The sequence below is a fragment of the Gorilla gorilla genome, chromosome X (assembly GCF_029281585.2).
Source record: "Gorilla gorilla gorilla isolate KB3781 chromosome X, NHGRI_mGorGor1-v2.1_pri, whole genome shotgun sequence".
NCBI lineage: Eukaryota > Metazoa > Chordata > Mammalia > Primates > Hominidae > Gorilla > Gorilla gorilla.
In genome coordinates this window covers 62,822,676-62,966,476 of record NC_073247.2, presented here as the reverse complement: position 1 = coordinate 62,966,476, position 143,801 = coordinate 62,822,676, and the positions used below count along the sequence as shown (strand labels likewise).

Sequence of the window (143,801 nt, the reverse complement as noted above, 5' to 3'; positions counted from 1 at the left end):
GTTGCTCTATGGATATCAATTAGGCCAAGTTGTTTAATAGTGTTGTTTAAGCCTTCTGCATGTATATATCCTGGTGTTTTTGTACACTCTTTCTACCAATTGCTGGCGGGAGTGTTGAAGGGTTCTACTATAACTGCGTGTGTGTCTATTTCTTCTTTCTGATGTATCGATTTTGCCTCATGTATTTTGAAGGTGCATACATACTCATGGTGTTTCTGTCTCCTGAATCAATGCACCTCTGTATGATTATTATGTAATGTCCCACTTTGTCCCTTGTAATAATCTCCACTATAAAGTGTGCTTTGTGAGGTATTAATCCCTCCAGTTTTTATTTGATTCGTATTTGTGGGGTTATATCTTCTTCTATCCTTTGCTTGTAACTTATTTATTTTTAACGTGGGTTTTTTCAAGATACGGATTACTGATAAATGTACTGTGAAAATCAAGATCTTCTTGCAGCTGCACCACAATAAAAATACCAAAAAATTAGATGCAGAAGTTAATATAAAACTGAAGTGTTATGAAGAAATCCACAGAATAATTTGTAAGGTTCTTCAAAAGAACCTAAATCAAACTATTTTACAGCCTTTATAGAAAGATAACTTGAAACTAAAGTGATATATTTGTCTAAAAATATTATTTTATCCCACCATTTTCTGCAGTAGGGTTTTGGATAAAATTTCATTTTACAGAAGTGTTATGGTGCTAAAAGTTCTTTGAAAAATGCCTATATCAGATGATCTCTCAGAGCTCTCTTAGCTTTGACATTTTGGGGTTCAAATATCCTTCTGTAGATTGAGTGGGAAACGTAAAAAGGAGAACAATATCATGGGGGAGGAAATGTTGGTCTTTTATATTTTTCTTTTCCTTTTTTCCCTAAACTAACCAGTCTCTTTTGGTCCTCAGCTGGGCTGTTAATCCACGGAAGAGGTGCCCTTCAGGAGAATACACTGCATTCAGTGGAGCCCAAGGCAGGATTGAATCGCTCAGAAAAACTGGGGAGGTGGGATGGATAGCATTAGGAGATATGCCTAATGTTAAATGACGAGTTAATGGGTGCAGCACACCAACATGGCACATGTATACATATGTAACAAACTTGCACGTTGTGCACATGTACCCTAAAACTTAAAGTATAATAAAAAAAACTAGCCAGAATAACTTTTGAAAGGCTGTAAATGGAGATGATTATGACCCTCTGATTTATGTTACTTGACACTCAACTTGCTCAAAGTGCCTTCTCATCAAGAGCTGTTTGGGTAGAGATAGATACATTTGTTCAGCCCTGTTTTTCTTTTCTGTTTTCTTCTCCTTCTCTCCTTATCCCCTCCCTCCCTCCCTCCCTCCCTCTCTCCCTTCCTTCCTTCCTCCCTTCCTCCCTTCCTCCATTCCTCCCTTCCCTTTTTAATAAAAAGAAATGAACTGATTTTTTTTCTCAGTAGAAAGATCAGAATATTTCACAATTTTTGTGCGTTTTTATGAAACTTTTATTTTGGGTTGAGGGGTACATGTGCAGGTTTGTTACCTAGGTAAACTTGTGTCGTAGGGGTTTGTTGTACAGATTAGTTCATCACCCAGGTATTAAACCCAGTACCCATTAGATATTTTTCTGACCTTCTCCCTCCTCCCGCCCTCCACCCTCCAACAGGCTCCAGTGGGTGTTGTTCCCCTCTATGTGTCCGTGTGTTCTCATCATTTAGTTCCCACTTATAAGTGAGATCTTGTGGTATTTAGTTTTCATTTCTTGCATTAGTTTGCTAAGGATAATGGCCTCCAGCTCTATTCATGTTCCTGCAAATGATATGATCTCGCTTTTTAAAATGGGCACATAGTAGTCAATGGTGTATATGTACCACATTTTCTTTATCCAGTCTACTATTGATGGGCATTTAGGTTAATTCCATGTGTTTCTTATTGTGAATAGTGCTGCAATGACCATACATGTGCATGTCTTTATAATAGAAAGATTTGTATTCCTTTGGGTATATTCCCAGCAATGGGATTGCTGTGTCAAAATGGTATTTCTATTTTTAAGTCTTTGAGGAATCTCCACGCTCCTTTCCACAATGGTTGAACTAATTTTTATACGCCAACCAACAGGGTGCAAGTGTTGCTTTTTCTGCACAAACTCACCAGCATCTGTTATTTTCGTTCTTACCTTTTTATCCAGTATTATAAACTCAGACAATTTTTTTTTGAGACAGGATCTCACTCTGTCTGTGGATGTGAATTCCACTTGTCTCTGAGACTTCCAGGGATTCCAGCTCTCTCAATTGCGTATGTTTGGCCTTTACGAATTTGTTACATTTTTAGTTGTTTCCTTCTTACTCACTTTTATGACTGTCACTTCCTCCACATGTGCTCTGCCAGAAGTGACGCAGTTTGTGTGTCTCATCTCTCCTTAGAGGGACTAGTCGCCCTTTTGTATCAGTTCCCATGGCTGCCTTGTTACCTTGATGATCTTTTTTAGATCATGATCTAATAAATCCCCTATAAATTTTTTATTATTATTATACTTTAAGTTCTAGGGTACATGTGCACAACCTGCAGGTTTGTTACATAGGTATACATGTGCCATGTTGGTGTGCTGCACCCATTAACTCGTCATTTACATTAGGTATTTCTCCTAATGCTATCCCTCCCCCGTTCACCACCCCACCAAGCTGTGATGTTCCCCGCCCTGTGTCCAAGTGTTCTCATTGTTCACTTCCCACCTATGAGTGAGAACATGTGGTGTTTGGTTTTCTGTCCTTGTGATAGTTTGCTCAGAATGATGGTTTCCAGCTTCATCCATGTCCCTGCAAAGGACATGAACTCGTCCTTCTTTATGGCTGCACAGTATTCCATGGTGTATATGTGCCACATTTTCTTAATCCAGTCTATCATTGATGGGCATTTGGGTTGGTTCCAAGTCTTTGCTATTGTGAATAGTGCCGCAATAAGCATACGTGTGCATGTGTCTTTATAGTAGCATGTAAATCCCCTATAATTTTATAGATTATTAGGATATTGCTCATTTTCAGGGCTAGAGTGACTTTCTCTTGAGGCTTTCAAAATCTTATCTGAAGTTAGAACTCTCATTTGTTAATATTTTGACTACTGGTACAAAAATACAGTATTCAAATATTTGAATTAAAAGATAATCCAGGGGCTAGCTGTCTATGGCTTGAAAGCTAAATCCAGTCTATGGCTTATTTTTGCACATCTTTTGAGATAAGTATTTTTTTTTTTACATTTTAAAGTATTATTTCTAAAACACAACAATATGACACAGAAACTACATGGCTTACCAAGACTGAAATACTTATTGTAGGGCCTGTTAAAGAAAAATTTGCTGACCTCACATTAATTTAATACATATTATTCTGCTTTGCATTATTGTATACATTTTTTCACCCATTGTTTAATTTATTTACCTACAGATTGAAAATTATGGATTGCTTTCTGATCTTACTGTATCCCTTCCATAAATCATCCAGCTTTATGATACCATGGTTTCAGTCGGGGGAACTTGGCCCAAGGCTCATGTGAATACACAAACATGTATGTGAGGTAGGAGACCAGCAGGACTTGTTTTCTGGTCATAACCCTAATGACTAAAACAGGATCTGATCCAAACAGGATCAGATAGTGAAACTGGCAGAAACCAGCAGGTGGCCGTGAGGGTGATTTCTGGCTGCCCTCATTGCTTATTAGCATGGGACATTCCCACCAGCATCATGACAGTTTATAAATGCCATGGCAATGAACCAGAAGTTTACCATAATAAAGTAAATAGCATATTGCTATTTATTTGATCAAGGATTTGTGGTTGCATATTCTCTCTAAAGGAATTTAATATTAATTTTCTTGATGTAAGATATTATTTCTTTTCTGATTAAAAAGTAGTAGATGATTTTTACAGAAAATTGTAAAATATGGAATAGCAGAATAAAAACAGCCACAATTTCACAGTGTGAGGTAAACATTTGTTGCACTTCTATCCAATCCCTTTTATAACTCACTCATATCTTAAATTGTATACATATATCAAATCATCAAATTGTACCCCATAAATATATATAATTATTAGTTGTTAAGTAAACATTTTTAAAGAAGAAAAAATAATAAAAGTCATCAACAATTTTGAAACAATATATCAACAGAAAAGTTATTCTTTGTATAACGTGACAGAGTTAATACTCTTTGTACACACAAACAAAAACCCTTGAGATGAAAAAAATTAAAACAGTATGGATATAACATGATAAATAAAAATAAGAATAAAATGGAAAATTAGCACCAAATCAGTTCAAATTATAAAGATATAGAAACACTTATGCACCTTCTAGTAATTTTGGAATGAAAAATAAAGCAAAATTTAAATGGAAGCTTTCTCCATCAAATTAGAAAACACTTATTTTTGAATAAACAACGAATACCCATGGATATTCTTCATAATGCTGCAGTTAAATGGGCACTATTATAAATCTCCCATTGCTGAGATTTTTGTTTATGATTTTCTGTGTTTTGTAATTTTTCTTTTTTTAATTTTTTTTATTATACTTTAAGTTTTAGGGTACATGTGCACAACGTGCAGGTTTGTTACATACGTATACATGTGCCATGTTGGTGTGCTGCACCCATTAACTCATCATTTAACATTAGGTATATCTCCTAATGCTATCCCTCTCCCCTCCCTCCACCCCACAACAGGCCCTGGTGTGTGATGTTCCCCTTCCTGTGTCCATGTGTTCTCATTGTTCAATTCCCACTTATGAGTGAGAACATGTGGTGTTTGGTTTTTTGTCCTTGCGATAGTTTGCTGAGAATGATGGTTTCCAGCTTCATCCATGTCCCTAAAAAGGACATGAACTCATCATTTTTTATGGCTGCATAGTATTCCATGGTGTATATGTGCCACATTTTCTTAATCCAGTCTATCATTTTTGGACATTTGGGTTGGTTCCAAGTCTTCGCTATTGTGAATAGTGTTGCAATAAACAAACATGTGCATGTGTCTTTATAACAGCATGTTTTGTAATCCTTTGGGTATATACCCAGGAATGGGATGCGTTTCCTGACTTTTTAATGATCGCCATCCTAACTGGTGTGAGATGGTATCTCATTGTGGTTTTGATTTGCATTTCTCTGATGGCCAGCGATGATCAGCATTTTTTCATGTGTCTTTTGGCTGCATAAATGTCTTCTTTTGAGAAGTGTCTGTTCATATCCTTTGACCACTTGTTGATGGGGTTGTTTGTTTTTTTCTTCTAAATTTGTTTGAGTTCATTGTAGATTCTGGATATTAGCCCTTTGTCAGATGAGTAGATTGCAAAAATTTTCTCCCATTCTGTAGGTTTGCCTGTTCACTCTGATGGTAGTTTCTTTTGCTGTGCAGAAGCTCTTGAGTTTAATTAGATCCCATTTGTCAATTTTGGCTTTTGTTGCCATTGCTTTTGGTGTTTTAGATATGAAGTCCTTGCCCATGCCAATGTTCTGAATGGTATTGCCTAGGTTTTCTTGTAGGGTTTTTATGGTTTTAGATCTAACATGTAAGTCTTTAATCCATCTTGAATTAATTTTTGTATAAGGTGTAAGGAAGGGATCCAGTTTCAGCTTTCTGCATATGGCTAGCCAGTTTTCCCAGCACCATTTATTAAATAGAGAATCCTTTCCCCATTTCTTGTTTTTGTCAGGTTTGTCAAAGATCAGATAGCTGTAGATGTGCGGCATTATTTCTGAGGGCTCTGTTCTGTTCTGTTCCATTGGTCTATATCTCTGTTTTGGTACCAGTACCATGCTGTTTTGGTTACTGTAGCTTTGTAGTATAGTTTGAAGTCAGGTAGCGTGATGCCTCCAGCTTTGTTCTTTTGGCTTAGGATTGACTTGGCGGTGCGGGCTCTTTTTTGGTTCCATATGAACTTTAAAGTAGTTTTTTCCAATTCTGTGAAGAAAGTCATTGGTAACCAAATCCAGCAGCACATCAAAAAGCTTATCCACCATGATCAAGTGGGCTTCATCCCTGGGATGCAAGGCTGGTTCAACATATGCAAATCAATAAACGTAATCCAGCATATAAACAGAACCAACGACAAAAATCACATGATTATCTCAATAGATGTAGAAAAGGCCTTTGACAAAATTCAGCAACCCTTCATGCTAAAAACTCTCAATAAATTAGGTATTGATGGGACGTATCTCAAAATAATAAGAGCTATTTATGACAAACCCACAGCCAATATCATACTGAATGGGCAAAAGCTGGAAGCATTCCCTTTGAAAATTGGCACAAGAGAGGGATGCCCTCTCTCACCACTCCTATTCAACATAGTGTTGGAAGTTCTGGCCAGGGCAATTAGGCAGGAGAAAAAAATAAGGGGTATTCAATTACGAAAAGAGGAAGTCAAATTGTCCCTGTTTCCAGATGACATGATTGTATATCTGGAAAACCCCATCGTCTCAGCCCAAAATCTCCTTAATCTGATAGGCAACTTCAGCAAAGTCTCAGGATACAAAATCAATGTGCAAAAATCACAAGCATTCTTATACACCAATAACAGACAAACAGAGAGCCAAATCATGAGTGAAATCCCATTCACAATAGCTTCAAAGAGAAATATCTAGGAATCCAACTTACAAGGGACATGAAGAACCTCTTCAAGGAGAACTACAAACCACTGCTCAATGAAATAAAAGAGGATACAAACAAATGGAAGAACATTCCATGCTCATGGGTAGGAAGAATCAATATCGTGAAAATGGCCATACTGCCCAAGGTAATTTATAGATTCCATGCCATCCCCATCAAGTTACCAATGTGTTTTGTGATTTTTCAACAAGCAAAATTAAAAACATGATACAAATGAATGTTTTTCACTATGTTTACCAAGAATTTGTATCAATATAAGGACATATTTATGTTATAATGTATACATTTATATAAACATGGGTCTAATCAGGAAGAATATAACATTCTTTTGGATATTTTCTAACTTATGTATGCTCTTTTTTTATTGAACTCTCAATCTATTTCCCAATTACTCATCTGAAAGACTATTCTTTGTTTCTATACATAATATTAGGAGTTTTTACAATCATCATTAAATATGGCAGATTATTACTCTACCTATGATTAATATACATTTGTACCTTCACTGACTGGCAGTATATCAATATATTAAGCACATAAATAGATTTTTATTCAAAGTTACGTCTAAAAATATTACCTATTATTGAAGGAGAATGTTCACATGATAACCATAACTCCAAATGTTATGGTTTGTTTATAGTACTGATGATGTATTATTGGTTAGATATGATGGTCACATAAGAATTATCAGGATCACAAAGTAGTATAGGGATGCCAGAAATCTTGTTGGTGTAGAATTTGGCTGCTTTGTCTTCCTAAATATCCTAAGCTGAAACTGAAGCTGAATAGAAAATTTAGGCCAAATATTTGTGAAAAAGCAAACTTTGAATGGCTGCATGCAATAAAAAATATGCTTGGAATGATTAAAGGGACACCTGATTTTAATAAGAAAGAAAACCCTGCGTTCTCTTGTAGTTTTGAAGTAGAAGACACACAGCACTTAATTCCGGGTCCTGACAGGACTTAATTCACGGTCCTCACAGGATAGGGTGAAGAAACCCTCATGAACCCGCAGACAGAGATGACCGTGGATGATTGAGGAATCTCTAGCTGCCTTCATTGTTCACTAGCACATGACACTGTCACCAGCACCATGACAGTTTACAACCGCCATGGCAATGAACCAGAAGTTCACCCTCTCCTGCCCCCCTGCATTACTAGACAGTTCTAAATAACTCGCCCTTCAATTTGCATTAACCTACCCCTTCATTTACATGGAACTGAAAGTGGGTATAAATGAGTATAAATACAGTTGTCAAAGAGCCCATAGGTTGCTGCCTCCTGGCGCACTGCCTGTAGGTTAGCCCTGTTCAGAAAGGAGCCGTACTGTTCTATAAAAGTATTGCTGTCTAACACCACCAGCTCATGCTTAAATTCTCTCCGAGGCAAAGCCAAGAACCCCCCCTGGAATAAGCTCCAACTTTGGGGCTTGCCTATCCTACATGAGTTTCAAGGCAATAATTTTCCTGATAGTCCACAATTGTGTATTTCTCAAGTTGATTTGTTAATAATGTCAAAATCTCAGAATCTTTCATTCTATGTCTTGGTCAATATGTCATTTAAGCATAATGGTGACGTAAAAGCTGAAGTGTAATAATTGTCTAGTCTGACTAGAAATGCAGTAGGATTATTGCCCTCTAAGATCTTTTATTGTTACATTCACTGGAAGCATGGCATAAAACCCAGAATCACAGAAAAAAGTGATTAATCAAAGCATGTATAAAAATTGGCCAAGGTGGGAAGATCACTTGAGCCCAAGAATTTGAGACCAGCATGAACAACATAGTGAGACCACTCTCTAAAAAATAAATGAATCAATTGCTCAGGTGTTGTGTCCACACCTGTAATACCAACCACTTGGGAGGCTGCAGCATGAGGATTGTTTGAGCCCAGGAGTTGTGCCACTGCCCTCCAGCCTTGGCAACAGAGCAACATCCTTAGGAAAAAGCACGTGTAAATACAGACATAAAATTCCTTATTTCTGTCACAAAAGAAATACATCCTCCACTAAGGGTGACATGGGACTGTGTGTTTCCAGTGTTTCTTGATGCAGGAGATTGTTTGGGCAAAGAAACAAAAGCTCTCTTAAGTCCCTTTCTTTTTACTAAAAAATGCCCTGTGGATGCGGATACAGGTTTTATGGGATCTTTGGGGTGTCGATTTTCTGGCTGGAAACCTCTGTGGCTGGTGGCGCCTTTGTTCAAGTTCTTGTCCTGCATCCAGGAAGTATAAGGTACACAGACAAGTGGAGGGTAAACAAGACAAAGAGGACTTTTCAGTCGGGCACTGAGTGGTTTTTTGGATCATGTCTGGTGGCTCCATGGATTATAACAGAGAACGTGGCAGCCCAGAGGGAATGGACCCTGATGGTGCCATTGAGAGCAACTGTAATGAGATCGTTGATAACTTCGATGATATGAATTTAAAGGAGTCTCTTCTTTGGGGCATCTATGCTTACGATCTTGAGAAGTCTTCTGCTATTCAGCAGAGAGCTATTATTACCTGTATGAAAGGGTATGATGTGATTGCTCAAGCTCAGTCAGGTACTGGCAAGACAGCCACATTTGCTATTTCCATCCTGCAACAGTTGGAGACCCAAGCACTAATGCTGGCCCCCACCAGAGAACTGGCTCCACAGATCCAAAAGGTAATTCTGGCACTTGGGGACTATATGGGAGCAACTTGTCATGTCTGCATTGGTGGAACAAATGTTCGAATTGAAATGCAAAAACTGCAGGCTGAAGCACCACATATTGTTGTTGGTACACCTGGGAGAGTGTTTGATATGTTAAACAGAAGATATCTTTTTCCAAAATGGATAAAAATGCTTGTTTTGGATGAAGCAGATGAAATGTTGAGCCATGGGTTTAAGGATGAAATCTATGAGATTTTCCAAAAACTAAATACAAGTATTCAGGTTGTGTTGCTTTCTGCCACAATGCCAACTGATGTGTTGGAAGTGACCAAAAAATTCATGAGAGATCCAATTCGAATTCTGGTGAAAAAGGAATAATTGACCCTTGAAGGAATCAAACAGTTTTATATTAATGTTGAGAGAGAGGAATGGAAGTTGGATACACTTTGTGACTTGTACGAGACACTGACCATTACGCAGGCTGTTATTTTTCTCAAGGCCCAAAGTGGACTGGCTGACTGAGAAAATGCATGCCAGAGACTTCAGTTTCTGCTCTGCATGGTGACATGGACCAGAAGGAGAGAGATGTTATCATGAGGGAATTCTGATCAGGGTCAAGCCGTGTTCTGATCACTAGTGACTTGTTAGCTTGTGGGATTGATGTGCAACAACTGTCTTTGGTTATAAATTATGATCTACCTACCAATCGTGAAAACTATATTCACAGAATTGGCAGAGGGGGTCTATTTGGGAGGAAAGGTGTGGCTATAAACTTTGTTACTGAAGAAGACAAGAGGATTCTTCATGATATTGAGACTTTCTACAATACTACAGTAAAGGAGATGCCCATGAATGTGGCTGACCTTATTTAATTCCTGGGATGAGAGTTTTGGATGCAGTGTTCGCTGTTGCTGAATAGGCAATGACAACATGCATTGTGGTTCTTTCTTTGGGACTATTTGGATCTTGTCTCAATGCTCATAATGGATCAGAAATATAGATTTTGATAGCAAAGCTACATTAGTCATGAGCTCTTGTGAGGAAAGTCATTGGCTTCATCCTCTTTAGAGTTAGACTGTTGGGGTGGGTATAAAAGATGGGGTCTGTAAAATCTTTCTTTCTTAGAAATTTATTTCCTAGTTCTGTAGAAATGGTTGTATTAGATGTTCTCTATGATTTAATAATATACTTGTGGACTAAAAGATGTAAGTGCTGTATAAAATCAGCCAATTATGTTAAACTAGCATATCTGCCTTTATTGTGTTTGTCATTAGCCTGAGTAGAAAGGACTTTAAATTTTTTTTTTAGAAAGCATTTGAATGCATTTTGTTTGGTATTATATTTATTCAGTAAAATATTTAATTAGTGCTAAGTGTGAACTGGACCCTGTTGCTAAGCTCCGGCAAGCAATCATCCTAGGTAGGGTTTAATCCCCAGTAAAATTGCCATATTGCACATGTCTTAATGAAGTTTGAATGTTAAGTAAATTGTATATTCACTTTTTAAAAAAACAAGACAAAGAGGAACTTTATTGAGTGTTAGAACAGCTCAGAGGAGATCCGCAGTGGGTAGTTCCTCTGTAGGCAGGTTGTTCGCTCAAGTGTTCAGCTCTCAGCAGAGAGGAGGCCCTGAAGAGTGTGGCTTCTCTTTGCAGGCAGGTCTTTCCAATGTCTGCAGCTCTCAGCAGAGAGGAGGCACTGGAGAGGGTAGCTCCTCTCTGCAGCTGGTCGTCCCATTGTCTCTCCATCCTTTGCCCTGCTCTGGCTGAGTCCCAGGCATTTATGGACCTCAGAGGGGAGAAAGTGCATGTACGTTGGTCCATGGGTGGCCATGGATCGGCCCAGAAAAGGCACCACAAGTCCACACTCTGGTCTCTGGGATTGGCTGCCTGGCCAGTCCCTGGTCTGAAGGTGGGTCCTTACCAGGGACCGCCCCCTTCTGCTCTGGAGCCTGTCTGCCTCCCACTGCAGTCTATGGTGCCCAGGCTGCTCACACCAAGAGGCACCTGCAGGCCTCTGCCCAGCTGCCCTCAGCACCCCCTTGGCTTCCCCTCTCATGTTCCTCAAAAATCAAATTCTGGAGGTGTCTGAGGTGGCAGGGGGCTGGCATGCCAGTGCTGGCCTGGCCATGTGCACACTTGGCTGAGCTGTGACAGTGCAGGGGCTCAGCTCCCAACCTGCTCTGAAATCAGAGTGGGTGCTGGGAGCAGGGAGAGATCAGGCAGTGGGAGCTGACACTTCCAAGCCTGCAGGGACAGTGGGGGCCTTCCTGGGCTTCAGAGAGTGCAGGCTGCAGACACGCCTGGGTCTTGCACCTGGGAGGGCAGTTGCAGCTGCTCCTGGGGAGCTCCCAACCCACCAACTCTGAAGGGGTGGGGCTCCCACCTGTCCCCAGCTCCTGGGTCTGCAGCCATATATCGTTTGGCTGCAGCTGCACCCGGGAGGGCAGGGTTCCTGCTTGCTCACAGTCCCCCCAAGAGGACAGGGAGGCTTGGATCTGTAGCCACAATATGCCTGCTCCATGGAGCTAGAGGTCTGGGTCTACAGCTGCCGTTTGGGCAGCTGCAGGTGCACCCAGGAGCTCCCTCCCCACCTCGTAAAAGGTGGGGATCCCACTTGTCCCTGGCTCCTGCTGCCTCCACAGAGTGTGCAGCCCTGGCTGGGCCTCCCTGCTGCAGCCAGTGTGATGGCAGCAGCTGCTGTTATCACGGTGACAGTGAGGAAACTCTGGCTGTCCCTGAAAGTCCCTGGCTCAATGTGCATGTTCCTTCCTACGCAAGTTCCTGCTGCCCATGGGTCTTGCTGTCTGCCTTCTGTCCCTGCAGAGCTGTGGGAGGAAATGTCCTGACTTCTTTCTTGCTGACTATGACACATCAGGTGGGTCCACAGATCAGTCCTCCCAGAAGTTGAAGTGTGAGTGAGTGTGAGGGAAAGTGGGCAGACTTCCCATGGGTTGGGCCACTTGGTCCGTGGCCTGACAGAGAGCCTCATCCTCCTACTAGAAGTCAGCAACACCACCATGCACTTGCTCCCTTGAGGGGCCTGGAAAAGGGAGGAACAAGGGCCGTAGAGGGGAGGAGGGTCAGGTGAACACGGAGTGAGTTTTGAACGGTGATATTGGGGTATTTGAGTCTCAGAGGCATAAAAAAAACACACAGGGAGGATGGATTCCAAAGTCCTTAGTGGGGTCCTAGGAAGGGATGGAGGAAAGAGCAGGGGGAGGGGGGACGAGGAGGGACACCACAGCCCTTAAGGCAAGCGCACATCTCACTGCGCATGCTATTTGGGCGCCCACCTCAGTGCACATGTTCACTGGGCGTCTTCTACTCTACCCCTTCGCCCTGGTGGTGAATGCCTTGGAGCTGTGAAGCCAAGTTCCTAAGGTCTAGATTCTTTCTCTCCTACTGAGATGCAGCAGGTAGGTCCACAGGCCAATCCAACTGGGAGTTGAAGTGTGAGTGAGGGTGAGGAGGAGCCAGCAGGCTTCCAGAGGGTCATCGGTGGGAGGGAGACTCAGAGGGAGAAGGGCCTCGAGGACTTCATCCTTTATATGTGGCACTGCAGCCATGGGCCTTCTTTTTTGTCGGGGCCACAGCTAGGGAGGAAGGAGGGCCTCGGCATGGGGGGGACTGGGTTATGATGGGGTGCATACTGGGGGAGATGTTGGAGGTATCTGAGTCCCAGAAATGCCTCAAGCCCCCGACAGAGGACAGATTGTAGATTCCCCAGGGGGGACCCAGGCAGGGACGGCGTGGGTGGCAAGGAAGGGGCCTGGGAACTGGGAAGGCTGCGGGTTGGTGACCTCGGCCCCGAGGTCTGTAGAATGCCAGGCACAGGTGTCCAGTGAGGAGTGCCCAGTGCTGTGTTGCAACTTCTCAACTCCAGGAGGTTTGAATGGACGGGGCTTTGTGGTCGAGCAAAACTTGATTTTAGGGAGGAACTGGGACCAGGAAATGGGTATGTGACAAACACTGTGGTCACTCCCAGTTTAATTCTCTAGTTCTATTTTCCTACATGTCTCCATGATGGAAATTCCAGCTGTGAAACCAAACCACATCAGAGATATCCAGTATCTCTTGCCAGGAGCCTTAAGACATTGATAGCTTGACCACCTTAAGTGATTGTGCAAGCATTCTATTCAGAAGACACACAAACTTATACTTGCCCTGGGACTTACCTTCAAAGTATTTCCAAACTTTAAAAAAGTGACAAGTTAACATTTGGCCATGGAAGTGCTCAAATATAGCTATCCTCTCAAGTGCCATTTCCCAATCACAGTGTTCTGTATTCTCTTTGCAGAGTGAAATATAATTTGGCGAGGAAGATCAACATGTAGGCCTAGACCAAGACGAAGTTTACAACCTCCTGAGCTGATTGGGAGTATGCGTGAGTGCTTTAACATTCGTTGTTTTCTATTAGCAGAAATTATTTTTTTCTGTGATAGTGTCATTGAACTAGTATACATACACTGTTAAAGGTCTTCCGAGCTGATAAAAAATGATCATGGCATCTCATGAAGGAAAGACTGGTCCAAGAGGATTACGTTGTGTGTGTTTTTTTTGGAGAGGGAGTCTTGCTCTGTCACCCAGGCTCGGCTCACTGCAACCTCCGTCTCCTGGGCTCAAGCAATTCTGCTGCCTCAGCCTCCCGAGTAGCTGGGACTACAGGAGCACGCCGCCTCGCCCAGCTAATTTCTTTTTGTATTTTAATAGAGACGGGGTTTCATCATGTTGCCCAGGCTGGTCTTGAACCCCTGAGCTCAGGCAATCCGCCTGCCTCAGCCTCCCAAAGTGCTGGGATTACAGGCCTGAGCCACTGTGCCCAGCCTACATTCTGGTTTTGCCTGGATGGATTCCCCAGATTTTGCCCATGACTTCCTCCGTATGCTTATTCATAACAGATTGCACACATCCATCCCAACATAGATTAAACTGCCTTCCAAAGCCCTTGAGGGTAACTCTGTCTTAGAGTAACCTCTCTGTGGGAAGAATAACTTTATGAATAATAAGTATATGGAATAGTGTTGGAGAAATGTCTTTAGACTTATGATCAGAAATATCTATGTATTCTGTATATTTGCATTATTGACATGTATTTATAACAAAACTTTTTTTTTTCTCGAGATAGAGTCTTGCTCTGTCACCCAGGCTGGAGTGCAGTGGTGTGATCTTGGCTCACTGCAACCTCCGCTTCCCGTGTTCAAGCGATTCTCCTGCCTCAGCCTCCCAAGTAGCTGGGATTACAGGCATGTGCCACCACGCCCGGGTAATTTTTGTATTCTTAGTAGAGACAAGGTTTCACTGTGTTTGCTAGGCTGGTCTCGAACTCTTGACCTCGTGATCTGCTTGCCTTGGCTTCCCAAAGTGCTGGGCGTGAGCCACTGTGCCCGGCCAAAACTTTTTATTTGTACACACACAACCACGGTCCCAGGAGCCCAGTGATGAGGAGCCTCGAGAGGAACCACCAACTGAAAGTCGGGATCCTACACCTGGTCAGAAGAGGGAAGATCACGGTGCAGCTGATACTCAAGGTGCTGGGACGGGAAAGAAAGAACGTCTATGGGGGGAGGAGGCCTATGTGTGCATCATGCATTATGCCATGACCGGTAACAGGAGGAAAGAAAACATTAGGAAAGGATCGCAAACATTTGCTGAAAGTTGGCTGGAAAAGTGAAGAGTACAGTTTACAGCTTCATGTAGTCCCTGGATATAACGAGTCTTCTCCTAACTTTGAAATATATTTTGTGTACTTGAAAATACAGTCCTTGCTAAATCAGATGAAGCAGTTTAATTTTATGCATAAATATGCAGTGTGCCATTAGTTTAATTTGTTCTTCTTAGAATGTTGTTGTATGATCTTCTAAGCCATTGTGTCAACAGTGCTGTAAGCACCCTTTAACAGCATGTGGAGTGCCAAGTCATCCTACCTTATAACACCCTAAATAAAGCCCATTTGCATAAGGATGGTAGCCCCATTTTATAAATAAGCAAACTGAGGCTCTGAAATGGAGGTTTACCAAGAACCTTCGTACTCATGGAGACGGAATTCATATTTTGTCCCAAGGTTTGTGTTATCCATGTTGTAATAAGAAAAGGTCAGTGGTTTTGCTTAAGATACTTACTATTCGAATGTGTGTGTACTGTAAAGTACTTCAGTATTGGCTCAGGACGAAACACAGTTCAATGAAGCAGAATAGCAACTCCAGAAAAGAGCTCAATAAATGACAGCCACTCTTTGATTGGTATCCTTCTGTATTTTTTCAGGATGTTTGGCAAAAGATGGGTAATTCAGGACACTGGCATACAGGTAGCTATATTAGTATGATTTCGAAGGGGCTTTTAAAAGTTGTAGAAGCACTTTCATAATTAGAAAACTCAAAGTACCATAAGTTTATCCTGAATCAGAAGTTGTTTACTCAGTAGATAGCATTTTTGCGTTAAACACTGGCAGAATTTGGGCCATGGATTATTTTAGCAATTCACTGTCAAGAGGTTTCCAGAATATGACTGTCAACAATGACCACTAATTTATTTGCACTCAACCTCCTGTACCCTTACTGGAAGATAGTGATTTTCCTGTTATTTTTGGTACATTATTCTAAATGTGATTCATTTATGTAAAGTTACATATCGGGCCCTTAGACCTAAGCATAATGTTAATTTATCTAAATAATTTTCAAGTTTCCTCAACAAGGGATGGGTGTCACAATTGTAAGAATTCTCATAGGCAGGCCAATACATTGATCTAATCCTTCAGAAAACTGCATTTCATTTAGGATTAAAATTCTATCCATGTGGCAGACTTCAGATTTCTTAGATAGTCGATATTCACTGTTCATAATTCACAATGGTAAAGTATGGGAAATGTAGGTGTGGTGTGATTTATCCTCAGATTATCATTTAAGATAAGATTCCATAATATAGGAAAACAAAAATGTGACATCTTTACATCACATTTATTACCACAGTAGTCTACAGGCTTTTATTTCATAACACTGAGGAAAATAATATTATCATTTCCTTATTTGTCTTTCTTGTTTGCCTGATTCAATCAAGAACCTCTGTATTTTTCAGTGCCTGACCTGGAAGCTGATCTCCAGAGCTGTCTCAGTCAAAGACTGGGGATGAATGTGGAGATGGTCCTGATGTTCAGGGGACAATTCTGCCAAAATCAGAGCAATTTAAAATGCCAGAAGGAGGTATGCTACCCATTAAGATGCAAAATTATGTGCTTTCTGTTTTTCACAATATTATACTTTTGATAATAAAAAGAGAGAACATTACTGCCCCTTTAAAAACACAATTCAAATGCAGGCTTTCTTTGAAAAGTTGTTCAGACCCCAAATGCCTGACTGGAAGACTTAAACACTATCAGATACAGAAACAAATTGAGTCAAAGCCATACTGAATCATCAAATATGAAAGCATTTTCTTATTTGTCACTATAGCCAATAGCCAACAATTTTCAGATTTTCTAATTTCTGCTTTAAACAAATACATAATGCATTTGTAATACCACTTTGTGTGAAATATGCTGAGTACTGAAGGAGGTTCTAGTACCAGATCTAACATAATTTGTGAGATTTTGGATGAATTCCAAAAATTCTACATCCATCTTTTTCTATTGAAAATAGTAAATGCAAATCAGATATATTAAAATCTGTTTCAAGATTGATTTCTGTATTTTCATGTTCTGTTGGATAGAATACAAAGATATTATTTGTTTTTCATAACAGTTTCACTCCAGTTATAATATCTGATTTGAGATTTCATGGTTCCTAAGAAAAAGAGTGGGCACCCTGCTTGATGTTTGTTTTCCTGTATGGAGACCTAAATGACTGTTCTTGGATTTTGTTAAATTTTGAATTCTCTGGTTCTTAAGGAATAATTGTATTTTAAATCCTTCCCGCAGTGAACCCTTGAATGACTGAATAATAAAATGGCAAGAGACAGTCAGGTTTCTGTGGCCAATGTAGTAGGGAGAATGCATGTAGGTCAGTGACGCTCAAAGTGGTTGTAAGATGCCTGTGCTAAGCATGCTCCCTGCCCTTCTGTCAGTCTTCATGAGCTACTGTGTGTGATTAGATTGAAGACACATATTATAGAATCACCTCTAACCATATCAGAGGTTACATATTACAGGTTTCTGCCTTGAGACATCGGATGATACGACTTACAGTTCAAAGACTATAACGTCCTAATTCGTGAGTAGTCGACATAAGTATCTTTTACACATATTTTCCAAATTGCTGACTGTTAATAGAAGAGCTTCTGAATTTCAAGGGAGCACTCCATATTTAGGGAAGAAATTACCTAAACGTTTGGACTCTACACTGCTGAACCATTCCATTAGACCATTTACATACAAAGACAGTTTTCTTTGGGAGGCCGAGGCGGGCAGATCACGAGGTCAGGAGATTGAGACCATCCTGGCTAACACGGTGAAACCCCGTCTCTACTAAACAAAACACAAAAAATTAGCAAGGTGTGGTGGCGGGCGCCTGTAGTCCCAGCTACTCGGGAGGCTGAGGCAGGAGAATGGCGTGAACCCGGGAGGCGGAGCTTGCAGTGAGCCGAGATCGCGCCACTGCACTCCAGCCTGGGCGACAGAGCGAGACTCCGTCTCAAAAAAAAAAAAAAAAAAAAAAAAAAGAGAGAGAGAGAAAGACAGTTTTCAGTCTATTTCCAGGAGCCTATTGAAGAAGCCTCAACTGTATGCTTAGGAAGATTATAGTCCTAAATACACATCTTATTAAAATAGATAACACATTACATGATAAAGGAGAATAATAAAAAATAAAAAAAAGAGCAATAGAATAAACCTAAGGGGAAAGGAAAGAGGAAATGAATAAAAGACAGATACGAATCACTAGTAAAAGGAAAACGAATCCAAAAGTAACAAATTCAAAAGATTTTTTTGGGGGAAATAGTTATGAATAGAGTATCCAGTAGTTTACACACTCGGAGAAAATGGAAAAAGGTCAACACGGAACATGAACAAGACACAGATATTGAATTTAGGTTATAACTGAAAGTGAATACGTTCTTGAACTCTAATATTTTCAGTGTATGGATGAAATGGTTGATATGCTAGGCACATATACATTATTTAATATATCCCTATAATATGTGAATACCTAAACATCACAAAGACTGGAAGAACTTCTGAAATTTGCTAGTTGTCCCTCAAAAACTCTTACTTTTAGAAACAAATGGTTGGCTTCTCCAGATGTGTTACTGTCCTTTCCATTTTCCTATCCCTCTATTTCCTTTTTTTTTTTGGCCACACTGTTCATGATATATAACGGTTTCACGTTTTGACATCAGGAATGATAGTGATAGCTTAAAACTAATGTGACCATATAATTAATTATACAAACGGGAATACTTTCAAGTGTAAAAAGGCAGTATTCACATTGACATTAGCACTTTAGGTGAAAATTGGGGAAAAATGATTACTGTACCTTAAAAACCACAGAAGGGTAAACTAGCCCAAAGAAACACTTTCGCACTTCTGCACAATAGAGAAAAAACAAATGCAATAAACTGTTTTCTTAAAAGATAGTTTTCAGACTATTTCCAGGAGCCTATTGGACATCCAGAACATAGTTTCAAGCTAAAGCATTAAACATTTTTTTGTAAATTCCTTTTGTTTCTTAACTTTTTTGTGTGTTGGTTATATTTTTAGTAAAAGTATACACAATGTTTGCTTTCTACTTTGAACCACTTTTTAATAGGTTCACCTGATTTAAAGTGTTCTGACCTCTGTCTTTTGGTTTCCTTGTAGCACTAGAAACCAGGGTGTGTTTAAAAAGTATTGATAATGTATATGCTTGGAAATCTATCTTCAAAATCTCTACAGAGGTCTAACTGCATGTAAGCCAATGGGTGACTTGTAGGCTTCTGGTTTTGGTCTATTGTATGAAACTAAAACGTTGGCGTCCTTTGCATACCTTTAATGTCACCTAAATACAGTTCTGCTAGTAATGTTGTTCTTCTATTATAGGTGAAAGGCAACTACAGGTTTAAATGAATACAAGCTGAAAGAACGCAAACTGGTTTTGTATTAGACATTTGACTTAAAAATATCTCAGAGGACCTCACATGCAGAAGGAGGGCAGGGAACACTTGTGGAATTGTAGTGATCTCTACATGGTTGGATGACCAAACCCTAAGTCACAGTGATGAGCCACGTGGATGTCAGTCTGTAGAGGGTGGGAGGGGAATGCCACAGGCCTCTGCTTTAGGAGCCATGCAGCAGAGTGAGACCAACCTGCAGTACTGATCTCAGTTGTGCCCTTTAAGGGTCCCAGACATATGCAGCCTATTGGTTAGGGTTCCTCATTGCACGTGCACACACGCATGTGTGTGTGTGTGTGTGTGTGCGTGCACACGTGTGGGTGGGTGGGTGGAGAGAGAGAGAGAGAGAGACTGAGTTTGAAGACCTAGCCCATGGAAGTGTTGCAACTGGCAAGTCCAAATCTCACAGAGCAGGATGTCAGGCTGGAGACACGGGGAAGAGGTGATATGAGAGCTCAAATCGAGGGCAGTGTGGAGGCAGAATTTCTTCATCTTGTGGAGGACCCCTGTCTTCTTCTCTGAAGGCCTTCAAGGAACTGGAGGAGGCCCACCCACATTGGGTAGGGCAATTAGGTTTACCCAAAGTCTGCTGATTTAAATGCTAGTTTTCATGTAAAGAAAACACTTCATGGATACATCTACTGTGGTCAAAGTGAACATTTCTCAGGCATCGTGGCGTAGCAAAGTTGACACATCAAATTTCCCATCACATCCATCTTATATGAATCCTATTAATGCTGAAGGTCCATCTGACAAAGGCAGGTGACTTCCTAACTAAGATTCTGTATTAACCATTTTTATCCAGCCCAAGCCAGCATTTCAGGCTCAGTGCAACTATGGACAGGAAGCTGAAGCTGATGTGAATGCCTTCCAGGGATGAGGCAGTGATGGGATAGTCAGGGCATACAGGTAAGAACAATCCCAGAGGGCACAGGTGATACCCCTGGGCAACAAGACTTTACCCTTGTTAGGGCACCCGCAGCAGGACATACATTCGTCAGGTAGGAGCTGGCCAAGGCCCCCAGTGTGGCCTCCCACTAAGGGACCTTTCCCTCTAGGGTTCCTTGTCCAGTCCAAACAACTGATTTGCATCTTTGGTTTACGGGAGCTGTCAGCAGGCAGCCAGTTCAGGGTAGTCATTGACACAGGTTCCTCCTCCTCACAAGCATGGATGACATCCCTAAGGTGTTCTGTGTGAGATGTTCGGGAGCTGGGTCACCCCTGCTGTCCCATAGTTGCAACTCGGTCAGGTGTGATCTGGGGTTCAGGATTCAGTGTGGTTTCAAAATTGGCCTTATGCTATGACTGTGGGCTCCTCACAGGCAGAGAGACCCACCATCTGTGCTGTCACTGAGTAACTCCGATTCAGTGTGGTACTGTAGGACTAGGGACACAGTGCTGACACAATGTTGATCTTGCTTTTGCTGAGTCTGCAAGTAATCAACCACTTTGATCCATTTGGGCTCATTGTCTTTTACCTGCCAAATCTATGAATATATGACAAGCCAAAATGACAACTGCACTGGTGATCCTTGTGGCCCCATTAGCCACCACAGGGCTGCTTAGGGACTGCCTGAGCTCTTGACACACGATGATATTGAGTTCTGTGGTGTTGACTGACCGGAATAGACTTATTCTTCATGGCTTCACACACACCAAACAAGTTTTCAGCACATAGTACTGACATAGGGTTGGCCTTGTCACACCTCGGTTATTTACAAATCAACTTCAGAATCAATGCCATGTCTGATGCCAGCTACACTGCTATTTAATTTACATATTTACATCAAATCAGTTTCTGAAGTCAAATGCATTTAAAAAGGTAGATTGATATTCCTACTTGCAATTCCAAAGCAGTTATCACATACTAGAGGTGTAGTTGTAAAGAAAAATGGAATTAAAACATTTGAAATTTTAAAGGGATTAAGGAAAGATAACTAGTAAATTTATCTGCAATGTAATGCCTGCATTGTATGTTATTTCATTTATTCTTCATAGCAAGTATTTAGTCTAAATATTCTAATTTCAACTTTAAAATGGGGAAACAGTCCCACAGGATGTAAGTATCCTGCCCACCATCTCAAGGCCAGTGTGTGAGAGGCAGGATGGCTCTTACACCCATGGCTATGTCATGCCATCGCCTGTAAGGAGACAGTGTAGGTAGGATCCAAGTAATTTTGCTTCAGCAAGTTGCCCTAGTTGCTTTCCCCTTTCTTCTGCCTAGGCCGTAGTTCTTTCATCCAGCTCTACAGCCTGGGGAATTCTCACATATTTTGTGGAAAACAGGATATCCTAACAAAGGATGCAGATAAAGAGATACATAGGGGAAGGAATAGAAGGAAGAGGCAGGGGGCTTCCATGGCCTCTACGGGCATGCTACCCTCCATGTGTTCCGCTAGGCAGAAGCTCTATGAACCCTGTCCTTTTGGGTTTTGATGGAGGTTTTCATTATATAGGCATGACTGACTAAACTGTTGGCCCGCCATTGGCAATCAACTTAACCTTCAGCCCCTCTCCCTGTCCTGAAGGTTGGGGATGTGGCTGAAAGTGCCAACCCTCTAATCCCCTATCCTAGAGCTACCTAGGAGCTGCCAGTCAATGGTCAACTCACTAGCATACAAAAAGACGTCACTATGTGGAGATTCTAAAACCTGTAGGAGTTGTATGACAGTAAGCAGGGTCCAGGACCAAATATATATATTTCACAATATCACACGTGTATACCAGCTCAATCAGAATACAAAGTTGCAAAAATGATACTATTTTTTATTCAGACACAGTCTCATTCACCCAGGCTGGAGTTGCAGTGGCATGAACATAACTACCTGCATCCTTGACCTCCTAGGCTCAAGGGATACTCCCACCTCAGCCTCCAGAGTAGCTGGGACTACACCTACATACATATGTGCATATATTCATGCATTCATTCATTTATTTTTGTAGAGAGCGGGTTTTGCCATGTTGCCCAAGCATGTCTCAATCTCCCAAGCTCAAGCAATCCTCCTGCCTCAGCATCCCAATGTGCTTGGATTACAGGCATAAGCCACTGCACCTGGCCAAAATTTCCAATAGGGTCTAATATGCGAGAATAAATGAACAAAAGATGTGTGATACTTCTTTGGAGAAAACTGGAAAACTTTATTGAGATTTTTAAAAGTCAAATATCTCGGATAAATCCAGTTTGCATTCTTTTGGTTGTCTTCGTTTAAAGCTGTGGTTTCCCTTCCCCTGCAATAGAAACATAACAGGAGGGAACATTACTAGCAGAACTGTATTCAGATGAAATTAAAGGTATGCAAAGGACACCAAAGGTTTAGTTTTATACAGTGGACTAAAACCAGAATCTGAAGAGTCTCCCTACGGCTAATATTCAACTAGACCTCTGTAGAGACTTTGAGGATACACTTCCAAACATATACATTAGCAATATTTTTAAAACACACCCTGCTTTTAGTGCTAGAAGGAAACCAAAAGACAGTCTGAGGTCAGATCACATTACATCAAGTGAATCTATCAAAAGGGGCTTAAAGTAGACGGCAAACATTGTGTAGAGTTTATTCAAAATACAACGAGAACACAAAAAACCTAAGAAACAGAAGGAATTTCTGAAAAAAAAATTCCTCGAGAAAAAATGCATAATTTAAAGTTTTGGCTTGAGAGTACGGTCTGAATGTCCAATAGGTTCCTGCAAATAGTCTGAAAACTATCTTTTGAGAAAACAGTTAATGTCACATTAGGAAATACATAAGTGGAATGAATAGAAAGGCCAGTATTGCATTTGTTTTTTCTCTATCGTGAAGAAGTGCTGTGATATTGCTTTGAGCTAGTTTACCCTTCTTTGTTCTTTTTTAACATACACTAACCATTTGCATCCAGTTTTCACCTATAGTCCTCATGTCAATATGAATAATGACACTTTTTTCACTGGAAACTATTCCCGTTTGTACAATTAATTAAAAGGTCATATAAGTTTTAAGGTATCAAGATCATGATTGATATTAAAATGTGAAAGAGTTATATATCATAACCAGTGTGGAAAAAAAAGAAGAAATGGATGGAGAGGGAAATGAAAACGGAGAGTAAGACATCTGGAAAAGCTAAATATTTGCTTCTAAAAGTAACTGTTTTTGAGGGACGACTAGCAAATTTCACAAGTTCATGCACAGTCTTTGTGGCGTTCAGATATTCAGGTATTGCAGGGACATATTAAATAATGTAGGCATCCCTAGCATGTCAACCATTTCATCCATACTCTGAAAATATTAGTGTTTAAGAATGTATTCACTTTCAATTATGCCCTACATTCAATATCTGGGTCTTGTTCATATTCCATGTTGTGCTTTTTCCATTTTTTTTCAAGATTGTTTAATCTACTGGATGCTGTCTTCCTACCTATTTCTCAAAAGAACGATCTATTAAATGTATTACTTTTGGATTAGTCTTCCTTTTGTTAATGATTCATACCTTTCATTTACTGCCTGCTTCCTTTTCCCTTAAGTTTATTCTGTGACTCTTTTATTATTTTTTATGTCTTAGTATTATTTTCTTGTATCATGTAATTTGTTATCTATTTTAATAAGATATGCATTTAACGCTATGACTGTCCTAAGAATACAACTGAGGCTTGTTCAGTAGGCTCCTGGAAATCGTCTACAAACTATCTATTGATATAATTAGTCTAATGGAGCGGTTCAGAAGTGTGGAGTAAAACATTTAGATAATTTCTCCCCTAAAAATGCAGTTCATCCTTTAAATGCAGAAGTTCTAATTAAGTCAGGAATTTGGAAAATATGTGTAAAAGATACTTATGTGGACTACTCAGGACTTAGTATGTTATAGTCTTTGACCTTTAAATCATATCATCTGATGACTCAAGGCAGAAACCTGTAATATATAACCTCTGATATGTTTAGAGGTTACCATATGTGTCTTCAATCTAATTACACACAGTAGCTCATGACGATTGACAGAAGGGTAGGGAGAATGCTTAGCGCAGGCATCTTCCAACCATTTTGAGCATCACTGACCTACATGCATGTTCCCTACTTCATGGGCCACAAAAACTTGACTGCCTCTTTCCATTTTATTATTCAGTCATTCAAGGCTTCACTGCGGGAATGGTCTGAATGTATGGTCTGAATGTCCAGTAGGTTCCTGCAAATGCAATCATTGGGTCCAGTGAGGGAGGTGGTTCACACCTGTAATCCCAGCATTTTGGGAGGTCAAGGCAGGTGATCACTTGAGGTCAGGAGTTCGAGCCCAGACTGGCCAACATGGTGAAACCCCGTCTCTATTAAAAATACAAAAGTTAGTTGGGCGTGGTGGCACGCACCTGTAATCCCAAATACATGTGAGGATGAGGCATGAGAATCGCTTGAACCCGGGAGGCGGAGGTCACAGTGAACCAAGATTGGACCCCATCCTGGGCGGCAGAGCGAGACCTCGTCCGAAAAAAACAAAACAAAAACAAACAAAAATAAATAAAACAATAGTTGTTTAAGAGCCTGAGAGAATTCAGGATTTGACAAAATCCAAGAACACTCATGAAGGTCTCCTTATGGAAAAACAAACATCAAGCAGAGTGCCTGCTCGTTTTCTTAGGAGCAATAAAATCTCAACTCAGATATTACAATTGGACTGAAGCTGATCGTTATGATAAACAAATCATGAAAATCCAAATATCTTTGTATTCTCTCCAACAGAACCAGAGCATGTAGAAATCAGCAATGAAATGGATTTTAATCTATCTGATGTGCATTCACTACTTTCAATAAAAGCAAAAATGGGTGTAGGATTTATGTGATTTGTCCAGAATCTCACAAATTATGTTAGAGCTGGTACTAGAATCTTCTTCAGGGATCAGCATATTTCACACAAAGAGGTATTACGAGTGTATTATATATTTGTGAAAAGCAGAAATTACAAAATAATCTGAAAATTGTTAGCTGTTGGTTATAATCAGAAGTAAGAAAATGCTTTCCTATTTGATGGTTCAATATGGCTTTCACCCAATTTGTGTCTGTATCTGATAGTGTTTCAGCTTTGCAGTCAGGCTTCTGGGGTCTGAATTACCTTCCAAAGAAAGTCTGCATTTGAACTCTATTTCTAAAGGGGCAGTAATATTCTCTCCTTTTATTATCAAAAGTATAATATTGTGGAATACAGAAAGCACATAATTTTGAATCTTAATGGATAACATACCTCCTTCTGGCATTTTAAATTGCTCTGATTTTGGCAGAATCTTCCCCTGGACATCAGGACTATCTCCGCATTCATCCCCAGTCTTTGACTGAGACAGCTCCTGGAGATCAGCTTCCAGGTTAGGCACTGAAAAATACCAAGGATATGGACTGGAGCAGCCAAACCAGAATGATAAATAAGGAGATGATCCTATTCTTTTCCTCAGTGTTGTTCAATAAAAGCCTAGAGGCTACTGTGGTAATAAATGTTTGTTTTCCTGTATTATGATATCTTATCTTAAATGACAATCTGAGGATAAGTCTCAGCACACCTGCATTTCCCATACTTTACTAATGTGTATTATAAACACACAGCTACCTAGGAAAACTGAAGACGGCCTCACGGATAGCATTTTAATCATAACTTAAATGTAATTTTCTGAAGGATTAGATCAATGTATTGGTGAGCTTATGACAAATCTTATGGTCCTGACACTCATCCCCTGTTGAGGTATCTTGAAAATGTTGGGGTTAAACTTTATTAAAGTAATTCTTAGGTCCAAAGGCCCTATATGTGACTTTCCATACATGAATGTCATTAAGAAAAAAAGTACGAAATATAACAGCAAAATCACTGTCTTCCAGTGAGAGTATGGGAACTGAAGTGCAAAGAAATTAATGAGCATTGTTGACAGTCATATTCTGGAAACCCCTTAACAGTGAATTGCTAAAATAATCCATGGCCCAAATTCTGTCTATCTTTAGTTTGAAAATGCAATCCGTTGAGAAAACAATTTCTGTTTCACGATAATCTTATCGTACTTGGAGTTTTCTAATTATAAAAATATTGAAACAACTTTTAAAAGCCCCTTCCATATCCTATTAACACAGTTACCTGCACGCCAACATCCTGAATTATCCACCTTTTACGAAACATGCTGTCAAAAATGTACATCAAAGGAAACAGTGGCTGTCATTCATTGACCTCTTTTCTGGAGTTGCTATCCTGTTTCACTGAACTGCGTTTTGTCCTGAGCCAATATCGAAGTACCTTATAGTACAGACACATTTGAGTATTAAGCATTTTTAAGCAAAATCATTCACATTTTCTAAAATAGATGGCAGGAAGAATGCACACCTTGGAACAAAATATGAATTCCTTCTCCATGAGTCAAGTTTTCTTGGTAAGCCTCTATCTCTGAGCCTCAGTTTTCTTATTTATTTATTTTTATTTTTTGAGATGGAGTCTCGCTGTGTCACCAAGGCTGGAGTGCAGTGGCGCGATCTTGGCTCACTGCAGCCTCCGCCGCACGGGCTCAAGAAATTCTCCTGCCTCAGCCTGCTTAGTAGCTGAGATTACAGGTGTGTGCCACCATGCCCAACTAATTCGTATATTTTTAGTAGAGACAGGATTTCACCACATTGGCCACGGTGGTCTCGAACTCCTGACCTCAAGTGATCCGCCCACCTCGGCCTCCCAAAGTGCAGGGATTACAGGGGTGAGGCACCACGCTCGGCCTCAGTTTTCTTATTTATAAAATGAGGTTAACATCCCTTTGCAAATGGGCTTTATTTGGGATGTTATATGGTAGGGTGACTTGGCACTCCACATGCTATCAAAGGGTGCTTACAACACTGTGAACACCATGGCTGAGAGGATCTCACTGCAACATCCTAAGAATATCAAGTTAAACTAGTGAAATAATGTACATTTTTATACAACCAATTAAACGATTTCATCTGATTTAGGAAGGACTATATTTTCAAGCATACAAAATGCATCTCAAAGAAAAAGAGAAGATTCATCATATCCGGGTACTGCAGGAAGCTGCAAACTATACTCATCACATTTCCAGCCTCTTGCAAAACTCTCAGCAAATGTTTGAGATCCTTTCCTATTGCTTTCTTTCCTCCTGTTACTGGTCATGGCATAAGGCGTGATGCACACACAAGCCTCCTCCCACCATAGACATTCTTTCTTTCCCTTCCCAGCACCTTGAATCTCAGCTGCACCCTGATCTTCTCCTCTCTTCTGACCAGGTGTATGATCCTGACTTTCAGTTGGTGGTTCTTCTTGTTGAGGCTCTGGCACACTGGGCTCCTGGGACAAGGGCGGGGGTGGTGGTGTGTGTGTGTGCAGATAAAAAAATTTTCTTATCAATGCATGTCAATAATATGAATATACAGATTACACAGATACTTCTGATCATATGCATGTTTAAAGACATGCTCCTACACTATCCCAAAACGATTCCACATACTTATTCTTCATTAAGTTACTCTTCCCATAGAGAGGTTACTCTGAGACCGTTACCCTCAATGGCGTTGGAAGCCATTTTAATTTATGTTGGGTTGAATGGGTGTAATGTGCTATGAATAAGCATGAAGAGGAAATCACCAGTGAAATCGAGGAACACAAGTTCACACATCCAGGCAAAAACAGTATGTAGTCTTCTTGGGTTACTCTTTCCTTATGAGACGCCATGATCATTTTTTATCAACATGGGAGACCTTTATCAGTGTATCTATACTAGTTCAACAATAACTACCACACAAAAAAATTTCTGCTAGTAGAAAAAAATCGAATGTGAAGTCACTCACAAGCATAGGACCAACCAGCTGAGCAAGTCGTAAACATCGTCTTGGTCTATATCTTCTTCCTCGCCAACTCATATTTCAGTCTGCAAAGAGAATAGTGTGCACTTTGGGAGGCTGAGGGGGATGGATCACCTGAGGTCAGAAGCTCGAGGCCAGCTTGGCCAAAATGGTGAAACCCCGTCTCTGCTAAAAATACAAAAACGTAGCTGGGTGTGGTGGCGAGCACCTGTAATCCCAGCTACTCGGGAAGTTGAGGCAGGAGAACCACTTGAACCGGGGGGCGAATGTTGCAGCCAGCCGAGATTGCACCATTGCACTCCAGCCTGGGCAACAAGAGCAAAACTCTGTCTCAAAAAAACCAAACCAAACCAAAGCAAAAACCAGAATACTGTGATTGGAAAAATGCACCTGAGTGTATACCACACTTGAGCACTTCCATGGCCAAATGCTAACTTGCAATTTTTAAAAATTTGGTAAGACATTGAAAAGTAAGTCAGAGGGCATGTATAAGTGTGTATGCCTTCTGAATCGAATACTTGTACAGCCACTTATGTTCGTTAAGCTAGCTGAGCAATCCTTAGGGCTTATGGCAAGAGACACACGGTATTTCCAATGAGGTTTGGTTTCGCAATTGGACTCTCCATCGTGAGACATTTAGGAAAATACAGCTTGAGAATTAAAATTAAAGTGCCCATGGCTTTTGTCACACACCCATTTGCTAGGCCCGTTTCCCCCCTAAAATCGAGTTTTGTTGGAATGCATAGCCCCTTCCACCCATTCGAACTTCCAAGATGGAGTTGAGAAGTTGCCACATAGCACTGGGCAGTCCTCACCGGGCGGGCACCTCTGCGGTTCGTTATACAAGCCTTGGGGTGGCGGTCACCAGTCCGGAGTGTTCCCACTTTCTAGGCCCCTTCCTTACTGCCCACGACATTCCAGCCTTGATGCCCCTTGAGGAGTCTGGAATTTGTCCTCTGTTGGGAGTTCCAGGCGTTTCTGGGACTGGAATACCGCCAACAGCACCCCAGCATTGCCCCAGCTTCACCTAACCCCCGTCCCACTCTGAAGCCCTCCTTCTTCCTTCGTTCTGACCCCTACAAGACAAGAAGGCCCATAGCTGCGGGGCCGCACGAGAAGGACGACGACATCAAGGCCCGTCTTACTCGGAGTCACCAATCACGCGCCCCGACCCTCCGGAAGCCCGCTGGCTCCTCCGCACTCTCACTCACACTTCAGCTCCCAGCTGGATCGGCCTGTGGACCTACTGGCTGCGTCTCAGTAGGGGAGAGAGAATCCAGACCTCAGGTACCCAAGCTGCAGGATCACAGCTCCCAGGTGGGCGAAGGACCAATGGGAAGGCGCCCAATGAACATGCGCACTAAGGAGGCACCCAAGGAGCATGCGCAGTGAGGTCGCCTGTTGCCTTAAGAGCTGCACTGCCCCTTCAGTGTCCCCCCGTGCCCTGTTCTCTGCTCCTTCCAAGGTCCCCACTAAGGACTTTGGAATCCATCCTCTCTGTGTGGTTTTTTTATGCCTCTGAGACTGAAATACTGCAAATAATGTCACCCTTCAACTCATTCCATGTTCATCTGACCCTCCTCCCCTCTATGCCCTTACTTCCTCCCCTGCCCAGGACCCCACAACAGCAAGGCCATGGTGATGTCGCTGCCTTTTAGTAGAAGGATGACAACCTATATGAGGCCATGGACCGAGTGGTCCAACCCACGGGAAGCCCTTCCGCTTTCCCTCACACTCACTGACACTTCAACTTCTGGGAGGACTGGTCTGCTGACCTACCTGCTGTGTCATAGTTGGGAAGAAAGAAGTCATGACGTTTCCTTCCACAGCTCTGCAGGGATAGAAGACAGACAGCAAGGCACATGGGCAGCCGGAACTTGCTTAGCAGGGAGCATGCCCATTGAGTCTGCCACTTGCAGGCTGACCGTGGTTTTCCTGCTGTTCTCGTACTCGCATCCACAGGGTGTTTGTAGTGGAAATAAAGGGACTTAAGAGAGCATTTGTTTTTCTTTCCCCAAACAATCTCATGCATTGAGAAACGTTGGGAACACACAGTCCTATGTCACCCTTAATGGAAGATGTGTCTCAGAAAAGCCTGTTGTGAAAGAAGTAAACTATTTTTATATCTTTAATTATAATTTTTTTTTTTCAGACGGGGTATGGCTTTCTCGCCCAGGCTGGATGGAAGTGGCATGACCATACCTCACTGAAGTCTGGGTCTCTTGGGCTCAAATAATCCTCATGCTGAAGCCTCTCAAGTGGATGGTACTACAGGTGCGAACACCACACCTGAGCAATTAATTTATTTTTTAGAACGTTGTTTCAGTCTGATGCCATGCTGGTCTTGAATTCCTGGGCTCAAGCTATCATCCCACCTTGACCAATTTTTATACATGCTTTGATTAGTCACTTTTTTCCTCTGGTTCTCAGTTTTCTGCCATGCTTCTAATGAATGTAATGGAATAAACTCTTCTGCAGACTAAATATATTCACACATGCTTAGTTTTTTTTGGGAGGATGTGTTATTGCACATTTAAATCTCTGGGCTAGTGACTGATTTGCCTGAATATACCTGTAGGTCATTCAGATCATGTATTTTGATTCAGAAATATACATACATATTGATGACAGGATCTAAGCACAGTCTACTGTGACATGATGCAAAGCAGTGGTGACTAAATGGATCATATACTGTACTCTCCAAATATCAGCCAAATAGCCTGTTCATATGACAGGGCTGACATTATTTGCATAATGCTGTAAGGGAGAGCACTACCTCGACTGAGGCACTAGCACATCAGACGTTGAAGGGATTTAAGTATATTTATTCTGATTTTGAAATCTGGGGTACAGTGGGTCTTTTATAGCGGGGGATTGTTTGGTTAGAGTTAGGTAGGAATCATAATGATTTAGGGTTGGTGGAGCCAAGAAGACAAAGGTTTTTAGGCAACAGTTCAATGAGTTTTGGGACTGAAAAATGTCATTTGACACTTTTGACTGAAGAGTTGATGGATCTTTCAGGCGGTTGCTGAAATGAACAGTAAAGTTCTTTGAAACTTTTATTTTCCTAGGCAAGAGATTGCTGTATTAGTAAAGTTATGTTGATGAAGCCAGTGGAGTATAAGCTCTCAATGTAGACAGCAAGCTGTGTGCATGATTCCTGTTCTTATTACTTTTGTATTCTTTAGCAGTTTAATGTGGGAAATATTATATGGAAGGGAAGGATAGGAAGGGTATCCTGATCAGAATGTAGCCCTTTATAAATAAATTAAGATATATTGCTAAAATGATGCCTATATATTTCATGCAGCTGGGCTTCTTTTAGGGAAATACCTTGAGCTGGAAAAGAAAGGTTGCTCAGTCTCTCTCTGTCTCTCTCTCAAAAGCAACTTGAGTAGGAATCATGGTGTTTTAAATATTTTTTTTTTTAGAAAGCGAGAGCAGTTATAATCATGATCTCTTATTTAATTTACCTTTTATATTTTTTATTCTTTCTTGGCATGGACACTATCATTATTAAATTTTACTTTCTTTTGCTTCTTATTAACTCCAGTTTTTAATATAGTGCACTCAGAAGTGCTCACAGAATGGGAGATAGTGATTTCTGGACTCAGACCTTTTGTGAGCAACTGTTTAGCAAATGGTCATGCCATCAGATGGCTGGATGGTAGTGTTTCACGCTGTATTAGTTAGGGATCTGTAGAAGGACAGAACTAATAGGATAGATGTATATATGAAGTAAGGTTTATTAAGGAGTATTGACTCACATGGTGACAAGGTGAAGTCCCACAATAGGCCATCAGCAAGCTGAGGAGCAAGGAAGGCAGTCCGAGTTCCAAAACCTCAAAAGTATTGAAGCCAACATTGCAGCCTTTAGTCTATGTCCAAAGGCCCGAGAGCCCCTGGCAGATCACTGGTGTAAGTTCAAGAGTCCAAAAGCTGAAGAACCTGGAGTCTGTTGTTCGAGGGCGGGAGGCATGCAGCACCGGAGATAGTTGGAGGCTGGAAGACTCAGCAAGTCTGGTTTTCCATTTTCTTCTGCCTGGTTTGTTCTAGTGGCGCTGGCGATTGATTATTAGATGGTGCCCACACAGACTGAGGGTGGGTCTACCTCTCCCAGTTCACTGACTCAAATATTAATCTCCTTTGACAGCACACTCTCAGACACACCCAGGAACAATACTTTGCATCCTTCGATCCAATCAAGTTGACACTTAATATTAACCATCACATGCAGACCTGGACTTTAATGATTCCTGAGTGGCCTCACTCCAGCCTCAAAGAGCAGGCTTGAATTTCATGCCAAATTTGAACTTCCCGCTGCCATTCCTGTGGGCCATAACTCCAGACCTGCTGGATGAGTTCAAAGGATCATATTAGGATTCGGATTGGGAAAGTTGTGAAAGAGTCCTTGTGATAAACAGGAAGCAGCAGAAAGTATGAAAGACACTGTAGAGACAAGAAGAGTTGCCTGATACATGACCCTAGCAACTCTCTAGCTGCTAAGGGAGGAAACAGAGCTGGGACCAACACAGCCAGTCTACCTGTGAGAGGGCTCAATTTCCCACATGACCAGAGTTTCCCATCCTCCATACACGGGAATCTACGACCAAACTTAGATTTCCACAGGATGGTGGGTGGGTGGGACAAAGTCTACAGATTCTGAGCAGCTGGCAAGTTTCAGGGTACCAGAGTAAACACTGTCACGTGAGCTCAGATTGCTTGGTGGTTGAGGCCAAATTATTTACTACCTACCATTTTCAGTGTAGCTCTCCCACTTGCTTCATAAAATGGGAGCACAGTAGGGGAATGGAGGTCACACAGGGACCTCCCTGTGAATGCATGCAATGCATGACATTCAGCTATGCTGCAGCCCAAGCAAAGCCTCCACATGATATCAAGAGGACAAGAAGTCACATGTACTTTCTGTTCCTTTTGCCTGTGAGTTCCCACTTCTCCAAGTAAGACTTCACCTGTGCAAAACAGACACTGATATCTGCAGATGAAACACACAGTTCATCAGTAATTGTATATTTTGTAGTAGCCTTTGTGGCCCATATCAAAGATGACATTTTTGTCTAAAAGCACTGAATTGCAAAGGAGGTGGACAAAATTGGGTTCTCATGTATATTTGCATATATTCTATAGCAACATTTATCAACCATGGGGGATGTTCTCTGAAAAAGCTGTAATCATTTCTAAACTGGTTTTTAATCCATAGTGGATCATAAGATGAATGTTGTCAGCCACAAACAGCATTTTAAAGAATGGAGATAAATTACTAAATAGCGTTCACTGTATATAGAATATACAAATACACTACACATCTCCATGTACATACATATATTTATTTGCCTAGCTGACTATATATAAACAGTGTATTTCTCACACGTTGTCATAAAAGAGTTTGAACGTCATTACTTTAGTGGTTATCAGATAAAATGTTTACAGGCCATTTCTATAGCCATCTGTGAAGATGATGGATTCAGATTTGCTCAGAATAAGTTCACTGTTGTCTGTGGCTTTCTACATAATGCTTGAAATGGCACTCAGTGATGCTTAAACTGGTCAGTTTTACTGTGGGCATTTGACCCTCAGCAAACTCATTTGTGAACTCATGAGCTGGTGAGAAGGAAGGCTGATGAGTTGTGGGGCTTTACTTCCTACTATGTCTTTCTGCAGCTGCAGGTGTGACCATGTGTGTGCTTCTGCACTCGTCTCACGGTGCTCTGATATGTTCCCTTTTATTTCCCGCTTTATTATTGACTGTGTCTTATAGTTCCTATTATGTACTTCATTAGCATCCAGTGACAGTGACATCTGTGGTATTCAGTGTTGATCCAATTTATACAAATTTAAAAAATATTTTCAAAGATGAATATTTTTTCTTACCAACTTTCCTTAAGTACTTCCAGGAGTCAAATGCAATTCAATATTAGTAGTTGATGTTAGATCATACTGGGGTATAATCCTGGAAAATTGCTGATCATACTAATTGTTGTTATGCCTCAGCTTTCATGTCACCATAATGCTTAGATAAATGGCACAATGACCAACACATGGAAAGAAGGATTCTGAAATATTGACATTTTTTATTTCCAAAATTTACTTTAAGCTCAGGGGTACATGTGCAGGATGTGCAGGTTTCTTACATAAGTAAATGTGTGCCACTGTGATTTACTGCACACATCATCACATCACCCTGGTATTAAGCCCAGCATCCACGAGCTATTCTTCCTGACCCTCTCCCTCCTCCCACCCCCGCAGTCCAGTAGGCTCAGTGTGTGATGCTTCTCCCATGTGTCCATGTGTTTTCATCATTTAGCTCTCACTTATAAGTGAGGACATCTGGTATTTGGTTTTCTGTTCCTGCATTAGTTTGCTAAGGATAGTGGCTGCCACCACCATCCATGTCCCTGCCAAGGACATGATCTCATTCTTTTTATGGCTGCATGGTATTCCATGGTGTACATGTACCGCATTTTCTTGATTCGGTTTCTCATTGATGGGTTGGACATCTCAAATACCACAAAGACACGTGGTACTTGTTGTGGGAAATATCGGACTGTGGTGGGGCAGACAGACAAACAGAACAGCAGTTGAAGTGCAAAGGAGAAACACAGGGAAGGGAACCAGAGGGATAAAAATCAATTAATGTAGTGGCCACGAGACAGGAGAAAACAACACAATATTTTAGAAAGGTAATCTTTCTCCTTTGCCTTTGCCACTTTTCTGAAAATCAACTTATTAGGTTTGTGAGTCTATTGCTGGCTCTATTTTGATTTGTTGACTTTTCTCCAATACCACACTGTCTTGAATACTGGAGAAGTAACACAATTGCCATACGGGGCTGGATGATTAAGAATCATAATCAACAACTTCATGCAATGCTTCCTAACTCAAGGCAGCACCCTCACCTCAGCTGAGGATCCCATGCCTCCCACCTTCTCAGGGGCTCCGCTCCTGCACTGATCTCTCTTCTCTCCTGAACCATCAACAGCTCCCTCTATATTGGATCAATCCCCAAGCCAAGGGGGAAGTCACCTTCTTCCAATGCACTGATAACATAATCAATCAATAAATATAATAGAATTAATGTGAATCTTGACCTCCTGTAGGGTGAATTCCCCAAAGTTAAACTTCAGAATTGTTTTGGATATTCTGGTTCATTTTCCTATGTAGATAATTTTGAAAATGGACTCCAGTGAAGTGTGTTGCATAAGTTCATGCAGTTTTCCTTTGCAGGGCAGGAATTAAATGTGTTCATAGCTAGAGAAGGACATGGGGGAAGAGGGTGAGTTTTCCCGTAGCTTGGGGAATGATCCAATGTAGAGGGAGCAGTCGATGGTTCAGGAGAGAGGAGTGATCACTACAGGAGCAAAGCCCATGACAAGGTGGGAGGCATGGTACACTGACCTGAGGTGAGGGGGCTGGCTTCAGTTAGGAGTATTGTATGCAGAAGGGCAGCAGAGAATGTCCATGAATCACTGAAGGTGAGGGTGGCCTTAGGGGTCCCTGACACAGTGTCAGTAACCGTGTGATTCACCAGCAGGACCCTGACTCACTACAATATGGTGAAACTTTCTTTGAGTAAGGGAAGAGCGAAGGGGTAGAGATGAGGAAGCTGTCACTCCTGGGAGACTATGGATTTCCCCATAGTATGAAGCAGCAGCTGAGCTGTTGTCTATTATGAAAAATACATGTACTCACAGCATTAACAATAATCCCTCCAACTGTGAGAGAACTGGCTGACTGGATCCCTCAACCGCTGTTCTGTGCAGGATAATGTATGGAGGAAAATCGCAGTCTGGTGCTGACTTTAATTTTTGTTTTCTCCTGTAGGCAGGTAGAGACAGGATACAATTGTTGCCAATGAACTTTCAGTAGGCCAAAAATCCTGAAGGTTTGAATTGCTCTTTCCTCTAAGTGGGAGGGAAGAAAATCAGTTTCCTGGGCTAAAGCAAAGCCTTAGCTAAACCTTAAGCCTTAGATAAAGGAAAAATAGTGAGAGAAAAAAAGGCCACATGCAGCGGCTCACACCTGTAATCCCAATATTTTGAGAGGCTGAGGGAGGAGAATCACTTGAAGCCAGGAGTTCAAGACCAGCCTGGGCAACATAGTGAGACCCCTGCTCTACACAATTTTTAAAATTAGCTGGGCATCATGGCACGTGTCTGTAGTCCCATCTACTCAGGAAGGTAACACAGGAGGATTGCTTGAGCCTAGGAGTCCTAGGTTGTGGTGAGCTCTAAGTCCTCCAGTGTATTCCAGCCTGGATGACAGAGAGAAATCCTGTCTCAAAAAGAGAGTGGGGTGTGTGAAGACACATTTCAGCCTTGTCTTCAGCTGGACTGCCACTGCTGCAGCCTCCTCCCAACATTTGAGGCAGGATCTCTCTTGGCCATGGTACTCATAACTCTGTGAATGTTGAGTTCAGTGCTAGGGTTTTGATGGAAATTACAATGAGATAAAAAAAAGGTGCAGTTGTAAAATGTCTTTGTGTTTTGTGGCTATTACATCTGGGTGTGTGATATTGACGGAGAGGGTCCAGCAGTTTGACTACTTAATGCAGTTGCCACAAGCGAGGAATTCATCTTTTCTACACTCCTCACTCGATAAGGGATAGAGACAAAAGGGACAGATGCTATGTAAACTGATTTTTAAAACTTTTATGAATTCAGGATTTCATCCTGTCCATTTCTTAAATATGATGAATCTTTTCACTAAGTTTATATCATAATGTGTTTTTCTGAAGATGTTTTGTCCCTTCTGCTTACAACCCTTCCAGAAAAAAAAAGGTCTGGAGGACGAAATGGGATGATTAAAGAGATAAAAACTTTTCATCACAGGATACAACATGGTGATTCTGTAATAGTGGAGAAAACAGAAAACCTGGCACATGAGGAGAGGCAAGGGAGGGAAGGAAGACATCGGTTGTCTCTGTTTTTCAAAACTATTCCTGCACACTCTCCACTTTTCCTCAGAAATACTTCCCATGAGGGCTTTCCAAGCCACTGCAAGCCATTGTTAAAACCACACTCACTGGTGAGCCAGTGATTACCTTACAGGTGTTCAGGGAAATCAGCTACCAGTCAAGAGGTATAAAAGTGCAATAACACAACCTTAAAAAAACGTACAGGTGTGAATTGATTGAGTCTACAGCATGTATAAAAAGCATGTATAAAAATTGGCAGGCATGGGAAGATCACTTGAGGCCATGTGTTTGAAAGCAGCCTGAGCAACTCAGTGACACCCCGCATCTAAAATATAATAATAATTAAATACATTAGGCGGGCGTGGTGGCGGCCACCTGCAGTCCCAGCTACAGGGGAGGTTGCTGTGTGAGGAGGATTGCTTGAGCCCAAGAGGTGGAGGCTGCAGTGAGGCATGGTCATACCACTGTCCTCCACCCTGGACAACAGAAAAACACCCTGATAAAACAGTATGTGTAAATATAGACATAAAATTCTTTATTTCTGTCACAAAAGGTCTTTCTGAGACACACCCTCCACTAAGGGTGACATGGGACTCTCTGTTCTCAATGTTTCTGGATGCCTGAGAATGGCTGGGCAAGAGACAAAAAAAATTTAAAAATTCTCTCATGTCCCTTTCTTCCTACTACAAACTACCTGGGATAAGGGTGTGGGGATAGCAGGAAAACCCTGGCGGGCCCTGCATGTGCCTGACTCAGTGTGCATGCCCCTTGCTGCACAAGGCATAGTGGCTCACATCTGTAATCCCAGCACTTTGGGAGGCCAAGGTGGGTGGATCACCTGAGTTCAGGAGTTCGAGACGAGCCTGGGCAACATGGCGAAACCCCGTCTCTACTAAAAATACAAAAATTAGCTGGGCGTGGTGACACACGCCTGTAATCCCAGCTACTCGGGAGGCTGAGGCAGAGAAACTGCTTGAACCCGGGAGGTGGAGGTTGCGGTGAGCCGGGACTGCACCGTTGCACTCCAGCCTGGGCAAAAAGAATGAAACTCTGTGTCAATAAATAAATAAATAAATAAATAAATAAATAAATAAATAAATAAATAAAAAAAACAGAAAAATGAGGCTCAGAGATTGAGACTTACCAAGAACACTTGACTCATGGAGAAGGAATTCATATTTTGTTCCAAGGTTTGCATTCTTCCCACCATCCATGTCAGAAAATGTGAATGATTTTGCTTAAAAATGCTTAATACTCAAATATGTCTGCACTGTAAGGTACTCAGCATTGACTCAGGACAAAACGCAGTTCAGTGAAGTAGGATAGCGTCTCCAGAAAAGCGGCCAATAAATGACAGCTACTGTTTCCTCTGATGCCTATTTTTGACAGTATGTTTGGTAAAAGGTGGATAATTCAGGACACTGGAATACAGGTAACTATATCAGTAGGACTTTGAAGGGGCTTTTAAAAGTTGTTTCAATATTTTTATAATTAGAAAACTCCAAGTACAGTAAGATTATCATGAAACAGAAATTGTTTCCTCAACGAATAGATAGCATTTTCAAACTAAAGATAGACAGAATTTGGGCCATGGATTATTTTAGCAATTCCCTGTTAAGGGGTTTCCAGAATATGACTGTCAACAATGCCCATTAATTTCTTTGCACTTCAGTTCCCGTACTCTCTTTGGAAGACAGTGGTTTTGCTGTTGTATCGGGTACTTTTTCTTAATGACATATAGGGCCTTTGGACCTAAACATTAATTAAGTTTAACCCCAACACTTTCAGGGTACCTGAACAGGGAATTAGTGTCAGGACTATAAGATTTGTCATAAGCAGACCAGTACATTGATCTAATCATTCAGAACATTATATTTAAGATATGATTAAAATGCTATCCATGGGGCAGTCTTCAGATTTCCTAGGTAGCTGAGATACTTCAGATTTCCTAGGTAGCTGAGTGTTTATAACACACAATGTTAAAAAGTATGGGAAATGTAGGTGTGGTGTGACTTATCCTCAGATTGTTAGTTAAGATATCATAATACAGGAAAACAAAGGTGGGACATCTTTGCATCACATTTATTACCACAGTAGCCTACAGGCTTTTATTGCATCACACTGAAGAAAAGAATAGGATCATTTCCTTATTTATCATTCTGGTTTGGCTGCTTCAGTCGATATCCTTGGTATTTTTTAGTACCTGACCTGGAAGCTGATCTCCAGAAGCTGTCTCAGTCAAAGACTGGGGATGAATGTGGAGTTGGCCCTGGTGTCCAGGGGAAGATTCTGACAAAATGAGAGCAATTTAAAATGCCAGAAGGAGGTATGTTATCCATTAAGATTCAAAATTACGTGCTTTCTGTATTCCATAATATTACACTTTTGATAATGAAAAGAGAGAACATTACTGCCCCTTTAAAAACAGAGTCCAAATGCAGACTTTCTCGGGAAGGTAGTCGAGACCCCAGAAGCCTGACTGCAAAACTGAAAGACTATCAGATACAGACACAAATTGGGTCAAAGCCATATTGAATCATCAAATAGAAGCGGGGGCTCACGCCTGTCATCCTAGCACTTTGGGAGGCCGAGGCGGGTGGATAATTTGAGGTCAGGAGTTCGAGGCCAGCCAGGGCAAATGGTGAAACCCAGTCTTTACTAAAAATGCAAAAAATTAGCCGGGCTTCATGGCAGGCGCCTGTAATCCCATCTACTCGGGAGGGTGAGGCAGAGGAACTGCCTGAACCCGGGAGGTGGAGGTTGCAGTGAGCCGAGATCATGCCACTGTACTCCAGCCTGGGCAACAGAGTGAAACTCTGATCTCAGGGGGGAAAAAAAAGAAAGGAAAAGAAAAAAGAAAAGAAAAGAAAAGCATTTTCTTACTTCTGAGTATAATCAACAGCTAAAAATTTGTAGATTATTTTCTACTTTCTGCTTTTCACAAATACATAATACATTTGTAATACCACTTCGTATGAAATATGCTGACCCTGAAGAAGATTCTAATACCAGCTCAAAGATAATTTGTGAGATTCTGGACAAAACACATAAATCCTGCACCGGTTTTTGCTTTTATTGAAAGTAGTGAATGCACATCAGATAGATTAAAATCATTTCATTGCTGATTTCTGCATGTTTCGGTTCTGTTGGAGAAAATACAAAGATAATCTGATTTTCATGATTTGTTTATCATAACAATCAGCTTCAGTCCAATTATAATATCTGAGTTGAGATTTCATTGCTCCTAAGTAAATGAGCTGGCACTCTACTTGATGTTTATTTTCCTGTATGGAGACCTTCATGAGTGTTCTTGGATTTTGTCAAATCCTGAATTCTCTCAGGCTCTTAAACAATGATTACTTTTTTTTTTTTCAGTAGGGGTCTCGCTCTGTCGCCCAGGCTGGAGTGCAGTGGTCTGATCTCGGTTCACTGTGACCTACACCTCCTGGTTTCAAGGGATTCTCATGCCTCAGACTCCTGTGTAGCTGGGAATACAGGTGCGTGCCACCACGCCTGACTAATTTTTGTCTTTCTAGTAGAGACAGGGTTTCATCATGTTGGCCAGGCTGGGCTCGAACTCCTGATCTCAAGTGATCCACCCGCCTCAGCCTCCCAAAGTTCTGGGATTATAAGCATGAGCCACCTCCCTTGCCAGACCCAGTGATTGCATTTTAAAGTCTTCCCGCAGTGAGGCCTTGAATGACTGAATAGTAAAATGGAAAGAGACAGTCAAGTTTTTGTGGCCCAAGAAGTAGGGAGCATGCATGTAGGTCAGTGATGCTCAAGGTGTTTGTAAGATGCCTGGGCTAAGCATGCTCCCTGCCCTCCTGTCAGTCTTCATGAGCTACTGTGTATAATTAGATTGAAGACACATATGGTAACCTCTAACCATATCAGAGGTTATATATTACAGGTTTCTGCCTTGAGTCATCAGAAGATACGATTTAAAGTTCAAAGACTATAACATACTAAGTCCTGAGTAGTCCACGTAAGTATCTTTTACACATGTTTTCCAAATTCCTGACTTAATTAGAAGAACTTCTGAATTTAAAGGAAGCACTGCATGTTTAGGGGAGAAATTACCTAGATGTTTTTACTCCACACTTCTGAACCACTCCATTAGGCTATTAACATTAAAAGATTGTGATTTCCAGGAGGCTATTGAACAAGCCTCAGTTGTATTCTTAGGACTGTCATAGCATTAAATGTATATCTTATTAAAATAGATAGCAAATTTCATGATACAAGAAAATAATACTAAGAAAGAGCAAAATAATAAAAGTCACAGAATAGACTCAAGGGAAAAAGAAACAGGCAGTAAATGAAAGGTATGCATCATTAACAAAAGGAAAACTAATTTGATATTAATACATTTAATAGAATGTTCTTTTGAGAAATAGCTAGGAAGAGCATCCAGTAGATTAAACAATCTTGAAGAAAATGGAGAAGGCACAACACAGAATATGAACAAGACACAGATATTGAATGTAGGGCATAATTGAAAGGGAATACGTTCTTGAACACTAATGTTTTCAGAGTGTGGATGATATGGTTGATATGCTCAGAATGCCTACATTATTTAATATATCCCTGAAATACCTGAATATCTGAACATCACAAAGACTGTGGAAGGACGTGAAATTTGCCAGTTGTACCTCAAAAAATAGTCACTTTTTTTTTTTTTTTTTTAGAGATGGAGTCTCTCTCTGTCACCCAGGCTGCAGTGCAGTGGCACGATCTTGGCTCACTGCAAGGTCCGTCTCCCGGCTTCATGCCATTCTCCTGCCTCAGCCTCCCGAGCAATTGGGACTACAGGCATCCGCCACTACGCCTGGCTAATTTTTTGTATTTTTAGCACAGACGGGGTTTCACCGTGTTAGCCAGGATGGTCTTGATCTCTTGACCTGGTGATCTGCCTGCCTCGGCCTCCCAAAGTGCTGGGATTACAGGCGTGAGCCACTGCGCCCAGCCAAAAACAGTCACTTTTAGAAGCAAATATTTAGCTTTCCAGATGTGTTGCTCTCCGATTTTGTTTCCCTCTCCATTTCTTTTTCTTTGCCACACTGCTTATGATGTATAACTCTTTCACATCTTAATGCCAATAATGATAGTGATACCTTAAAACTTATATTACCATTTAATTAATTATACAAATGGGAATACTTTCTGGTGAAAAATGTGTCATTATTCATATTGACATGATGACTATAGGTGAAAACTGGATGCACATTTCTAATATATAACTTCTACTAGATAAACATACAATTGATTTATATGTTGATCGCTTACTCTGCAATCTTGCTAACCTCAATTATTGTAGAAGCATTTTTTTTAGATTGACTTTTCTACATACACTCTCATGTAGTCTTTGACAAAAGATACTTTTACTTCTCCCTTCCAATCTGAATGCATTTTTTTTTGTCACTGGACACAATCTCCAGTGCAAAGCTTAACTATGCCCACATTCTTGCACATATTAGTCTTAGATTGCAGTATCCTGCAGGTAAATACTCAGGACAACTTCCAGCACTTGAATATTTACTCCTTCCCCCACCCCACATACTGGTAGAATTCATGTTGGGATACTACATTTACTATGAACATACACCCCTGATTTGAAACAAGACTAGGATGCAAGGTAAAGAATGTTAATTCACTAAAGTTTTGACAGACTGAGGCCATTGTTTCAGATTGGAAATAGGAAACTTAAAAGAACTACATGGACATTGGGTAAAAGAACATGGGTTGAAATTTGCCTGGCAGTAGCCCAAGAGTAAATGGTCTTCAAGGTGCATACGAAGGAACTGTAAGAGGGAAATGGGATAATTCACATCTCCACCAATAATTAAATGTAGCCACACTAGCTTGGGGGATTTGAGGTGAGACATCTAAAATACTAAGTCATGGTGAGGGCTGGAAGACAAAAGAATGAATCACTTAATAAGAATGGCTGTGGGGAAGGGCTTGACAGAATCAACCTCTCACTTCCATGTGAACCATGAACATTAAACATGGAGAAATGAGGAGCGGCAGCAGATCAGTTTGGGATGCATCTTCAGGGGATGCTGAAACAACAGCAGCATTCGGTTTCCTCTACACCCCTGTCACCCCTCCCACACAAGCCCAGGGAGTGGTCAGCCGTGGTGCTTTGTGATGTCTAAGCCACCCTTGGACTGCCATTGGCTGGGACACTGCCTGTATGATCAAACAAAGCTCAAGGGTGTGGCTTTGCCTTGTCACCAGGAGGGTATCTATAGGGAGGGCAAGAGCTCTGGGCCACTGGGAAGCTTCAATATAGCTACGGAAGTCTGGACTCTAAAATATCCTGCTGTAGACATTCAACAACCAACCAGAATCATGGAAAAGCCCACTTCAAGCACCAATGGGGAGAAGAGGAAGAGCCCCTGCGACTCCAACAACAAAAATGATGAGGTAAGATTGTTAGGTTTTGAAGCGAAGGCGAGGGTGAAAGAAAGACACACAGAGAGGGGGCAGCTCAAACAGCAACACAGGAATACTGCAGATGCTTGTGGAAGTGGGGGACCAGCTTAATGCCAGATCCCACCACCGCTTACAGCCTGGGGTACTTACAGGTATGGGTGGGAGGGATATGGGCAGTATGGCTTGCTGCCCGGCAGGATATTGATAAGATGTTCTTATGATCAGGTGGTTTGGCCCTTTTTCTGGTGGAATATCGTTGTGGTGTTCCGTAGAACTTTGCCAAGCAAGATATGATAGGGATGTTTCTTTAGTTGGGCCTTTGTCTGCCTTGTGGACAGGTGGTTAGGCAGGATGTTTCTCACGGCCTGAACCCCCATGGGATGTTTCACTTTGACCAAGGTCTGCAAAATAGCAAAGAACTTACAAAATGGTGCAGTTTGGACTAACAGATGACCCTACCCATGCTCCTCTTCTTCCCCATAGATCCCTACCCTGTGATTCAACCTTGTTCTTCTCTGGATCAAACCCCTTCCTCAACCTGCATTCCTTCTCATAAAGCCCCCCTTGCTATCCAGTCTGTATCCTATTCACCCAAAATAATGTCTTTCTGGCCTCTCCCTGTTTTCTTAACAGATGCAGGAGACACCAAACAGGGACTTAGTCCTCGAACCGAGTTTGAAAAAGATGAAAACATCAGAATATTCAACAGTATTAGTGTTGTGCTACAGGAAGACTAAGAAAATACATTCAAATCAACTGGAGAATGACCAGTCCTGAGAGAACTCCATCAATCCAGTCCAAGAGGAGGAGGACGAAGGATCCTCACAGGAGGACGAAGACCTAGACTCATCTGCAGAATCTTCAAAGCAGGATGAAGACCTACAATTACCTGAAGGATCTTCACAGGAGGATGAAGACCTAGGGTTATCTGAAGGATCTTCACAAGAGGATGAAGACCTAGACTCATCTGAAGGATCTTCAATGGAGGAAGAAGACCCAGACTCATCTGAAGGATCGTCAGAGGAGGGTGAGGAAGACTAATTAAACATGGAGAAACCAAATTGGACAAATCCTCACCACCAACAGTGATGATTACAATAAAATCAAGTTTGAGAAGCTGATGGCTGCATTTATCTATGCCTGTTTTCTGATGGTGGCGGGGAAGGGAAGGGAAGAGGTAGGCATTTGAGAAGGGAGGGATATGAGGTCCTGTAGGGTTGGTGGACAGACTCACAGGTTGACAGTAAGCCAGACATTGTAAATAAGGCCTTGGGGAGCACTGATTCCTAAAGAAAATTTTCTTCTTAAAATTTCTTCTCACAGGAAGTGGAGATGTGTATATGTTCATGCAACTGTACCCGGCAGCACATAGTTCTGCCGAATGTACATATCAAAGGTATTCCTATCCCTTTTCCATTTGATATTTTCCTAGGTTAGAAATATATGCTTTATAAAGAGTTAATGTTCTGTAAAACACAAAGCACAATACAGACATACACAGACACCTCTGCTCACTCTCTCTAGAGGGATACAATTAAAAACATTGGTTATAGGGCCGGGCACAGTGGCTTGCGCCTGTAATCCCAGCAGTTTGGGAGGCTGAGGTGGGGTGGATCACCTCAGGTTTGTGAGGTTTTCAAAGAAAGATCTTGATCAAAAGAGGGAATGTGAAAGCTGACTGTGCGAATGAACCAGCTTCTCCAGTGCCAATGAGCCTCATTTCAAAGCAGTGGAGATAATTAGAAAATTGTACTGTTACTATAAAAGAATAACAAAAGGGGGAAATTGTAAGGGTAACGAAACATAAAATTGAGATTTTCCTGTTGCCAAAAGAGCAAGAAGAGACCTTCCCCATTTCACTTTCCTTAGGGCATTTCCTTGAGAAAATTTGTATTTATAAATTCTTCCTTTGATATGTAAGCCTCTGGCCACCCTATAACCCAGGAATGTCTTGAACTTGAACTCCAGGCCTCAAGTGATCCTCCAGCCTCAGCCTCCCAAAGTGTTGGGATTACAGGTGTGAGCCACCAAGCACCGCCACCAGGAATGTCTTTCTTCAGGGCCATGGAGCCATCTCTTTGAAAGGTGAATGTTGAGGAAGATGATGTCTTTGTCTCCCTGTCACCAGGGGAGTTTAACTTAGGTGCCTTGCCCCAAGCCGTAAGCACCTGCTTGTCATAGAGATAAGAGTTTTATTTTTCCTTCAGATAAAGGCAATTAACTAACACAGATGGGTACTCCAGTTACTCGATGAACTTAGGACTTGCCTGGGAGCATTTAGTGTTCACCCTTGGCTGCTGCTGTACAACAAGGCCAATTACCTACATATCTGGACTTTCTGATTTCTGCCACCACTTTTTATTTTTTGTTTTGTTTTTGTTTGTTTGTTTCTGAGGTGGAATCGCCCTCTGTTGCCCAGGCTGGAGTGCAATGGTGCAATCTCAGCTCATTGCAACCTCTGCCGCCCAGGGTCCAGCGATTCTCCTTCCTCAGCCTCCTGAGTAGCTGGGATTACAGGCGTGCACCATCATGCCCAGCTAATTTCTGTATTTTTAGTAGAGACGGGGTTTCACCATGCTGGCCAGGATGGTATCGATCTCCTGACCTCATGATCCGCCTGCCTTGGCCTCCCATAGTGCTGGGATTACAGGCGTGAGCCACCACGCCTAGCCTCTGCTAACACTTTTGGATTGTATGAAACACTACACTTCAAAGTGTGGGATCTGGCTTCCTAGACAGCTGTCAAAGGGGCAGTTGATGCAATCTAGAAGTGTAGGGGAGTTCGCACCTGTGGGGTAAATTTTGACCAATAAGAAAAGGAACCAGGAGTGAGAGTCAGGTACGTAATTCCCTCTCCTCTCCTCTCCTCTCCTCTCCCCATGCACCATTCCAGGCATTGTTTCTCAGCATAGTCTGTCTAGAGGTGTCCTGTATGGCCCAAAGCCTGTTTCCTTGGGAATCTGAGCTAAAGCAATGGGCATTCAAACACTCGAAGACAGTGTTAAGTGTTGTGGAGGACCCAGATCTGGGCAGAGGAAAATTATCTCAATAAGAAAATTGACAATTTGAGGATGTGGAATAGAGGGAAGGACTAGAAGAACCAGTAGTAGTATAGCTTGGGGTACTATTTTTGGAGAAAAAGGCAGTTCTGGTGGTCGTTGCAGTGAATTGCTCAGCTCTGTTATATATATGTATATATACTTTCTTTCCATCATTCTCCCCTATGAAATCATCCATAAAGTATCCTTTTATAACTCTCTATTGCCTGTGAAGTGAATTTTCTTTTTTTCTTTATCTTTTTTATTTAGAGATAGAGTCTCTGTCGCCCGGGCTGGAGTGCAGTGGTGCGATCTCGACTCACTGCAATCTCCGCCTCCTGAGTTCAAATGATCCTCCCGCCTCAGCTGCCCTAGTAGCTGGGACTACAGGTGCGCACCACCAATGCCTTGCTAATTTTTTTATTTTATTGTATTTTTAGTAGAGAAGGGGGTTCATCATCTTGGCCAGGCTGGTCTTGAACCCCTGACCTCAGGTGATCCACCCGCCTCAGTCTCCTAAAGTGCTGGGATTACTGGCGTGAGCCACCGCACCCAGCCTGTCACTTTCCTTTTGGAGAATAAAACATATTGAGTCTTGTGCCAAAATGCAGGGGAAGCTGCACCCAGACAGGTAACAAAATATTATATATATATAGATAGGTTTTTTCTACATACCAATATTAACCATTTAGAAAACCAAATTGAGAAAAATTACACTTATATAGTGACAAATATACATAAAATATCTAAAACCAGATGATTGGAGCAAGATGGCAGATAGATCCCGTGCCCCACTCAACATTCCATTGAACTGGGAAGAAAATGTTTTCAAGGGTCAATTCTCAAGAGTAGAGGAAAATAAGAAAACGTGTCAGTGGTCCACCAGAAATATTAAGGCATTCCTGGGAGATAGAGTAGATGTGATCAGATTGGTAGAGAAACCCGAGGAGACAAGAGCATCACTGTAGACAAGAGATGCTGTTTGAGACAAAGACTTACTCCGTCGCCCAGGCTGGAGTGCAGTGGCGTGATCTCAGCTCACTGCACACTCTATCTCCCAGGTTCAAGGGATTCTCCTGCTTCACTCCCCACTGTAACTGGAATTCACAGAGGCCTGCCACCATGGCCAGCTGATTTTTGTATTTTTAGTAGAGACGGGGGTTTCACCCTGTTGGCCAGGCTAGTCTCCAACTCCTGACCTCAAGTGATCTGCCTGACTCGGCGTCCCAAAGTGCTGACATTACAGCATGGGACACTGTGCCTGCCCAGGAGATGATCTTTGTAACAAAGCCTCTGAAAAACTCCAAACCCTGAATCAAAAAAACATGGAGCTGGAAAGGGCCTTAGGGTAATCATCAGGTAGGTTAATTTAAAAGTTCATTAGAAACATCTGAATCGGCCAGAGTCCCCTCCAACACCACACTCAGATTGGCTGGCAGTAGCCACTTTTGCCTCTAAGATGAAACTCTGATAATTGTTCATTAAAGAAAGTGAAGGCCTGGCGAGGTGGCTCACACTTGTCATCCCAGCACTTTGGGAGGCTGAAGCAGGAGGATTGCCTGAGGCCAGGAGATCGAGACCAGCCTGGGCAACATAGTGGATGCCGTCTCTACCAAAAATAAAAAACTAGCTGGGTGTGGTGGCGTGTGCCTGTAGTCCCAACTAGATCGGAAGCTGAAGTGGGAGAATCCCTTGAGCCTGGGAGATCGAGGCTGCAGTGAGCTGTACTTGCATCACCGCACTCCAGCCTGGGCGACAGAGTGTGATCATGTCAAAAAAAAAAAAAAAAAAAAGAAAGAAAACAACAACAACAACACACACACACACACACACACACACACAAATGTAACGTATCAGAACTTGGTGTAACTTCAGCCCTTCACAAGGAGAGAAACACATTTGTGGAGAGGGGACCATGTTCACTCTTTATCTATCCATGATAGACAGATAGTCCGGAGCTTTATATACCCATGGAACCTAAGGAAAAATGTTGCCTGTCATAACTCACAATCTTCCAGCCACCCTTCCTTGTATCTGTCTTGTGGGCTTGGGGAACCAACTTATGGATCCCATCGTCCCAGGGAGAAAGAAAAATCAAATCCTTCATTATCTCTTTTAGGGTATGCTCCCCTCTATTTGCATGGAGGATGCGGCATTCAATATCTAGTAGCCGAATGTTACATTTGGGTAATACAGAACTATATTGGGATAAAATAGAATTTGTTTCCTCTGAGACACAGGTAGAGGTACGTCCACACTGACCTGGGTGGCAGCCACCTCTTCCTGCAGTGCCAGGCAGGGCATGCTCACAGATCTGGGAAACCTCTTGCTCCTGGAGCCCCACAACCTCCTTCCTGGCATCCTCTCCCTCTGGTGGCTGTGACAGCCCACACTTGGCCTTGGGTCTTCCCTGCTTCTTTGCCTGCCCCTCTTCTGCCCACCCTGCATATCTCTGTCTCCCACTGTCCCTGCTGTGACCACGACTGCCTGCCCTCCCTACACTCTCTCTCTCCTAGGGCTCCTTGTCTTCGGTAAATGAACCCACAGCCTTTACATTTTGATTGGAAACAGAGCCTGGGGCTTGTTCAGTTCTCCCTCCTTCCATCACACACCTGTCCGCCTTAATGTTTCTGAAGTCAGTGAGCTCCAAACTCAACTCCTCCTGCACCTGCCAGGTGTAGGACCTGTGACAAGACGCCTACCATCTGTCTGGGACTCTGTCTCTCATCTATCATATAGGCATAATGATGATAGTGTCCTCCTTCTAAGGCTGGGGAGAACCAGGAGGCCAAGGTGATGGGCTATGGATGGTCAAAACAGCTGCAACCCTGCCTCCACCTGGGGCTGCTGTTTCAAGTCCATTGTGTGTGAATGGAGCTTTGATGTCTCCATTGACACGCAATGGTTTGTTCTAAAATAGACTCCTGTCTGCCCTTCCCTTCCCCACAACTGTTTCACCTCTGTACCGTGCAATGGTACCTGTGAGAAAGAACTGTCCCATTCCCAAATCATCATCCCCACCCCAGCCCCCAGGCCCTTGGTTGGTGAGACCCTTGATGGGCGCTCTCATGCTTCTGTCCAGGAGACTTTCCCACCAATTGCTCCCCTGCATGGAGACTAAGTGGACTCTTCTATTCCCTGTCCATCACAGGGTCTACAGTGCACGCATCTGCCTGATGCTTCCACGTTCCCCAGATGACGATTTCATCTGTGTCTCCTCCCACATCCACCCAAATGGACCGTCCCAGACCTTGAAACCGAAAATCATTCAGAGAGCGAAGGCCAAGATGCCCAACCACCTGCTGCAGAATCCTGCTCCAGGACTGAAGTGTATAGTCTGTATCAAAATAAAAACTGGAGGACAGGTGCTGCGGCTCACGCCTGTAATCCCAACACTTTAGGAGACCATGGTGGGAGGATTGCTTTGGCCCAGGAGTTTAAGCCCAGCCTGGGTAACATAGAGAGACTTTCTTGACAAAACCTTAAAAAACTTAGTGGGTCATGATGGTGCATGCCTGTAGTCACAGCTTCTCTGGAGGCTAAGGTGGGAGGATCACTTGAGCCCACGAGTTCAAGGCTGCATTGAACTATGATCATGCCACTGCACTTTAGCCTGGGCAGTGCAAGACCCCTTCTCTAGAAAAAACAAACAAACAAAGAAACCCAACAACTGGAAACATCCTCCTCTGGAATGGGGGTCAGGAACATCTGTCTGCCTTGTTCCCTGATGTCTCTCCAGCACCTAGAACAGCACTCAGCACGAGAACACACTCATTAGTGTTTTGTTGAATAAATGACTCCTTTGACACAGCAATTCAACTTCTAAGAATCCTTCCTAAAGAAATATTCACACACGTGCAGAGACCTGTGTGCACATTAATGAGAGGAGCAAACAACTGGGGAACGTTTGCAAAGGTTTATTAACTGTCTGTGACTGATACGGGGAATCCGAGGAGGGGAGTACATGCTGAACAGGAAACAAATTGAGGGGGGCTTGACTAGGACTCATGGCAATGGGGAAAAGCATATGGGAGATGCTTATACTGGTACTTGGTGTGTCTGTGTGTGTGTGTGTCTGTGTGTGTGTGTTTGTGTGTCTGGTGTGTAAATGCAGAGGGGAAAATCGGAAATTAAACACTCAGATCTGCCCTCAGGAGTCACATCTGGGGAGAGAGGAGGGTAGTGCTGTTCTATGGAGAGAATACCTGACTATACTTGCTTTCTGACGTAGGTGCATGGATACACAAGCCGAAATATGCATTAAGCATGTCTTGCTCATCAACGAAAACGCTAATGTCTAACAGAATGGCACACTGCAAGAAAAAACAACGGAAACACTAACATCGAACTCTTGGCACACTAAGAAAAATGACGCTCAACTTTTCACTGTTGTGAACACTTGCTTTCACTTGCTATACACCTGATGACGAGGAGTCCGCAGCCATGCCCATGTTCGTGAAAGGTCACCACATTCTGCTTCTCATCATGGGCATGTGTCGTATCCCTGAGGCTGAGGCAAGAAGAGAGAAGGAAAGTAAGTGGCAGTGAGTTCCCACTGCCTGATAACTCAATCTCAACTCCTCCTGACCTGCAGACCCTGCACACTCTGATTCTGCCCTACCCCAGGACCTGCACAAGCCTTCCATGGTTCCTTGAAGTGAACCATCCGCTCATGCCACAGTGACTTCTTCGCCTGGGTTATCCATCCTTAGGCTAGAGGAAGGTGTGGCCCACATACAGGGCTGACCTGGGGTTCGGGAACCCACAGCATCCTGGGTAGGGAGCATCCTTGGATATACAGGGCAGGGAGTAAAAAGAGCTTGCGAAGGCCAGGCGCGGTGGCTCACGCCTGTAATCCCAGCACTTTGGGAGGCCGAGGTGGGCGGATCACGAGGTCAGGAGACCGAGACCATCCTGGCTAACATGGTGAAACCCCGTCTCTACCAAAAATACCTGGCTGTTCTCGAACTCCTGACCTCAGGTTATCCTCCCACCTCTGCCTTCCAAAGTGCTGGGATTACAGGCGTGAGCCACCACGCCCGGCCTATCCGATAGTTTTTCTGTATAACTCTTTTTTCCTGGGAAGGTGTGTCAGTCCAGACACTCCACATGAGTTTCAGGGTTTCTGGATTGATAGGTCGTAGGATACGGAGCCTCTAGAGCTGAGCTGAGCCAATTCTTCTTCCAGTCCCTAGCCTATGAGCCCCCAGAGACCCTTACAGGATTTCTGCCTTACAGTGTGGAGGGAGTCTACAGGTGGATGATATTGGTTGTAATCGCCCAGCTCAGAGGGCAGAGGGAGAGGTAGGAAAGGAATGCTCAGTTACTGGCCAGCTTTGATGAGTCTGCACTTTTTCTAGGAGCTTCCCAAGCCCCTTATTCTTTAATGTTATCAGGCCACTTTGGGCTAGCACTGGGCCAGCCCTGCCAAGTGTCTGCTCTATATGTTTACAGAACAGGTAATAAGCCTTCTAGAAAACGAGGAGAAAACAAGAATGCAACTTAGAAAGCTCCACCTGGGCTGATCCTCCATCTGTGGCCTCTGACCTTTTCCCACTCGAAGCCATCTCATCCCCCAGTGGGGCTAAACCATCAAGGGTTTTGTTACAGGAACTGTTCTGAACTCCAACCACTTCCCACTTCGTCTGTGGCATCTGCAGGGTTTGGTTTGGGAAAGAAGCCGGCAGCTATTCCTGGTTCACCATCTTCTTCTTGAACCCGATATGCCTTTACATTTTAAAAGTAATTTGAAGTCATTACTAACAACACCTAAAAGATATATACTAACTTAACCACATGACAGGCACTATTCTAAGTGCTTTACATGTATTTGCCCATTTAATCATAGCAATCAAGTGAGCTAGATAGTGTGGTTGTCCCCAGTTTACTCTTGAGTAGCCTGAGACACGGAAAGGTTATATGACTTACACAAGGTCACATAGCTTAATAAGTTGAGAAGCCAGAAACTGCACCCAAGCTGTCTGGTTCCAGAGTTTGTACTCTAAAATACTAGCGTTAAGTGGGCACAGTGACTCACTCCTATAATCCCACCACTTTGAGAGGCTGATGTGGGAGGATTGCTCGAGGTCCAGAGTTCGAGGTCAGCCTGGGCAACATAGCAAGACCCTGTCTCCACCAAAAAAAATTTTTTTTAGTTACCCAGGCATGGTGGTGCACACCTGTAGTCCCAGCTACATGGGAGGCTGAGGCAGGAGGGTCACTTGAACTGAGGAGGCTGGGGCTGCAGTGAGCCATGATTGTGCTATGGAACTCTAGCCTGGGCATCAGAGTGAGGCCCTGTCTAAAATAAAACAAAATTTAATGCTAGTGCCTTTTACCATTCTACCGTTCTATCATTCATAAACATCTGTATACATTCCCTGAACACCAAAAGAACTTCTCTTTTTTTTCCTGTCCCTCCTCCCATCTTCCATGTTTATAATACCTGGAATTTTATTTCAAGACTATAATTTTTTAAGTTTACAATCAAAAGTTTACACTTTTTAATAAATTTTACTGGTTTTCTTCTCATCATTGCTTGTTAAAATCATCTCCTTCCTCTTAAATTTACTTTTCTCTTCTCATAGACCTGTATACCAACAATGATTTCTGAAGGGTATATGTGTCATGAATTTTCTGAAATATTTTCTCCCTCATTTTGGATTATCCTGGCTGTATATAGATATCTAGGTTCAACTTTTTTGTTTGTTTTTGTCTTGTTTTGTTTTGTTTTTTGAGACAGTGTCAGGCTCTGTCACCCAGGCTGGAATGCAGTGGCACCATCTCGGCTCACAGCAATTTCCACCTCCCGGACTCAAGTGATTCTCCTGCCTCAGCCTCCCAAGTAGCTGGGACTACAGGCACGTGGCACCACACCTGGCTACTTGTTGTGTTTTTTGTAGAGATGGGTTTTGCCTTGTTGGCCAGGCTGGTCTCAATTTCCTGAGTTCAAGCTGTCCTCCCATCTTGGCCTACCAAAGTGCTGGGACTACAGGCGTGAGCCACTGTGCCTGGCCCAGAGTTATTTTTAATCAGCTCCTTGAAAAACTTCTCCATTGCATTCTCTTTTCTCTCTTTCTCTCTGGGGCCTTTCAGGATTTTATCTTTATCCTAGAAATTTTACTCCTAGGGAGTGTGTGCGTATATGTGTGAGTGTGTGTGTGTGTGTGTGTGTGTGTGTGCGCCTGTGTGTTAATCAGGTTCAGAACTAGGTGACTTTTTTCAGTTTGAAGATTCATGTGTTTGTTCAGTTGAGAAAATTCTAGAACATTATTTCTTCAAGTACCGCCTTCTCTACAGTCTTTCTACTCTTTTTTTTTTTTTTTTTCCTTTTTGAGTCGGAGTTTTGCTCTGTCATCCAGGCTGGAGTGCAGTGGCACAATCTCAGCTCACTGCAACCTCTGCCTCCCGGGTTCAAGTGATTCTCCTGCCTCAGGCTTCTACATAGTTGGGATTTCAGGCGCCCACCACCACACCGGGCTAATTTTTGTATTTTCAGTAGAGACGGGGTTTCGCCATGTTGGCCAGTCTGGTCTCAAACTCCTGACCTTAGGTGATGTGCCTGCCTCAGCCTCCAAAGGGCTGGGATTACAAGCATGAGCCACGGCGCCTGGTCCAGTCTTTCTGTTCTCTACCTCTGCAACTTCTACTGGATGAACGTTGAAACCTCTGGGCTCTATCCTCCATTTCCTTTATTATTTTCATTTCATACTTTCTATTTCATAATCCTTTTCTGCTATACGGTGAAGTAGTGCCATGCCTGAACACATTTTTTCATTGGGTTGTTCCAGTTTCTCTTACTGATATGCAAAAGCTTTGTTGTATATTAGAGATGGTTACTGTTAATTTATTGAGGATGCTTCACCAATTTCCCCAACATTTGCCTTTTTAAACAGTTTTGTGGTGTTTTTTGAATTAGATGATACTTTAATTTTTACATCGTTATGTCAGATTCATTGTTCATAGCCTTAGTGTAATATCAGGAAGTGCCTATGACACCTCAAGATGTCTTACACTGTAATATTTTCCTAAATTTTCATCTAGTTCTTTATGACTTCACATTTTCACGTTTAAGTAACTGATTTTTTTAGAATTTATTATTTTATGTGGTTTAAAGTAAGGATTTAATCTTTATTTTTTCAAATAGATAGACACTTGTCAAGCAATCATTTATTATACAACCCATCATCTTTTGCCCACTGTTTGAAAATGCATGCTGAAATTTGCGTATAGATTAGTCTGTTTCTTGACTTTCTATTTTGTTTCACTAATAAATGTTTCTATGTGCATTCATTTTTTATTGCAGCTGTAACAAATTTTCAATAGCTTAGACAACGCTGGGTGCAGTGGCTCAGGCCTGTAATCCCAGCACTTTTTGGAAATCTTTACCAACAAGGAAAAATTCTGATGTATTCTCTTTCAGTTGAATGTCCTCAGATGACTTTCGGCAGACTCTAGAGAATCTTCCCGAAGGTGAGTATCTCTCAAATCTAAATGACCAGAGAACCTTTGTCCCTCCATGGACGCAAAAACTGGTAAGAGTGGGAAAATATCAAAAATGCCCTCACTGTCTCTTTTTCCCATGTCTATCACAACACCTGATGTAGCATTGACGGCTTGATAACACTGACAGTTGTAATCCTTAACACTTCTTTTGTTTTCATAGTGATGCCAGATATTCTAAGCAGGTTACATGGATTAATTTATTTAATCCTTAAGAATACGTCTATGACGTTGTTTCTATTATTATCTCCAAATAATAACGCCTCATACATTTCAGTTGTCATCCACACAAAAGCCATGTGACTTGGCGCAAATCTTCTAAGTTCTCTGAGCTCCAGACTCCTGGGCCATGAAATGGAAGTAAAGAATCATAGTTCATGTTTTAGATTATAGTTATCAGCAAAATAATAATAACATGAGACTATCGTGGTACAGAGATGTTAGAGAATTTTCCTGAGGTGCAGTGGCAGTGGTAGTCTGATCCAGAGCTCCAAGCCATTTAAAGCTCATTCACGTTTGCATTTGTTTATGAAGTTCAGATGTTGCTCACTAGGGCTTCACCCCATAGGGCCTGCTGGTGCTTCCATTGAGACACCCACTCTCGCAACAGGAAGGACCAGCTGGCCTCTCTTCTGTTACCGGGGCCACTCACATGGCTTAGGAATAGGTTTGACTGTGGGCCCCTCCCTACTGTGAGCTCCTTGAGGGCTTTGTCTACACCTGGTGCATCCGAGAAACCCCAGTCCCAGCCCAGGGGTTTCCTTGGAGGCCCCTGAATGAGTGACTCCACAAGTACATATTCAATTCCGGTTTAGAGGGTAAAGGGATGGGGATTGGGTTGCCAGTATGGAGGCCAAATTCAAAGAAGGATCATGAAAGGTATTAATTGTTATTATTACTACATTTAAACAGTGTTTATAAGCTCAGAGAGGACTTTCCCTTAGCCTATTTTACATGTATTGTTCACTATTTCATAAGTGAGGAAGCTGAATAAATGTAGCTTAAGACTGTTGGTCAGTGACCCATCCCAGTGCAACCAGAACTGATATGGGTACCACCTCACTGAATTCCACATTCAATGTTGGTGCCTCGGTAGGCTGGTATGCCAGATCTGGTACTGCTTTCTTTGCTGCCTGGATTAATTTCAGCAAGCCATTTCTTTCCCTCTCCCTTCCCTGTATTCCTCTCCCTACACCATCTTTCCCAGCAGTGTTTTGTCCCCTCCCTATGTTTTTACATTTACCCTCCCAGCAGCTAAGAGCTTATATGGGATCCCTTGTATTTTATAGAAGCTCTTCCTTTTGTAGACCTGTGAATTCTTAGAATGCTATGCTCCAAATCTTCTGTATATCACACTCTCAATTACATGGAGATTTTTGCTGTTTGCAAGAATGTCAGTCTTAAAAGAGTGTGAAGATAAGCATTCTATCCCTGGAAACCCCATTCATTTAGGCCAATCCTTTCCCTTCTAACCTCCCCTCCCAGGTTTCTCCTAATTTAGGCAAGTGTAACTCTCCCAGCTTTGTTGAGAACGTTGATTAAGGTAATGCATGCGAAGACGCTTTGTAAGCTCTAAAGCACTATAGAAATGGCACTGATTCTGTTTATCTGTGACCTTCACATTATAAAGATCATGCCCAAGAAGCCAGCAGAGGAAGGAAATGATTAGAAGGGAGTGCCAGAAACATCTGCCCCACAAAACGACCCGAAGCAGCTGTGCCCACCCAGGAGAAGCAAATACCTCTAGAAGATTCACAAGAGATCTGGTAAGAGGAAACAATTCGGGAACAAACCCTCTGGCTTTCCTGGCTATGTTCAGGTGTGTGGATTGGGTGTGTGGCACGGACCCCAGACAAGCCTGGGTCCCGGCTGGGCTGAGGAGCTCGCCCAGCTCCAGAAGAGATGTTAGACATGACTTCCAGAGACACAGAGTGGAGTTGTCATCCATATACAAACCACGTGACTTGGGGCAAGTCTTCCAAATTTTCTCAGCTCCAGATTCCCAGTCCATACGATGGAAGTAAAGAATCATAGTTCAAAAATTGTTTGGAGACATTATATTTAGTCTAGAAGGCCTGTTGACATGAAAGGTGCTCAAGCAATTCTATCTGTAATTACCTGGGATCATGTCTTACGCAGCTCAATGCCTGATACCCAATCAGGTGTACTTCAGAGATATTGCAGGTTTGGTTCCAGACCACTGCAATAAAGTGAGTCACACATTTTTTTTGTTATTGTCGTTTCGCAGTGCATAAAAACATTACGTTTACACTATAGTGTACTCTACTAAGTGTGCAATAGCATTGTCTAAAAATGTACATACCTTAATTTTAAAATAATTCATTGATAAAAAATGCTAACAATCTTCTGAGCCTTCAGTGAGTCACACTCTTTTTGCTGGTGGAGGGTCTTGCCTCGGTGTTGATGGCTGCTGGCTGATCAAGGTGGTGGTTGCTGAAGATTGGAGTGGCTGTGGCAGTTTCTTAAAAGAACACAACAGTGAAATTTGCCACATTGATTAGCTCTCCCTTTCATGAAAGATTTCCCTGTAGTGTGTGATGCTACTGGATAGCATTTTACCCACAGTAGAACTTCTTTCAAAGTTGGAGTCAATCCTCTCTAGCTATGAAAGTCCTAGATGGCATCTCCTTCCAATAGAAGGCTATTTTATCTACATTGAAAATCTGTTGTTTCGTGTAGCCATCTTCATCAGTGATCTTAGCTAGATCTCCTGGATAACTTGCTGCAGCTTCTCCATCAGGGTTTGCTGCTTCACCTTGCACTTTTACGTTATGGAGATGGCTTCTTTCCTTAAACCTCACGAATCAACTTCTACTAGCTTCACATGTTTCTCCTGCAGCTTCTTCACCTCTCTCAGCTTTCATGGATGTGAAGAGAGTTCTGGTCTTGCTCTGAATTAGACTTTGGCTTAAGGGAATGTTGTGGCTGGTTTCATGGTCTGTCCTGACCACGCAATCTTCCTCTATTTCAGCAGTAAGGCTGCTTTACTTTCTTATTCGTGTGTTCACTGGAGTATTAGTATTATTATTTCCTTCAAGACCTTTCCTTTGCATTATATACTATTATTTCCTTCAAGAACTTTTCCTTTGCAATCACAGCTTGGCTGTTTGGTGGAAGAGGCCGAGCTTTCAGCCTGTCTTGGCTTTCAGCGTGCCTTCCTCACTAAGCTTAGCCATTTCTAGCTTGTGATTTAGAGTGAGAGACATGCGACTCTTCCCTTCCTTTGAACACTTAGTGGCCATTGTAGGGTTGTTCATTGTCCTAATTTCAGTATTGCTGTGTCTCAAGAAATAGGGAGGCCCAAGAAAAGGAAGGTAGGCAAGGAAGAGCTCTTCGGTGGAGCAGTCAGAACACACACAACATTGATCAATTAAGTTCGTCATCTTCTGTGGGTGCAGTTCCTGTTACCCCTAAAACAATTACCCACAACAGGGTGATTATTGTCAATAATAACCTAATTGCACATTTAAAAAAACTAACACAGTGTAAATGGATTGTTTGTAACACAAGGATAAGTGGTTGAGGGGATGGATACCCTATTTTCCATGATGTGATTATTACGCATTGCATACATGTATCAAAACATCTCACATACCCCATAAGTATGTACACCTACTGTATATCCACAAAAATAAACTATTTTAAAGACTAAAAAACAACAAAAACAATTGCAATAATAACATCAAAGCTCACTGATTACAGATCACCATAACAGATATACTAATAACAGAAAAGTGTAACATTGGTGAGAATTCCCCTCAAAAAATTACAGTATCTGCAAAGCACTATAAAAATGAGGTGCCATAAAACAAGGTATGCCTCTGTGCCCTTAACAAATACGTGCAGCATGAAAGGAGGTATGGGTGAATGTTCCTGTAAGTGAAGACGTTGGGAATCTAAACCTGACAACGGAAGGAGCCAGAAGCTAAAACTTTAATTGGCATTTGGCCTATGTTGGTGTGGATCTAAGGCCTCAGCCTCTCTAAGCCAGAGAATGTGAAAAACTGGATAAAGAAGGCCCATGGGCACTTGGGAGGGGGGAGGCATCTCCTTTTTTTGAGAAAACAGAGCCTAACACTCTCCAATCTACCCAGCCCTCATCTTCCAACTCTTCTTCATCATAGGACCCAAAAGGGGGAAACATGCCTGGACCCACAGACTGCGTGAGAGAAAGCAACTGGTGATTTATGAAGAGATCAGCGACCCTGAAGAAGACGACGAGTAACTCCGTAAGTGAACCTTCCACTCACCCCCCACATCCCTGCAGATGTGCTATTCTGTTATGATACTGGTATCCCATCTGTCACTTGCTCCCCAAATCATTCCCTTCTCATAATTTTCTAGTGTACAGCATTGAGGCTGAATGATGAGATTTCCCATTCTTTTTCTTTCTTTTCTTTCTTTCTTTCTTTCTTTCTTTCTTTCTTTCTTTCTTTTTTTTTTTTTTTTGGAGGGATTCTTGCTCTGTCGCCCAGGCTGGATGTGGTGGCCCGATTTCGCCTCACTGCAACTTCCACATCCCGGTTCAAGCAATTTTCTTGCCTCAGCAACCTGAGTAGCTGGGATTACACGTGTGCACCCCACACACCCGGCTAATTTTTGTGTTTTTAGTAGAGATGAACTTTCACCATGTTGGTCAGGCTGGTCTCGAACTCCTGACCTCGGGATCCACCTGCCTCGGTCTCCCAAAGTGCTGGGATTACAGGCATGAGCCACTGCGCCCGGCCGATTTCCCATGCTCTTTCTACTCTCTACCCTGTATATCCAGTGATGCTCCCTACCCAGGATGCTGTGGGGTCCCAAACCCCAGGTCAGCCCTGATATGCGGGCCACACCTTCCTCTAGCCTAGGAATGGATAACCCAGGCGAAGAAGTCACTGTGGCACGAACAGTTGGTTCACTTCGAGGAACCGTGGAAGGCGTGTGCAGGTCCTGAGGTAGGACAGAATCAGAGTGTGCAGGGTCTGCAGGTCAGGAGGAGTTGAGATTGAGTTGTCACGTGGTGGGAACTCACTGCCACTTACTTTCCTTCTCTCTTCTTGCCTCAGCCTCGGGGATACGACACATGCCCATGATGAGAAGCAGAACGTGGTGACCTTTCACGAACATGGGCATGGCTGCGGACCCCTCGTCATCAGCTGCACAGCAAGTGAAAGCAAGTGTTCACAACAGTGAAAAGTTGAGCGTCATTTTTCTTAGTGTGCCAAGAGTTCGATGTTAGAGTTTACGTTGTACTTTCTTACAGTGTGCCATTCTGTTAGATATTAACATTTTCACTGATCAGCAAGACATACTTAATGCATATTTCGGTTTGTGTATCCATGCACCTACCTTAGAAAACAAGTATAGTCAGGTATTCTCTCCATAGAACAACACTACCCTCCTCTCTCCCCAGATGTGACTGCTGAGGGGAGGTCTGAGTGTTTAATTTCCGATTTTTTCCTCTGCATTTACACACCACACACACACACACACACACACACACACAAAGTAACACTATAAGCATCTCCCATCTGCTTGTACTCCCCTCATCCGATTCCCCTCTATCAGTCACTGACAGTTAATAAACATTTGCAAACGTTCCCCAGTTGTTTGCTCCTCTCATTATTGTGCACACAGCTCTCTGCATGTGTATGAATATTTCTTTAGGAAAGATTCTTAGAAGTGGAATTGCTGTGTCAAACGAGTCACTTATTCAACAAAAAACTAATGAGTGCATACTCATGCTGAGCGCTGTTCTAGGTGCTGGAGAGACATCAGGGAACAAGGCAGACAGATGTTTCTGACCCCCATTCTAGAGGAAGATGTTTCCCGTTGTTGGGTTTCTTGGTTTGTTTGTTTGTTTCTTCTAGAGATGGGGTCTTGCTCTATCCAGGCTAGAGTGCAGTGGCATGATCATAGCCCAATGCAGCCTTGAACTCCTGGGCTCAAGTGATCCTCCCACAGCAGCCTCCAGAGTAGCTGTGACTACAGGCATGCACCATCACGCCCCACTGATTTTTTTAGGTTTTGTCTAGAGAGTCTCACTATGTTACCCAGGCTGGTCTCCACCTCCTGGGTTCAGGCAATCCTCCCACCTTGGCCTCCTAATATATTGGGATTACAGGCGTAAGCCACCGCACCTGGCCTCCAGTTTTTATTTTGATAGAGACTATACACTTCAGTCCTGGAGCAGGATTCTGCAGCAGGTGTTTGGGCATCTTGGCCTTCGCTCTCTGAACCATTTTCGGGTTCTAGGGCTGGGACGGTCCATTTGGGAGTATGTAGGAGGAGACACAGATGAAATCGTCATCTGGGGAACGCAGAGGGATGAGGAAGATGCGTGCACTGTAGACCCTGTGATGCACAGGGAATAGAAGAGTCCACTTAGTCTCCATGCAAAGGAGCAACGGTGGGAAAGTCTCCTGGACAGGAGCATGAGACTGCCCATCAAGGATCTCACCACCCAAGGGCCTGGGGGCTGGGGTGGGGACGATGATTTGGGAATGGGACAGTTCTTTCTCACAGGTACCACTGCAAGGTGCGGAGGTGAAACAGTTGTGGGGAAGGAAGGGCAGAGGGGAGTCCGTTTTAGAACAAACCAGTGTGTGTGAATGAAGACATTAAACCTCCATTCACACACAACAGACTTGAAACACCAGCCCCGGGTGGAGGCAGGATTGGAGCTCTTTTGACCATTCATACCCCATCACCTTGGCCTCCTGGTTCTCCCCAGCCTTGGAAGGAGGACACTATCATCATTATGCCTATATGATAGATGAGAGAGGGAGTCCCAGACAGATGGTAGGCATCTTGTCACAGGTTCTACAGCTGGCAGGTGCAGGAGGGGCTGAGTTTGGAGTTCATTGACTCTAGAAATATTAAGGAGGAAAGGTGTGTGTGGTGGAGGGAGGGAGAATTGAACAAGCCCCGGGTTCTGTCCCCAGTTGCAAGGTAGAGGTTGTGGGTTCATTTTCCAAGACAGGGAGCCCTTAGAGATGGAGAGTGCAGGGAGGGAGAGGCAATCGTGGACATAGTGGGGACAGTGGGAGACAGAGATGTGCAGCCTGGGCGGAAGAGAGGCAGGCAAAGAAGCAGGGGATACCCAAGACCAAGTGTGGGCTGTCACAGCCACCAGAGGGAGAGGGTGCCAGGAAGGAGGTTGTGGGGGCTCCAGGAGCAAGAGGTTCCCTAGATCTGTGAGCATGCCCTGCCTGGCACTGCAGGAAGAGGTGGCTGCCACCCAGGTCAGTGTGGACCTACCTCTACCTGTGTCTCAGAGGAAACAAATTCTATTTTATCCCAATATAGTTCTGTATTACACAAATGTAACATTCCGATACTAGATATTGAGTGCCTTATCCTCCATGCAAATAAAGGAGAGGATACCCTAAAGGAGATACCGAAGGATTTGGTTTTTCTTTCTCCCTGGGAAGATAGGATCCATAAGTTGAGTCCCCCAGCCCACAAGACAGGTGCAAAGAAGGGTGGCTGGAAGATTGTGAGTCATGACAGGGAACATTTTTCCTTAGGTTCCATGGGTATATAAAGCTCCCGACTATCTGTCTATCAGGGATAAAGAGTGAACATGGTCCCCTCTCCACAAATGTGTTTCTCTCCTTCACTATTACAGTGAAGGTCTGAAGTTCCGTCAAGTTCTGATACATTACTTTTATTATTATTATTTGTTTTTTTCTTTTTCTTTTTTTTTTTTTTGAGACAGAATGTCACTCTGTCGCCCAGGCTGGAGCGCAGTGGCGAGATCTCCCACTGCACTTCCAAGTTCGAAGGAATGTTGGGTAGGGTACGGGATCTATCTGCCATCTTGCTCCAATCATCCGGTTTTAGATATTTTATGTACTTTTGTCACTATATATGTGTAATTTTTCTCAATTTGGATTTCTAAATGGTTATTATTGGTATGTAGAAAAGCTATCTATTACTGTATATAATATTTTGTTACCTGTCTGGGTGCAGCTTCCCCTGCATTTTGGCACAAGACTCAATATGTTTTATTCTCAAAAAAACAAAAACAAAAACAAAACAAAACAAAACAAAACCTGATAGTCTGGGTGTGGTGGCTCATGCCTGTCATCCCAGCACTTTGGTAGGCCGAGGTGTGTAGATCACCTGAGGTCAGGAGTTCGAGACCAGGGTGGCCAAGATGGTGAAACCGCATCTCTTCTAAAAATACAAAATAAAAAAAAAATTAGCCACGCCTGGTGGCGCACGCCTGTATTCCCAGCTACTAGGGCAGCTGAGACGGGAGGATCACTTGAACTCGGGAGGCAGAGATTGCAGTGAGCCAAGGTGGCACCACTGCACTCCAGGCTGGGCGACAGAGTTTCTATCTCTAAATAAAAAGAAAAAGAAAAAAAGAAAAATCACTTCACAGGCAATAGAGAGTTATAAAAGGAAGATTTCATAGAGAAGACTGATGGAAAGAAAGAAGTGTATATTTTACAGAGCTGAGCAGTTCACAGCAAAAATCACCAGAACTGCCTTTTTCTCCAAAATTATTACCCCTAAGCTATTCTACTACTGGTTCTTCTAGTCCTTCCCTCTATTCCAAATCCTCAAATTGTCCATTTTCTTATTGCAATAATTTTCCTCTGCCCAGATCTAGGTCCTCCACAACACTTAGCACTCTCTTCGAGTGTTCGAATGCCCATTGTTTTAGCTCAGGTTCCCAAGGAAACAGAATTTGGGCCATTCCGGACACCTCTAGACAGACTATACCGAGAAACCACGCCTGGAACGGTGCATGAGGAGAGGAGAGGAGAGGGAATTTACATACCTGGCTCTCACTCCTGGTTCCTTTTCTTAACGGTCAAAATTTATCCCACAGGCACGAGCTCCCCTACGCTTCTAGATTGCATCATCTGCCCCCTTGGCAGCTGTCTGGGAAGCCAGATCCCACACTTGGAAGTGTAGTTTTTCATACAATCCAAAAGTGGTAGCAGAGGCCAGGTGTGGTGGCTCACGCCTGTAATTCCAGCACTTTGGGAGGCCGATGCAGGCAGATCGTGAGGTCAGGAGTTCGAGACCAGCCTGGATAGCATGGTGAAACCCCGTCTCTACTAAAAGTACAGATTTAGGTGGGCATGGTGACGTGCACCCGTAATCCCAGATACTCCGGAGGCAGAGGTGGGAGAATCGCTTGACCTCGAGAGGCAGAGGCTGCACTGAGCTGAGATCTCACCATTATACTCCAGCCTGGACGACAGAGCGAGACTCAATCTCAAAAACAAAACAAAACAAACAAACAAACACAAAAGTGGTAGCAGAAGTCAGAAAGTCCAGGTATGTAGCTACTTTGCCTAGTTGTAAAGCAGCAGCCAAGGGTGAAAACTGAATACTCCCAGGCAAGTCCTAAGTTCACCGAGTAACTGGAGTACCCATCTGTGTTAGTTAATTGCCTTTATCTGAAGGAAAAGTAAAACTCATGTCTCTGTGACAACCAGGTGCTTACAGCTTGGAGCGAGGCACCTAGGCTAAACTCCTCTGGTGACAGGGAGACAAGGACATCACCTTCCTCAATGTTCACATTTCAAAGAGATGGCTCCAAGGCCCTGAAGAAAGACATTCCTAGGGGATGGGCATGGTGGCTCACGCCTGTAATCCCAACACTTTGGGAGGCTGAGGCTGGAGGATCACTTGAGGCCTGGAGTTCAAGTTCAAGACATTCCTGGGTTCTAGGATGGCCAGAGGCTTACAGATCAAAGGAAGAATTTACAAATACAAATTTTCTCAAGAAAATGCTCTAAGGAAAGTGAAATGGGGAAAGGTCTCTTCTTCCCTTTTGGCAACAGGAAAAATTCAATTTTATGTTTAGTTACCCTTACAATATCCCCCTTTTGTTATTGTTTTATAGTAACACTGCAATTTTCTAATTATCTCCACTGCTGTTTCTATCTTTCTCTGTGTAGTTTACAGCCACCTAGATATCCAACAAGTCCATAGTAAGATGCAAAGCAAAGCAAAGCAATTCTCAGGATTACAATAGAATGATTTTTTTTTTTCAGGACAGAGTTTCGCTCTTGTTGCCCAGGCTGGAGTGCAGTGGTGCGATGTCGGCTCACTGCAACCTCTGTCTCCTGAGTTCAAGCGATTCTCCTGCCTCAGCCTCCCGAGTAGCTGGGATTACAGGCATGTGCCACCACGCCCAGCTAATTTGGTATTTTTTGTAGATATGCGGTTTCACCATTTTAGCCAGGCTGGTCTTGAACTCCTTACCCCAGGTGATCCGCCCACCTCGGCCTCCCAAAGTATTAGGATTACAAACGTGAGCCACCATGCCCTGCCTAGAAAGAATTCTTAAATTCAGTATAATACTCCCCTTGTTTGGGCGGGGGGACCTTTAAACACATCATACTGGTTAATTGTGTCAAAGTCAAAATAAATTATAGAGACAAATCCCTAAATCAAATGCTGTATTTAGGAATCACAAAATTGCAATCCAGGGCATATACAAGGACTAGGGTGGTCTTCAGTGTGTCCAACGAACAAACAGAAGTTGGAAATTTTATTAGAAAGAAAAATGTTACATATTGTTTTGAAATGAGGCTCATTGGCCCTGGAGAAGCTGTTTCATTCACACAATCAGCTTTCACATTCCCTCTTTTGATCAACATCTTTGTTTGAAAACCTCACTGATTAACCATCTTAAAGTGAGGCTTCATTGTCACTCCATGCCAGGATGGACGTGGGCCGGTTGTCTTTGTCCCATGTCAAGGGAAAGGTAAGGGAGTCTAGATCAGGGACATGGGCCATATTTGAGCCACAAAGAGGCCAGAAGGAAAAAAAAAAAAAATCAGGCAGGTTTGTCTGGAGTTCAGCATCAAATTCCATCTTGTTAGTCCCATCTATATTAGCATTCATCTTGAAGCACTAGGCCAACATTTTCCTCTTGGTAGAACTGGCTTAACAAATATTAGACAGGCAACAAGAATGGAGCTCAAAGATCATAATACAAAAGTAATTAGCTATCGTTATTTTATTTTATTTTATTTTATTTTATTTTATTTTATTTTATTTTATTTTATTGCAATGCGGTCTTGCTCTGTCACCCAGGCTGGAGTGCAGTGGCGTGATCCCAGCTCACTGCAACCTCCACCTCCTGGGTTCAAGCGAATCTCCTGCCTCAGCCTCTCGAGTAGCTTGGATTACAAGTGCTCACCACCACGCCCAGCTAATTTTTGTCTTTTCAGCAGAGACAGGGTTTCATCATGTTGGCCAGGCTGGTCTCGAACTCCTGACCTCAAGTGATCCGCCCTCCTTGGCATCCCAAAGTGCTGGGACGGTAGGCGCGAGCCACTGCACCCAGCTATAATTAGCAATAGTATAATAAATTTAGTTTGTACAATGATTTTGAACTAAGATCCCAAGCCTAAGGGCCACCAGCTAAACAAATCAAAAGACTATGGGGGAATTGAATGAGACCTCTTATAGTCTTTGAGTAGCATTTGAGGACTGGGTTGAATTAAAGCAGAGTGCCAACTCTATAAAAGGGACCACTCTATAAAAAGGATTCACTAGGTGAATCAAAGGATTTGGGAGTCATGGTCTGCCAAGTGAAAAATGTAGACATTAAGGGGATAAGAGTCTCATTATGATATGAAGACTTATTCTGATATCTTGGGAAAAGCTGTCTACAATGTGGAATCGTCAACTTCTCATCCTGATTTGTGGTTCGAATCTCTCTGGTTATGGCATTCGACAGTTTGGTGAACTTTTTGTGTGGTCCATACATCAGACACGAGACTTGTTCCTTAAAATGTATGCAGTTTGGCTAGGTGCAGTGGTTCATGCCTGTAATCCCAGCATTTTGGGAGGCTGAGGTGGGCAGATCACGAGGTCAGGAGATAGAGACCATCCTGGGTAACTCGGTGAAACCCCGCCTCTACTAAAAATACAAAAAATTAGCCGGGGATGTTGTCACGTGCCTGTAGTCCCAGCTACTCGAGAGGTTTGGGCAGGAGAATCGCTTGAACGCGGGAAGCAGAGGTTGCAGTGAGCCGAGATCTCACCACTGCACTCCAGCCTTGGCGACAGTGTGAGACTCCATCTCAAAAAAAAAAAAAAAAATTATGGTGTTTTTATCTTAGAGTATTTGTAAACCAAAAATAGCATCCTAAGCACCCCCACCCTTAACCATCTGAATGGACGTCCCCCTCAGCAAGGGCTCTTTTAAAATTAACCTGGGAGACTGTTTTAGGCCATGACAGGACTTGTGGGTCAGACATGCCTCATTATACCTCTCTGGCATCAATATCAACACAGACTTAAATCTCATAAGAAACATGTTACAACCTAGTCTCTCTGAAGTCTAGTACCTGAAGGCTTCCTCTGCAAATAAGAACTTGGGTCACCACAATCCTTTATCTCAACCCAGGCATTCCTTTCTGTTGATCCTAGGCATTTTTGTTTGTTTGTTTGTTTTTGTTTTGAGACAGAGTCTAGATCTGTTGCCCAGGCTGGAGTATAATGGTGCATTCTCTGCCAACTGTAACCTCTGCCACCCGGATTCAAGCAATTCTCCTGTCTCAGTCTACCCAGTAGTTGGGGTTACAGGCACCCGCCATCACATCCAGCTAATTTTTTTGTATTTTTAGTAGAGACGGGGTTTCACCATGTTGGCCAGGCTGGTCTCCATCTCCTGACCTCAGGTGATTCATCTGCCTCAGCCTCCCGAAGTGCTGGGATTATAGGCATGAGCCACCAGGCCTGGCGGATCCTAGGTTTTTAGAAAACCCAACCAACTGTCAACTAGAAAATTTTTTAATCTACCTGTAAGCTGGAAGCCCCTGCTTCGAGTTGTCCTGCCTTTCTGGACCAAACCAATGTATTTCTTAAATGTATTTGATTGAGTCTCCATAAAATCTGTAAAACCAAGCTGCACCCCAACCTCCTTGGGCAACTCAGGACCTCCTGAGGCTGTGTCACGGGCCATGGTCGCTCCTATTTGGCTCAGAATAAGTCTCTTCAAGTGTTTTCCAGAGTTTGACTCTTTTCATCAGCGGGCTTCAGGAACAGAGCAATTTCTGTTTTTAGTAATTTTATGGGAAAAAGTTGGATCTGGTCTAGTCTGTATGTAGATAACAAGAACTCGGCCAGGCGCAGTGGCTCAGGCCTGTATTCCCACCACTTTGGGAGGCCGAGGCGGGCAGATCACGCGGTCAAGAGATTGAGACCATCCCGGCCAACATGGTGAAACACCGTCTCTACTGAAAATACAAAAATTAGCCGGGCGTGGTGGCATGCACCTGTAGTCCCAGCTACTCGGGAGGCTGAGGCAGGAGCATCGCTTGAATGTGGGAGGCAGAGGTTGCAGTGAGCCGAGATCCCGCCACTGCACTCCAGCCTGGTGACAGAGCGAGACTCTGTCTCAAAAACAACAACAACAACACAAAAAGAAAAAAAAAAAAGAAAAAAAACACAAGAACTCGAAAAAATGCAGAGAGCTACAATCTAATAACTGGTCTATTAGAGCTTTTCTTTAGCAACATAATTTTTCTCTATACATTGATCACTTAGGAATCTCAGATTTAAAAACCTCTTGAGCATAGAAAGTGAAACCAAGGCCGACTTTAGATTTCACCTACCTTCTTAAGGTTCCTGGGCCTGACAGAAAGTGACCGTTTCTATTCACCCACTCTAAAGCCAAACACACTTGAAGTCAGGCATTCCATGCATTTTGATGAAAGCCTTGGTAATATAACCATTTTTTTTTCTTTTTGAGACAGAGTCTTGCTCTGTCACCCAGACTGGTGAGATCTCAGCTCGCTGCAGCCTCCACCTCCTGGGTTCGAGCAATTCTCCTGCTTCAGCCTCCTGAGTAGCTAGGATTACACATGTACACCACCATGCCCTACTACATTTTTTCTTTATAATTTTTAGTAGAGATGTGGTTTCCCCATGTTGGCCAGGCTGGTCTCAAACTCCTGACCTCAGGTGATCCACCCACCTCAGCCTCCCGAAGTGCTGGGATTACAGGTGTGAGTCACCATGCCCGGCCCTATAACCAATGTTTTTAATTGTATCTGTCTATAAAGAGAGAGCAGATTTTGTGTGTGTGTTTAGAAAAAAGGTGGGTCAGGTGCAATGGCTCACACCTAAAATCCCAGAGCTTTAGGAGGCCACTTGAGCCCAGAAGTTCAAGATCAACCTGGGCAACATAACTAGACCCCCATTGCTAAAAAAAAAAAAAAAGAGAGAAAGAAAAAAAAAAGGAAAGATAGATGGAAAAGAGAAAAGAAGTATGGTTTTATAACTACCTGCAGGTAGGGCCTGCATGAGGTGGTGGGTGTACTTGAGAGAAGAGAAGAGGAACGGAGGAGAGGAGAGGGGAGGGGAGGAAAGGGGGGGAGAAGGGCAAGGGGAGGGGGAGGAAGGGGACAGGGGAGGGGGAGGAAGGGGACAGGGGAGGGGGAGCGGTGGAGCGGCACGGAGGAGGGAATGGTTTTATTACTACCTGCAGGCAGGGCCTGCATGAGGTGGTGGGTGTGCTGGGCCCAGGGTACGTGTGGGCTGTGAGGAGATGGTGATGGTGAGGCTGGAAGGAAAGGGGGTGGCTTGGAAACCAGGCCCAGGGGATCCTCAGATCCGCTTCTTGGAATGGGCAGCCTTGAGAAAAGAGTCATGGTAAGCGACAGTCATGCCATCCATCAGATGCAGACATTCTTGGAAATCTAGCTGCCCATCACTAGTGAGGTCCAGTTTCTTCATCATGTGGTCAAAGACACTGGGGGCCTCTGGTTCTTCATGAAGGCATCCAGTTCTGTATTCATGAAGCTTGGGAACTCCATCTTGGAGTGAGTGCTATCGTAACCATCCTTTCCAGCCTATTTCTGGAAAACAGCAATCAGGGACTCTCTGTAGGGCTGGAGACTTTTGCCATGTTGGAGTTGAATGAGGCACCAAGAGCAGGTTTTTACTGGACCTGTGTAAATAACCATATTGCCATAGGAATATTTACAAATAGTTTTCAAATTCTGGAGGAATTGAGTAGTAAGAAAAAGCAAACATTTCCATCTCAGTTTACAAAAGTATACTTCACAAAATTATTATAAACTATAGATAGTTTAACAGAGAAAATTTTCTCCTTTTTTTTTCATTTTTTTGAGAAAGGATCGTGCCCCGTCGCCCAGGCTGGAGTGCAATGGTGCAAACACGGCTCCCTGCAACCTCTGCGTCCCGACTCAAGTGATCCTCCCACCTCGGCCTTGCAAGTAGCTGGGACCACAGGTGCGTGCCACCATGCCCAGCTAATCTTCTTATTTTTGTTTTTGTTTTTGTAGAGACAGGGTTTTGCCATGTTGCCCAATCGGGTCTGGAACTCCGGGGCTCAAGCGATCCTCCTGCCTTGGCTTCCAAAGTGAGCCACCACATCCCACCAGAAAATTTTCTTAAATGTGGAAAACAAAACATTTAGGTAAAAAACAAATAAAGTTTTATTTTCTTAATTTCTTTCAGAAACCGGGTCTCCTATATTTCCCAGGTTGGTCTTGAACTCCTGCACTCAAGGGATCCTCCTGTTCCAGCCTCCAAAAGTGCTGGGATCAGAGGTGTGAGCCACTGCACCCAGCCCAAGAATAAATAAAGTTTTAAATAAAGGTCACAAAAACATTATGGGTTATTTAGCCTCATATAATTAATGTTTGTTCTGCTTGATCTTGATAATCAGTTGCATGAACCCATCAGTTTTCGTTAAGAGTTTTCAAAAATAATTCATTTAGTTCATTGATCTGAAAGTTATTACAAATCTATATTCAATAGTACTTGTTAAAATATTTTTTATGAATCTGATTCTGGATGCCTTTAGAGAAGAATCAGCACTGTAGATGATAAAGCTTAGAATAGTAACGATTAAAATCCGATGAAAGTTCAATAATTGACAAGGAAATTCAGTTATTTCTATTATAGAGAGAATTTTAAGATAACAACCAGAATCATGACTAATGGCATCACACCAGGACCATCAGACCTCTGTAAATTTTACATGATCTTCTGAACATTAACATCAATAATATATCTATGTAAATGTAAACACCAATTAGTATTTTTTATTATCTGACATTGTTTTTCATATAATGTAACATATCAAATAAGCCTAATGAGAGACACATTCTTTGAGGCTCTCCAGGGGCCTCACTGGTAAATCTCAAAGTCAATTTTAGGTTAAAAAGACTTAAATTAGAATTTGATTAGTTTGTTCAACAGCAATAGATAAATTAAAAAAGAATTGCGTTTTGGGGAAGTTTGTCAAAGATGTTAAAAGGCTCAAAACACTTGTGCAAAACAGGATCATGGGTCACTGTGAAATAATAGTCACTCATTTAACCAGAGTGATAGTCCACAGACTTCAAAAGCAATACAGAAAGTTACATGGACTTAAAAACTTACCCTTTCAAAGCTCAGTTTTCCTAAGCAAGAAGAAACCTAATTAGTAGGCCGGGCGTGTTGGCTCACCCCTGGAATCCCAGCACCTTGGGAGGCCGAGGCGGACAGATCACTTGAGGCCAGGAGTTCAAGACCAGGCTGAGCGACATGGCAAAACCCCTTTTCTACTAAAAGGACAAAATATTAGCTGGGTGTCGTGGCCCACGCCTGTGGTCCCAGCTACAGGAGGCAAAAGAATTGCTTGAACCCGGGAGACAAAGGTTGCAGTGAGCCAAGATCCCGCCCATTGCATTCCAGCCTGGGCGACAGAGAGAGACTCCATCTCAAAACAAAACCCTAGGATCAACAGAAAGGAATGCCTGGGTTAAGATAAAGGATTGTGGAGACCCAAGTTCTTATTTGCAGAGGAAGCCTTCAGGTACTAGGCTTCAGAGAGACTAGGTTGTAACATGTTTCTTATTAGACTGAAAGTCTGCGTTGATGTTGATGCCAGAGAGGTATAATGAGGCATGCCTGACCCCCACTTCCTGTCATGGCCTGAAACCATCTCTCAGGTTAAATTTTAAAAGAGCCCTGGCTGAGGAAGAAGTCCATTCAAATGGTTGCGGGTTGGCGGGGGATAGGATTTTATTTTTGATCTACAAGTTCTATAAGATAAAAGTGCATACATTTTAAGGAACAAGTCTGCTGCCTGATGTATGGACCACACAAAAAGTTCACCGAACTGTCCAATGCCATAACCACAGACATTCGAACGACAAATCAGGACGAGAAGTTGACGTTTCCACACTATAGACAGCTTTTCCCAAGACGTCAGAATAAGTCTTCATATCGTAATGAGACTCTTACCCCCTGAATGTCTACATTTTTCACTTGACAGAACCCGACGCCCAAATCCTTTACCTCACCTAGTGGTCCCTTTAGAGTTGGCACTCTGCTTTAATTCAACCCAGTCCTCAAATGCTACTCAAAGACTACAAGAGGTCTCATTCAATTCCCCCATAGCTTTTTGATTTGTTTAGCTGGTGGCCCTTAGGCTTGGGATCTTGGTTCAAAACCATTATACAAACTAAATTTATTATACTATTGCTAATTATAGCTGGGTGTGGTGGCTCACGCCTGTAATGCCAGCACTTTGGGATGCCAAAGAGGGGGGATCATTTGAGGTCAGGAGTTCGAGACCAGCCTGGCCAACATGGTGAAACCCCATCTCTACTGAAAAGACAAAAATAAGCCAGTCATGTTGGTGGGCACCTGTAATCCCAGCTACTCGGGAGGCTGAGGCAGGAGAATCGCTTGAACCCGGGAGATGTAGGTTACAGTGAGCCGGGATCACGCCACTGCACTTCAGCCTGGGTGACAGAGCAAGAATCCATTGCAACAAAATAAAATAAATAAAATAAAATAAAATAATAAAATAAATAAAATAAAATAAAATAAACAATTGCTAATTATTTTGGAATTATGATCTTTGAGCTCCATACTTGTTGCCTAATATTTGTTAAGCCAGTTCTCCCAAGAAAATAATGTTAGCCCAGTGCGTCAAGATGATTGCTAATACAGATGGGACTAACAAGATGGAACTTGATGCTGAACTCCAGGCAAACCTGCCCAAAATTTTTTTTCCTTCTGTCCTCTTTGTGGCTCAAATATGGCCCATGTCCCTGATCTAGACTCCCTTACCTTTCCCTTGACATGGGATAAAGACAACCGGCACAGGTCCATCCTGGCATGGAGTGACAGTGAAGCCTCACTTTAAGATGGCCGATCAGTGAGGTTTTGAAAGAAAGATCTTCATCAAAAGAGGGAATGTGAAAGCTGATTGTGCGAATGAACCAGCTTCTCCAGTGCCAATGAGCCTCATTTCAAAACAATATGTAACATTTTTCTTTCTAATAAAGCTTCCAACTTCTGTTTGCTCGTTGGACATACTGAAGACCACCCTAGTCTGTGTGTATGCCCTGAATTGCAATTTTGTGATTCCCAAATACAGCATTTGATTTAGGGATTTGTCTCTATAATTTATTTTGACTTTGACACAATTAACCAGTATGATGTGCTTAAAGGTTGCCCCACCCCCTGACAGGGTGAGTATTATACTGAATTTAAAAATTCTTTCTAGGCAGGGCATGGTGGCTCACATCTGTAATCCTAACACTTTGGGAAGCCGAGGTGGGTGGATCACCTAGGGTGAGGAGTTGAAGACCAGCCTGGCTAAAATGGTGAAATCCCATCTCTAAAAAAATACCAAATTAGCTGGGCGTGGTGGCACATGCCTGTAATCCCAGCTACTCGGGAAGCTGAGGCGGGAGAATCACTTGAACTTAGGAGACGGAGGTTACAGTGAGCCGACATTGCACCATTGCACTCCAGCCTGGGCAACAAGAGCGAAACTCCATCCCGAAAAAAAAAATCATTCTATTACAATCTTGATAATTGCTTTGCTTTGCATCTTACTATGGACTTGTTGGATATCTAGGTGGCTGTAAACTACGCAGAGAAAGATAGAAACAGCAGTGGAGATAATTAGAAAATTGTAGTGTTACTATAAAAGAATAAGAAAAGGGGGAAATTGTAAGGGTAACTAAACATAAAATTGAATTTTTCCTGTTGCCAAGAGGGAAGAAGAAACCTGTCTCCATTTCACTTTCCTTAGAGCATTTCCTTGAGAAAATTTGTATTTGTAAATTCTTCCTTTGATCTGTAAGCCTCTGGCCATCCTAGAACCCAGGAATGTCTTGAACTTGAACTCCGGGCCTCAAGTGATCCTCCAGCCTCAGCCTCCCAAAGTGTTGGGATTACAGGCGTGAGCCACCACGCCCTGCCCCTGAAATGTCTTTCTTCAGGGCCTTGGAGCCATCTCTTCGAAATGTGAACATTGAGGAAGATGATGTCCTTGTCTCCCTGTCACCAGGGGAGTTTAGCCTAGATGCCTTGCTCTAAGCTGTAAGCAGCTGGTTGTCGTAGAGACATGAGTTTTATTTTTCATTCAGATAAAGGCAATTAACTAACACAGATGGGTACTCCAGTTACCTGATGAACTTAGGACTTGCCTGGGAGCATTTAGTGTTCACCCTTGGCTGCTGCCATTCAGCCAGGCCAATTACCTACATATCTGGACTTTCCGATTTCTGCTACCACTTTTTATTGTTCGTTTGTTTTGCTTTTTTTTTTTTTTTTTTTTTTTGAGGCGGAGTCGCCCTCTGTTGCCCAGGCTGGAGTGCAGTGGTGTGATCTCAGCTCATTGAAACCTCTGCCTCCCAGATTCAAGCGATTCTCCTACCTCAGCCTCCCGAGTAGCTGGGATTACAGGCGCGTACCACCATGCCCAACTAATTTCTGTTATTTTTAGTAGAGACGGGGTTTCTCCATTCTGGCCAGGCTGATCTCCAACTCCTGACCTCATGATCCGCCTGCCTTGGCCTCCCAAAGTGCTGGGATTACAGGTGTGAGCCACCACGCCTGGCCTCTGCTACCACTTTTGGATTGTATGAAACACTACACTTCCAAGTGTGGGATCTGGCTTCCCAGACAGCTGCCAAAGGGGCGGGTGATGCAATCTAGAAGTGTAGGGGAGTTCGTGCCTGTGGGATATCTACTGCCTGTGAAGTGAATTTTCTTTTTATTTCTTTTTCTTTTTTATTTAGAGACAGAGTCTCTGTCGCCTGGGCTGCAGTGCAGTGGCCCGATCTAGGCTCACTGCAATCTCTGCCTCCTGAGTTTATGTAATCCTCCCTCCTCAGCTGCCCTGGTAGCTGGCACTACAGGCATGCAACACCAATGCCTGGCTAATTTTTTCATTTGTATGTTTAGTAGAGAAGGGGGTTCACCATCTTGGCCAGGCTGGTCTCGAACTCCTGACCTCAGGTGTTCCACCTGCCTCAGTCTCCCAAAGTGCTGGGATTACAGGCATGAGCCACCGTACCCGGCCTGTCACATTTATTTTGGAGAATAAAACAGGTTGAGTCTTGTGCCAAAATGCAGGGGAAGCTGCACCCAGACAGGTAACAAAATATTATATACAATCATAGATAGGTTTACTACATACCAATAATAACCATTTAGAAAACCAAATTGAGAAAAATTACACTTTCATAGTGACAAAAGTACATAAAATATCTAAAACCAGATGATTGGAGCAAGATGGCAGACAGATCCCATGCCCCACTCAACATTCCATTGAACTGAGAAGAAAATGTTTTCAAGGGTCAACTCTTAACAGTAGAGGAAAATAAGAAAACATGTCAGCGGTCCACCAGAAATATTGAGGCATTCCTGGGAGATAGAGTAGATGGGATCAGACTGATAGAGAAACCCGAGGAGACAAGACCACAGCTCAAATCACTGTAGTAAAGAGATGCTGTTTGCTTTTTGAGACAGACTTACTCTGTGAGACAGACTTACTCTGTTGCCCAGGCTGGAGTGCAGTGGCGTGATCTCGGCTCACTGCACACTCCGTCTCTCAGGTTCAAGGGATTCTCCCGCCTCACTCCCCGCAGTAATTGGAATTCACAGAGGCCTGCCACCACTACCGGCTAATTTTTGAATTTTTAGTAGAGACGGGGGTTTCACCCTGTTGGCCAGGCTGGTCTCAAACTCCTGACCTCAAGTGATCTGCCTGCCTCGGCCTCCCAAAGTGCTGATATTACAGAGTGGGTCACCGCGCCCGCCCAGGAGATTCTCTTTGTAACAAAGCCTCTGAAAATCTCCAAACCCTGAATCAAAAAAAACACGGAGCTGGAAAGGGCCTTAGGATAATCACATCATGTAGGTTAATTTAAAAGTTCATTAGAGGAACCAACCCAAATGTCCAACAATGATAGACTGGATTAAGAAAATGTGGCACATATACACCATGGAATACTATGCAGCCATCAAAAACGGTGAGTTCACGTCCTTTGTAGGGACATGGATGAAGCCGGAAACCATCATTCTCAGCAAACTATCGCAAGGACAAAAAACCAAACACCGCATGTTGTCACTCATAGGCGGGAATTGAACAATGAGAACACATGGACACAGGAAGGGGAACGTCACACACCGGGGCCTGTTGTGGGGTGGGGGGAGGGGCGAGGGATAGCATTAGGAGATATACCTCATGTTAAATGACGAGTTAATGGGTGCAGCACACCAACATGGCACATGTATACATATGTAACAAACCTGCACGTTGGGCACATGTACCCTAAAACTTAAAGTATAATGAAGATAAAAAGTTCATTAGAAACATCTGAATCAGCCAGATTCCCCTCCAACGCCACAGACAGATTGGCTGGCAGTAGCCACTTTTGCCTCTAAGATGAAACTCTGATAATTGTTCATTAAAGAAAGTGAAGGCCTGGCGAGGTGGCTCACACTTGTCATCCCAGCACTTTGGGAGGCTGAGGCAGGAGGATTGCCTGAGGCCAGGGGATCCAGACCAGCCTGGGCAACATAGTGGATGCCGTCTCTATAAAAAAAATACAAAAACTAGCTGGGTGTGGTGGCGTGTGCCTGTAGTTCCAGCTAGATCAGAAGCTGAAGTGGGAGAATCCCTTGAGCCTGGGAGATCGAGGCTGCAGTGAGCTGTGCTTGCATCACTGCACTCCAGACTCAGCGACAGACTGCGATACTGTCTCAAAAAAAACAAAAACAAAAACAAACAAAAAAAAAACAAAAAAAAAACCAAAAACAAAAAACCACGAAAAAGTAATGTATCAGGACTTGGTGTAACTTCAGCCCTTTACAGTAATAATTGAGGAGAGAAACACATTTGTGGAGAAGGGACCATGTTCACTCTTTATCTATCCATGATAGACAGATAGTCCGGAGCTTTACATACCCATGTAACCTAAGGAAAAATGTTCCCTGTCATAACTCACAATCTTCCTGCCACACTACGTTGCACCTGTCTTGTGGGCTGGGGGACCCAACTTATGGATCCCATCGTCCCAGGGAGAAAGAAAAATCAAATGCTTCGGTATCTCTTTTAGGGTATCCTCTCCTCTATTTGCATGGAGGACATGGCACTCAATATCTAGTAGCCGAATGTTACATTTGTGTAATACAAAACTATATTGGGATAAAATAGAATTTGTTCCCTCTGAGACACAGGTAGAGGCACGTCCACACTGACCTGGGTGGCAGCCACCTCTTCCTGCAGTGCCAGGCAGGGCATGCTCACAGATCTGGGGAAACTCTGTTGCTCCTGGAGCTCCACAATCTCCTTCCTGGCACCCTCTCCCTCTGGTGGCTGTGACAGCCCACATGTGGCTTTGTCTCCCCTGCTTCTTTGCCTGCCCCTCTTCTGCCCACCCTGCATATCTCTGTCTCCCACTGTCCCTGCTGTGACCACGAATGCCTCTCCCTCCCTGCACTCTCTCTCTCCTAGGGCTCCTTGTCTTCGGTAAATGAACCCACAGCCTTTACATTTTGATTGGGGTCAGAGCCCAGGGCTTGTTCAATTCCCCTTCCCTCCACCACACACACCTGTCCTCCTTAAAGTTTCTGAAGTCAGTGAGCTCCAAACTCAGCCCCTCCTGCACCTGCCAGCTGTAGGACCTCTGACAAGACACCTACCATCTCTCTGGGACTCCGTCTCTCATCTATTATATTGGCATAATGATGATAGTGTCCTCCTTCGAAGGCTGGGGAGAACCAGAAGGCCAACGTGATGGGCCATGCACGGTCAAAACTGCTCCAATCCTGCCTCCACCTGGGGCTGGTGTTTCAAGTCCATTGCGTGTGAATGGAGCTTTGATGTCTTCATTCACACACAGTGGTTTGTTCTAAAATAGAATCCCCTCTGCCCTGCCCTTCCCCACAACTGTTTCCCCTCCACACTGTGCAATGGTACATGCGACAAAGAACTGTCCCATTCCCAAATCATCGTCCCCACCCCAGCCCCCAGGCCTTTCACTGGTGAGAACCTTGATGCGCCGTCTCATGCTTCTGTCCAGGGGACTTTCGCGCCGACTGCTCCCCTGCACGGAGACTAAATGGACTCTTCTATTCCCTGGCCATCACAGGGTCTACAATGCATGCATCTTCCTCATTCCTTCATGTTCCCCAGATGACGATTTCATCTGTGTCTCCTCCCACGTACTCCCAAATGGACCGTCCCAGACCTTGAACCCGAAAATCATTCAGAGAGCAAAGGCCAAGACGCCCAAACACCTGCTGAAGAATCCTGCTCCAGGACTGAAGTGTATAGTCTCTATCAAAATAAAAACTGGAGGCCAGGCATGGTGGCTCACTCCTGTAATCCTAGTACTTTAGGAGGCCAAGGTGGGAGGATCGCTTTGGCCCAGGACTTTGAGACCAGCCTGGGTAACAGAGCGAGACTTTCTTGACAAAACCTAAAAAAATTAGTGGATCATGATGGTGCATGCCTGTAGTCACAGCTTCTCTGGAGGCTGAGGATGGAGGATTGCTTGAGCCCAGGAGTTTAAGGCTGCACTGAGCTATGATCATGCCACTGCACTCTAGCCTGGACAGAGCAAGACCACCATCTCTAGAAGAAACAAACAAACAAACAAAACCCAACAACTGGAAACATCCTCCTCTAGAACGGGGGTCAGGAACTCCTGCCTGCCTTGTTCCCTGACGTCGCTCCAGCACCTAGAACAGCGCTCAGCACGAGGACGCACTCATTAGTGTTTTGTTGAATAAATGACTCCTTTGACACAGCAATTCCACTTCTAAGAATCTTTCCTAAAGAAATATGCACACACGTGCACAGAGCTGTGTGCACAATAATTGCACGAGCAAACAACTGGGGAACGTTTGCAAAGGTTTATTTACTGTCAGTGACTGCTACAGGGGAATCGGATGAGGGGAGTACATGCTGACCAGGAAACAGAGTGAGCTGGGCTTGACCAGGACACATGGCAATGGGAAAAGCAGATGGGAGATGCTTATACTGGTACTTGGTGTGTGTGTGTGTGTGTGTGTGTGTGTGTGTGTGTGTGTGGTGTGGTTTGTGTGTGTGTGTAAATGCAGAGGAAAAAGTCTGAAATTAAACACTCAGAACTGCCCTCAGTAGTCACATCTGGGGAGAGAGGAGGTTAATGCTGTTCCATGCAGAGGTAACTGACAATACTTGTTTTCTAAGGTAGGTGCATGGATACACAAACCAAAATATGCATTAAGTATGTCTTGCTCATCAATGAAAATGTTAATATCTAACAGAATGACACAGTGTAAGAAAATACAACGGAAACGCCAACATCGAACTCTTGGCACGCTAAGAAAAATGACGCTCAACTTTTCACTGTTGTGAACACTTGTTTTCACTTGATGACGAGGGGTCCGCAGCCATGCCCATGTTCGTGAAAGGTCACCACGTTCTGCTTCTCATCATGGGCATGTGTCGTATCCCCGAGGCTGAGGCAAGAAGAGAGAAGGAAAGTAAGTGGCAGTGAGTTCCCACCACGTGGCAACTCAATCTCAACTCCTCCTGACCTGCAGACCCTGCACACTCCGATTCTGCCCTATCTCAGGACCTGCACACACCTTCCACGGTTCCTCGAAGTGAACCATCTGTTCATGCCACAGTGACTTCCTCGCCTGGGTTATCAATTCCTAGGCTAGAGGAAGGTGTGGCCCGCATATCAGGGCTGACCTGGGGTTTGGGACCCCACAGCATCCTGGGTAGGGAGCATCCCTGGATATATACAGGGCAGGGAGTAGAAAGAGCATGGGAAATCTCATCGTTCAGCCTCAATGCTGTACACTAGAAAATTATAAGGGAATGATTTGGGGAGCAAGTGACAGATGGGATACCAGTATCATAACAGAATAGCACATCTGCAGGGATGTGGGGGGTGAGTGGAAGGTTCTCTTACGGAGTTACTCGTCATCTTCCTCAGGGTCGCTGATCTCTTCATAAATCACCAGCTGCTTTCTCTCACGCAGTCTGTGAGTCCAGGCATGTTCCCCCCTTTTGGGTCCTATGATGGAGAATAGTTGGAAAGTGAGGGTTGGGTAGGTTGGAGAGTGTTAGGCTCTGTTTACTCAAAAAAAGGAGATGCCTGCTTCCTCCCAAGTGCCCATGGGCCTTCTTTATCCAGTTTTTCACATTCTCTGGCTTAGAGAGGCTGAGACCTTAGATCCACACCAGCATAGGCCAAATGCCGATTAAAGTTTTAGCTTCTGGCTCCTTCCCTTCTCAGGCTTAGATTCCCAACCTCTTCACTTACGGGAACATTCCCCCATACCTCCTTTCATCCAGCACGTATTTGTTAAGGCCACACAGGCGTACCTTGTTCTGTTGCACTTCATGTTCATACTGCTTCGCAGATGCTGCAATTTTTTTTTTTTGGAAATTCTCACCAATTTTACACTTTTCCATTATTATTATATCTGTTACAGTGATCTGTGATCAGTGAGCTTTGATATTATTACTACAATTGTTTTTATTGTTTTTTAGTGTTTTAAAATAATTTTTGTTCTTTATTTTGTGGGTACACAGTAGGTGTATATTCTTATGGGGTACATGAGATGCTTTGATACAGGCATGCAATGCATGATAATCACATCATGGAAAATAGGGTATCCATCCTCAAGCATTTATCCTTGCCTTACAAACAATCCATTTATGCTCTTTTAGTTTTTTTAATGTACAATTAAGTTATTATTGACTATAATCACCCTGTTGTGTGTAATTGTTTTGGGGGGTACCATGAACTGCACCCATAGAAGTTGACAAACTGAATCGACCAATGTTGTGTGTGTTCTGACTGCTCCACCGATGAGCTGTTCCGCGTCTCTCTTCCTTTTCTTGGGCCTCCCTATTTCCTGAGACACAGCAATACTGAAATGAGGATTATTAACAACCTTACAATGGCCGCTAAGTGTTCAAATGAAAGGAAGAGTCGCATGTCTCTCGCTCTAAATCACAAGCTAGAAATGGCTAAGCTTAGTGAGGAAGCATGCTGAAAGCCAAGACAGGATGAAAGCTAGGCCTATTGCACCAAACAGCCAAGCTGTGAATGCAAAGGAAAAGTTCTTGAAGGAAATAATAGTATATAATGCAAAGGAAAAGTTCTTGAGGGAAATAATAATACTAATACTCCAGTGAACACACGAATAAGAAAGCAAAACTGCCTTACTGCTCAAATAGAGGAAGTTTGAGTGGTCAGGATAGAAGACGAAACCAGCCACAACATTCCCTTAAGCCAAAGTCTAATTCAGAGCAAGACCAGAACTCTCGTCAAGTCCATGAATGCTGAGAGAGGTGAAGAAGCTGCAGGAGAAACATGTGAAGATAGCAGAGGTTGGTTCATGAGGTTTAAGGAATGAAGCCGTTTCCGTAACATAAAAGTGCAAGGTGAAGCAGCAAACCCTGATGGAGAAGCTGCAGCAAGTTATCCAGAAGATCTAGCTAAGATCACTGTTGAAGGTGGCTACATGAAACAACAGATTTTCAATGTAGATAAAATAGCCTTCTATTGGAAGGAGATGCCATCTAGGACTTTCATAGCTAGAGAGGATTGATTTCAACTTTGAAAGAAGTTCTACTGTGGGTAAAATGCTATCCAATAGCATCACATACTACAGAGAAATCCTTCATGAAACGGAGAGCTAATCGATGTGGCAAATTTCACTGTTGTGTTCTTTTAAGAAACTGCCACAGCCACTCCACCCTTCAGCAACCACCACCTTGATCAGCCAGCAGCCATCAACACCGAGGCAAGACCCTCCACCAGCAAAAAGAGTGTGACTCACTGAAGGCTCAGAAGATTGTTAGCATTTTTAACAAAGAATTATTTTAAAATTAAGGTATATACATTTTTAGACACAACGCTATCACACACTTAGTAGACTACACTATAGTATAAACATAATGTTTTTATGCGCTGCCAAACCAAAAAACAACGTGTGTGACTCACTTTATTGCAGTGGTCTGGAACTGAACCTGCAGTATCTCTGAAGTACACCTGTATTGGGTAACAGGCATGGCATTGAGCTGAGTCTTAATCAGGTAATGATCCCAGGTAATCACAGATAGAATTGCTTGAGCACCTTTCATGTCATCAGGCCTTCTAGATTAAATTTAATGTCTCCAAACAATTTATGAACTATGATTCTTTATTTCCATCTTACGGACTAGGAATCTGGAGCTGAGAAAATCTGAAAGACTTGCCCCAAGTCACATGGTTTTTTCTATGGGTGACAAATCAAGTCTGTCTCTGGAAGTCATGTCTAACATCTCATCTGGAGCTGGGCGAGCTCCTCAGCCCAGTCTGGACCCAGGGTTATCTGGGATCCATGCCACACACCCAGTCCATACACCTGAACATCGCCAGGGAAGCCAGAGGGACTGTTCCTGAATTGCTTCCTCTTACCAGATCTCTCGTGAATCTTCTCAGAGGTAGTTGGTTTTCCCGGGGGGCACAGCTGTTTCCCATCATTTTGTGGGCCAGATGCTTCTGGCACTTCCTCCGAATCATTTCCTTCCTCTGCTGGCTTCTTGGGCATGATCTTTATAATGTGAAGATCACAGATAAATAGTATCAGTGACATTTCTATAGTGCTTTTGAGCTTACAAAGGGTCTTCACATGCATTAGCTTATTCAATGTTCTCAACAACACTGGGAGAGTTACACAGGCCTAAATTAGGAGAAACCTGGGAGGGGAGGTTAGAAGGGAAAGGAATGGCCTAAGTGAATATGGTTTCCAGGGATAGAATGCTTATCTTCCCACTCTTTTAGGACTGACATTCTTGCAAACAGCAAAAATCTCCATGTAATTGAGAGTGTGATATACAGATGATTTGGAGAAGAGTAGCATTCTAAGAATTCACAAGGTCTACAAAGGGAAGAGGTTCTGTAAAATACAAGGGATCCCATATAAGCTTGTAGACAGCTGCTGGGAGAGTAAATGTAAAAACATAGGGAGGCGACAAAACACTGCTGGGAAAGATGGTGTGGGGAGATGAATACAGGGAAGGGAGAGGGAAAGAAATGGTTTGCCGAAATTAATCTAGGCAGCAAACAAAGCAGTACCAGATATGACATACTACCCTACCGAGGCACCAACATTCAATGTGGAATTCAGTGAGGTGGTACCCATACCAATTCTGGTTGCATTGGGATGTGTCACTGACCAACAATCTTAAGCTACTTTTTTTTTCTTTCTTTCTTTCTTTCTTTTTTTTTTTTTTGAGACGGAGTCTCACTGTGTCGCCAGACTGGGGTGCCGTGGCATGATATCGGCTCAAGGCAACATCCGACTCCCGCATTTAAGCGATTCTCCTTCCTTAGCCTCCAGAGTATCTGGGACTACAGGCAGGCACTACCACGCCCCGCTAAGTTTTGTATTTTTAGTAGAGACATGGTTTCACCATGTTGGGCAGGATGGTCTTGATCTCTTGACCTCGTGATCTGCCCGCCTCAGCCTCCCAAAGTGCTGGGATTACAGTCGTGAGCCACCGCGCCCGGCTCTTAAGCTACTTTTAATTCAGCTTCCTCCCTTATGAAATAGTGAACCATACATGTCAAATAGCCTACAGTAAAGTCCTCTCTGAGCTTGTAAACACTGTTTAAATGTAGTAATAATAACAATTAATACCTTTCACAATCCTTCTTTGAATTCAGTCTCCACACTGGCAACCCAACTCCCAGACCCCTTTACCCTCCAAACCAGAGTTGAATCTGCACTTGTGGGATCACTCATTCAGGGGCCTCCGAGGGATCCCCTGGGCTGGGACTGGGCCTTCCCAGATGCCCCAGGTGCAGACAAGGCACTCAAGGAGCTCACAGTAGGGAGGGGCCAACAATCAAAGCGATTCCTAAGCCCTGCAAGTGGCCCCAGCAACACAGCAGAGACCAGATGGTCCTTCCTGTTGAGAGAGTGGGTGTCCCAATGGAAGCACCAGCAGGCCCTATGGGGTGAAGCCCTAGTGAGCAACATCTGAACTTCATAAACAAATGCAAATGTGAATGAGCTTTAAATGGCTTGGAGCTCTGGATTAGACTACCACTGCCACTGCGCCCCAGGAAAATTCTTTAACATCTCTGTACCACGATAGCCTCATTTTATTATTATGTTGCTGATAACTATGATCTAAAACATGAACTATAATTCTTTACTTCCATTTCATGGACCAGGAATCTGGAGCTCAGAGAACTTAGAAGATTTGTGTCAAGTCACATGGCTTTCATATGGATGAAAACTGAAGTGTGTGACTCATTATTATTCGGAGATAATAGAAACAATGTCTTCTTAAGGATTAAATAAATTAATCCATGTGAACTGCTTGAAATAGTATCTGGCATCACTATGAAAACAAAAGAGGTATTAACAATCGCAACTGTTGGTACTATCAAGCCGTCGGTGCTACATCAGGTGTTGTGACAGACATGGGGAGAAGAAGGCAGTGAGGGCATTTTTGATATTCTCCCACTCTTACCAGTGTTCGCATCCGTGGAGGGACAAAGGTTCTCCGGTCCTTTAGATCTGAGAGACACTCACCTTCGGGGAGATTCCCTGGAGCCTGCCGAAAGTCATCTGAGGACGTTCAACTGAAAGAGAACACATCAGAATTTTTCTTTGTTGGTAAAGGTTTCCAAACTCTAGAGAGACTTCTGTCGCATCAGGGTATTCTGCAGCAGAGGCTTATGAGTCCACTCATTGTTGAGGAGTTATTTGAGATTTGCTTCTGAATTATGTTTAGTCATGGTTGGTGCATTTATCTGTGGCATCAATTCAGAATTTTCCATCTCATGGTTTGTCAAATGGGGACTAAACCCCATCACAGTCTCACCTTATTCCATTACATATCTTTTACTTTTTCCCAAATAATTAAATTGATTGGTTAGGAATCTGAACTGTATCCACTCAAGATGTGCAACAACTGAAAATCATTGTACACTTCAAATGGGTGAATCTTATGGTATGTGAATTAAGCTGTTAAATGTGTGATGAACCATGGATGATTTGGTCCAGTGGCTCTGAAATATTTTCAGTATAAAGACACTCCTTTAACGTCAAAAACTTGGCAGATACTCAAGCACTGGCTTTTCAGATCTCTTATAGTGATTGCGGGAGATTGTAGAATCTGGCCTGTTTAGTTGGGGAGTAATAGGTCTATTGGAGACGGTTTGGACATTCTGACCTTGTCTTATAATTATGTTGTCAGAGTAGAAGAGCAAGTAAATACATATGTCCCCTTTATATTCCTGAAATGTACAAAGATCTCTACCCAAGAACCTGTCTTTTTTTCACCCTATGTTATCTCTGCTCTCTGACAAGTGGGAAAGCTCTCTGTGTGTTGGATAAGGGATCACTCCTTCAAACTCTCTTCCAAGCGCATCACGGAGAATCAGGGTTCTTTGGGAATGAGAAGACTATTTGGTTTTGATAAAATACAGAGAAACAGCGATCTTTATTACATAATGTGTTCATCACCCTCACTCCTAAGATACCTATCCAATACCTACATGCTGTTAATGAAACAAGCTCTGGAAGTTTTTGGCGGATCTACAGTTGTAACACTTTCTTTCTTTCTTTTTTTCACTTGTAGCATTTTTTTTAGCAGTCCTTTGATTCATTAACGGTGCTTAGGAAGAACAACATGTCGTTTAAAAAAGAAATATTTCAAACACACAGAAAAGTATGGGGAATAATATTGAGCCCAGTCGGATCTCAACATTACCCCACAGCTATGTTAGGTCTGATTTATTTATTCAGAATATTAGAAAAACTGCAAATAGGCCGGGTGTGGTAGCTCACACTTGTAATCCCAGCACTTTGGAAGGCTGAGGCGGGTGGATCACCTGAGGTCAGGAAGTTTGAGACCAGCCTGGCCAACATGGTGAAACCCCGTCTCTACCATAAATTAAAAAATGAGCTGGGTGTGGGGGCACGCGCCTGTAACCCCAGCTACTCGGGAGGCTGAGGCAGGAGAATCACTTGAACCCAGGAGGTGAAAGTTGGAGTGAGCTGAGATTGCCTTATTGCACTCCACCCTGGCCGAGAAGAGTGAAACTCCATCTCAAAAACAAAAACAAACAAAACACACTATCAACAAGTCACAGCTGAAGCTGTCTGTGCCGCACTCAGCAATCCCTGCCCGCCCTCCCTCCCTCCTCCACTTACAGCCAGTCACCTTAATTTGATGGCTTTTTATTCACATTCATGTTTGTATACATTTACCATTTACTTATTCTCCATAAAATATATATTCTTCTTTTGCATGTTTTAAAATTTTATATGAATGGCCTCTGTAGTTAACTTTCTGCATGCATTTTTTTTTTTCACTCAGCCCTGATGTGTATGACGGAACAACTGCCTGAGGATCTTTCTCAGGTAGCTGAGCTGAAAAGCAATTGGGCTTGGGGAGACCCTTTCCAGCCCCTTCCCATCTACTCACCCTGATTCCCACGGTTAGGGTCATTATCAAAATCATTCCCCTGGAAGTCTTCGGCCCGTTTATTACACATGAAAGGTGGGAGGGTGGCCTTGAAACCTAGAAAGAAGCAAAATGTTTATTCCTTAAGAGACAAGCTTGGGCCTGGTATGGTGGCTCATGTCTGTAGTACCAACACTTTGGGAGGCTAAGGCCGGAGAATTGCTTGAGGCCAGGAATTCAAGGCTGCAGTAAGCTATGATCGCACTACTGCCCTCTAGCCTAGGTGACAGACTGAGACTGACTCAAAAAAAAAAAAAAAAAAAAAAGGAAGAGACAAGCCGAGAGAAGGTAGGGTGGGTGTGTGTGGGGTGGGGGTAGGGGGGTTGCCGGGATGCCACAGAGACAGTTGGGCTCATCAGAACAGAAGCCTAAGGGAGAGAAACGTGCAGGATCCAGGTATAAGCTCCACTGTGGCCAGTCCCTGCCCTCAGCCCTGACAGGATACAGAAGAGCAGAACACCCAGAAGCTGCCTTGCGATTTTTCCCTGCACAAAAGGAAAATGTGAGGTACTTTCTGCAGCCTAAGAAGTAGCCAAAGCAGGAAAAGGGATGCTCATGTGTCCCCAGACTTGTCTGTTCCTAGAACTTTCTGTTACCTAGTTTAGTCATAGCCTCATACTTTCTCTTCATATACACATAGAAGATTTTCTCCGAGGCTTTCATCTTTTCCCACTCTTCCTTAGAGAAGTATTTGGCAATATCATCGAAGGCCTACAAAAAAAAAAAAAAAAGGAATTATGGCAGGGACTCAGCTAGGCATGTCTGCCATTCAGCTGGAGCCGCTTCCTGTGTGCTAGATCTGGGAACTGGGGATGATAATCCTTCCTGGTTGATGCCATGGCTAACTGACAGAACACGAGGGACCTTCCCTAGCTTCACCCCTGCCACACAGTAGGGCTTTAATGCTGCTGGCTGGCTCTCTTCCCACCTTCCAGAATGGACTGAGAGTCACCAGATGTAGTGCAAGGTCACAGACTTGTCTCCAGGGATGCTAGGTGATGACAGAGCGAGGGTGGGAGGCTCTCAAGGGTCCAGATCTCCCCCGAGACCCTGCTCCTTGTCTCCAGTATCTCTGTCCTCCCCTCCTCAGAAACCGGGTCACCCCACACTGTCCCCTGGGCCACTACTCTGCTCCCTCCAGGTCACCTCACCTTTTGGATCTTCTCTGGTATTTGAGCACCAGCCGCGGGTCTCCTTGCAAAGGCGTCGTCTCCGTTCATGGCACCGGGAGCAGTCTGACCTGCAAGAGAAATAGCCTGAGTCTTTCCAGCCACGGCAGCTTTGATCCTGTGGAGGGAGAAATCAGTGAAGGCCGGCCACCCTCAGTCACCTGGAATCAGCTGCTGCATTTCTCCATCCGGGGCTTATCTGTCCCTGAGTAAGGATATGGGGAGAAATCAGATGAAAACAGGGAACCAGGGGTCTCTGGGAGAAGTATTGATAGGGAATGACAGGTTTCCTATGGGCAAAGCAGCCTTGAGTCTTTGGGAGGGGGTTGGCTAATGTTGTTAGTAGTTTCCCTGGAGCTAGGCTTACCCTGAAAGATGTACGGACCCTTGTTGGGGAGGCAGGGACATGACTGTGTAATTTTATTCAGTGGGGGCATGCTGACACCCCCACTCAATAAATAAAGGAAGGGAAGTTAGTCCCAGAGATAACATGGTCTCTTTGGCGATGGATCTGATCAGGCAGAGGGATGGGGGGTTCTGTTCTGTTGAAGAGAAATGAGCATCGCTAATATGAACGTGTTCAGAGGCTATTACTCGGTGATTTGTAAATTATTAGAAGGAAGAGAGCTAGAATTTCTGAGACTACAAGAGCCCGCCATCACCTAGAGAGAATGTGGGGCATTTCAAGATGCAGCAATCAGCCAGGCGCCGTGGCTCACGCCTGTAATCCCAGCACTTTGGGAGGCCGAGGCGTGCAGGTCGCTTGAGCCCAGGAGGTGGAGACCCGGCTGGGAAACACAGCAAAACCCCCGTCTACAAAATACACAAAAAGTTAGCTGGGGTTGGTGGAGCAGGCCTGTACCATCCCAGCACTTTGGAAGGCCAAGGTGGGCAGATCGCCTTAGCCCAGGAGCTTGAGACCAGGCTCGCAAACGTAGCAAAACCATCTCTACTAAAAAAAAACAAACAAAATTTAGCAGAAGCGGGGTGGTGCGCGCCTGTAGCCCCAAGGCCTAGGCGAGAGGCTCACTTGAGCCCAGGAGGAAAGATTTGAGTGAGCTTTTTGTTTGTTTGTTTTTTCAGACAGGGTCTCGCTCTGTTGCCCAGTCGGGAGTGCACTGGCGTGATCATGGCTCACTGCAACCTCCGCCTCTTAGGTTCAGGCGATCCACCAGCTGTGGCTTCCAAAAGTGCAGGGATTACAAGTGTAAGCCACCGCGCCCGGCCCAAATTTCTTAAGTTACTACAGAGTTCCGAGGAAAATTCCCGTACCTGAAAAAGTTAGAAACTGACAGGAAAGATTTGAGATGGCGGCCTGCCTCATATACACTCCTTATTGAAACCAGACAGCAAATGCACCGCGGAGGAGGGGAGGGGTAGGAAGAACGGAAAAAGAAAATCAGCGTATGCTTACTCTGATTTTGGAAGAATCCAAAGAGAAAATCAGACCGTGCGTACTCTGAGTATGGAAGAATCGAAAGAGAGAGAAAGTCAGAGCATGCGTACTCTGAACTTAAAGTAGCCAATCCCAGGGGATGCTTTAGGCGGGAAAATTAGAGTCTCCACCCCCACTTTGAGAAGGTTCCGTCCCTGGAGCCGGGACTGATAGAAGCCACATCCGCTTCGCTTGTTCCGCCTACTGTTCTGACTTCTAATTGGCCAGATGGAGTTCACTAACTGCCCTGATTGGTCCATCATCCTTGGGCAGTGACGTAGCAGAATAATGTCTCCTCCTCCAGCCACACTTTGTTGCCACTGCGAAAAAGTGGGTGGTCCTCAGGCGCCGTCAGATTTTGAACTCTCCGAAGACCGTTCCTGGATCTTGGGTTAAAAATCTGGATTCTAGTCTGAACTGTGGGAAGAAAAAAATAGTCAATCTGTGATTTTTCTACTTGAAAGACACGATGTTTTCCAAACTAGCACATTTGTGGAGGTTTGCTATACTTAGTCGTGGCTTTCATTCTTCAGTGGCTTCTATATCTGTTGCCACTGAAAAAAACAGTCCAAGGCCCCGCAACCTCTGCTTACATTTTTGAAAGGGAATCTAAGTATGGTGCGCACAATTACCATCCTTTACCTGTAGCCCTGAAGAGAGGAAAATGTATTTACTTGTGGGATGTGATTGTGGTATTGGTTACATCTGCCTTGGCCAATCCTCCGGCCTCCGTCTTGGGACTACAGGCGTGAACCACCCCACCCCCACTAATATTTTTTATTTTTTGATTTTTTAATAGAGAAGGTTTCGCTGTGTTGGCCAGACTGGTCTTGACGTCGTGGGCTCAAGCGATCCTCCCACCTCGGCCTCGGGACTACAGGCATTCACCACCCAGCCCACGCTTTTTTTTTTTTTTTTTTTTTAAATGGGAGCCAGGTTTTGCTATGTTGGCCAGGCTGGTCTCATCGTCCTGGGCTCAAGGGATCCTTCCGCCATGGCCTCGAGACTACAGGCATGCACCACCCTGCCCACGCTTTTTTTTTTTTTTTTTTTTTTTTAGTAGAAACCGTGTTTCCCTATGTTGGCCAGGCCGGCATCAAGCTCCTGGACTCAAGGGATCCTCCCGTCTCAGGACTACAGCCATGCACCACCCTGCCCAAGCTATTTTTTGTTTTGTTTTGTTTCGTTTTAGTGGAAACCGGGTTTCGATATGTTGCCCAGGCTGGCCTCCACCTCTTAGGCTCAGATGATGCTTCCACCTCGGCCTCAGAACTATAGGCGTGTGCCATTCCACCCCGCTCATTTTTATTTATTTATTTATTTATTTATTTATTTATTTATTTATTTATTTATTAGGAGAGGCAGGCTTTCGCTTTGTTGGCCAGGCTGGTATCAAACTCCTGGGCTCAAGCAATGCTCCCACCTTGGCCTCAAAACTACAGGAGTGAGCCACCCCGCCCACGCTATTTTTTTGTTGTTCTTGTTGTTAGCAGAAATGGGGTTTCGCTATGTTGGCCAGGCTGGCCTCGACCTCCTAGGCTCAAGCAATCCTCCCGCCTCGGCCTCGGGACTACAGGCTCACACCACCCCGCCCCCACTAATATTTTTAATTTTTCTATTAGAGACAGTTTCGCTATGTTGTCCAGGCTGGGCTCTACCTCTGGGACTCAAGTGATTCTCCCGCCTCGGCCTTGGGACTACAGGCATGCACCACCCTGCCTTTTGCTATGTTTCCCAGGTTGGTCTTGACCTCCTGGGCTCACTCAATGATTTGAACCCGGGAAGTGGAGGTTGCATTGAGCTGAGATCACACCACTGCACTCCAGCTTGGGCGACAGAGCAAGACGGAAAAAAGAAAGAAAGAAAGAAAGAGCGAGAGAGAGACCAGCTGAATCTCCGTAAGAACAGTGAGCTTTGTGGTATTTTTACTTGCCCTCGTCCCATCTCATGCTCCCAGCTTGGTTCTGTTCATTGCTGATGAAATACAGATAGGATTGGCCAGAACTGGTAGATGGCTGGCTGTTGATCATGAAAATGTCAGACCTGATATAGTCCTCCTTGGAAAGGCCCTTTCTGGGGGTTGATACTCTGTGTCTGCAGTGCTGTGGGACGATGGCATAATGCTGACCATTAAGCCAGAGGAACATGGGTCCACACATCGTGGCAATCTACTAGGCTGCTGAGTGACCATCGCAGCCCTTGAGGTTTTAGAACAAGAAAATCTTGCTGAAAATGCAGGAAAAAAATGGGTATTATCGTGAGAAGTGAACCCATGAAGCTACCTTTTGATGTTGTAACTGCCATAAGAGGAACAGAATTATTATTATTGCTATTATTTTGAGTCAGAGGTTCATTCTGGTTGCCCAGGTTGGAGTGCAATGGCACGATCTTGGCTCACTGCAACCTCTGCCTGCTGGGTTCTAGCGATTCTCCTGCCTCAGCCTCCTGAGTAGCTGGGATTACAGGCATGCGCCACTATGCCCGGCTAATTTTTATATTTTTAGTAGAGACGGGGTTTCGCCATGTTGGCCAGGCTGGTCTCGAACTCCTGACCTCAGGCGATCCACCCGCCTCAGCCTCCCAAAGTGTTGGGATTACAGGCGTGAGCCACTGTGCCCGGGAGGAAAATAATTATTAAATGCTATTGTTATTAAAGAAACCATAGACTGTAATGCTTGGGAGTTGTGTCTATGACTTTGAGATTATGGACTTCTGGCCAAGCCCACCCATGGTGACATCATCAGGTTTCACCTCTGCTGGTGATCAAGGAGGATGAGATTCGAGAGTCCAGTGAAATCATTAACAAGACCATCTTGTCGTTCTGAGGGTAGCAGCTGTTTTCAGTGGTCCCTGGGAGCCGGCTGGAGACAGGTGGTCCTGTAAAAGCTCTGCTCTAAATGTAGGCACATTCCACTCCCATGTGCCGTCAAAATCTTTTTGTGTATATATGTTTTTTTCAGTTGATACACGATGGAACAATGTTCATGAACCTGACATTTGCTTTGTAGTGTTAAGAGAATGTAATGGCATCTATATTCAGTGAAGGTGTTTTGATGTGCACGTGTACTTTATAAGGTGAAATGCATCTGTATATACAGACAGCCTTTAAATCACATCCTTCAGTATACTTTATATATGCTTTTATAATTTCCTTGCTGGTATAAAGGTTTTGTATTTGAAAAAGTATCTCTAGCGTATTACATAAAAGGCTGCACCTTATAAAGTCAAATCATTGTTTTCATTGAATTTTAGGAAGGATCAGTGGTTAAGCATATAAAAAATACTAGTTTTTTTGTTTTCTTTTGTTTTTTGTTTTTGTTTTTGTTTTGAGACGGAGTCTCGCTCTGTCGCCCAGGCTGGAGTGCAGTGGCTCGATCTCCGCTCACTGCAAGCTCCGCCTCCTGGGTTCACGCCATTCTCCTGCCTCAGCCTCCCGAGTGGCTGGGACTACAGGTGCCCACCAAAACGCCTGGCTAATTTTTTGTATTCTTAGTAGAGACGGGGTTTCATCGTGTTAGCCAGGGTGGTCTCGATCTCCTGACCTCGTGATCTGCCTGCCTCGACCTCCCAAAGTGTTGGGATTACAGGTGTGAGCCACTGAGCCCGGCCTATAAAATACTAATATTAAGTAAACTTTATGTTGACCAACACCAGGATATATTCTATGGATGTCATTATTTTGAATTAAGAATTAGTGTTTAACATCCCTAAATTGTTTTGAGTGCTTGATTATAATTTGTAAAAAAAAGTTTATTTTTAATATTTCTTTACATTTTAAACAAAGCTTATATTTCAGAAAAAAAAAAAAAAAGAGAGACAGAACATGGCCGGGTGCAGTGGTTCACGCTTGTAATCCCAGCACTTTGGGAGGCCGAGGTGGGCAGATCACTTGAGGTCAGGAGTTTGAGACCAGCCTGGCCAACATGGAGAAACCCCGTCTCTACTAAAAGTACAAAAATTAGCCAGGCATGGTGGCACCCGCCTGTAGTCCCAGCTACATGGGAGGCTGAGACAGGAGAATAGCTCGAACCCGGGAGGCAGAGGTTGCAGTGAGCTCGAGAGCGTGCCACTGCACTACAGCCTAGGAGACAGAGTGAGAATCCCTCTTGAAAAAAAAATGTACAGTACATTTTCATCACCGCAATGCTATCCCTTGTGCTACTCATTTTTAGTAATACTCTCCTCCCATCCGCCATCCCTAATCCCTGGCAACCACAAATCTGTTTTTCGTTTCCACAATTTTGTCTTTTCTACAATGCTGTACAAGTGAAATCTTACAGTACATAACGTTTTACGGGCTTATTTCACTCAGCGTTAATTCCATGGAGATTCCTCCAAGATATTGATATTTGTGTATCAATAGTTCATTGTTGTTGTTGTTGTTGTTGTTGAGACAGAGTCTCACTCTGTCACCCAGGCTAGAGTGCAGTGTCTCGGCTCACTGCAACTGTCTGCCTCCCGGGTTCAAGCAATTTTCCAGCCTCAGCCTCCCGAGTAGCTCTGACTACAGGTGCGTGCCACCACACCTGGGTAATTTTTGTATTAGTAGTAAAGATGGGGTTTCAACATACTGGCAAGGCTGGTCTTGAACTCCTGACGTCATCATCCACCCGCCTCGACCTCCCAAAGTGCTGTGATAACAGGATGAGCCACTGTGCCCTGACGATAGTTCATTTTTATTGCTGAGTAGCATTCCAGGGGATGGATGCACCACAGTTTGACCATTCACTTATTTTAGGACATATTGATTATTTCCAGCTATTGGCTATTACAAGTAAAGCTGCTATGAACAATTATGTACAAGTTTCTGGATGGGCATACCTTTTAATTTCTCTGAAGTGTAATTGTTGAATTGTATGGTCACTGCATTGTTTAGTTTTATAAGAAACTACCAAACTGCTTTCCAGAGTGGCTGTAAGATTTTACCTTCCCAGCAGCACTTAATGAGGTGTCCAGTTTCTCTGCATCCTCGTCACCATTTGGTGTTGTCACTATGTCTTTTATTTTAGCTGTTGTAATAAGTGTGTAGTGATGCCTCATCGTGGTGTTATTCTGCATCTAGTGAAGCAAATGAGTGTTGAACATCTTTTCATGTGCTTATTTGCTTATTTGCTCTTCAGTGAAATGTATGTTCACATCTTTTCACGATTTTCTAATTGGATTATTTGTTTGTATTTTTTACCATTGAGGTTTTTATTATTTTTTTTTCTTGAGACAGAGTCTTGCTCTGTTACCCAGGCTGGAGTGCAGTGGCACGATCTTGGCTCGCTCCGACCTCCGCCTCCGAGGTTCAAGTGATTCTCGTGCCTCAGCCTCCAGAGTAGCTGGGATTACAGGCATGCATCATCATGCTTGTCTAATTTTAGTATTTTTAGTAGAGATGGGTTTTTTGCCATGTTGCCCAGGCTGGTCTTGAACTCCTGGCCTCAAGGGATCTGCCCTCCGTCCACCTCGACCTTTCAAAGTGCTGGGATTACAAGCGTGAGCCACCACGCTCAGCCTACTGTTGGGTTTTGAGAGTACTATACGTATCCATTATATATTCTGGATGTGAGTCATTTCTTGGATATGTGGTTTGCAAACATTTTCTTTCAGATCGTACCCTATTTTTTCATCCTTTTAACAAGATTTCTTGCAGAGCAAAAGTTTTAAATTGGATAAAATCTAATTTATTTTTTTCCTTATGTATTATGCTTTTTGAACCATTCACTATGCCCTAGATCTCAGACGTTTCTCCTATATTTTCTTGTAAAACTTTTTTTTAGTTTTGTTTGTTTGTTTGTTTGTTTGTTTGTTTTTTGAGATGCAGTCTCGCTCTGTTGCCCAGGATGGAGTGCGGTGGCACGATCTCGGCTCACTGCAAGCTCCACCTCCCGGGTTCACCCCATTCTCCTGCCTCAGCCTCCCGAGTAGCTGGGACTACAGGCGCCTGCCACCACGCCCAGCTAACTTGTTTGTATTTTTAGTAGAGACAGGGTTTCACTGTGTTAGCCAGGATGGTCTCGATCTCCTGACCTCGTGATCCGCCCACCTCGGCCTCCCAAAGTGCTGGGATTACAGGCGTGAGCCACCGTGCCCGGCCTTTTTTAGTTTTATATTTTAGATTTAAATCTATGATCCACTTGACTTACTTTTTTGTATAAAGGTATGAAGACTAGGCCTTATTATTATTATTATTATTATTATTTTGGCCTATGGCTCTGCAACTGCCCCAGCACCATTTGTTAAGCAGATGATCTTTCCCTATTTTTGTCTCTTGGTAAAAAATCAGTGTGGGCTATTTCTAGGTTTTCTATTTTGTTACAGCGATCTATGTGTCTATTTTTCTCCCAGTGGTATATAGTCTTGATTCCTGTAGCTATATAAGAAGTATTGAAATATGGTAGAGCAATTCCTCCCACCTTATTCTTCTTTTCCAAAAATTGTCTTAGCTATATAAATATTTTTTGAGATGGAGTCTCACTTTTGTCGCCCAAGCTGGAGGGCAGTGGGGTGATCTCGGCTCACCGCAACTTCTGTCTACTGTGTTCAAGCGGTTCTCCTGTCTCAGCTTCCCGAGTAGCTGGGATTTCAGGTGCACGCCACCACACCCGGCTAATTTTTGTATTTTTAGTAGAGACAGGGTTTCGCCATGTTGGCCAGGCTGGTCTCAAACTCCTTACCTCAAGCGATCTGCCCCTCTCAGCCTCCCAAAGTGCTGGGAATACAGGCGTGAGACACGGGGCCCAGTGTTGTCTTAGCTGTTGACAATTTGTTACAGCAGCAATCAAAAATGAATGCACATAGAAATAGATTAATTAGTGAAACAAAATAAAAAGTCAAGAAACAGACTAATTTATATACAAATTTCAGCATGCATTTCCAAACAGTGGGCAAAAGATGGGGTGTATAATAAAGGATTGTATAATAAAGGATTGTTGTCTATCCATTTGGAAAAATAAACATTAAATCCTTACTTTCAACCACATAAAATAATAAATTCTAAAAATTCAGAGACTTAAATGTGAAAACGTGAAGTCATAAAGAACTAGATGAAATTTTAGGAAAATATTACAGTGTAAGACATCTTGAGTTGGCATAGGCACTTCCTGATATTACACCAAGGCTATAAACAATGAATCTGACATATTTAAAGATGTAAAAAGTAAAGTATCATCTAAGTCAAAAGACACCATAAAAAAACTGTTTAAAAAGGCAAATTTTAGGCCAGGCACAGTGGCTCATGCCTGTAATCCCAGTACTTTGGGAGGCCAAGGCGGGCAGATCACGAGGTCAGCAGATCAAGACGATCCTGGCTACCACGGTGAAACCCTGTCTCTACTAAAAGTACAAAAAATTAGCCAGGTGTGGTGGTGGGTGCCTGTAGTCCCAGCTACTCGGGAGGCTGAGGCAGGAGAATGGTATGAACCCGGCAGGAGAATGGCGTGCACCTGGGAGGCGGAGCTTGCAGTGAGCCGAGATTGCACCACTGCACTCCATCCTGGGCAACAGAGTGAGACTCCGGCTCAAAAAAAAAAAAAAAAAAAAAAAAAAAGGCAAATTTTGGGGAAAATGAAGCATCCCCAATAAATTAACAGTAACCATCTCTAATATGTAACAAAGCTTTTCCATATCAATAAGAGAAACTGGAACAACCCAATGAAAAAATGTGTTCAGGCATGGCACTACTTTATCGTATAGCAGAAAAGAATTACAGAATAGAAATTACGAAAGGAAAATAATAAAGGAAATGGAGAAGAGATCCAAGAACTTTCAACGTTCATCCAATAGAAGATCCAGAGGTAGAGAATAGAAAGACTGGGACGGGCGCGGTGGCTCACGCCTGTTATTCCAACACTTTGGGAGGCCAAGGCAGGCAGATTACCTGAGGTCAGGAGTTCGAGACCAGCCTGTCCAACATGGTGAAACCCTGTCTCTACTAAAAATACAAAAATTAGCCCAGTGTGGTGGTGGGCGCCTGAAATCCCAGCTACTTGGGAGGCTGAGGCAGGGGAATCACTTGAACCCGGGAAACAGATGTTGCAGTGAGCTGAGGTCCTGCCACAGCACTCCAACCTCGGTGTCAGAGCAAAACTCCATCTCAAAAATGAAAAAAAAAAAAAAAAAAAAAGACTGGAGAGAAGGCACTACTTGAAGAAATAATGTTCTAGAATTTTCCCAACTGAACAAAGACATGAATCTTCAACCTGAAAAGAGCCACCTAGTTCTGAGCCTGATTAACACACATGTGCACACACACCTGTGCATGCACGAGTGCACGCACACACACACCCCCTCGTGGTAAAATTTCTAGGATAAAGATAAAATCCTGAAAGGTCCCAGAGAGAAAAAGAGAAGAGAGAATGCAATGGAGAGGTTTTTCAAGGAGCTGATTTAAAATAACTTTGGACCAGGCGCAGTGGCTCATGCCTGTAGTCCCAGCACTTTGGGCGCCAAGACCGGATGCTCGCTTGAGCTCAGGAGTTTGAGACCAGCCTGGTCAACAAGGCGAAACCCACTTCTACAAAAAACACAAGTAACCAGGTGTGGTGCCACATGCCTGTAGTCCCAGCTACTTGGGAGGCTGAGGCAGGAGAACTGCTTGAGTCCGGGAGGTGGAGATTGCAGTGAGCCGAGATTGTGCCATTGCATTCCAGCCTGGGTGACAGAGCCAGGCACTGTCTCAAAAAAACAAAACAAGAACAAACAATAAAAAAGTTGAACCTAGATATCTATATACAGCCAGAATAATCCAGAATGAGGGGAGAAATATTTCAGAAAATTCATGACGCATATACCCTTCAGAAATAATTATTGGTATCCAGTCCTGTGAGAAGGGAAAACTAAATTTAGGAGGAAGGAGGTGATTTCAGTAAGCAATGGCGAGCAGAAAAATAGTAAAATTTATTGAAAAGTGTAAACTTTAGATTGAAAAATTTTAAAATTACAGTCTTGAACTAAAATTCCCAGTATTATAAACTTGGAAGACGGGAGCAGGGACAGGAAAGAAAAGATAAGTTTTTTTTGGTGTTCAAGGAAGGGATACAGATGCTAATGAATGATAGAATGCGGTGGTGCACGCCTGTAACCTGAGCTATTCAGGAGGCTGGGGCAGGAGAATCACTTGAACCTGGGAGGTGGAGGTTGCATTCAGGTGAGATCACACCATTGCACTCCAGCCTGGGAAACAAGAGTGAAACTCTGGAAAAAGAAAAAAAAAAGGCCAGGCACAGTGGCTCAAGCCTGTAATCCCAGCACGTTGGGAGGCCGAGACAGGTGGATCCCTTGAGTTCAGGAGTTCGAGACCAGTCTGGCCAACAAGGTGAAACTCCATCTCTACTAAAAATTCAAAAATTAGCCTGGCACAGTGTCACATGCCTGTGGTTCCAGCTACTCAAGAGGCTGAGGCAGGAGAATTGCTTGGACTCGGGAGGCAGAGGTTCAGTGAGCCAAGATTGTGCCACTGTGCTCCAACCTGGGCGACGGAGGAAGACTCTGTCTCAAATAAATAAATAAATAAATAAATAGTAAGTAAGTAAATAGAAAACCTATTGGATAGATTGGATATGAAAACATTAACTGCTCAAATCAATAATTCAGCGGAATAGATTGGATGTTAAAACCGATATAGTTGAAAAAGCAATTACTGAGCTGAGGAAATGCGTCTAAAGAATTCATAAAAGTAATCAGTAATGGATAGAGAAGAAGTAAATGAAAGAAAAGTTAATTAATAGAGAGGATAGAAGAATAAATGTCAAAACACATCTAATAGTAGCCTTATAAGAAGAGAATACAGTTATTAAAAAGGAGAGTGTACTTAAATAAGTAATCAATGAGAATTTCTCAGATTTTAAAAAATGACTTAAGGTTTAAAGGTATTATAGTACACACATACACACAGGAAAAGTGAAATGTAAAATTGTGAAAGACAAAGAAAAAAATATTTTAAAAACGATCAGAGAGAAATAGCAGGTTACTCACGGAGGAAAAATAATTAAACTGACACCGGATCTCTCAAATACCACACTGGAGGCAAGGATGCAATGGTGTAATAACTCCAAGCTGTTGAAAAAAATGATTTTTTTTTTGAGACAGAGTCTCGCTTTCTCACCCAGGCTGGAGTGCAGTGGCATGATCTCAGCTCACTGCAACCTCTGCCTCCTGGGTTCAAGCAAATCTCCTGCCTCAGCCTCCTGAGTAGCTGGGGCTACAGGCGCACACCACCACGCCCGGCTAATTTTTGTACTTTTAGTAGAGGTGGGGTCTTGCCATGTTGGCCAAGCTGGTCTGGAACTCCTGACCTCAGGTTATCTGCCTGCCTCGGCCTCCCAAAGCGCTGGGATTGCAGGCGTAAGCCACTGCACCCGACGAAAGAAAGGAATTTTTATACCGGGTGGAGTAAAGACAATGTCAGCCACATGACTTCAGGAGATTGAAGACACAGGGAAATGTTAAAGCAAACAAGTATTTATTGCACTTATTAGAGACTGTAAGGAAGGGCCAGCTGCAGTGGCTCGTGCCTGTAATCCCAGCACTTTGGGAGCCTGAGGCAAGAGGATTGATTGAGCCCAGGAGTTCAAGACCAGCCTGGGCAACATGGCAAAACGCCATCTCTACAAAAAATTCAGAAATTAGATGGGCATATCAAGTTCCTGGGTCTGTAGAAAATTAAAAAAAAAAAAATATATATATATATATATGGCTGGATTTGGTGGTGCATACCTGTAGTCCCAGCTATTCGGGAGGCTGGGGCAGGAAGATTGCTTGGGCCCTGGAGTTTGAGGCTGCAGTGAGCTAGGATTGGGTCACTGCACTCCAGCCTGAGTTACAGAGTGAGACTTTGTCTCTGAAAAAAAAAAAAAAGATCGTAAGGACGACTTTACTCAGAGGGGGGACTACTGTGATAGGTACAGGGACCACCGTAATGGGGTCTTGCGGTGGGAGAGTGATATTGGGATCGACTTCAACTCCCCAAGGACAAGTGGGGATTTGTAGTCAAGGAGTAGGGTCGGGGGGTCAGAAGATGGGAAATTACTTGGAGGAAAACTCAGGTGCAGGGGAATTCTGGCTAAACTGACTTGACAGGATTTTTGCTGAAACAGGCTAAATGGGCAGAGTCCCTGGATGAAGGACAGAGCCCGAGGTTGGGACCTAGTCGGAAACAGGACTCAGAGGAGCCCGATTCAAGTTTGGTCAAAGGAGAGTGTCTCTGTCTGAAAGCAAAAGCAAGAAAGCCAACAGCAGTAAAATGAATGGGTCACAAAGGAGAATTTTTGTGCATTGCTAAACAGGACTCTGCTTTAAACATTGTGAAAGTTGATTATGTGAAGTGAGTCGCTCTTAGTTGTTTTTTTGTTTGTTTTGTTTTGTTTTTTGTTTTTTTGGTTTTTTTTTTGTTTTTTTTTTGTTTTTGTTTGTTTGTTTGTTTTTTTGAGATGAAGTCTCTCTGTGTCACCCAGGCTGGAGTGCCATGCGTGATCTCGGCTCACTGAAACCTCAGCTTCCTGGGTTGAAGCGATTCTCCCGCCTCAGCCTCCCGAGTAGCTGGGACTACAGCCACGTGCCACCACACCCGACTAATTTTGTATTTTTACCGGAGACAGGGTTTTGCCATGTTGACCAGGCTGGTCTCAAACTCCTGACCTCAAGCCATCTGTCCGCCTTGGCCTCCCAAAGTGCTGTGATTACAGGCGTGCTCCACCGCAGCCCACCTGAATTGACTCATTCTTGACATACACAACTATGTCAGAGTTGTGTGGCCAGGGGAAAAAGCACTCAGGGCACATTGCACCTGCTCTAAGAATTGAATTTTCCACAAGGCTGGTGGCTGAAATGGCCTGCTGCCACCCTAAGAGCACTTTTACCTAGTAACTGCTGAAACAACCTGCAATGACTCTAAGGCTTGTTTTACCTATTGTCCACACTCACCAATCAGAGCTTCCAGCTCCTGAAAGCTTCTCTGGTGCCAATGGACTTGCTTTAAAAACTATAGGTAACATTTCTGTTTCTAATAAAACTCTCAACTTTCTCTTTGTTCTTTGGACATACCAAAGACCAGCCAGTTTGGGTGTATGCCTCAGATCACAATTCTGTGATTCTCAAATAAAATGTTTAGAGATTCATGGCCTGGCGTGGTGGCTCACCCTGTAATCCCAGCCCTGTGGGAGGCTGAGGCCGGTGGATCGCTTGAGCCCAGGGGTTCATGACCTGCCTGGACAACGTGGTGAAACCCTGTCACCACAAAAAAATACAAAAATTAGCTGGATGTGGTGGTGCATGCCTGTAATCCCAGCTATTCCAGAGGCTGAGTCGGGGAGGCAGAGGTTGCAGTGAGCCGAGATTGTGCCACTGCACTCCGGGGTGGGCGACAGTGAGACCCGGCCTCAAAACAAAAAACAAAAACAAAAACATAATATAACATCCTTAATATTGTAGTTTAAAAAAGAGACTTGTCTCCATAGGTTTTGACTTTGATATTTGTGGTGTCAGAAGTGGGGTCCGAAGCTGACTCACCTTGGAGATATCAATGACCTCTGGAACTATGGCGTGAGGTCTGCACACTTGGTCCCCTTGAGCTTTTGCTTTTCTGGTTGCCTCTTTCCCCCCGGTGAGACTTTCTTGGATCAAACTGCCATTTGTTGGGGAGTTGAGTTCAGTTTTATTTGGGAATTTGTTAGGAAGGGTCTTTCTCTGTCTCCTGGTTATGAAACCTCCTCTTTTCTTTTCTTTTCCTTTCTTTTCTTGTCTTGTCTTTTTTATCTTGTCTTTCTCTTTTCTTTTTTTTTTTTTGAGACAGTGTTTCGCTCTGTCGCCCAGGCTGCAGTGCAGTGGTGTGATCTGGGCTCACTGCAACCTTCACCTCCGAGGCTCAAGTGATTCTCGTGCATCGTCCTCCCGAGTAACTGGGATTACAGGCGTGCGCCACTACGCCTGGATAATTTTTGTGTTTTTTAGTAGACATGTGGTTTCACCCTGTTAGCCAGGCTGGTCTTGAAGTCCTGAGCTCAAGTGATCTGCCCGCCTCGGCCTCCCAAAGTGCTGGGATTACAGGCATGAGCCACTACACCCAGCCAGAGACGGCCTGTTTAAGAGGGATTTTCTCCCTCCTGGTTATGAGGCCGGGTTACAGAGATTTTTCTGTTAGAGAAGGCTTCTCATGCTTCCTGGTAAGTTTGTACTTTATTTTCTGAATCGTTTGCATGCTTAGAGTTTAATTTGGCTTTTGTGTATTAGGCATTAAACCGAATCACCTAGATTAATTTATTTACACACAGGCTCTCAAAGTTCAAAGGCATGCCAACATAGTTCCCTCTTTCTGGGACGCCAGCTGGTAATGTGTGCCAACATTATGGGGATCATTCACGCAGTCTGTTTTCCTCAAACTGAACTAAAATAATACAGTCCAAATGGGACTCCTATCTCAGTTGGTATCTTGAGGCTCCAGAACACATTGAAGACTCAAAGGCTGCCTCACTGCAAGATACTGTCTAAAGCTAGCTGAGATTTTCTTCTCCAAAGCCTTCCCCTCTCCTTTGTTTACCTCTTCCTCTTTATCCTTCTTTAAGCAAAACTCTTTTTCCAAAACTCCTCAGCTACTCTGGCATACTGACTATTAAAATAAAGACAGTTGAAAGACATCAGATACAAATAAAATAAAATCACTGACCTTTGTAGTGTTTCTTAAAAGCAAAAGATGAAATTCCCATGTAAAAGATCTCCTTCCTATACTAAAAGGGAAGACAACACTCTTATCTTCAAGGATGAGGAATTGAGACCAAGAGAACATTATACAAAGCTTATTGGAATACCACTTACCTTTTGGGCCTCCTCACATAATTCAGTCACATTTTTACAGTTAACAATTCTTTGTCTAATTCAACATGTTGGTAACTGACTCAAACTGCTTTACCCAAAATTTGGGTCACCACCTTCATAAGATTACCTATTGAGGAGAAAAATCTTAAATAAAGTTTAGCCTTCTTCCATTTTGTCAGAAATATAATTTAGATCCAACGTCTTTTATAAATCAGTGAGTTTGTATGTTTTACTGTCCCATAATCAAAATTCTAAAATGAAAGTTATCTTTGTTTATGTACGTATCTGTGTTTGGGCGTATTCCTGCGTATGTACATGTGTTATGTTAAATGTGTCTACATGGTAAAATCTGGAATCGTTGGCAAACAATTATTTAAAGAATCCTATTCAGATTGGCTTAAATAGGTACTCATATAAATATACAGTAATTAACTAAAACGCATTTAGTTCATGCAACTTAATTAAGTAGTTGAAAAATAAGCTGGTTTTAAAATTGTTGGTAAAATAAAATGAGAAATGTTTTCAAAATTGTGACCACACATTTTTGGCTGGGTTTACTGGTTCTATATTTGTCTCTGTTGGATGTTTTAAGGTTATGAAACATAAACCTAACCTAAAAACAGAATGGTCTTTTATGTGCAATTCTTTGATAAGTAAGACTAATTTAATATTGTGGGTGTAATAAAACAGCTGTATTTTCTGAGTTATTGGCAAAATACTCATATATTTAAGGTTTTTGCTCAGGTGGATACCTGACATTTACAGGCTATTAAAATGTTTTAATAGGAAAATAACTCCAAATGACTAGCTTTATTTATTTATTTATTTATTTATTTATTTATTTATTTATTTAATTTATTTAGAGCAGAGTCTCCCTCTGTCGCCCAGGCTGGAGTGCAGTGGTGCTATCTCGGCTCGCTGCAGCCTCTGCCTCCCAGGTTCAAGAGATTGTCCTGTCTCAGCCTCCCAAGTAGCTGGGACTCTAGGCGTGCGCCCCCATGCCTGGATAATTTTTGTATTTTTAGTAGAGATGGGGTTTCACCTTTTTGGCCAGGCTGGTCTTGAACTCCTGACCTCAAGTGATCTGCCCTTCTTGGCCTCCCTAAGTGCTGGGATTACAGGCGTGAGCCACCGACCCCGGCCGACTGGCTTTGTTTAATATGTCAGTTTTCATAAGTAATCTAGGTATAATAGTTAAAATGAATAAATGAGGTAACTGTGAGATACATGTTTATAAGTGAACTTTTCATGTAATCTGAAATGTTTTTTTCTCTTGCTCTTACCATATGGAGATGAAATATTAAAGTTGTGTTATGTTAGATTAAGTAATAGGTACTCACTAAATGCCAGGATCATTTCCAACTAAGAAAACAATGGCTTTGGGAGGCCGAGGCGGGCGGATCACGAGGTCAGGAGATCGAGACCATCCTGGCTAACACGGTGAAACCCCGTCTCTACTAAAAATACAAAAAAAAAAAAAATTAGCCGGGCGTGGTAGTGGGCGCCTGTAGTCCCAGCTACTCGGGAGGCTGAGGCAGGAGAATGGCGTGAAACCGGGAGGTGGAACTTGCAGTGAGCCGAGATCGCGCCACTGCACTCCAGCCCGGGCGACAAAGCAAGACTCCGTCTCAAAAAAAAAAAAAAAAAAAAAAAAAAGAAAACAATGGATCCACCTGCCTAGGCCTTCCAAAATGCTGGGATTACAGGCGTGAGCCACCATGCCCAGTGAGGAAAAGAAGTATTAAACGCTATTGTTATTAAAGAAACCAAAGATCGTGATGCCTGGAAGGTGATTCTAAGACTCGAGATAATGGACTTCTGGCCAAGCCAACCCATGGTGACATCATCAGGTTTGCGCCTCCACTGGTGATCAAGGAGGATGAGATTCGAGAGTCCAGTGAAATCATTAACAAGACCATCTTGTCTTTCTGAGGGTAGCAGCTGTTTTCAGTGGTCCCTGGGAGCCGGCTGGAGACAGGTGGTCTTGTAAAAGCTCTGCTCTAAATGTAGGCACATTCTACTCCCATGTGTCTTCAAAGCCTTTGTGTGGAATATCTATTTTTTTCAGTTGATACACAATAGAACAACGTTTATGAACCTGCCTTTTGCTTCCTAACGTAAGTAAGAGAATGTAATGGCATCTATATTCAGTGAAAGTGTTTTGATGTGCATCTGTACTTTCTAAGGTAAAACATATCTATGTATACAGAACAGCCTTTAAATCACATCCTTCAGTATACTTTATACATGTTTTTATAATTTCCTTGCTGGTATAAATGTTTTGTATTTGAAAAAGTTATCTATGGAGTATTACATAAAAGACTTCACCTTGTAAAGTCAAATCACTGCTATCATTGAATTTTAGGAAGGGCGAATGGTTAGTCATATGTAAAATACTAATATTAAGTAAACTTCATATTGGCCAACACCAGAATGTATTCTATGGTTGTCATTATTTTGAATTAAGAATTAGTGATTAAAATTCCTAAATTGTTTTGAGTGCTTGATTATAATTTGTAAAAAAAGTTTATTTTTAATATTTCTTTAAATTTAAAATAAGGCTTATATTTCAGGAAAAAAAAAAAAGATACAGAACATGGCCAGGTGCAGTGGTTCACGCCCGTAATCCCAGCACATTGGTAGGCCAAGGTAGGCAGATCACTTGAGGTCAGGAGTTTGAGACCAGCCTGTCAAGATGGTGAAACCCCCTCTCTACTAAAAATACAAAAATTAGCCAGGCGTGGTGGCACGTGCCTGTATACCCAGATCCATGGGAGTGTGAGACAGGTGAATGGCTCAAACCTGGGAGGCAGAGGTTGCAGTGAGCCGAGAGATCCTGCCACTGCATTCCAGCCTGGGTGACAAAGTGAGACTCAATCTTGGAATTAAAAAAAAAATGGTACAGACCATTTCCATCACCACAGTGCCATCTCTTGTGCTACTCATTTTTAGTAATACTCACTCTCCTCCCATCCACCATCCCTAACCCCTGACAACCACTAATCTATTTTTCATTTCTACTATTTTATATTTTCTACAATGCCGTACGAATGAAATCTCATGGTATATAACATTTTAGAGGCTTATTTCACTCAGCATAATTCCCTGGAGATTCATCCAAGCTATTAATATTTGTGTATCAATAGTTCATATTTTTGTTGTTGTTGTTGTTGTTGAGATGGAGTCTCACTATGTCACCCAGGCTGGAGCGCAGTGGCGCGGCTTTGGCTCACTGCAACCTCTGCCTCCCGGGTTTAAGCGATTCTCGTGCCTCAGCCTCCCAAGTAGCTGGGACTACAGGTGCACGCCGCCACGCCCAGTTAATTTTTGTATTATTAGTAGAGACAGGGTTTCACCATATTAGCCAGGCTGGTCTCAAACTCCTGACCTCATGATCTACTTGCCTCCTGACCTCATGATCTGCCTGCCTCAGCTTCCCAAAATACCAGGATTACAAGTGTGAGCCACCGCGCACGGCCAATGGTTCATTTTTATTACTGAGTAGTATTACATGGTATGGATGTACCACAGTTTCACCATTCACCTATTGTTGGACATATTGATTATATCCGGCTATTTGGCTATTACAAGTAAAGCTGCTATGAACAATTATGTACAAGTTTCTGGATGGGGATAAATTTTAATTTCTCTGAAGTGGTAATTGATGAATTGTATGGTCACTGCATGTTTAGTTTTATAAGAAACTACCAAACTGCTTTCCAGAGTGGCTGTAAGATTTTACCTTCCCAGTAGCATTTTACTAGATGTCCAGTTTCTCTGCATCCTTTCCAGCATTTCGTATTGTCACTATGTCTTTTATTTTAGCTGTTGTAATAAGTGTGTAGTGATGCCTCATCGTGGTCTTAATTTGCATCTAGTGAAGCAAGTAAGTGTTGAACAGCCTCTCATGTGCTTATTTGCTTATTTCTTCAGTGAAATGTATGTTCATATATCTTCATAATTTTCTAATTGAATTATTTGTTTGTTTGTTTTTACCGTTGTTTTGTTTTGTTTTTGAGACAGAGTCTCGCTCTGTTACCAAGGCTGGAATACAGTGGCATGATCTTGGCTCACTCCAACCTCTGCCTCCCAGGTTCAAGCGATTCTCGTGCCTCAGCCTCCCGCGTAGCTGGGATTACAGGTGCGAACCATCATGCCTGTCTAATTTTTGTATGTTTAGTAGAGATGGGTTTTGCCATGTTGCCCAGGCTGGTCTCGAACTCCTGGCCTCAAGGGATCTACCCTCCGTCCACCTCGACCTCCCAAAGCGCTGGGATTACAAGCGTGAGCCACCACGCCTGGCATACCATTGAGTTTTGAGAGTACTATACATATCCATTATATATTCGGGATGTGAGTCGTTTCTTGGATATGTGGTTTGCAAACATTTCCTCCCAGTTTACACCCTGTTTTTTCATCCTTTTAACACGGTTTCTACAGAGCAAAAGTTTTAAATTGGATGAAATCTAATTTTTTTTTCCTTATGGATTATGTTTTTTGAACCATTCACCATGCCTAGATCTCAGACGTTTCTCCTACGCTTTCTTGTAAAAGTTTTTTTATTGTTATATTTTAGATTTAAATCTATGATCCACTTGAGTTTTATATATATATACACATATATATACGTGTATATATACACATATATGTATATATATACGTATATATCACACATATATACGTATATATACATATATATGTATATGTATATATGTACGTATATATGTATGTATATATGTGTGTATTATACATATGTGTATATATATGCATATATATATACGTATATATATATATATGAAGATTAGGTGTTTTTTGTTGTTGTTGTTGTTTGTTTTTTGTTGTTGTTGTTTCTTGTCTATGGATATGCAACTGCTCCAGCACTATTTGTTAAGCAGACGATCCTTCCTTCTTTTTGTCTCTTGGGGAAAATCAGTGTGGGGCTATTTCCAGGTTCTCTATTTTGTTCCAGTGATCTATGTGTCTATTCTTCTCCCAATACTACACAGTCTTGATTCCTGTAGCTATACAAGAAGTATTGAAATATGGTAGAGCCATTCCTCCCACCTTATTCTTCTTTTTCAAAAATTGTCTTAGCTACATATACATTTTTTGAGAAGGAGTCTCACTTTTGTCGCCCAAGCTGGAGGGCAGTGGGGTGATCTCGGCTCACTGCTATCTCTGCCTCCCATGTTCAAGCGATTCTCCTGTCTCAGCTTCCCAAGTAGCTGGAATTTCAGGTACCCGTCACCACACCCGGCTAATTTTTGTATTTTTAGTAGAGACGGTGTTTCTCCATGTTAGCCAGGCTGGTCTCAAACTCCTGACCTCAAGCAATCCACCCATCTCGGCCTCCCAAAGTGTCTTTGTTCAGTTCAGAAAATTCTAGAACATTATTTCTTCAAGTACTGCCTTCTCCCCAGTCTTAATATTCTTTTTTTTATGTTTTTCATTTTTGTGACGTAGTTTTGCTCTGTCACCCAGGGTGTAGTGCAGTGGCAAGACCTCAGCTCACTGCAACCTCCGCTTCCCAGGTTCAACTGATTCTCCTGCCTCAGCCGCCCAAGTAGCTGGGATTTCAGATGCCCACCACCTCAGCGGGCTAATTTTTGTATTTTTAGTAGAGACAGGGTTTTGCCATGTTGGACAGGCTGGTCTCGAACTCCTGATCTCAGGTAATCTGCCTGCCTCGGCCTCCCAAAGTGCTGGGATGACAAGTGTGAGCCACCTCGCCAGGCCTTCACTTTCTTTAATGAACAATTATCAGAGTTTCATCTTAGAGGCAAAAGTGGCTACTGCCAGCCAATCTGTCTGTGGTGTTGGAGGGGAATCTGGCTGATTCAGACGTTTCAAATGAACTTTTAAATTAACCTACATGATGATTATCCTAAGGCCGTTTCCTCCTCCGTGTTTTTTTGATTCAGGGTTTGGAGTTTTTCAGAGGCTTTGTTATAAAGAGCATCTCCTGGTCGGGCACAGTGACTCACGCTGTAGTGCCAGCACTTTGGGAGGCCGAGGCAGGCAGATCACTTGATGTCAGGAGTTTGAGACCAGCCTGGCCAACAGGGTGAAACCCCCGTCTCTACTAAAAATACAAAAATTAGCCAGCCGTGGTGGCAGGCTCCTGTGAATTCCAGTTACTGCAGGGGCTGAGGCAGGAGAATCCCTTGAACCTGGGAGATGGAGGGTGCAGTGAGCCGAGATCACGCCACTGCACTCCAGCCTGGGCGACAGAGTAAGTCTCCGTCTCAAAAAACAAACAGCATCTCTCGCCTACAGTGATTTGAGCTGTGGTCTTGTCTCCTTGGGTTTCTCTATCAGTCTGACCCCATCTACTCTATCTCCCAGGAATGCCTCAATATTTCTGGTGGACCGCTGACACGCTTTCCTCTTTTCCTCTACTGTTAAGAAGAATTGATCCTTGAAAACATTTTTTTAAATTTTATTATTATTATACTTTAAGTTTTAGGGTACATGTGCACAATGTGCAGGTTTGTTACATATGTATACATGTGCCATGTTGGTGTCCTGCACCCATTAACTTGTCATTTCTCATTAAGTATATCTCCTAATGCTATTCCTCCCCCTCCCCCCTCCCCCCTCCCCACACCCCATAACAGTCCCCAGAATGTGATGTTCTCCTTCCTGTGTCCATGTGTTCTCATTGTTCACTTCCCACCTATGAGTGAGAACATGCGGTGTTTGGTTTTTTGTCCTTGTGATAGCTTACTGAGAAAGATGGTTTCCAGTGTCATCCATGTCCCTACAAAGGACATGAACTCATCATTTTTTATGGCTGCATAGTATTCCATGGTGTATATATGCCACATTTTCTTAATCCAGTCTAACATTGTTGGACTTTTGGGTTGGATACAACTCTGCTATTGTGAATAGTGCCGCAATAAACATACATGTGCATGTGTCTTTATAGCAGCATGATTTATAATCCTTTGGGTGTATACCCAGTAATGGGATGGCTGCGTCAAATGGTATTTCTAGTTCTAGATCCCTGAGGAATTGCCGCACTGACTTCCACAGTGGTTGAACTAGTTTCCAGTCCCACCAACAGTGTAAAAGTGTTCCTATTTCTCCACATCCACTCCAGCACCTGTTGTTTCCTGACTTTTTAATGATCGCCATTCTAACTGGTGTGAGATGGTATCTCATTGTGGTTTTGATTTGCATTTCTCTGATGGCCAGTGATGATGAGCATTTTTTCATGTGTCTTCTGGCTGCATAAATGTCTTCTTTTGAGAAGTGTCTGTTCATATCCTTTGCCCACTTTTTGATGGGGTTGTTTGTTTTTTTCTTGTAAATTTGTTTGAGTTCATTGTAGATTCTGGATATTAGCCCTTTGTCAGATGAGTAGGTTGCGAAAATTTTCTCCCATTTTGTAGGTTGCCTGTTCACTCTGATGGTAGTTTCTTTTGCTGTGCAGAAGCTCTTGAGTTTAATTAGATCCCATTTGTCAATTATGGCTTTTGTTGCCATTGCTTTTGGTGTTTCAGACATGAAGTCCTTGCCCATGCTATGTCCTGAATGGTATTGCCTAGGTTTTCTTCTAGGGTTTTTATGGTTTTAGGTCTAACATTTAAGTCTTTCATCCATCTTGAATTAATTTTTGTATAAAGTGTAAGGAAGAGATCCAGTTTCAGCTTTCTACATATGGCTAGCCAATTTTCCCAGCACCATTTATTAAATAGGGAATCCTTTCCCCATTGCCTGTTTTTGTCAGGTTTGTCAAAGATCAGATGATTGTAGATATGCGGCATTATTTCTAAGGGCTCTGTTCTGTTCCATTGGTCTATATCTCTGTTTTGGTACCAGTACCATGCTGTTTTGGTTACTGTAGCCTTGTAGTATAGTTTGAAGTCAGGTAGCATGATGCCTCTGGCTTTGTTCTTTTGGCTTAGGATTGACTTGGCAATGAGGGCTCTTTTTTGGTTCCATATGAACTTTAAAGTAGTTTTTTCCAATTCTGTGAAGAAAGTCCTTGGTAGCTTGATGGGGATGGCATTGAATTACAGAGTAAGGCACCATGCCTGGCCTCTGCTACCACTTTTGGAATGTATGAAACACTACACTTCAAAGTGTGGGATCTGGCTTCCCAGACAGCTGCCAAAGGGGCAGCTAATGCAATCTAGAAGTGTGGGGGAGTTCGTGCCTGTGGGGTAAATTTTGACCAATAAGAAAAGGAACCAGGAGTGAGAGTCAGGTACGTAAATTGCCTCTCCTCTCCTCTCCCCCTGCACCTTTCCAGGCATGGTTTCTCAGTATAGTCTGCCTAGATGTTTCCTGTATGGCCCAAAGCCTGTTTCCTTGGGAACCTGAGCTAAAACAATGTGCATTCAAACACCTGAAGACAGGGTTAAGTGTTGTGGAGGACCCAGATCTGGGCAGAGGAAAATTATCCCAATAAGGAAATGGACAATGTGAGGATTTGGGATAGTGGGAAGGACTAGAAGAACCAGTAGTAATATAGCTTAGGGGTACTATTTTTGGAGAAAAAGGCAGTTCCATTGATTTTTGCAGTGAGCTGCTTAGCTCTGTAAAATATATACTTCTGTCTTTCCATCAGTCTCTCCTGTGAAATCTTTCATAAAGTATCCTTTTATAGCTATCTATTGCCTGTGATGTGAATTTTCTTTTTTTCTTTTTTGTTTCTTTTTTTTTTTTTTTTTGGAGATAGAATTGCTGTCGCCCAGGGTGGAGTGCAGTGGGGTGATCTCGGCTCACTGCAATCTCCACCTCCTGAGTTCAAGTGATCCTCCTGCCTCAGCTGCCCTAGTAGCTAGGACTACAGGCATGCGCCAACAACGCATGGCTAAATTATTTTTTGTATTTTTAGTAGAGATGGGGTTTCACCATCTTGGCCAGGCTGGTCTCGAACTCCTGACCTCAGGTGTTCCACCCTCCTCAGTCTCCCAAAGTGCTGGAATTACAGGCGTGAGCCACCGCGCCCAGCCTGTCAGTTTTCTTTTGGAGAATAAAACAGATTGAGTCTTGTGCCAAAATGCAGGGGAAGCTGCACCCAGAAAGGTAACAAAATATTATATACAGTAATAGATAGGTTTTCTACATACCAATAATAACCATTTCGAAAACCAAATTGAGAAGAATTACACTTTCATAGTGACAAAAGTACATACAATATCTAAAACCAGATGATTGGAGCAAGATGGCAGATAGATCCCGTGCCCTACTCAACATTCCATCGAACTGGGAAGAAAATGTTTTCAAGGATCAATTCTTCTTAACAGTAGAGGAAAAGAGGAAAGCGTGTCAGCGGTCCACCAGAAATATTGAGGCATTCCTGGGAGATAGAGTAGATGGGGTCAGACTGATAGAGAAACCCAAGGAGACAAGACCACAGCTCAAATCACTGTAGGCGAGAGATGCTGTTTGTTTTTTGAGACGGAGACTTACTCTGTCGCCCAGGCTGGAGTGCAGTGGCGTGATCTCGGCTCACTGCACCCTCCGTCTCCCAGGTTCAAGGGATTCTCCTGCCTCAGCCCCTGCAGTAACTGGAATTCACAGGAGCCTGCCACCACGGCTGGCTAATTTTTGTATTTTTAGTAGAGACGGGGGTTTCACCCTGTTGGCCAGGCTGGTCTCAAACTCCTGACATCAAGTGATCTGCCTGCCTCGGCCTCCCAAAGTGCTGGCACTACAGCGTGAGTCACTGTGCCCGACCAGGAGATGCTCTTTATAACAAAGCCTCTGAAAAACTCCAAACCCTGAATCAAAAAAACACGGAGGAGGAAACGGCCTTAGGATAATCATCATGTAGGTTAATTTAAAAGTTCATTTGAAACGTCTGAATCAGCCAGATTCCCCTCCAACACCACAGACAGATTGGCTGGCAGTAGCCACTTTTGCCTCTAAGATGAAACTCTGATAATTGTTCATTAAAGAAAGTGAAGGCCTGGCGAGGTGGCTCACACTTGTCATCCCAGCACTTTGGGAGGCCGAGGCAGGCAGATTACCTGAGATCAGGAGTTCGAGACCAGCCTGTCCAACATGGCAAAACCCTGTCTCTACTAAAAATACAAAAATTAGCCCGCTGAGGTGGTGGGCATCTGAAATCCCAGCTACTTGGGCGGCTGAGGCAGGAGAATCAGTTGAACCTGGGAAGCGGAGGTTGCAGTGAGCTGAGGTCTTGCCACTGCACTACACCCTGGGTGACAGAGCAAAACTACGTCACAAAAATGAAAAACATAAAAAAAAGAATATTAAGACTGGGGAGAAGGCAGTACTTGAAGAAATAATGTTCTAGAATTTTCTGAACTGAACAAAGACACTTTGGGAGGCCGAGATGGGTGGATTGCTTGAGGTCAGGAGTTTGAGACCAGCCTGGCTAACATGGAGAAACACCGTCTCTACTAAAAATACAAAAATTAGCCGGGTGTGGTGACGGGTACCTGAAATTCCAGCTACTTGGGAAGCTGAGACAGGAGAATCGCTTGAACATGGGAGGCAGAGATAGCAGTGAGCCGAGATCACCCCACTGCCCTCCAGCTTGGGCGACAAAAGTGAGACTCCTTCTCAAAAAATGTATATGTAGCTAAGACAATTTTTGAAAAAGAAGAATAAGGTGGGAGGAATGGCTCTACCATATTTCAATACTTCTTGTATAGCTACAGGAATCAAGACTGTGTAGTATTGGGAGAAGAATAGACACATAGATCACTGGAACAAAATAGAGAACCTGGAAATAGCCCCACACTGATTTTCCCCAAGAGACAAAAAGAAGGAAGGATCGTCTGCTTAACAAATAGTGCTGGAGCAGTTGCATATCCATAGACAAGAAACAACAACAACAAAAAACAAACAACAACAACAACAAAAAACACCTAATCTTCATATATATATATATACGTATATATATATGCATATATATACACATATGTATAATACACACATATATACATACATATATACGTACATATATACATATACATATATATGTATATATACGTATATATGTGTGATATATACGTATATATATACATATATGTGTATATATACACGTATATATATGTGTATATATATATAAAACTCAAGTGGATCATAGATTTAAATCTAAAATATAACAATAAAAAAACTTTTACAAGAAAGCGTAGGAGAAACGTCTGAGATCTAGGCATGGTGAATGGTTCAAAAAACATAATCCATAAGGAAAAAAAAATTAGATTTCATCCAATTTAAAACTTTTGCTCTGTAGAAACCGTGTTAAAAGGATGAAAAAACAGGGTGTAAACTGGGAGGAAATGTTTGCAAACCACATATCCAAGAAACGACTCACATCCCGAATATATAATGGATATGTATAGTACTCTCAAAACTCAATGGTATGCCAGGCGTGGTGGCTCACGCTTGTAATCCCAGCGCTTTGGGAGGTCGAGGTGGACGGAGGGTAGATCCCTTGAGGCCAGGAGTTCGAGACCAGCCTGGGCAACATGGCAAAACCCATCTCTACTAAACATACAAAAATTAGACAGGCATGATGGTTCGCACCTGTAATCCCAGCTACGCGGGAGGCTGAGGCACGAGAATCGCTTGAACCTGGGAGGCAGAGGTTGGAGTGAGCCAAGATCATGCCACTGTATTCCAGCCTTGGTAACAGAGCGAGACTCTGTCTCAAAAACAAAACAAAACAACGGTAAAAACAAACAAACAAATAATTCAATTAGAAAATTATGAAGATATATGAACATACATTTCACTGAAGAAATAAGCAAATAAGCACATGAGAGGCTGTTCAACACTTACTTGCTTCACTAGATGCAAATTAAGACCACGATGAGGCATCACTACACACTTATTACAACAGCTAAAATAAAAGACATAGTGACAATACGAAATGCTGGAAAGGATGCAGAGAAACTGGACATCTAGTAAAATGCTACTGGGAAGGTAAAATCTTACAGCCACTCTGGAAAGCAGTTTGGTAGTTTCTTATAAAACTAAACATGCAGTGACCATACAATTCATCAATTACCACTTCAGAGAAATTAAAATTTATCCCCATCCAGAAACTTGTACATAATTGTTCATAGCAGCTTTACTTGTAATAGCCAAATAGCCGGATATAATCAATATGTCCAACAATAGGTGAATGGTGAAACTGTGGTACATCCATACCATGTAATACTACTCAGTAATAAAAATGAACCATTGGCCGTGCGCGGTGGCTCACACTTGTAATCCTGGTATTTTGGGAAGCTGAGGCAGGCAGATCATGAGGTCAGGAGGCAAGTAGATCATGAGGTCAGGAGTTTGAGACCAGCCTGGCTAATATGGTGAAACCCTGTCTCTACTAATAATACAAAAATTAACTGGGCGTGGCGGCGTGCACCTGTAGTCCCAGCTACTTGGGAGGCTGAGGCACGAGAATCGCTTAAACCCGGGAGGCAGAGGTTGCAGTGAGCCAAAGCCGCGCCACTGCGCTCCAGCCTGGGTGACATAGTGAGACTCCATCTCAACAACAACAACAACAACAAAAATATGAACTATTGATACACAAATATTAATAGCTTGGATGAATCTCCAGGGAATTATGCTGAGTGAAATAAGCCTCTAAAATGTTATATACCATGAGATTTCATTCGTACGGCATTGTAGAAAATATAAAATAGTAGAAATGAAAAATAGATTAGTGGTTGTCAGGGGTTAGGGATGGTGGATGGGAGGAGAGTATTACTAAAAATGAGTAGCACAAGAGATGGCACTGTGGTGATGGAAATGGTCTGTACCATTTTTTTTTTAATTCCAAGATTGAGTCTCACTTTGTCACCCAGGCTGGAATGCAGTGGCAGGATCTCTCGGCTCACTGCAACCTCTGCCTCCCAGGTTTGAGCCATTCACCTGTCTCACACTCCCATGGATCTGGGTATACAGGCACGTGCCACCACGCCTGGCTAATTTTTGTATTTTTAGTAGAGAGGGGGTTTCACCATCTTGACAGGCTGGTCTCAAACTCCTGACCTCAAGTGATCTGCCTACCTTGGCCTACCAATGTGCTGGGATTACGGGCGTGAACCACTGCACCTGGCCATGTTCTGTATCTTTTTTTTTTTTTCCTGAAATATAAGCCTTATTTTAAATTTAAAGAAATATTAAAAATAAACTTTTTTTACAAATTATAATCAAGCACTCAAAACAATTTAGGAATTTTAATCACTAATTCTTAATTCAAAATAATGACAACCATAGAATACATTCTGGTGTTGGCCAATATGAAGTTTACTTAATATTAGTATTTTACATATGACTAACCATTCGCCCTTCCTAAAATTCAATGATAGCAGTGATTTGACTTTACAAGGTGAAGTCTTTTATGTAATACTCCATAGATAACTTTTTCAAATACAAAACATTTATACCAGCAAGGAAATTATAAAAACATGTATAAAGTATACTGAAGGATGTGATTTAAAGGCTGTTCTGTATACATAGATATGTTTTACCTTAGAAAGTACAGATGCACATCAAAACACTTTCACTGAATATAGATGCCATTACATTCTCTTACTTACGTTAGGAAGCAAAAGGCAGGTTCATAAACGTTGTTCTATTGTGTATCAACTGAAAAAAATAGATATTCCACACAAAGGCTTTGAAGACACATGGGAGTAGAATGTGCCTACATTTAGAGCAGAGCTTTTACAAGACCACCTGTCTCCAGCCGGCTCCCAGGGACCACTGAAAACAGCTGCTACCCTCAGAAAGACAAGATGGTCTTGTTAATGATTTCACTGGACTCTCGAATCTCATCCTCCTTGATCACCAGTGGAGGCGCAAACCTGATGATGTCACCATGGGTTGGCTTGGCCAGAAGTCCATTATCTCGAGTCTTAGAATCACCTTCCAGGCATCACGATCTTTGGTTTCTTTAATAACAATAGCGTTTAATACTTCTTTTCCTCACTGGGCATGGTGGCTCACGCCTGTAATCCCAGCATTTTGGAAGGCCTAGGCAGGTGGATCCATTGTTTTCTTTTTTTTTTTTTTTTTTTTTTTTTTGAGACGGAGTCTTGCTTTGTCGCCCGGGCTGGAGTGCAGTGGCGCGATCTCGGCTCACTGCAAGTTCCACCTCCCGGTTTCACGCCATTCTCCTGCCTCAGCCTCCCGAGTAGCTGGGACTACAGGCGCCCACTACCACGCCCGGCTAATTTTTTTTTTTTTTGTATTTTTAGTAGAGACGGGGTTTCACCGTGTTAGCCAGGATGGTCTCGATCTCCTGACCTCGTGATCCGCCCGCCTCGGCCTCCCAAAGCCATTGTTTTCTTAGTTGGAAATGATCCTGGCATTTAGTGAGTACCTATTACTTAATCTAACATAACACAACTTTAATATTTCATCTCCATATGGTAAGAGCAAGAGAAAAAAACATTTCAGATTACATGAAAAGTTCACTTATAAACATGTATCTCACAGTTACCTCATTTATTCATTTTAACTATTATACCTAGATTACTTATGAAAACTGACATATTAAACAAAGCCAGTCGGCCGGGGTCGGTGGCTCACGCCTGTAATCCCAGCACTTAGGGAGGCCAAGAAGGGCAGATCACTTGAGGTCAGGAGTTCAAGACCAGCCTGGCCAAAAAGGTGAAACCCCATCTCTACTAAAAATACAAAAATTATCCAGGCATGGGGGCGCACGCCTAGAGTCCCAGCTACTTGGGAGGCTGAGACAGGACAATCTCTTGAACCTGGGAGGCAGAGGCTGCAGCGAGCCGAGATAGCACCACTGCACTCCAGCCTGGGCGACAGAGGGAGACTCTGCTCTAAATAAATTAAATAAATAAATAAATAAATAAATAAATAAATAAATAAAGCTAGTCATTTGGAGTTATTTTCCTATTAAAACATTTTTATAGCCTGTAAATGTCAGGTATCCACCTGAGCAAAAACCTTAAATATATGAGTATTTTGCCAATAACTCAGAAAATACAGCTGTTTTATTACACCCACAATATTAAATTAGTCTTACTTATCAAAGAATTGCACATAAAAGACCATTCTGTTTTTAGGTTAGGTTTATGTTTCATAACCTTAAAACATCCAACAGAGACAAATATAGAACCAGTAAACCCAGCCAAAAATGTGTGGTCACAATTTTGAAAACATTTCTCATTTTATTTTACCAACAATTTTAAAACCAGCTTATTTTTCAACTACTTAATTAAGTTGCATGAACTAAATGCGTTTTAGTTAATTACTGTATATTTATATGAGTACCTATTTAAGCCAATCTGAATAGGATTCTTTAAATAATTGTTTGCCAACGATTCCAGATTTTACCATGTAGACACATTTAACATAACACATGTACATACGCAGGAATACGCCCAAACACAGATACGTACATAAACAAAGATAACTTTCATTTTAGAATTTTGATTATGGGACAGTAAAACATACAAACTCACTGATTTATAAAAGACGTTGGATCTAAATTATATTTCTGACAAAATGGAAGAAGGCTAAACTTTATTTAAGATTTTTCTCCTCAATAGGTAATCTTATGAAGGTGGTGACCCAAATTTTGGGTAAAGCAGTTTGAGTCAGTTACCAACATGTTGAATTAGACAAAGAATTGTTAACTGTAAAAATGTGACTGAATTATGTGAGGAGGCCCAAAAGGTAAGTGGTATTCCAATAAGCTTTGTATAATGTTCTCTTGGTCTCAATTCCTCATCCTTGAAGATAAGAGTGTTGTCTTCCCTTTTAGTATAGGAAGGAGATCTTTTACATGGGAATTTCATCTTTTGCTTTTAAGAAACACTACAAAGGTCAGTGATTTTATTTTATTTGTATCTGATGTCTTTCAACTGTCTTTATTTTAATAGTCAGTATGCCAGAGTAGCTGAGGAGTTTTGGAAAAAGAGTTTTGCTTAAAGAAGGATAAAGAGGAAGAGGTAAACAAAGGAGAGGGGAAGGCTTTGGAGAAGAAAATCTCAGCTAGCTTTAGACAGTATCTTGCAGTGAGGCAGCCTTTGAGTCTTCAATGTGTTCTGGAGCCTCAAGATACCAACTGAGATAGGAGTCCCATTTGGACTGTATTATTTTAGTTCAGTTTGAGGAAAACAGACTGCGTGAATGATCCCCATAATGTTGGCACACATTACCAGCTGGCGTCCCAGAAAGAGGGAACTATGTTGGCATGCCTTTGAACTTTGAGAGCCTGTGTGTAAATAAATTAATCTAGGTGATTCGGTTTAATGCCTAATACACAAAAGCCAAATTAAACTCTAAGCATGCAAACGATTCAGAAAATAAAGTACAAACTTACCAGGAAGCATGAGAAGCCTTCTCTAACAGAAAAATCTCTGTAACCCGGCCTCATAACCAGGAGGGAGAAAATCCCTCTTAAACAGGCCGTCTCTGGCTGGGTGTAGTGGCTCATGCCTGTAATCCCAGCACTTTGGGAGGCCGAGGCGGGCAGATCACTTGAGCTCAGGACTTCAAGACCAGCCTGGCTAACAGGGTGAAACCACATGTCTACTAAAAAACACAAAAATTATCCAGGCGTAGTGGCGCACGCCTGTAATCCCAGTTACTCGGGAGGACGATGCACGAGAATCACTTGAGCCTCGGAGGTGAAGGTTGCAGTGAGCCCAGATCACACCACTGCACTGCAGCCTGGGCGACAGAGCGAAACACTGTCTCAAAAAAAAAAAAAGAAAAGAGAAAGACAAGATAAAAAAGACAAGACAAGAAAAGAAAGGAAAAGAAAAGAAAAGAGGAGGTTTCATAACCAGGAGACAGAGAAAGACCCTTCCTAACAAATTCCCAAATAAAACTGAACTCAACTCCCCAACAAATGGCAGTTTGATCCAAGAAAGTCTCACCGGGGGGAAAGAGGCAACCAGAAAAGCAAAAGCTCAAGGGGACCAAGTGTGCAGACCTCACGCCATAGTTCCAGAGGTCATTGATATCTCCAAGGTGAGTCAGCTTCGGACCCCACTTCTGACACCACAAATATCAAAGTCAAAACCTATGGAGACAAGTCTCTTTTTTAAACTACAATATTAAGGATGTTATATTATGTTTTTGTTTTTGTTTTTTGTTTTGAGGCCGGGTCTCACTGTCGCCCACCCCGGAGTGCAGTGGCACAATCTCGGCTCACTGCAACCTCTGCCTCCCCGACTCAGCCTCTGGAATAGCTGGGATTACAGGCATGCACCACCACATCCAGCTAATTTTTGTATTTTTTTGTGGTGACAGGGTTTCACCACGTTGTCCAGGCAGGTCATGAACCCCTGGGCTCAAGCGATCCACCGGCCTCAGCCTCCCACAGGGCTGGGATTACAGGGTGAGCCACCACGCCAGGCCATGAATCTCTAAACATTTTATTTGAGAATCACAGAATTGTGATCTGAGGCATACACCCAAACTGGCTGGTCTTTGGTATGTCCAAAGAACAAAGAGAAAGTTGAGAGTTTTATTAGAAACAGAAATGTTACCTATAGTTTTTAAAGCAAGTCCATTGGCACCAGAGAAGCTTTCAGGAGCTGGAAGCTCTGATTGGTGAGTGTGGACAATAGGTAAAACAAGCCTTAGAGTCATTGCAGGTTGTTTCAGCAGTTACTAGGTAAAAGTGCTCTTAGGGTGGCAGCAGGCCATTTCAGCCACCAGCCTTGTGGAAAATTCAATTCTTAGAGCAGGTGCAATGTGCCCTGAGTGCTTTTTCCCCTGGCCACACAACTCTGACATAGTTGTGTATGTCAAGAATGAGTCAATTCAGGTGGGCTGCGGTGGAGCACGCCTGTAATCACAGCACTTTGGGAGGCCAAGGCGGACAGATGGCTTGAGGTCAGGAGTTTGAGACCAGCCTGGTCAACATGGCAAAACCCTGTCTCCGGTAAAAATACAAAATTAGTCGGGTGTGGTGGCACGTGGCTGTAGTCCCAGCTACTCGGGAGGCTGAGGCGGGAGAATCGCTTCAACCCAGGAAGCTGAGGTTTCAGTGAGCCGAGATCACGCATGGCACTCCAGCCTGGGTGACACAGAGAGACTTCATCTCAAAAAAACAAACAAACAAACAAAAACAAAAAAAAAACAAAAAAAAAACCAAAAAAACAAAAAACAAAACAAAACAAACAAAAAAACAACTAAGAGCGACTCACTTCACATAATCAACTTTCACAATGTTTAAAGCAGAGTCCTGTTTAGCAATGCACAAAAATTCTCCTTTGTGACCCATTCATTTTACTGCTGTTGGCTTTCTTGCTTTTGCTTTCAGACAGAGACACTCTCCTTTGACCAAACTTGAATCGGGCTCCTCTGAGTCCTGTTTCCGACTAGGTCCCAACCTCGGGCTCTGTCCTTCATCCAGGGACTCTGCCCATTTAGCCTGTTTCAGCAAAAATCCTGTCAAGTCAGTTTAGCCAGAATTCCCCTGCACCTGAGTTTTCCTCCAAGTAATTTCCCATCTTCTGACCCCCCGACCCTACTCCTTGACTACAAATCCCCACTTGTCCTTGGGGAGTTGAAGTCGATCCCAATATCACTCTCCCACCGCAAGACCCCATTACGGTGGTCCCTGTACCTATCACAGTAGTCCCCCCTCTGAGTAAAGTCGTCCTTACGATCTTTTTTTTTTTTTTCAGAGACAAAGTCTCACTCTGTAACTCAGGCTGGAGTGCAGTGACCCAATCCTAGCTCACTGCAGCCTCAAACTCCAGGGCCCAAGCAATCTTCCTGCCCCAGCCTCCCGAATAGCTGGGACTACAGGTATGCACCACCAAATCCAGCCATATATATATATATATATATATATATTTTTAATTTTCTACAGACCCAGGAACTTGATATGCCCATCTAATTTCTGAATTTTTTGTAGAGATGGCGTTTTGCCATGTTGCCCAGGCTGGTCTTGAACTCCTGGGCTCAATCAATCCTCTTGCCTCAGGCTCCCAAAGTGCTGGGATTACAGGCACGAGCCACTGCAGCTGGCCCTTCCTTACAGTCTCTAATAAGTGCAATAAATACTTGTTTGCTTTAACATTTCCCTGTGTCTTCAATCTCCTGAAGTCATGTGGCTGACATTGTCTTTACTCCACCCGGTATAAAAATTCCTTTCTTTCGTCGGGTGCAGTGGCTTACGCCTGCAATCCCAGCGCTTTGGGAGGCCGAGGCAGGCAGATAACCTGAGGTCAGGAGTTCCAGACCAGCTTGGCCAACATGGCAAGACCCCACCTCTACTAAAAGTACAAAAATTAGCCGGGCGTGGTGGTGTGCGCCTGTAGCCCCAGCTACTCAGGAGGCTGAGGCAGGAGATTTGCTTGAACCCAGGAGGCAGAGGTTGCAGTGAGCTGAGATCATGCCACTGCACTCCAGCCTGGGTGAGAAAGCGAGACTCTGTCTCAAAAAAAAAATCATTTTTTTCAACAGCTTGGAGTTATTACACCATTGCATCCTTGCCTCCAGTGTGGTATTTGAGAGATCCGGTGTCAGTTTAATTATTTTTCCTCCGTGAGTAACCTGCTATTTCTCTCTGATCGTTTTTAAAATATTTTTTTCTTTGTCTTTCACAATTTTACATTTCACTTTTCCTGTGTGTATGTGTGTACTATAATACCTTTAAACCTTAAGTCATTTTTTAAAATCTGAGAAATTCTCATTGATTACTTATTTAAGTACACTCTCCTTTTTAATAACTGTATTCTCTTCTTATAAGGCTACTATTAGATGTGTTTTGACATTTATTCTTCTATCCTCTCTATTAATTAACTTTTCTTTCATTTACTTCTTCTCTATCCATTACTGATTACTTTTATGAATTCTTTAGACGCATTTCCTCAGCTCAGTAATTGCTTTTTCAACTATATCGGTTTTAACATCCAATCTATTCCGCTGAATTATTGATTTGAGCAGTTAATGTTTTCATATCCAATCTATCCAATAGGTTTTCTATTTACTTACTTACTATTTATTTATTTATTTATTTATTTGAGACAGAGTCTTCCTCCGTCGCCCAGGTTGGAGCACAGTGGCACAATCTTGGCTCACTGAACCTCTGCCTCCCGAGTCCAAGCAATTCTCCTGCCTCAGCCTCTTGAGTAGCTGGAACCACAGGCATGTGACACTGTGCCAGGCTAATTTTTGAATTTTTAGTAGAGATGGAGTTTCACCTTGTTGGCCAGACTGGTCTCGAACTCCTGAACTCAAGGGATCCACCTGTCTCGGCCTCCCAACGTGCTGGGATTACAGGCTTGAGCCACTGTGCCTGGCCTTTTTTTTTTTCTTTTTCCAGAGTTTCACTCTTGTTTCCCAGGCTGGAGTGCAATGGTGTGATCTCACCTGAATGCAACCTCCACCTCCCAGGTTCAAGTGATTCTCCTGCCCCAGCCTCCTGAATAGCTCAGGTTACAGGCGTGCACCACCGCATTCTATCATTCATTAGCATCTGTATCCCTTCCTTGAACACCAAAAAAAACTTATCTTTTCTTTCCTGTCCCTGCTCCCGTCTTCCAAGTTTATAATACTGGGAATTTTAGTTCAAGACTGTAATTTTAAAATTTTTCAATCTAAAGTTTACACTTTTCAATAAATTTTACTATTTTTCTGCTCGCCATTGCTTACTGAAATCACCTCCTTCCTCCTAAATTTAGTTTTCCCTTCTCACAGGACTGGATACCAATAATTATTTCTGAAGGGTATATGCGTCATGAATTTTCTGAAATATTTCTCCCCTCATTCTGGATTATTCTGGCTGTATATAGATATCTAGGTTCAACTTTTTTATTGTTTGTTCTTGTTTTGTTTTTTTGAGACAGTGCCTGGCTCTGTCACCCAGGCTGGAATGCAATGGCACAATCTCGGCTCACTGCAATCTCCACCTCCCGGACTCAAGCAGTTCTCCTGCCTCAGCCTCCCAAGTAGCTGGGACTACAGGCATGTGGCACCACACCTGGTTACTTGTGTTTTTTGTAGAAGTGGGTTTCGCCTTGTTGACCAGGCTGGTCTCAAACTCCTGAGCTCAAGCGAGCATCCGGTCTTGGCGCCCAAAGTGCTGGGACTACAGGCATGAGCCACTGCGCCTGGTCCAAAGTTATTTTAAATCAGCTCCTTGAAAAACCTCTCCATTGCATTCTCTCTTCTCTTTTTCTCTCTGGGACCTTTCAGGATTTTATCTTTATCCTAGAAATTTTACCACGAGGGGGTGTGTGTGTGCGTGCACTCGTGCATGCACAGGTGTGTGTGCACATGTGTGTTAATCAGGCTCAGAACTAGGTGGCTCTTTTCAGGTTGAAGATTCATGTCTTTGTTCAGTTGGGAAAATTCTAGAACATTATTTCTTCAAGTAGTGCCTTCTCTCCAGTCTTTTTTTTTTTTTTTTTTTTTCATTTTTGAGATGGAGTTTTGCTCTGACACCGAGGTTGGAGTGCTGTGGCAGGACCTCAGCTCACTGCAACATCTGTTTCCCGGGTTCAAGTGATTCCCCTGCCTCAGCCTCCCAAGTAGCTGGGATTTCAGGCGCCCACCACCGCACTGGGCTAATTTTTGTATTTTTAGTAGAGACAGGGTTTCACCATGTTGGACAGGCTGGTCTCGAACTCCTGACCTCAGGTAATCTGCCTGCCTTGGCCTCCCAAAGTGTTGGAATAACAGGCGTGAGCCACCGCGCCCGTCCCAGTCTTTCTATTCTCTACCTCTGGATCTTCTATTGGATGAACGTTGAAAGTTCTTGGATCTCTTCTCCATTTCCTTTATTATTTTCCTTTCGTAATTTCTATTCTGTAATTCTTTTCTGCTATACGATAAAGTAGTGCCATGCCTGAACACATTTTTTCATTGGGTTGTTCCAGTTTCTCTTATTGATATGGAAAAGCTTTGTTACATATTAGAGATGGTTACTGTTAATTTATTGGGGATGCTTCATTTTCCCCAAAATTTGCCTTTTTTTTTTTTTTTTTTTTTTTTTTTGAGCCGGAGTCTCACTCTGTTGCCCAGGATGGAGTGCAGTGGTGCAATCTCGGCTCACTGCAAGCTCCGCCTCCCAGGTGCACGCCATTCTCCTGCCGGGTTCATACCATTCTCCTGCCTCAGCCTCCCGAGTAGCTGGGACTACAGGCACCCACCACCACACCTGGCTAATTTTTTGTACTTTTAGTAGAGACAGGGTTTCACCGTGGTAGCCAGGATCGTCTTGATCTGCTGACCTCGTGATCTGCCCGCCTTGGCCTCCCAAAGTACTGGGATTACAGGCATGAGCCACTGTGCCTGGCCTAAAATTTGCCTTTTTAAACAGTTTTTTTATGGTGTCTTTTGACTTAGATGATACTTTACTTTTTACATCTTTAAATATGTCAGATTCATTGTTTATAGCCTTGGTGTAATATCAGGAAGTGCCTATGCCAACTCAAGATGTCTTACACTGTAATATTTTCCTAAAATTTCATCTAGTTCTTTATGACTTCACGTTTTCACATTTAAGTCTCTGAATTTTTAGAATTTATTATTTTATGTGGTTGAAAGTAAGGATTTAATGTTTATTTTTCCAAATGGATAGACAACAATCCTTTATTATACAATCCTTTATTATACACCCCATCTTTTGCCCACTGTTTGGAAATGCATGCTGAAATTTGTATATAAATTAGTCTGTTTCTTGACTTTTTATTTTGTTTCACTAATTAATCTATTTCTATGTGCATTCATTTTTGATTGCTGCTGTAACAAATTGTCAACAGCTAAGACAACACTGGGCCCCGTGTCTCACGCCTGTATTCCCAGCACTTTGGGAGGCTGAGAGGGGCAGATCGCTTGAGGTAAGGAGTTTGAGACCAGCCTGGCCAACATGGCGAAACCCTGTCTCTACTAAAAATACAAAAATTAGCCGGGTGTGGTGGCGTGCACCTGAAATCCCAGCTACTCGGGAAGCTGAGACAGGAGAACCGCTTGAACACAGTAGACAGAAGTTGCGGTGAGCCGAGATCACCCCACTGCCCTCCAGCTTGGGCGACAAAAGTGAGACTCCATCTCAAAAAATATTTATATAGCTAAGACAATTTTTGGAAAAGAAGAATAAGGTGGGAGGAATTGCTCTACCATATTTCAATACTTCTTATATAGCTACAGGAATCAAGACTATATACCACTGGGAGAAAAATAGACACATAGATCGCTGTAACAAAATAGAAAACCTAGAAATAGCCCACACTGATTTTTTACCAAGAGACAAAAATAGGGAAAGATCATCTGCTTAACAAATGGTGCTGGGGCAGTTGCAGAGCCATAGGCCAAAATAATAATAATAATAATAATAATAAGGCCTAGTCTTCATACCTTTATACAAAAAAGTAAGTCAAGTGGATCATAGATTTAAATCTAAAATATAAAACTAAAAAAGGCCGGGCACGGTGGCTCACGCCTGTAATCCCAGCACTTTGGGAGGCCGAGGTGGGCGGATCACGAGGTCAGGAGATCAAGACCATCCTGGCTAACACAGTGAAACCCTGTCTCTACTAAAAATACAAACAAGTTAGCTGGGCGTGGTGGCAGGCGCCTGTAGTCCCAGCTACTCGGGAGGCTGAGGCAGGAGAATGGGGTGAACCCGGGAGGTGGAGCTTGCAGTGAGCCGAGATCGTGCCACCGCACTCCATCCTGGGCAACAGAGCGAGACTGCATCTCAAAAAACAAACAAACAAACAAACAAACAAACAAAACTAAAAAAAAGTTTTACAAGAAAATATAGGAGAAACGTCTGAGATCTAGGGCATAGTGAATGGTTCAAAAAGCATAATACATAAGGAAAAAAATAAATTAGATTTTATCCAATTTAAAACTTTTGCTCTGCAAGAAATCTTGTTAAAAGGATGAAAAAATAGGGTACGATCTGAAAGAAAATGTTTGCAAACCACATATCCAAGAAATGACTCACATCCAGAATATATAATGGATACGTATAGTACTCTCAAAACCCAACAGTAGGCTGAGCGTGGTGGCTCACGCTTGTAATCCCAGCACTTTGAAAGGTCGAGGTGGACGGAGGGCAGATCCCTTGAGGCCAGGAGTTCAAGACCAGCCTGGGCAACATGGCAAAAAACCCATCTCTACTAAAAATACTAAAATTAGACAAGCATGATGATGCATGCCTGTAATCCCAGCTACTCTGGAGGCTGAGGCACGAGAATCACTTGAACCTCGGAGGCGGAGGTCGGAGCGAGCCAAGATCGTGCCACTGCACTCCAGCCTGGGTAACAGAGCAAGACTCTGTCTCAAGAAAAAAAAATAATAAAAACCTCAATGGTAAAAAATACAAACAAATAATCCAATTAGAAAATCGTGAAAAGATGTGAACATACATTTCACTGAAGAGCAAATAAGCAAATAAGCACATGAAAAGATGTTCAACACTCATTTGCTTCACTAGATGCAGAATAACACCACGATGAGGCATCACTACACACTTATTACAACAGCTAAAATAAAAGACATAGTGACAACACCAAATGGTGACGAGGATGCAGAGAAACTGGACACCTCATTAAGTGCTGCTGGGAAGGTAAAATCTTACAGCCACTCTGGAAAGCAGTTTGGTAGTTTCTTATAAAACTAAACAATGCAGTGACCATACAATTCAACAATTACACTTCAGAGAAATTAAAAGGTATGCCCATCCAGAAACTTGTACATAATTGTTCATAGCAGCTTTACTTGTAATAGCCAATAGCTGGAAATAATCAATATGTCCTAAAATAAGTGAATGGTCAAACTGTGGTGCATCCATCCCCTGGAATGCTACTCAGCAATAAAAATGAACTATCGTCAGGGCACAGTGGCTCATCCTGTTATCACAGCACTTTGGGAGGTCGAGGCGGGTGGATGATGACGTCAGGAGTTCAAGACCAGCCTTGCCAGTATGTTGAAACCCCATCTTTACTACTAATACAAAAATTACCCAGGTGTGGTGGCACGCACCTGTAGTCAGAGCTACTCGGGAGGCTGAGGCTGGAAAATTGCTTGAACCCGGGAGGCAGACAGTTGCAGTGAGCCGAGACACTGCACTCTAGCCTGGGTGACAGAGTGAGACTCTGTCTCAACAACAACAACAACAACAACAATGAACTATTGATACACAAATATCAATATCTTGGAGGAATCTCCATGGAATTAACGCTGAGTGAAATAAGCCCGTAAAACGTTATGTACTGTAAGATTTCACTTGTACAGCATTGTAGAAAAGACAAAATTGTGGAAACGAAAAACAGATTTGTGGTTGCCAGGGATTAGGGATGGCGGATGGGAGGAGAGTATTACTAAAAATGAGTAGCACAAGGGATAGCATTGCGGTGATGAAAATGTACTGTACATTTTTTTTTCAAGAGGGATTCTCACTCTGTCTCCTAGGCTGTAGTGCAGTGGCACGCTCTCGAGCTCACTGCAACCTCTGCCTCCCGGGTTCGAGCTATTCTCCTGTCTCAGCCTCCCATGTAGCTGGGACTACAGGCGGGTGCCACCATGCCTGGCTAATTTTTGTACTTTTAGTAGAGACGGGGTTTCTCCATGTTGGCCAGGCTGGTCTCAAACTCCTGACCTCAAGTGATCTGCCCACCTCGGCCTCCCAAAGTGCTGGGATTACAAGCGTGAACCACTGCACCCGGCCATGTTCTGTCTCTCTTTTTTTTTTTTTTTCTGAAATATAAGCTTTGTTTAAAATGTAAAGAAATATTAAAAATAAACTTTTTTTTACAAATTATAATCAAGCACTCAAAACAATTTAGGGATGTTAAACACTAATTCTTAATTCAAAATAATGACATCCATAGAATATATCCTGGTGTTGGTCAACATAAAGTTTACTTAATATTAGTATTTTATAGGCCGGGCTCAGTGGCTCACACCTGTAATCCCAACACTTTGGGAGGTCGAGGCAGGCAGATCACGAGGTCAGGAGATCGAGACCACCCTGGCTAACACGATGAAACCCCGTCTCTACTAAGAATACAAAAAATTAGCCAGGCGTTTTGGTGGGCACCTGTAGTCCCAGCCACTCGGGAGGCTGAGGCAGGAGAATGGCGTGAACCCAGGAGGCGGAGCTTGCAGTGAGCGGAGATCGAGCCACTGCACTCCAGCCTGGGCGACAGAGCGAGACTCCGTCTCAAAACAAAAACAAAAACAAAAAACAAAAGAAAACAAAAAAACTAGTATTTTTTATATGCTTAACCACTGATCCTTCCTAAAATTCAATGAAAACAATGATTTGACTTTATAAGGTGCAGCCTTTTATGTAATACGCTAGAGATACTTTTTCAAATACAAAACCTTTATACCAGCAAGGAAATTATAAAAGCATATATAAAGTATACTGAAGGATGTGATTTAAAGGCTGTCTGTATATACAGATGCATTTCACCTTATAAAGTACACGTGCACATCAAAACACCTTCACTGAATATAGATGCCATTACATTCTCTTAACACTACAAAGCAAATGTCAGGTTCATGAACATTGTTCCATCGTGTATCAACTGAAAAAAACATATATACACAAAAAGATTTTGACGGCACATGGGAGTGGAATGTGCCTACATTTAGAGCAGAGCTTTTACAGGACCACCTGTCTCCAGCCGGCTCCCAGGGACCACTGAAAACAGCTGCTACCCTCAGAACGACAAGATGGTCTTGTTAATGATTTCACTGGACTCTCGAATCTCATCCTCCTTGATCACCAGCAGAGGTGAAACCTGATGATGTCACCATGGGTGGGCTTGGCCAGAAGTCCATAATCTCAAAGTCATAGACACAACTCCCAAGCATTACAGTCTATGGTTTCTTTAATAACAATAGCATTTAATAATTATTTTCCTCCCGGGCACAGTGGCTCACGCCTGTAATCCCAACACTTTGGGAGGCTGAGGCGGGTGGATCGCCTGAGGTCAGGAGTTCGAGACCAGCCTGGCCAACATGGCGAAACCCCGTCTCTACTAAAAATATAAAAATTAGCCGGGCATAGTGGCGCATGCCTGTAATCCCAGCTACTCAGGAGGCTGAGGCAGGAGAATCGCTAGAACCCAGCAGGCAGAGGTTGCAGTGAGCCAAGATCGTGCCATTGCACTCCAACCTGGGCAACCAGAATGAACCTCTGACTCAAAATAATAGCAATAATAATAATTCTGTTCCTCTTATGGCAGTTACAACATCAAAAGGTAGCTTCATGGGTTCACTTCTCACGATAATACCCATTTTTTTCCTGCATTTTCAGCAAGATTTTCTTGTTCTAAAACCTCAAGGGCTGCGATGGTCACTCAGCAGCCTAGTAGATTGCCACGATGTGTGGACCCATGTTCCTCTGGCTTAATGGTCAGCATTATGCCATCGTCCCACAGCACTGCAGACACAGAGTATCAACCCCCAGAAAGGGCCTTTCCAAGGAGGACTATATCAGGTCTGACATTTTCATGATCAACAGCCAGCCATCTACCAGTTCTGGCCAATCCTATCTGTATTTCATCAGCAATGAACAGAACCAAGCTGGGAGCATGAGATGGGACGAGGGCAAGTAAAAATACCACAAAGCTCACTGTTCTTACGGAGATTCAGCTGGTCTCTCTCTCGCTCTTTCTTTCTTTCTTTCTTTTTTCCGTCTTGCTCTGTCGCCCAAGCTGGAGTGCAGTGGTGTGATCTCAGCTCAATGCAACCTCCACTTCCCGGGTTCAAATCATTGAGTGAGCCCAGGAGGTCAAGACCAACCTGGGAAACATAGCAAAAGGCAGGGTGGTGCATGCCTGTAGTCCCAAGGCCGAGGCGGGAGAATCACTTGAGTCCCAGAGGTAGAGCCCAGCCTGGACAACATAGCGAAACTGTCTCTAATAGAAAAATTAAAAATATTAGTGGGGGCGGGGTGGTGTGAGCCTGTAGTCCCGAGGCCGAGGCGGGAGGATTGCTTGAGCCTAGGAGGTCGAGGCCAGCCTGGCCAACATAGCGAAACCCCATTTCTGCTAACAACAAGAACAACAAAAAAATAGCGTGGGCGGGGTGGCTCACTCCTGTAGTTTTGAGGCCAAGGTGGGAGCATTGCTTGAGCCCAGGAGTTTGATACCAGCCTGGCCAACAAAGCGAAAGCCTGCCTCTCCTAATAAATAAATAAATAAATAAATAAATAAATAAATAAAAATGAGCGGGGTGGAATGGCACACGCCTATAGTTCTGAGGCCGAGGTGGAAGCATCATCTGAGCCTAAGAGGTGGAGGCCAGCCTGGGCAACATATCGAAACCCGGTTTCCACTAAAACGAAACAAAACAAAACAAAAAATAGCTTGGGCAGGGTGGTGCATGGCTGTAGTCCTGAGACGGGAGGATCCCTTGAGTCCAGGAGCTTGATGCCGGCCTGGCCAACATAGGGAAACACGGTTTCTACTAAAAAAAAAAAAAAAAAAAAAAAAGCGTGGGCAGGGTGGTGCATGCCTGTAGTCTCGAGGCCATGGCGGAAGGATCCCTTGAGCCCAGGACGATGAGACCAGCCTGGCCAACATAGCAAAACCTGGCTCCCATTTAAAAAAAAAAAAAAAAAAAAAGCGTGGGCTGGGTGGTGAATGCCTGTAGTCCCGAGGCCGAGGTGGGAGGATCGCTTGAGCCCACGACGTCAAGACCAGTCTGGCCAACACAGCGAAACCTTCTCTATTAAAAAATCAAAAAATAAAAAATATTAGTGGGGGTGGGGTGGTTCACGCCTGTAGTCCCAAGACGGAGGCCGGAGGATTGGCCAAGGCAGATGTAACCAATACCACAATCACATCCCACAAGTAAATACATTTTCCTCTCTTCAGGGCTACAGGTAAAGGATGGTAATTGTGCGCACCATACTTAGATTCCCTTTCAAAAATGTAAGCAGAGGTTGCGGGGCCTTGGACTGTTTTTTTCAGTGGCAACAGATATAGAAGCCACTGAAGAATGAAAGCCACGACTAAGTATAGCAAACCTCCACAAATGTGCTAGTTTGGAAAACATCGTGTCTTTCAAGTAGAAAAATCACAGATTGACTATTTTTTTCTTCCCACAGTTCAGACTAGAATCCAGATTTTTAACCCAAGATCCAGGAACGGTCTTCGGAGAGTTCAAAATCTGACGGCGCCTGAGGACCACCCACTTTTTCGCAGTGGCAACAAAGTGTGGCTGGAGGAGGAGACATTATTCTGCTACGTCACTGCCCAAGGATGATGGACCAATCAGGGCAGTTAGTGAACTCCATCTGGCCAATTAGAAGTCAGAACAGTAGGCGGAACAAGCGAAGCGGATGTGGCTTCTATCAGTCCCGGCTCCAGGGACGGAACCTTCTCAAAGTGGGGGTGGAGACTCTAATTTTCCCGCCTAAAGCATCCCCTGGGATTGGCTACTTTAAGTTCAGAGTACGCATGCTCTGACTTTCTCTCTCTTTCGATTCTTCCATACTCAGAGTACGCACGGTCTGATTTTCTCTTTGGATTCTTCCAAAATCAGAGTAAGCATACGCTGATTTTCTTTTTCCGTTCTTCCTACCCCTCCCCTCCTCCGCGGTGCATTTGCTGTCTGGTTTCAATAAGGAGTGTATATGAGGCAGGCCGCCATCTCAAATCTTTCCTGTCAGTTTCTAACTTTTTCAGGTACGGGAATTTTCCTCGGAACTCTGTAGTAACTTAAGAAATTTGGGCCGGGCGCGGTGGCTTACACTTGTAATCCCTGCACTTTTGGAAGCCACAGCTGGTGGATCGCCTGAACCTAAGAGGCGGAGGTTGCAGTGAGCCATGATCACGCCAGTGCACTCCCGACTGGGCAACAGAGCGAGACCCTGTCTGAAAAAACAAACAAACAAAAAGCTCACTCAAATCTTTCCTCCTGGGCTCAAGTGAGCCTCTCGCCTAGGCCTTGGGGCTACAGGCGCGCACCACCCCGCTTCTGCTAAATTTTGTTTGTTTTTTTTTAGTAGAGATGGTTTTGCTACGTTTGCGAGCCTGGTCTCAAGCTCCTGGGCTAAGGCGATCTGCCCACCTTGGCCTTCCAAAGTGCTGGGATGGTACAGGCCTGCTCCACCAACCCCAGCTAACTTTTTGTGTATTTTGTAGACGGGGGTTTTGCTGTGTTTCCCAGCCGGGTCTCGACCTCCTGGGCTCAAGCGACCTGCACGCCTCGGCCTCCCAAAGTGCTGGGATTACAGGCGTGAGCCACGGCGCCTGGCTGATTGCTGCATCTTGAAATGCCCCACATTCTCTCTAGGTGATGGCGGGCTCTTGTAGTCTCAGAAATTCTAGCTCTCTTCCTTCTAATAATTTACAAATCACCGAGTAATAGCCTCTGAACACGTTCATATTAGCGATGCTCATTTCTCTTCAACAGAACAGAACCCCCCATCCCTCTGCCTGATCAGATCCACCGCCAAAGAGACCATGTTATCTCTGGGACTAACTTCCCTTCCTTTATTTATTGAGTGGGGGTGTCAGCATGCCCCCACTGAATAAAATTACACAGTCATGTCCCTGCCTCCCCAACAAGGGTCCGTACATCTTTCAGGGTAAGCCTAGCTCCAGGGAAACTACTAACAACATTAGCCAACCCCCTCCCAAAGACTCAAGGCTGCTTTGCCCATAGGAAACCTGTCATTCCCTATCAATACTTCTCCCAGAGACCCCTGGTTCCCTGTTTTCATCTGATTTCTCCCCATATCCTTACTCAGGGACAGATAAGCCCCGGATGGAGAAATGCAGCAGCTGATTCCAGGTGACTGAGGGTGGCCGGCCTTCACTGATTTCTCCCTCCACAGGATCAAAGCTGCCGTGGCTGGAAAGACTCAGGCTATTTCTCTTGCAGGTCAGACTGCTCCCGGTGCCATGAACGGAGACGACGCCTTTGCAAGGAGACCCGCGGCTGGTGCTCAAATACCAGAGAAGATCCAAAAGGTGAGGTGACCTGGAGGGAGCAGAGTAGTGGCCCAGGGGACAGTGTGGGGTGACCCGGTTTCTGAGGAGGGGAGGACAGAGATACTGGAGACAAGGAGCAGGGTCTCGGGGGAGATCTGGACCCTTGAGAGCCTCCCACCCTCGCTCTGTCATCACCTAGCATCCCTGGAGACAAGTCTGTGACCTTGCACTACATCTGGTGACTCTCAGTCCATTCTGGAAGGTGGGAAGAGAGCCAGCCAGCAGCATTAAAGCCCTACTGTGTGGCAGGGGTGAAGCTAGGGAAGGTCCCTCGTGTTCTGTCAGTTAGCCATGGCATCAACCAGGAAGGATTATCATCCCCAGTTCCCAGATCTAGCACACAGGAAGCGGCTCCAGCTGAATGGCAGACATGCCTAGCTGAGTCCCTGCCATAATTCCTTTTTTTTTTTTTTTGTAGGCCTTCGATGATATTGCCAAATACTTCTCTAAGGAAGAGTGGGAAAAGATGAAAGCCTCGGAGAAAATCTTCTATGTGTATATGAAGAGAAAGTATGAGGCTATGACTAAACTAGGTAACAGAAAGTTCTAGGAACAGACAAGTCTGGGGACACATGAGCATCCCTTTTCCTGCTTTGGCTACTTCTTAGGCTGCAGAAAGTACCTCACATTTTCCTTTTGTGCAGGGAAAAATCGCAAGGCAGCTTCTGGGTGTTCTGCTCTTCTGTATCCTGTCAGGGCTGAGGGCAGGGACTGGCCACAGTGGAGCTTATACCTGGATCCTGCACGTTTCTCTCCCTTAGGCTTCTGTTCTGATGAGCCCAACTGTCTCTGTGGCATCCCGGCAACCCCCCTACCCCCACCCCACACACACCCACCCTACCTTCTCTCGGCTTGTCTCTTCCTTTTTTTTTTTTTTTTTTTTTTGAGTCAGTCTCAGTCTGTCACCTAGGCTAGAGGGCAGTAGTGCGATCATAGCTTACTGCAGCCTTGAATTCCTGGCCTCAAGCAATTCTCTGGCCTTAGCCTCCCAAAGTGTTGGTACTACAGACATGAGCCACCATACCAGGCCCAAGCTTGTCTCTTAAGGAATAAACATTTTGCTTCTTTCTAGGTTTCAAGGCCACCCTCCCACCTTTCATGTGTAATAAACGGGCCGAAGACTTCCAGGGGAATGATTTTGATAATGACCCTAACCGTGGGAATCAGGGTGAGTAGATGGGAAGGGGCTGGAAAGGGTCTCCCCAAGCCCAATTGCTTTTCAGCTCAGCTACCTGAGAAAGATCCTCAGGCAGTTGTTCCGTCATACACATCAGGGCTGAGTGAAAAAAAAAAATGCATGCAGAAAGTTAACTACAGAGGCCATTCATATAAAATTTTAAAACATGCAAAAGAAGAATATATATTTTATGGAGAATAAGTAAATGGTAAATGTATACAAACATGAATGTGAATAAAAAGCCATCAAATTAAGGTGACTGGCTGTAAGTGGAGGAGGGAGGGAGGGCGGGCAGGGATTGCTGAGTGCGGCACAGACAGCTTCAGCTGTGACTTGTTGATAGTGTGTTTTGTTTGTTTTTGTTTTTGAGATGGAGTTTCACTCTTCTCGGCCAGGGTGGAGTGCAATAAGGCAATCTCAGCTCACTCCAACTTTCACCTCCTGGGTTCAAGTGATTCTCCTGCCTCAGCCTCCCGAGTAGCTGGGGTTACAGGCGCGTGCCCCCACACCCAGCTCATTTTTTAATTTATGGTAGAGACGGGGTTTCACCATGTTGGCCAGGCTGGTCTCAAACTTCCTGACCTCAGGTGATCCACCCGCCTCAGCCTTCCAAAGTGCTGGGATTACAAGTGTGAGCTACCACACCCGGCCTATTTGCAGTTTTTCTAATATTCTGAATAAATAAATCAGACCTAACATAGCTGTGGGGTAATGTTGAGATCCGACTGGGCTCAATATTATTCCCCATACTTTTCTGTGTGTTTGAAATATTTCTTTTTTAAACGACATGTTGTTCTTCCTAAGCACCGTTAATGAATCAAAGGACTGCTAAAAAAAATGCTACAAGTGAAAAAAAGAAAGAAAGAAAGTGTTACAACTGTAGATCCGCCAAAAACTTCCAGAGCTTGTTTCATTAACAGCATGTAGGTATTGGATAGGTATCTTAGGAGTGAGGGTGATGAACACATTATGTAATAAAGATCGCTGTTTCTCTGTATTTTATCAAAACCAAATAGTCTTCTCATTCCCAAAGAACCCTGATTCTCCGTGATGCGCTTGGAAGAGAGTTTGAAGGAGTGATCCCTTATCCAACACACAGAGAGCTTTCCCACTTGTCAGAGAACAGAGATAACATAGGGTGAAAAAAAGACAGGTTCTTGGGTAGAGATCTTTGTACATTTCAGGAATATAAAGGGGACATATGTATTTACTTGCTCTTCTACTCTGACAACATAATTATAAGACAAGGTCAGAATGTCCAAACCGTCTCCAATAGACCTATTACTCCCCAACTAAACAGGCCAGATTCTACAATCTCCCGCAATCACTATAAGAGATCTGAAAAGCCAGTGCTTGAGTATCTGCCAAGTTTTTGACGTTAAAGGAGTGTCTTTATACTGAAAATATTTCAGAGCCACTGGACCAAATCATCCATGGTTCATCACACATTTAACAGCTTAATTCACATACCATAAGATTCACCCATTTGAAGTGTACAATGATTTTCAGTTGTTGCACATCTTGAGTGGATACAGTTCAGATTCCTAACCAATCAATTTAATTATTTGGGAAAAAGTAAAAGATATGTAATGGAATAAGGTGAGACTGTGATGGGGTTTAGTCCCCATTTGACAAACCATGAGATGGAAAATTCTGAATTGATGCCACAGATAAATGCACCAACCATGACTAAACATAATTCAGAAGCAAATCTCAAATAACTCCTCAACAATGAGTGGACTCATAAGCCTCTGCTGCAGAATACCCTGATGCGACAGAAGTCTCTCTAGAGTTTGGAAACCTTTACCAACAAAGAAAAATTCTGATGTGTTCTCTTTCAGTTGAACGTCCTCAGATGACTTTCGGCAGGCTCCAGGGAATCTCCCCGAAGGTGAGTGTCTCTCAGATCTAAAGGACCGGAGAACCTTTGTCCCTCCACGGATGCGAACACTGGTAAGAGTGGGAGAATATCAAAAATGCCCTCACTGCCTTCTTCTCCCCATGTCTGTCACAACACCTGATGTAGCACCGACGGCTTGATAGTACCAACAGTTGCGATTGTTAATACCTCTTTTGTTTTCATAGTGATGCCAGATACTATTTCAAGCAGTTCACATGGATTAATTTATTTAATCCTTAAGAAGACATTGTTTCTATTATCTCCGAATAATAATGAGTCACACACTTCAGTTTTCATCCATATGAAAGCCATGTGACTTGACACAAATCTTCTAAGTTCTCTGAGCTCCAGATTCCTGGTCCATGAAATGGAAGTAAAGAATTATAGTTCATGTTTTAGATCATAGTTATCAGCAACATAATAATAAAATGAGGCTATCGTGGTACAGAGATGTTAAAGAATTTTCCTGGGGCGCAGTGGCAGTGGTAGTCTAATCCAGAGCTCCAAGCCATTTAAAGCTCATTCACATTTGCATTTGTTTATGAAGTTCAGATGTTGCTCACTAGGGCTTCACCCCATAGGGCCTGCTGGTGCTTCCATTGGGACACCCACTCTCTCAACAGGAAGGACCATCTGGTCTCTGCTGTGTTGCTGGGGCCACTTGCAGGGCTTAGGAATCGCTTTGATTGTTGGCCCCTCCCTACTGTGAGCTCCTTGAGTGCCTTGTCTGCACCTGGGGCATCTGGGAAGGCCCAGTCCCAGCCCAGGGGATCCCTCGGAGGCCCCTGAATGAGTGATCCCACAAGTGCAGATTCAACTCTGGTTTGGAGGGTAAAGGGGTCTGGGAGTTGGGTTGCCAGTGTGGAGACTGAATTCAAAGAAGGATTGTGAAAGGTATTAATTGTTATTATTACTACATTTAAACAGTGTTTACAAGCTCAGAGAGGACTTTACTGTAGGCTATTTGACATGTATGGTTCACTATTTCATAAGGGAGGAAGCTGAATTAAAAGTAGCTTAAGAGCCGGGCGCGGTGGCTCACGACTGTAATCCCAGCACTTTGGGAGGCTGAGGCGGGCAGATCACGAGGTCAAGAGATCAAGACCATCCTGCCCAACATGGTGAAACCATGTCTCTACTAAAAATACAAAACTTAGCGGGGCGTGGTAGTGCCTGCCTGTAGTCCCAGATACTCTGGAGGCTAAGGAAGGAGAATCGCTTAAATGCGGGAGTCGGATGTTGCCTTGAGCCGATATCATGCCACGGCACCCCAGTCTGGCGACACAGTGAGACTCCGTCTCAAAAAAAAAAAAAAGAAAGAAAGAAAGAAAGAAAAAAAAAGTAGCTTAAGATTGTTGGTCAGTGACACATCCCAATGCAACCAGAATTGGTATGGGTACCACCTCACTGAATTCCACATTGAATGTTGGTGCCTCGGTAGGGTAGTATGTCATATCTGGTACTGCTTTGTTTGCTGCCTAGATTAATTTCGGCAAACCATTTCTTTCCCTCTCCCTTCCCTGTATTCATCTCCCCACACCATCTTTCCCAGCAGTGTTTTGTCGCCTCCCTATGTTTTTACATTTACTCTCCCAGCAGCTGTCTACAAGCTTATATGGGATCCCTTGTATTTTACAGAACCTCTTCCCTTTGTAGACCTTGTGAATTCTTAGAATGCTACTCTTCTCCAAATCATCTGTATATCACACTCTCAATTACATGGAGATTTTTGCTGTTTGCAAGAATGTCAGTCCTAAAAGAGTGGGAAGATAAGCATTCTATCCCTGGAAACCATATTCACTTAGGCCATTCCTTTCCCTTCTAACCTCCCCTCCCAGGTTTCTCCTAATTTAGGCCTGTGTAACTCTCCCAGTGTTGTTGAGAACATTGAATAAGCTAATGCATGTGAAGACCCTTTGTAAGCTCAAAAGCACTATAGAAATGTCACTGATACTATTTATCTGTGATCTTCACATTATAAAGATCATGCCCAAGAAGCCAGCAGAGGAAGGAAATGATTCGGAGGAAGTGCCAGAAGCATCTGGCCCACAAAATGATGGGAAACAGCTGTGCCCCCCGGGAAAACCAACTACCTCTGAGAAGATTCACGAGAGATCTGGTAAGAGGAAGCAATTCAGGAACAGTCCCTCTGGCTTCCCTGGCGATGTTCAGGTGTATGGACTGGGTGTGTGGCATGGATCCCAGATAACCCTGGGTCCAGACTGGGCTGAGGAGCTCGCCCAGCTCCAGATGAGATGTTAGACATGACTTCCAGAGACAGACTTGATTTGTCACCCATAGAAAAAACCATGTGACTTGGGGCAAGTCTTTCAGATTTTCTCAGCTCCAGATTCCTAGTCCGTAAGATGGAAATAAAGAATCATAGTTCATAAATTGTTTGGAGACATTAAATTTAATCTAGAAGGCCTGATGACATGAAAGGTGCTCAAGCAATTCTATCTGTGATTACCTGGGATCATTACCTGATTAAGACTCAGCTCAATGCCATGCCTGTTACCCAATACAGGTGTACTTCAGAGATACTGCAGGTTCAGTTCCAGACCACTGCAATAAAGTGAGTCACACACGTTGTTTTTTGGTTTGGCAGCGCATAAAAACATTATGTTTATACTATAGTGTAGTCTACTAAGTGTGTGATAGCGTTGTGTCTAAAAATGTATATACCTTAATTTTAAAATAATTCTTTGTTAAAAATGCTAACAATCTTCTGAGCCTTCAGTGAGTCACACTCTTTTTGCTGGTGGAGGGTCTTGCCTCGGTGTTGATGGCTGCTGGCTGATCAAGGTGGTGGTTGCTGAAGGGTGGAGTGGCTGTGGCAGTTTCTTAAAAGAACACAACAGTGAAATTTGCCACATCGATTAGCTCTCCGTTTCATGAAGGATTTCTCTGTAGTATGTGATGCTATTGGATAGCATTTTACCCACAGTAGAACTTCTTTCAAAGTTGAAATCAATCCTCTCTAGCTATGAAAGTCCTAGATGGCATCTCCTTCCAATAGAAGGCTATTTTATCTACATTGAAAATCTGTTGTTTCATGTAGCCACCTTCAACAGTGATCTTAGCTAGATCTTCTGGATAACTTGCTGCAGCTTCTCCATCAGGGTTTGCTGCTTCACCTTGCACTTTTATGTTACGGAAACGGCTTCATTCCTTAAACCTCATGAACCAACCTCTGCTATCTTCACATGTTTCTCCTGCAGCTTCTTCACCTCTCTCAGCATTCATGGACTTGACGAGAGTTCTGGTCTTGCTCTGAATTAGACTTTGGCTTAAGGGAATGTTGTGGCTGGTTTCGTCTTCTATCCTGACCACTCAAACTTCCTCTATTTGAGCAGTAAGGCAGTTTTGCTTTCTTATTCGTGTGTTCACTGGAGTATTAGTATTATTATTTCCCTCAAGAACTTTTCCTTTGCATTATATACTATTATTTCCTTCAAGAACTTTTCCTTTGCATTCACAGCTTGGCTGTTTGGTGCAATAGGCCTAGCTTTCATCCTGTCTTGGCTTTCAGCATGCTTCCTCACTAAGCTTAGCCATTTCTAGCTTGTGATTTAGAGCGAGAGACATGCGACTCTTCCTTTCATTTGAACACTTAGCGGCCATTGTAAGGTTGTTAATAATCCTCATTTCAGTATTGCTGTGTCTCAGGAAATAGGGAGGCCCAAGAAAAGGAAGAGAGACGCGGAACAGCTCATCGGTGGAGCAGTCAGAACACACACAACATTGGTCGATTCAGTTTGTCAACTTCTATGGGTGCAGTTCATGGTACCCCCCAAAACAATTACACACAACAGGGTGATTATAGTCAATAATAACTTAATTGTACATTAAAAAAACTAAAAGAGCATAAATGGATTGTTTGTAAGGCAAGGATAAATGCTTGAGGATGGATACCCTATTTTCCATGATGTGATTATCATGCATTGCATGCCTGTATCAAAGCATCTCATGTACCCCATAAGAATATACACCTACTGTGTACCCACAAAATAAAGAACAAAAATTATTTTAAAACACTAAAAAACAATAAAAACAATTGTAGTAATAATATCAAAGCTCACTGATCACAGATCACTGTAACAGATATAATAATAATGGAAAAGTGTAAAATTGGTGAGAATTTCCAAAAAAAAAAAATTGCAGCATCTGCGAAGCAGTATGAACATGAAGTGCAACAGAACAAGGTACGCCTGTGTGGCCTTAACAAATACGTGCTGGATGAAAGGAGGTATGGGGGAATGTTCCCGTAAGTGAAGAGGTTGGGAATCTAAGCCTGAGAAGGGAAGGAGCCAGAAGCTAAAACTTTAATCGGCATTTGGCCTATGCTGGTGTGGATCTAAGGTCTCAGCCTCTCTAAGCCAGAGAATGTGAAAAACTGGATAAAGAAGGCCCATGGGCACTTGGGAGGAAGCAGGCATCTCCTTTTTTTGAGTAAACAGAGCCTAACACTCTCCAACCTACCCAACCCTCACTTTCCAACTATTCTCCATCATAGGACCCAAAAGGGGGGAACATGCCTGGACTCACAGACTGCGTGAGAGAAAGCAGCTGGTGATTTATGAAGAGATCAGCGACCCTGAGGAAGATGACGAGTAACTCCGTAAGAGAACCTTCCACTCACCCCCCACATCCCTGCAGATGTGCTATTCTGTTATGATACTGGTATCCCATCTGTCACTTGCTCCCCAAATCATTCCCTTATAATTTTCTAGTGTACAGCATTGAGGCTGAACGATGAGATTTCCCATGCTCTTTCTACTCCCTGCCCTGTATATATCCAGGGATGCTCCCTACCCAGGATGCTGTGGGGTCCCAAACCCCAGGTCAGCCCTGATATGCGGGCCACACCTTCCTCTAGCCTAGGAATTGATAACCCAGGCGAGGAAGTCACTGTGGCATGAACAGATGGTTCACTTCGAGGAACCGTGGAAGGTGTGTGCAGGTCCTGAGATAGGGCAGAATCGGAGTGTGCAGGGTCTGCAGGTCAGGAGGAGTTGAGATTGAGTTGCCACGTGGTGGGAACTCACTGCCACTTACTTTCCTTCTCTCTTCTTGCCTCAGCCTCGGGGATACGACACATGCCCATGATGAGAAGCAGAACGTGGTGACCTTTCACGAACATGGGCATGGCTGCGGACCCCTCGTCATCAAGTGAAAACAAGTGTTCACAACAGTGAAAAGTTGAGCGTCATTTTTCTTAGCGTGCCAAGAGTTCGATGTTGGCGTTTCCGTTGTATTTTCTTACACTGTGTCATTCTGTTAGATATTAACATTTTCATTGATGAGCAAGACATACTTAATGCATATTTTGGTTTGTGTATCCATGCACCTACCTTAGAAAACAAGTATTGTCAGTTACCTCTGCATGGAACAGCATTAACCTCCTCTCTCCCCAGATGTGACTACTGAGGGCAGTTCTGAGTGTTTAATTTCAGACTTTTTCCTCTGCATTTACACACACACACAAACCACACCACACACACACACACACACACACACACACACACACACACACCAAGTACCAGTATAAGCATCTCCCATCTGCTTTTCCCATTGCCATGTGTCCTGGTCAAGCCCAGCTCACTCTGTTTCCTGGTCAGCATGTACTCCCCTCATCCGATTCCCCTGTAGCAGTCACTGACAGTAAATAAACCTTTGCAAACGTTCCCCAGTTGTTTGCTCGTGCAATTATTGTGCACACAGCTCTGTGCACGTGTGTGCATATTTCTTTAGGAAAGATTCTTAGAAGTGGAATTGCTGTGTCAAAGGAGTCATTTATTCAACAAAACACTAATGAGTGCGTCCTCGTGCTGAGCGCTGTTCTAGGTGCTGGAGCGACGTCAGGGAACAAGGCAGGCAGGAGTTCCTGACCCCCGTTCTAGAGGAGGATGTTTCCAGTTGTTGGGTTTTGTTTGTTTGTTTGTTTCTTCTAGAGATGGTGGTCTTGCTCTGTCCAGGCTAGAGTGCAGTGGCATGATCATAGCTCAGTGCAGCCTTAAACTCCTGGGCTCAAGCAATCCTCCATCCTCAGCCTCCAGAGAAGCTGTGACTACAGGCATGCACCATCATGATCCACTAATTTTTTTAGGTTTTGTCAAGAAAGTCTCGCTCTGTTACCCAGGCTGGTCTCAAAGTCCTGGGCCAAAGCGATCCTCCCACCTTGGCCTCCTAAAGTACTAGGATTACAGGAGTGAGCCACCATGCCTGGCCTCCAGTTTTTATTTTGATAGAGACTATACACTTCAGTCCTGGAGCAGGATTCTTCAGCAGGTGTTTGGGCGTCTTGGCCTTTGCTCTCTGAATGATTTTCGGGTTCAAGGTCTGGGACGGTCCATTTGGGAGTACGTGGGAGGAGACACAGATGAAATCGTCATCTGGGGAACATGAAGGAATGAGGAAGATGCATGCATTGTAGACCCTGTGATGGCCAGGGAATAGAAGAGTCCATTTAGTCTCCGTGCAGGGGAGCAGTCGGCGCGAAAGTCCCCTGGACAGAAGCATGAGACGGCGCATCAAGGTTCTCACCAGTGAAAGGCCTGGGGGCTGGGGT

General features: G+C 43.3%; 4 protein-coding genes and 5 pseudogenes across 12 annotated transcripts; 5 read left to right on the top strand and 4 right to left on the bottom strand.

The window, feature by feature from the left end:
* The first annotated feature begins 8,936 nt into the window (after nt 1–8,936).
* Nucleotides 8,937–10,243, top strand: LOC101124371 (eukaryotic initiation factor 4A-II-like; annotated as a pseudogene).
* Nucleotides 10,244–22,458: 12,215 nt separating this feature from the next.
* On the bottom strand, nt 22,459–29,723 carry XAGE5 (X antigen family member 5). Of its 3 annotated transcripts, none has more exons than XM_019019110.4 (5): nt 29,351–29,723; nt 28,125–28,204; nt 27,519–27,624; nt 25,546–25,671; nt 22,459–22,572 (listed from the first exon to the last, which is right to left on the bottom strand). In XM_019019110.4, the coding sequence occupies exons 2-5, from the start codon at nt 28,194–28,196 to the stop codon at nt 22,550–22,552; spliced, it is 327 nt and encodes a 108-aa protein (XP_018874655.2). In that variant the 5' UTR covers nt 28,197–28,204; nt 29,351–29,723; the 3' UTR covers nt 22,459–22,549. The 3 variants fall into 3 exon arrangements, with proteins under 3 accessions (XP_018874655.2, XP_063558920.1, XP_055231761.1); XM_063702850.1 differs by having other exon boundaries at nt 29,285–29,406; XM_055375786.1 differs by lacking the exons at nt 27,519–27,624; nt 28,125–28,204; nt 29,351–29,723 and adding an exon at nt 26,419–26,574 and having other exon boundaries at nt 22,465–22,572.
* Nucleotides 29,724–43,336: 13,613 nt separating this feature from the next.
* On the top strand, nt 43,337–44,636 carry SPANXN5 (SPANX family member N5). Its single transcript, XM_004064193.4, is given in 2 exon segments — nt 43,337–43,506; nt 44,149–44,636. Coding segments are annotated over 2 exon segments (483 nt in total). The 5' UTR covers nt 43,337–43,431; the 3' UTR covers nt 44,557–44,636.
* Nucleotides 44,637–49,356: 4,720 nt separating this feature from the next.
* Nucleotides 49,357–59,301, top strand: LOC129529811 (protein SSX2-like; annotated as a pseudogene).
* On the bottom strand, nt 50,995–89,605 carry LOC129529923 (protein SSX2). 5 transcript variants are annotated; one of them, XM_055375988.2, is made up of 9 exons: nt 89,434–89,590; nt 88,002–88,090; nt 87,447–87,561; nt 86,812–86,907; nt 84,912–84,961; nt 82,784–82,919; nt 81,156–81,233; nt 80,282–80,386; nt 79,215–79,820 (listed from the first exon to the last, which is right to left on the bottom strand). In XM_055375988.2, the coding sequence occupies exons 2-8, from the start codon at nt 88,068–88,070 to the stop codon at nt 80,286–80,288; spliced, it is 645 nt and encodes a 214-aa protein (XP_055231963.1). In that variant the 5' UTR covers nt 88,071–88,090; nt 89,434–89,590; the 3' UTR covers nt 79,215–79,820; nt 80,282–80,285. The 5 variants fall into 5 exon arrangements, 3 of the variants coding, with proteins under 3 accessions (XP_055231962.1, XP_055231963.1, XP_055231961.1); XR_010132470.1 differs by lacking the exon at nt 79,215–79,820 and adding an exon at nt 50,995–51,063 and having other exon boundaries at nt 80,282–82,375; XR_008675443.2 differs by lacking the exon at nt 79,215–79,820 and adding an exon at nt 50,995–51,063 and having other exon boundaries at nt 80,282–81,233.
* LOC129529924 (protein S100-A11-like) lies at nt 69,654–69,954 on the bottom strand (annotated as a pseudogene).
* LOC129529810 (ornithine aminotransferase, mitochondrial-like) lies at nt 89,426–105,180 on the top strand (annotated as a pseudogene).
* An 11,788-nt stretch (nt 105,181–116,968) lies between these two features.
* LOC101153521 (ornithine aminotransferase, mitochondrial-like) lies at nt 116,969–132,708 on the bottom strand (annotated as a pseudogene).
* On the top strand, nt 132,529–142,918 carry LOC101153153 (protein SSX2). Of its 3 annotated transcripts, XM_031005985.3 has the most exons (9): nt 132,544–132,700; nt 134,044–134,132; nt 134,572–134,686; nt 135,226–135,321; nt 137,172–137,221; nt 139,214–139,349; nt 140,900–140,977; nt 141,747–141,851; nt 142,313–142,918. In XM_031005985.3, the coding sequence occupies exons 2-8, from the start codon at nt 134,064–134,066 to the stop codon at nt 141,845–141,847; spliced, it is 645 nt and encodes a 214-aa protein (XP_030861845.2). In that variant the 5' UTR covers nt 132,544–132,700; nt 134,044–134,063; the 3' UTR covers nt 141,848–141,851; nt 142,313–142,918. The 3 variants fall into 3 exon arrangements, with proteins under 3 accessions (XP_030861843.2, XP_030861845.2, XP_063558883.1); XM_031005983.3 differs by lacking the exon at nt 140,900–140,977 and having other exon boundaries at nt 132,529–132,700; XM_063702813.1 differs by lacking the exons at nt 141,747–141,851; nt 142,313–142,918 and adding an exon at nt 139,758–139,805 and having other exon boundaries at nt 132,545–132,700; nt 140,900–140,918.
* The last annotated feature ends 883 nt before the right edge of the window (nt 142,919–143,801 follow it).

Bases quoted from the DNA above. Each gene is read 5' to 3' on its own strand.
- XAGE5 (XM_019019110.4), bottom strand. From the start codon at position 28,196: ATGAGTTGGCGAGGAAGAAGATATAGACCAAGACGATGTTTACGACTT. The intron at 25,672-27,518 runs GTGCTGGGAAGG...GGTATTTTTCAG, and splicing joins GGGTGCAGCTGAGATTCAAG to TGCCTAACCTGGAAGCTGAT. The intron at 22,573-25,545 runs GTATGTTATCCA...TTTCTATTGCAG, and splicing joins ATTTAAAATGCCAGAAGGAG to GGGAAGGGAAACCACAGCTT.
- LOC129529923 (XM_055375988.2), bottom strand. From the start codon at position 88,070: ATGAACGGAGACGACGCCTTTGCAAGGAGACCCGCGGCTGGTGCTCAA. The intron at 82,920-84,911 runs GTGAGTGTCTCT...CACATTATAAAG, and splicing joins TCCAGGGAATCTCCCCGAAG to ATCATGCCCAAGAAGCCAGC. The intron at 81,234-82,783 runs GTAAGAGGAAGC...GCTGTGTCTCAG, and splicing joins GAAGATTCACGAGAGATCTG to GAAATAGGGAGGCCCAAGAA.
- LOC101153153 (XM_031005985.3), top strand. From the start codon at position 134,064: ATGAACGGAGACGACGCCTTTGCAAGGAGACCCGCGGCTGGTGCTCAA. The intron at 134,687-135,225 runs GTAACAGAAAGT...GCTTCTTTCTAG, and splicing joins TGAGGCTATGACTAAACTAG to GTTTCAAGGCCACCCTCCCA. The intron at 137,222-139,213 runs GTGAGTGTCTCT...CACATTATAAAG, and splicing joins TCCAGGGAATCTCCCCGAAG to ATCATGCCCAAGAAGCCAGC.